At 43.3% G+C, this 144179-nt stretch overlaps 1 protein-coding gene across 7 annotated transcripts; it reads left to right on the top strand.

The window, feature by feature from the left end:
• Nucleotides 1–31415: 31415 nt before the first annotated feature.
• ATP11C (ATPase phospholipid transporting 11C) lies at nucleotides 31416–137619 on the top strand. Of its 7 annotated transcripts, none has more exons than XR_010919683.1 (30): nucleotides 31416–31476; nucleotides 69897–70016; nucleotides 74661–74750; nucleotides 81475–81555; nucleotides 82700–82807; nucleotides 85970–86098; nucleotides 88349–88452; nucleotides 89205–89255; nucleotides 91062–91126; nucleotides 92683–92764; nucleotides 93120–93270; nucleotides 94594–94791; nucleotides 96943–97104; nucleotides 98131–98288; nucleotides 100837–100908; nucleotides 102246–102319; nucleotides 105443–105546; nucleotides 106299–106480; nucleotides 107898–108161; nucleotides 108590–108764; nucleotides 110330–110432; nucleotides 112677–112822; nucleotides 113338–113397; nucleotides 115471–115598; nucleotides 119795–119930; nucleotides 121355–121420; nucleotides 122467–122570; nucleotides 126386–126539; nucleotides 129630–130970; nucleotides 133711–133754. XR_010919683.1 is itself a non-coding variant. In XM_067548084.1 (30 exons), exons 1-29 carry the CDS (start codon nucleotides 31450–31452, stop codon nucleotides 130965–130967), a joined length of 3396 nt encoding a protein of 1131 aa, XP_067404185.1. In that variant the 5' UTR covers nucleotides 31416–31449; the 3' UTR covers nucleotides 130968–130970; nucleotides 133753–137619. The 7 variants fall into 7 exon arrangements, 6 of the variants coding, with proteins under 6 accessions (XP_067404185.1, XP_067404186.1, XP_067404187.1 ...); XM_067548084.1 differs by having other exon boundaries at nucleotides 130866–130970; nucleotides 133753–137619; XM_067548085.1 differs by having other exon boundaries at nucleotides 130866–130970; nucleotides 133711–137619.
• Nucleotides 137620–144179: the final 6560 nt, after the last annotated feature.

The following is a 144179-nucleotide window of genomic DNA, read 5'->3' as shown; positions in this document are numbered from 1 at the left end:
TTAAGGTACCTGGTCTGAACCTTTCTTGTATGAGAGCATTGGACTTGACTTACTCTCATTTCTTCCTTTGCATACTGATATAATTCCAGAGGGTGAAATATGTTTTAATTAGCTTTCTACTTAATTAATTTCCATTCAGAAAACCACTTTATATAAATGATACGAACTGCTTCTGATCTCACTTACACAAGTTTAACTCCCCTGGGTCAGATCCTCAGCTGATGTAAATCGGTGTAGCTTCAATAAAGTCAATTGAGCTAGGCTGATTTCCATCAGCCGGGAATCTGGCCTATTGATTTCCATGAATCACTCCTAATTTACCCCAATACTATTGGGATCAGAATAAATGTTAGAAAATGAGTAGCAAAATTATTTTTTTTAAGTGTAATTGACTGTTGCTTTGTGTTTATAATGCACATTCAAAAAAAAAACACCTTGTCTGCATATTTTCAGTTTAAACATAAAAATAGTTACTATACCATGCAATTCAAATGAGCAAATAATTCAGTAATTCACCCCCCACACCAGTGTGTTTTACAGATTTTTTAAGGCATGGAAATGTATGCATTTAAAAATTGGTAATTTTCAAATCCAGTGAGAAAAAACCACGTGATATTTCTTTATAGTATAATATGTGAGGCTTTACTCATTGTTTCAACTACTTCTTATTTTAATCAGGTGGGGGGCTTGTGTGTGTGTGTGTGTGTGCGCAGTTGTTGTCTTTCCTTTTATTTCTAGATAAACCAGTTAAATATGGGATGGTAGAAAAAAACAAATATGTTCTTAAAATGTAGCCGCTAATCCTTGTTTTTTATGTTGCTGCTGCTGAGAGTGGCAAACCGAAATAGTTTTAGGACTGAAAACGAAAAACATTAAGCAATATTTCCTTTAAGCTTTTTCTGTGATTTTATATACTTGCAACAACTTTTTATGTTCAAATGTTTTTAAAAAGTTGAAGTGAATTATCTAGGCCTTCATAAAGTACAGCTGCACATATGGATTTAAATGTCATTTCAAAGAAGTCTTTGATTTTAAATCTTAACATTCATTGTTTTTAATCTGAAGACAATCCTTATATATTAGTTGCACTCGCCTATAATTGTAAGAGCTAAATAACACAAAACTGGATACACATCCCTATAGGCTGGTAAATGGGGAGGATTGAAAGCAAAAGTAAACACTAACCTTACAAAATAAAAGAAGTTAAAAGATAAGTGTTAAGGACCTTATTCTTTTTGGAGAATAAAACAAGATTTAGTAGCTTTCCACTTAATTTAAATGAAAAGAATCACTACCTTACATATTGCACTGATAATGTAATGGAGAGAGAAAACAAAAAGTCTTTGTAAAAGTGACACCTCCTATAGTTGTTGTGAAGAAACTTTTCCCCTTGGTATCTGCTAACAAATTCTAATTAATGCTGCACATTCCTCCACTGAAATCATTTGATGCATAACAAGGGGGAAAAGAGAGAGGGGAAAAAAGAAGAAATTCTCAGTGCTCATGATTGCCCTGTTAGAGTTATGGGAGTGAAAGTCTGGGCCTCCTAACTTACTGTCTATTAAAGCAGAGCTTTGAAAGAGAAATGCAACCTACAAAAGCTGTCAATCTTCCTTGCCCCTAAAGTCTGGGTTCACATGGATTCAAGTGACAGCCCTCCTCCCCCGCGCACAATACATCAATCTGTCTCTCCCACAAGCACCCACAGCCTATTGTGAAGGCCGCAGGTGCCTATTATAGCACCCATGGCTGCCTCCCACAGCTCCGCCCCTGAGAAACAGGAACTCCAAACAATAAGGCCCTATGGGAAGATGGGAGGTGGGTGTTTTGAGGGGTAGCAGACAGATGGTAAAGGGTGCCGGGGGGTAAGGTATTTTCAAAACAACTGCCCAAGATTTTAACTTTCTCCACTTGCCTTCATTTCAGTGCGGGGCGCTCTAAACAGAACAACGCACCTGCCAATACGCGTAGCTGGGTTTTACTATGTGGTGTTTATGTATGGAAAACCTTGGCTCATCAAGAATGCACAGCTTCCCGCAAAGTCGCAGATAAAATCACCTTCGTCGGGAGTTTTGCTTTTGGTGACATGGTGTCTATAAAGAGCTCTGGTGAGACTTTCATCCCAGCCAAGGGCAGATTCTGTTGCCAGGGGTAAAGAATATATAGGTGATGCAGCTTTTAACAGTGCATACCACTGTATTTGGTGAACAGTGTGTTACTGGCATTCCTAATGGTAATCAGCATTAACCATTTCATATGCAGCTTTGATTGAAACTGCACTGTCCTAGGACTGCAGGCTCTGCCACACCCTTCTTGTGTGACCACGGGCAAATCACTTAATACCTCCGTGCCCCTCTCTTCGGCTCATTTCCCCACTGTCTTTCTCCCATATTTTGTGCATCTTGTCTCTTTAGACTGTAAGTTTCTGGGGACAGGGATTGTCTCTAATGTGTTTGTAAAGCCAGCTGCTGCCATAATACAGGTAAATAAGGATGATGATGAAGGAGGAGGAAATCATAGCCGAAATCATAGTGGAAGTGCTGGGTGCTCATCTCTTCCATGGGTTTCAGGTCCTTTCTGTCCCATTTATTCCCCTCCACACCGTTAATTGGAGGGGAGTATTTGTACCTATCGGAAGAATGGGCAGATCTTATTGTATTTAAAGGGGACTAGCAAGGGGGAGAAAATGAGTTTTGGCCATTTGTTGTGTATACAAATCTGAGGCCTGAAAAATTTTGTTGTTGTTTGCTGGTAGATTTATACGAGAAACTCATGTCTTGTCTATCCTGGAAGATCCAAAGGGCGAGGAGAAAACCAGGTTATGACGCCAGAGAAAACATGTCAATGAAAACTGAGAAGGGAGGTGATATTTGTCCAGACTATTTAAAATTCTGTGTGGCGGTTGTTGTTAATCCCTCTCCTGCTGCAGTACATGGGAGGACAGATCTCTTTGCTAAGGATCACCCCTCGCTTTCAATGAACGGCTACCGAAGCGCTCAATCCTCCTAGGATTCATCCAAGGAGTTCTCTTACAAAACCAGAGGTGACAACGCTTGTATTTCTAAAGTAAAAACAAGTAGGAACAAAGCTTCTTGGGGTGGGGGATGGGGAACATGAGCTTTTCCGTCCTTTTTATACATCAGAAAAAGTCAGAAAAGGGCAGAAGCCCACTTTTTAAAAATCTCCTTTGTTGGTCTCTTTTTAAAGAGGAAAGTTGTTTTGAAGATCCTGTATTACTTCCCCGCCCTGCCCCCCCGTTTGACTGATTCACTCTGAATGCAGCATATGTTTTATTTCTGATACGTCAGTTAAAATCAGCACCAGTGAAATGATGTTGTGAGTGGTTTCATCTCAGTCCTTAAGTGCGTAACTTTCCAAAAAACAAGACAGGCCCTCTAAATAATTTGGTATTGAATGACAGTCAGAGATGAGAGTGCTGATCCCTTTAGTAGAATTGAGCTGTTTGTATCAATGCACAGAAACATGACAATAATATCTCTAGGCACGGTCAGGATAAAAATGTCCAGTTCCCCTGGAGAAGCCGAGTGAGTTCCGCTTTGCTAGTCAAAAAAGATAAGTTTCAAGTTTCCCTTCCGATGTGCGTTTTAGAAAGGCAGCCAGGAGTTGGGGGCTGACAGAGACAACGCTGCACTATTGCTCAACCCGGCAGGATGATCCGAACTGGCAAAACTGTTTAGATCCGGCAAATTTAAATAAAGAGAAATATCTAATATAGGATGACAACTGTGTTGCATGAAACTGATATTTTTTTAAAAAAATCATTTTTAAAAATTTTCTTTCAATTTAGACGAACCAAGCACCTGTATGCCATCTCTGAGCCACTCTGTCAATAACTTAAAAAGACAAAATCAAATATAAATTTCAACCAGCCATCTCTTCTACCAAACAGCACCCCAACACATTGCCCAGTACTTTAATTTCCCCCAAATTGTCGTTAATGACTAAGCAAAACAATTGGGCCCTGCAGAGTGCTCTGAACATCAGCAAATCTGACCTATTTCAGACCAGACCCGAAACAAAGCGAATTTGAAAATTCTGTCACTTTTAAAACCTTCCCAAAGTCACAAACATACTGTACGAATGATCTTTCTGGAACTTAAGGGCTGGATCCAACTTCCATGGAAGTCAGTGGGAATCTTCCGTTGACTACAAGATTTGCACCAGTCGTTTGAATATATTGAAAAAAATGTATCTCCACAGACACAAATGTGAAAGACAGATTTTTAAACTTTATCAAACATACAAGGGAGGAATGTGAATATTTTATTATAGCCTAGTTTTAAAAGGTTGGGTGTAAACTGTCCCGTTTCAGAGAGAGAAAAGTCTTGCATGGTAAACATTTTTCATATATATAAATGTGTGTGAAAGATTTTCATTTCTGTGTCTCCAGGGTATTGGCAGGAAACGTGTACGCACCATCTGCCATTCCAGTTGTGTCACAAGTCTAGCTGTTTCATTGGCTCCTGGGCTGCTGATGGACAATTCGGTAGCACTTCTGACCAAGACGAGTTCAACTTTTCTTCATTTGTGCCTGGCATGGAAAGTTCAAGCTTTCCGTTTAGTGGCGGACTTTATCCATCCTCAGTGTTAAACAGTGCACTATGTGAGTTGGAACCAAAAACTACTGCAGTCAATGGAACAATACCCACGGTGCAAGCTTGATTGACTTGAAGAATGTACACAATATGGTCACCCACTTGGCTGTGTTGCACAGTGAGTATCTTACACTACAGCTCCATAATCTGCACTTGCTGCCAATAAGTTGCCACATGGAATTCAAGGGTTTGTTTTGAACCTGGTTACCTGAGAGACCCCTTCTCTTTTCTTGCAATATTAGCATATTGGCAATCAGTGGAGCACTGTTGCTTTTACAAGGTCGCTCGTAGGAAGCGGGTCATGAAGGGTCCTTGAAGCTTTGGATAGCCCAGCTTTTCTTCTTGGTAGGTAAGGAACGGAGGCGGGATAATGGGTCAGATCTGGGGATATTGTTATTTGGCAGGCTGGATTCATTGCTGTTGTCAAGTCACTTCTAAAGTATATTGAAGGTTCACATTTTTGCATTAAATATTGTTCATTTTAATTTCTGTGAAACATCTAGGGTGTGATCCAAATCTCATTGAAGTCAATGGAAAGACGCCAGTTCACCTCAGTGGGCTTTGGACCATGCCCTCATAATATGACAGTTGTTCTCAAAACACAAGCAATAAATAAAACCAGGGCCTCTCTGCAAAGTGTGTCTCTGCCCTGTGTGACCAAATATGGAAGACTGCTTACAAATTGTAAAACGATTCAGTGCAATTGCTAATGACAACAAATAAAGCCAACAGTCCCGAACAAAGTGTCTTACTGATGTAAACTGTCCTACCTGAGAGCATGTCTACACTTAAAATGCTACACTGGCACAGCTGCAGTCGCGCTTCAGTGTAGACACTACCTATGCCGATAGAAGGGGTTCTCCCATCATCATAGTTAATCCACCTCCCTGAGAGATGGTAACTAGGTCAACAGAAGAATTCTTCCCATCAACCTAGCACTGCTACTCCATGGGTTAGGTCGGCGTAACTGCATCTCTCAAGAGTGTGGGTTTTTCACATCCCTGAGAGATGTAGCTATGCTGATGTAAATTCACAGCATAGACCAGCCCTAAGTGTAGTTAGCAGTAAGCAAATTTGGAATTTAATAGTGGAAGTGATTCATTAACCATATATTCAATTATTGCACTGAATTTCCAGACATTTATGATAGGCATTAATTACGTGTGTTATAATCCTGCTCTAGTGTTCATTAATGATAAACAATGTGTATTAATATCACTCAGACAAGAACTAAAGATTAAGGTGGAAACCCATTTGATGTAATGGCCATTAGTCAATTCAGAACTGTTGAACGATGGTCGGAACCCTAATATGAATTGAGACAGTCAATATTTCATCAGGCAGATTCTCCCATCTTCCTGGGAAAAGTTCTTTGTCTTAAAAAAAAAAAAAAAAAAAAAAAGTTAGTTAATTAAAAATCCACAGTTTAAAAGAATGCATTTTAAATGGTACTGTATTAGTCTATTGATTAAGTTAAACTATTAATGATATATAGGGCCAAATTCAGACCTAATGTAAGCACATTCCCCCTTTAGTAGAATTGAGCTGTTTGTATCAGTGCTGATTTCAGCCAGCGTCTCAAAGTTCTTAACATTTTTAATGCCTACAAAATTTTTAGCTCCAGTTTCATTTTTTAAACTCAGCAATAAGAATGTGCCGGTCATCTGTTCTTATCCCATAAAGGATGTGTAGGCTGTCCAGAATTCTCTCTTATTGCAACTGACTGGCTGGAGTTAAATCCTGATTAATGTTAATTAGATCCCACAATGGTCCCACACCATGTGCAGTATAGCGAAATAAACCAGTTGTGTGAAAAGTTTCGTTCACACTCCAGATGTCAATTTCCCTCCTTGATATCACTTCACAATGGCTTTGCTTAAACCAGGGGTTCTCAAACTTTTTTTTCTGGGATCCCCTTTGAAAATATTTCAGGCTGTGACGACCTCCCCCACCAAAAAGTGACAATCCCCCCCATGCCATCACACTCTTACTTCTGTGCTGCTGCTGGGGGCGGCGCTGCCTTCAGAACAGTCAGCCAGCAAACGCTGCTCTCCGGCCCCCCAGCTCTGAAGGGCTTTGGCTGTCAGCTATGCACGGGGCTGACAGCTGCAGCCACGGCATGTGCAGAGCTGGAAGCTCGCGACCCCTTGAGGGGTCCCGACCCTCAGTTTGAGAACCCCTAGCTTAAATTGTAGAAGTGTTTGACTGGTAGCCCTGGATACTGAAATCCTCTCATAAGCTAATGAACAGATACAGTTCAGCATGGGCCAAGATACCCCAAGCTATCCCCCATCGATGTGCCTTGATCTTGAACTGAAAAACCACTTCTTGGGCGGGGGGAGGCGGCAGAAGGTAAATCAGTTCCCATGTCCATCCATTGCGTGTCCTCTCTATTGAAGGGTGCCAATTATCACTAGCTGCAGTTACCATAGAGATTACGGTAGAGTCATCAGCACTCTCATCACGCAAAAAATCAAAACAAGGTTAACTGAGGAGTTTAAACCAGTAGAGGCAGCCAACCTGTAGGCCAAAAGAAGAGAGGACCATCTTCATCCAGCAGGGATGGATTCCAGGGATGGAAGAGTGGTCAGCGCAAAGTGTGTTGTTCTTCAGCTGTTTGTAGCTCCTTCTCTGAAACATCAGGTTGGGCAAAGCTTAGCAGCCGCCAGTGCCAGGGACAGAAATTGTGTTTCTCGAAACATCGGTTGACAGGCAAGGAAGAGCATCCATAAATATTGTGGAATGTGTTTGTTTGTTCCAAAGAACACGTTACTTGAAGTTTTCACAGAATTAAATTAATTGACTGACACGAATGGGAGGTGTGCAATATTTAGCCCAAGTCTGGTTTTGGTGTCTTTGTTAGCTACATTAATATATTACTATATTTGTTGTATTCTCATGGAAAGTATGGAAGCAGCAGTTCAGACTGGAGAAGTTGGACAAATGCAGTTAGTCAGATAACTGTGGTAACTTTCTCCCCAGAGAAGTTCTCTCATCTTGTGGCTGGCATCTGAAGAACATCTGAAGTGTTGGTGCCTGATCTAATGCCCAGTGAAGGCCACAGGATACTTTCAAATTGATTTTAATGAGAGTTGAATCAGACCCCAAGTTGCTAAGTTAGTTATTCGAGTTAGTTCAACACAATTGGAGTTAGGAGCCCAACTTACTGATTTATTTACTTTTGTTCTTCTTGTTAAGCAATGTTATTCAATGACTATTGCTCAATTTGTGAAGGGGCTGGCAGCCCAATGACAAATTTGGACAAATGCTGGCAAATTGGCAAAATAAATTTGTGCACAATTGCACGTACTTTTTTTTTTTTTTTTTTGGGGGGGGGGGGGGAAGCGGGGGGAAGGAAGATGGAATTCACAGACACATTCAAATTTTTCCCTTCATACAAACCCCAGATATTTCCCCCACTTCAGATTGTAATCTTTGATGTACTTCACCAGGAGACATGACTCAAACCAAAACAGTGTAACCTGCTATCCCTGATTACAGAACATTCTTTTCTGAGCCTACATGGTCTTGGTGATACTTGGTAGTCAGAGGACAATAGCCTTCATATTTATCCTCATCTGTTCTTGTCAGCTCCAATATATCCTTTTTCGCTATCTTCTTTTTTTTTTTTAAGGGCTTCCGATGGGATACATCAAAGCTGATCTATGCCTGCCATTACAAGGCCTACAACTGACTTTTCAGCAAGCTAAGTGGCTGAATTTAAGGTAACCCGGCTCATGTAACTATTCTAAAGGTTTCACTAGCCCCGTGTTCTAACAATATTCTATACACTACTAACTAGAACATTTAGCCTTGCCTTTTTTGGCCAATGGTAGGAATCAGATTGCAATTTTATGGCTTTGTAATATTTTAACTTGAATGAATTTAAATAAATAATATACACAACTAATACAATAAATATTTAATTAATTTAAATACTATGTTGCTGGCCATCGTGGGTGGCTGTGATAATGAGAAGGAAACATACTTTCTACCTGTCTTTGGATTTCTACATGGTTGGGCCGCTATCAAGTTCTTTTGACATTGTTAATGGTGCAGCGCCACCTGCTGTATCCATGGTAAACGGAATGAGACATCTCCCTGGATATCCAAAATGTCTAGAATGGAATTAGAATATGCTTAAAGTTAAATGAACCCATTTGCAGCTACTGAATTCCAGGTAATATTTTCCATTGTACTAAATGGCTGGGGCCGATTTAATGCCCCCTTTGTATCTGACTGGCATACAGTTTGCCCTATGGACAGCATCATTTACAGATAGTAAGAAGAAAGAGCATCGGTTGCAAAACATGATTTCCCCCTGGAAATCAATCACCATGTAAAACCACTGAGATCAGAATGGGCACTTGAGGGCGTTAGCTGGGTCTGGATTGTCAGTGTTGTCATCTTTACCTGTAAGTTTTGATTCTCCTCTTGCAGAACATCAGTTTTACACAGTGCAACTTATTGGACTTAGTCCTGATGTACAACAACATGAAATCACAGTCAGGTCTACAATCTTTGGACTTAGGGTGGACCTTCTGCAAGTCTCAGAAATGCTACTAAACCTTCCAAACTGGGAAACAGCTCCCTCTGGTGTTCTACTTTACTGTCAGTTTTATACTATTCCAGTTTGCATTTACTTGTTTGCAGGCCTTATCATTTAAAGAACAAAATATGCAGCTTATCCGTATTGTGTGTGCAATAAACAGTCCGCAGTCCCTATCAATCTGGGTGAAAGTCGTCCAGTTCACGTTGTTCTCTTGGCATGGGTGATAGTAAAATCCATCAGATCAAAGATGTTTTCTCTCATATAACAAGGGCTCAGTCCTGCAGTCCTCCTTCAAGTAAAATTCCCTCAGTAGTCAGTGCTTGAGAATGACTATAAGATGAGGCTCTAAGCTATTGTAAGGCATTTTAACCAACAGGATTACCATAGCCAAATTAAAGAGATGCTGTCAATTTAGATTAGGCTGGAAATATTGGGCCAGGACTGCAAGATTGATCCCTTGTTTTTAGGAAAAAGGGGTTTACACAGCTCAATAAGAATGATCCCCAGATCCTTTTTGAAAATACATGGAAATACGTTTGGGGAATGTAGCCATTCTCCTTGCAATATCGCTCATAGAGCATGAGAAAAGGGAAGTGAAACAAGCCAGTAAACCTGTCCAGGCCAGTGTTGTTGTTTCAGCTGAAGGAAATGCTAAAAGGAAACCAACTGCGTAAATGGCGAGAAGTGTATTAGATTTACACAATTCTGACATTTTTAGTATTCTAATCGTCTAAAATTAGTGACAGAGGAAAGGAATTCAAATGAATTTCCAAACCCAAAAACTTTGGGCTAGATCCTCTGCTGACATAAATTGATGCAACTCGGCCCGTCAAGGAGACAATGCTGATTTACTCCACCTAAGGATCTGACCATTTGTTTCAAAAGCATTAAGGGTGCTAACTGACATCAACATATATACCGTATCTGTACTCTATTGTATTCAGTTTTCTTGAAGATTACACTCTGCTTTGATAGAATTTATCTTGTGAGGTATGGGGGAAAGTGACGTGGGTGGCAGGATTGGGGGACTGATGGATTTTAGCAGATGAGTGGCTGAAGGGCAATGACACAGTCTGTGCGTGGTTCAGGGGGGCTGGATCAGATCCACGCTACAGAAATGCTATAACTTCGGTCTGGACTGTACTCATGAAATGCACGTGCTGGGTCACCCTCTGTGCACAAATTTCCTCTGTCCTGTGCAGAAATAGGGAGTCAGCTGCCTTGAAGCACTTTCCCTCCCTTCTTGGCATCTGTATGGGATACTTTTCCGGAATTGAAGCTCTTTCACCGTCACTATTAGTTTTTGCTTTTTGTTTAAAGACAGAGGACACCAGCTGCCTGTGCATCTTCTAGAGATGAGGAATCTTGTGTGGGCTCAGTGAAGGTCTGATGGAGTGGGAAGCACATCAGCCATCACTGCTTGAATGATCACCCTTGGTGACACAGATCCAAACATGAAACGCAAATTCCTGGAGCCACAGATGGTTCCATTAGTTAATGTTTTCTGCAGGGCACAGATTGTCTGTGTGTCACTGTGAGCTCTCATGGCCGCACAGGTGTTTTCATCTTCCGAGGGCTCTTTTGAGCACCGTCTTCTGCAGGCAGCTGATTAACGTAAACCTGCTGTGTTTGGCGTTCCTGCTATGGCAAAAAACAGAAGCAGGAGGACGTACGCCAACAGAAAATCATTTGGGTGTTGATAGCAGTGTTTGCTATAGACAGCCTCCTTCCTTAGTAAACTTTCCCTCCTCCTGGGCTATGGTTTTCAAGGTGGCACGTTTATGGAGGGTAGGAGTATCTTAAAAGATTTTTGCAGCTAGGGGAGTGTGAAGAGTGTTTCGCCTCTTTACATCCAGACAGATGATGTTATATTGCACATAGTGTTGAATACCTAGTGGTGTGAGAAGGACTGCAAAAGTGAGGGGGTCCAACAACCAAAATGTCTCAAAACATACTGAAATGTGTGGTGTGTTTTATTCTCATATCCAAGCCAATTATGACTATAGCCATTATGGAACAGTGACTAAAAAGAGAGTGAAGGAAAGACAGGAAGTCTCAATGCAATCAATTTAAATGGTTTCACTGGGGCTGTTTATTTTTTAATTATTACTTTTTAACTTAACACTTACAGGAGAATATTCAACCACCTGAATGCTTTCAGCCATAGCACATGGACATAATCTCTGAGCGTTGCACAAATCTACCATATTGGGCATAGCTACTATGCCAATAGGATATACGGAGGCTTGTGCTTTGCTCACGGAACAGAACGTGACGTTTTCACTCAGACGATCACTTGAAGTGAAAGCATGTTTTACTTGAGTAAGGCGTGAATGAGAACTAACGAAGACCCTCAGGATTTGACCCAGAGATCTTAATGCATGGGCTGATGGAAGTGGTGATGATAGTGGTAACGCGGAGTAGTATGTGTCCCTTCGAAAGTAAGGGCCGAGGGAGTAAAGTTGGTCTAAGAAATCTAGTTCATGAAGTTCGGACAGTGAGTTGGAGGGAAATGCCCTATAAAGTCAATTTGGTCTCTTACATGAGCCTTCATGAAGTGTCAGATATACAATGTATAAGGCTGCGACCTATTAACATTGATCCTCCAAGACTAATTCATTTTATCAACGCTTGATATCTGGTGCTTATCAAGCATGAATGTCATGAGGCAACACCCCCCTCTGGTGATGTGTGAAACCCCATAGATATTGGGGGAACTGTTAATATCCTGCAGGCCTCGGTTGCAGGGTACAGAACAGCCCCCTCAAATATAAACCATCAACATTTGGACGGCCGATCACACTGAACACAGAGGAGAGTCATTTGGAGGCTCTGGGCTTTTTTCTGGAGCAATTCAGGTCTCTCTATAACAAGCCCTGCTGTAAGGTGCCACTTCCTTCTTTTCTCCTGTGGTGCAAAAAAAAAAGTGACAATAGAAACAGTGTCTCCCTCCCTATTGAAATGAAAGGGGAGGCTGGCACTTGCCGACCTGCCTGCGGAGGGGAGTGAGGGCGCTGGAGCTCCCCGGTAGAATCCTGCACTAGCTACCCACCTTGCAGGTCATAGTATAAGCAGGAGAGCAGCTTCCATAGGGCTCTTATTCTCTGTCCTACACAGAAGGGCAGGGGCGACGGATGTGTACAGCCCTTGACTTCACCTTCCAATCTGCCAGCCGGTGTAGCTGAACTGACGGAGGTGGGGGGACGGAGTTATATGCACCTGGTGAAGGGCTGGCACAGATTACTTCTCCTTACGCAAGAGGAGAAGCAAGGACTGATTCACTGTGACCTTCCAAGTCACAATTCATGCCCTGGTCTGCTCCTGGGACAGCACGGCCTTGATTCACAGCAGATTGCAGTGTTACACTCCAGCCCTAAATTTGGGATTCCATCTGTCTTTGTCTGTTTATCTTTTATTACCTACCTCGGGTCTTATGCCCGGAGGAGAAGGCGAGTGACTTTCAGAGATCACTGCTGTAAACTGCCAATGGGTTCCTTTCCTCCCCGGTTCCCCTCTTTCATGACTTTAGTTATGAATTCATTCCTCTCCCCTTGTAGGGGGGTGACCATCAGAAATGGTTACAAATGCTTCTCGGACACTATCCCAGCCACAATCGCATCATAAAAGCAAAGCAGAGAAATAAAAACCCGATAGGTCCTGCTCAGAAAAGTTGCATGATTTTTAGAGCAAAATCGACTGCTTGGTTGAAGAAAGGAACATGGCATACAACAAAAATAAGTGTTGTGGTAGAAGGGGTTTCATTTGCTGCTGCTTTTTCTTTTAAAAACAAAAAGGTCCTAACCCAAGGCAGTGTTTTGAAGTAACAGCAAATCAAACTGTGTTTCCACAGCAGAGGAATGATGCTATATCTTCATATTGGATCTCCTCCTACCCCCTTGACCTTCGGTCCGGAAGCTGCTGCTGTTCTTCAACCAGCCCTACTGTCCAGGAAACTCCCCCATTCACCGTTCTGACCATCACCACCCACTTGGCATCCTTGTGCCTTTGCCTTCCCCCTCCCATACCAGTCCTGCCATCCCAGAGCCCCTGCCTCTCCCCCTCCCACCCTCCCAAACAGCCAGACAATTCGTGAGCCCCTGTCTCTACTCTCCCCCAGCTCGATTTGTCCCAGAGGCCCCCTGCCTGCCGCCCCACCCTTCCCAGAGCCCCTGTCTTGTGGAAAGGGGGAAGAACAGTTAGGACAATCACATGTACTGATAAATAGTTCTTCCTTCATGGCCTCACAGTGGGGGCAAAAAGCCTAGCTGGCTTCAGGACTGAGCTTGATAAGTTCATGGAGGGGATGCTATGATGGGACAGCCTATTTTGGCAATTAACTGATCTTTGACTACTAGCGGTAAATATGCCCAATGACTTGTGATGGGATGTTCGATGGGGGGGTTCTGAGTTACTACAGAGAATTCTTTCCGGGTGTCTGGCTGGTGAGTCTTGCCCACATGCTCAGGGTTTAGCTGATCGCCACATTTGAGGTCGGGAGGGAATTTTCCCCCAAGGCAGACTGGCAGAGGCCCTGGGGGGTTTTTCACCTTCCTATGTAGCATGGGGCATGGGTCGCTTACTAGTAGATTCTCCGGTGGATTCTCTGTAGCTTGAGTCTTTAAACCATTATTTGAGGACTTCAGTAACTCAATCATAGGTTCGGGGTCTGTTACAGGAGTGGGTGGGCGAGGTTCTGTGGCCTGCATTGTGCAGGAGATCAGAGTAGATGATCATAATGGTCCCCTCTGATCTTAAAGTCTGTGAGTCTACATTAAAATATCCTAGTGCCCCTGCCACTGATTCATAAAATTATAGTGCTTCCATTGAGTGCAGTGGGCATTTTCCAAGAGTAAAGGATGAGTAGGGAAGGCAGGAACTAGCTCACATAAAAATAAGGTACCATATAGCAAATACCTCCTTCCTCCTATCTTTGGTCTGCTGTTGTCTATTTAAATTGTAAACCGTGAAGGGCAGGGACCATCTTTTACTCTGTGTTTGTACAGCCCCTCACACAATGGGGTTCCCATACATAGAGGAGGACCTACTGGCATGCAAGATAGCAACAATCAGAAATAGATCATTTCCCTGCCATAGTAACATACATATAAAAATAATCCAACTTTAGACTTGATGTAGCCAGAAGACAATAAATGAAAATCAATAAATGTACCACTATTTTATATATATGCATAAATGTCCACATATTTATTACGCTAAAGCTAGTATTGTAGTTTTAATTTTTTTTTTAACTTCTGAGAGGTTGAATTTCTTAATATCTCCAATTATTTGCTCTCCTACACATGCAGGGTTTGAGCCTGCATGAGATTATGCTGTCAGAATGTCTGTAAGAATACTAGGGATGTCATAAGAGTCTAACAGTTCCCTGAAGGCTGTGGCAGTACACAGTCAGCATGGGTTCAGTACGTGGATAAGCAAGTATGGCTGTTTATTCCATCATCTTTCTCCTGCTCGCCATCTTACTTTCTGGTTGCGGAACAGCCAACAAAAGAGAAACTCCTTTGGAAGGTAGGTTCAGTGAAATTTATAACCATGGGCTGAAGGCAGGAAGACATAGTATCCTCTTTAGAGCAGAGTTTACTAATCACTTTATTTTTTTTTTTTTTTAAGATCAGACATCATTTGATGTCGCTGTCAGTAATGATATGATAAAGACAGAGAAAAATGTTCTAGGAAAGTAAACCATCAGATCAGTTTGAAAGCTGGTAATTAGGTGTCTAAACTCAGCAAGGTGCAAAAGCAATGACAGCAGAATTATGAATTTAGAGCATTTGTGACATTTACTAACGTTGTATACTTTTTCCCACTGGAGTTGTGATACTATTCCAAGATTCTCAGACCCTCAGTCCATTTGACACCCTTGTGCTTGATCTTTAAAACTGCCTCTTTAAAATGTTCAGGACAGGTTCCATCGAGGATGCATGAATCTCAAATGGTCCCATTCACCTTGAACAAGCCTCACAGAACATGAAGACTTATCTGGATTCATAAAAATTATTCTCTTTGCACTTTCTATTATTCTCCCTCCCACCTTTCATCCTTCTAGTTCACAATTTCCTTTCTTCACACCACAACTATCCTCTCCCTGAACTCCAGGGAGTGTCATACATTTGGTGATATCCCTTTGGTATTTTATATCTGCCACTGCCTGTCCTGGGCTACATTTGGCTGAGGTCTTTAGAATAAATTACTGCACAGCTTCCTACATTTAAAGGTGATCCTGAATTATCACCTTACCTCCGGTCGTGTAGAAACTCAAAATAAGTGTTGAAGAAAAAGGTCAAACCAGAAGAGACCATCAGGCCTATAAAACATGGATTTTCAGCAATGGCTTGGGGGCCTTTTGGTGTTTGGGGAGAATGACCCAGTGTGTCCTTGAAGGGCACCATAAATGTGTTTAATAGGGCTGGTTAAAGAGTTTCCATCAGAACTATTTTTTGACATAAAGTTGGGTTTTTGACTACATTTTTGGCATGTGTCTGTTGGCTTTACGCAGAAAACTTCAATTTTGTAAGCAACAGCAGCAAAAGAATGCCCTGTACTGAAATATTTTGGCCAAAGAAATAAAATATTTCAATGTGGAAACACTATTGTGACGCCTCATGGGAGTTGTATTTCACCTGCCTCATCCTTCCTTTTTCTATGGGCTGGGCTTCCCAACCAGATTACATCTTTCTTGATGCACCATGGCCAGGGACTCCTCTCTTCAAAAGAGGAGGCCATGGTGCCTTATGAGAGATGTATTCAGGGAGCCTGGCCTATAGAGGAGAATAGGAGGTTGAGGTACCTGAACTACAACTCCCAGGATTCACTACAGAAACATTTCCAAATCAAAATATTTCAGTTTTTCCATTTCCACTAAAAACCAGGAAGAATTCATTTTTCATCCAGCTCTGGTGTTTACCATCCACCGAAGAGAATGGATGCAACATACAAAACAGAAAGGACATAGTAAAAAGCTAGGCTGGCAGGCGCCATTTCACAACTTCCAACCACTTTGACTGGGTTTGCCATTTAAACAGATAGTTATGTCTGCCGTTCCTCCAATGTTTGGGGCAATCATCCTCCTGCAGCTCTTCAGGGCTTTGCATGAGCGTCTTCAGGACTCTGCGTGTTGCTGTATAGGGTTTGGAGGTGTGATGAATGCTTGACTTGCTCTCTCGGTCACCAAGGCAGACCAACATAGACCACAGTTGATAAGATTGTCAGGCAGTGGGGTGAGCAGTGCAGTGTGTAATGGGAAGCAGGGGTATCGAAGCAGCTGTGAGGCACTGGACGGGAAAAGGAGAAAAGCCCTAAAAAAAGGATTTGTCTGCACTCCCAGCATCAGCCCCAAATGGATGGTAAGGATGGAGGGAGATGGAGAAAGGAGAAACACTTTTCTTCCACCTAGGAGAGCGGGGAGCAGGGAAGAAAGACAGCAAAGAGCATCTCTCCTCAAGAAATGTGAGAGGCAGAGAGGTGAAACCCTCTCCATCTACCCCACGAGGAGCTGGGGAAGATTAGAAAGAGGAGACTCAGGATCGAGGGGACGGGGAATAGAAGAGAGGGCTTGCATCCTCCCTGAATGCAATCAGACAGGTGGTCATTTCCTTGCTAACATTGCACTGTAATTAGGGGGTGGCTCCCCAGGAAGCTATTCATTGCCAAAGTGACCCTTCAGCTCCTGACGTTTGAGTCACACTGGTGCATCCATTGAAGCCCATGGCACTGGACTTGTTTCCATGTCATCCCAGTTAAGCAGGCAGGCCACTGATCAGGGGGCCCACTCCTGCAGATCCAACTGCATGTTTATGTTGTTTGAGCGAATGTATCTTTTTTTTTTTAACAAAAATGTTCCTAGGAAAAGAATCCCAGGAGAGTCAGAAGCTTAAGCAAGACCTGATAATTGCTGCCATGAGTGTTTTCTTGATAATCTCCCTCCTACTCATTCTGGGCTGCAGTTTCCTTCATTACAAACTGGTGACAAAGGACAACACGTAAGTTTTACAACGTTCTGTCATCTCCCTTCCGTTGCGTGGTGCGTGCTTTGTGTACTGGGAATCTGGGTCCTTCGGGCAGGTTGGAACTAACCCTGCTTGGGGATCTGTTTGCAGCACTTCATGTCGTTAATTAGTGGTTTCTTTTTCTGGTGCTTTTTGGCACGGTGCCCTCACCCTGTCGCTGAGCACACTTTCAATATACATTATGGCTTCACGAGGCTCATAGGAGTCAATGCGCCAGTCTGTAGATGTATTAAATTATAGGAAAAGCTAGTAGCACTGCTTCTTCTGAAGGCTGAATGATATTTCCCATCATAAGGCCCTGTTTTCAGTTGCTTATAACTTGGCCAAACTTTAACCATTCAGGCTGAAATATTACACGATGGGTGTCTGCCAGGGGCTAGATATTTTGGGAGCAGTTCAGCCATTTTTGAGAATGAAGCCTGGGAAAAACATGTTGTTTTGGCCAGGGTAAAAAAACCAGGTGAGCTTTTCTTTAAACAGCTCTAGCACCCCTCCCCATCCCCTCCCCCACACACACCTTGAAACTGGGATCTGACATTTGGCAGGTGGTGGCCTTTCTGTCAGGGATGTGACTTTTGCTGTCCACATGAAAATTTGCAAGTATGGCCAGGTTATAATGCTTTGTAAAACTGCTGATTGCACATGCTCTTTAGAGAGCTGATCTGAGCAGCTACGTCTCTGACGCCTCCGCCTTGGCTAAGCACACTCGTGCTGACCAGACCGCGCTATCCCCACAGACCAATTGCGCATGCTTCCTCGGAGCTCCAGGGGCAAAGACATTCTGGGGTCCGGCTGGGAAGCTGTCTGCTTCAAAGGCAGCGGAGACAAAAAGCTGGAGGAGAGGGAGGGAAAGGAGCAGATTGGGACAAGGACTCTGGGACTAGAGGTGGGGAGAGAGACCGGGAATGGGCTGTGGCAGGGGGGAGAGACAGGGACTTGGACAGTGAGCCTGAAGAAGGGGGGGGGAACTATGACTGGCTGGGCATGGAAACCAGGAGGAGAAGCCTGAGGAGCAGAGACTGGGCTACATAGGCAAGAAGAATAGAACTGGGATGAGGAGCCAGCGGTGGGAAGGAGACAGGACTGGAACAGGGAGTCACAGGGAGTCACTCTGGATTTCTCTAGAGCTTGGATTAGAAGCCAAGATTCCTGAGTCCTGCCGTCCCTCTACTGTCAGCAAACATCTGTGAAACCTGCTGGCAAAGTGTCTCTCTCTCCTCCCTTCAGTGCTGGTCGGCACAGAGGACCACCGACTAATACCAGCAGTTACTCCATGAGCTCAAGTGGCAGGTCTGCGCGGTGGAGCTGCCAATGGCCCACGCGGGTGTTGATATGATGCCCCGCTTTTGAAAAGGGACACCCACCTTTGAAACTGTTGATGTAGCTGTCAGTAGCACCACTGGGAAGTCCCTGGGTACTCCCAGATCAAGTGGGCATCCTCTCCCATGGCAAGCCAGACGAGGTTCCCCCTCGGCTGGATCAGGTTAGCGATGCAGAAGGCGGTTTGTGCCCAGAATATTTTGGGATCCTTCCCCCTCTCTTGGCCACTTTCTGTCTGGGGACTGTCTGGAGGGCCAGAATGACATCTTCAGGAACTAGGCGTATGCGTGGGGAGGGGAAAGGTGTGAGAGCTCTTCAATTATCGAAGGTTTACTGAAAACTTGTAGCCCCACTTCTGCCTGGCTTTGCCCACACCCCCTCCCTGCATTCTCCCAGTTCCTTATGTAGCTTCCCCAAGTAGTAAAGATGAACTGTTGTTTGCAGGCTGCAATTCCACTTCCTGCTTGATTCCTACCTGGCGTACCGTCTTGGTCTCTCTCAAGCTCAGTGAAGTGGGGGATTTTCAGCTCTAAATCAAATATCAGATAGGTCTGTCCTTTTGTTTGTGTGTTTGTTTTTAGGACTTTGAAGAAAGAAGTGAAGTCTATTGCCATCCAATCTCACCTGCATCACGTTGAAACAAGGATTGTCCTGTCTCCTTCCCAGGCTATGCAGTTAGCTGCCTCCCAACAAAGGACTTCTCAAGGAGCCTCACTCATACCAACCTCGCCAATTTATCAACAGCCTGGTGATCTACAACTGCTGCCACCAGCCTCCAACGAATCTGCTGTCAGTTTTGGGTACACCGACCCCGGCACTGTTCTCTCAGCAGCCAAGTGCTGCACACCGGAAAGTTTTCTTTCTACCCTCTCAAAGTCAGGAAGCCTTTATTCTACGGAACAACATGATCTCTTTTACGGGTCTTCGAGGAGTTCTTCCAGAGGGTCCCTGGGCAGCCCTGGATACAAATACGAAGACAGAGAAGGAAGCGGTGATTCTGGGAGCACCGTTTTTTGTCCCATTCACAGCAGTCTGACAGACGATCTATGTTTTACCAGATATTAATGATATGCCATGTGTCTCTCTCTGCTCCTTGGTGTCTGTTTTAATGAAACATTTCAATAGGAAAAAAAGTACCCAACTGAATATTTTCTGAGCTGTGTGTGAGTGGAAGGCCACACAAAAAGTTGGCTCCCATCAGCACTTTCAATCTTTAAGATGCCAAGATCTCCTTTGGAAGTGAACTTACTTCAGTCTTTCCCCAATCACAGTAAGGACTATAGGACCTAATGAATCAAGCTCTTTCCATAGTGAACAGATGGGATGTACAAAGTGACCATCTGATGTCCCTTTCCAAGAGTACTTCAGCTATTAGACTGGGATAAGAGGCTAGCAATGAGATGGATCAGTTGTAGCTATCATTTAAAGTCATGAAAGAAGAATAAAATCACTGAATATGAGACAAAGTTTTCTTAATTACCTGGAAAAACCTGTGAATGTTCCATTGCTCCTGTGTGCAGCTCCACCCAAAGAAAGGACCTACCGTCAAATGTTTTTCAAGAGGGCCTTCCTCAAAAGATGGGACTTGTTTTAAAAGCTGCCTTAAGTGTTAGGGATGTAACTAACGGAGGGTGCAAGTGCTAGCAATGACGGGGCTGATCTTCAAAGCCAAAGGCAACCACTCCTACTGAGTTAGGTGTCTGACTGCTACCCTTTGTGCCTTTGAAAATATCCCCCGTAGAGATCTATTTGATTTGCCACCCAGGGTGGGTAGCTGGACATTTAACTATTCACAAATTGTGCCCACACTCTTGCATGTGCAGTTAATTCTTAGTCCGCTGCAATTACTCGGCACTCCATATCTGAAACGTAAGGGATGTGGGTAAGTGGATCACATATATGTTGGAGGAGGGAAGGATGAGGAGTAGTTCTGCTTCCCACATTCAGCTTATGAAAGCTATTGCTTGAAAGCTGTATATGGGTAAGCCCTATCCCCATCCCCATCCCACCTTCTTGTCACAGCCTACCCTATAAGTCCTGTCCCTACTGCCCCCTATGAAATACACTGCCCCAGGCCTCAGAAACCCTCTGGTTCCAAGGCTGCCCCAGTTTCCTTAATCCTGATCCTCTGGCCCCTGAACCAAGTACCCAAACTTGCGGAGTCACACCAGCTGAGGATCTCACCCCCAGAGCACATCTCCTCTCCCTTTCTTGTACCGGCTCTTCTGTAGTGCAAGAGAGGTGGGGAGGGACAGGTGTTTCTCGTGGCACAGTTTGCGCCTCTGCCCCATACCACTAGGGCTCTTGTGGGGGAGATGATGATGACCATGTCACATATACCAGCTTTCCCCCTCTGTGATGTGGAATCCATTGAGGAGACGCTGGGAGGTAGCAGCAGGTGGAGGGGTCCCTGGCAGCATGGTACTGCTAAGGGAGCCACTGTGAAGGCAGAGGGCTTCATTGCAGAGATGCCCCCAGCTTCTGTGAGTCGGTGGATCCCCGGAGACCTTCTGGGAATGGGGTCTCACCCTTTTTTCATTTGTCCCAGAGTTGACTTAACTGGCATCAGTCACTCTGTGTGGGGGGGAGCAGCTTTTGCCTTTTTTGGACAGTTTTCCTCAGTCGCTGCTGTCTTCTCGGCTTTTTCACAGCACTTTTTTCTGCGTCTGGAATTCGTGTGTGGCTTGACACCGGTTTCCTGAGCCGGGCCCATTCGGTTGAATGGAATGTTAGAGCATAAAGCCAGGTCGTCTCAGCATTTGCTGGATGATTCTGATACACGCTCAGTATCATTATGTGATTGGCAATGAAGGGGCTGTAGTTGGATTTCAAAGTCAACATCTGTTGCGGATTAGGAAGAATGGGAAGTGTTTGCATTGGATTTTACCTGCAAACACAATGGTTTGACCTGATTATTTAGGCTGCCAGCCGTGAAACACGAAAAAGCAGATCCCCTGTCTGAAATCAGTGCGGCTGCTTGCAGAGTAAGGTTTTACTCACCAGGTACAAGGGAGGAGCTCGGACACTGATATGGAGTAAGCAGGGGGGAAGGGAGATGACAGAGGCAGTCAGGAGGGAAGCTTGGACAGAGTGCAGCCAGCAGTCTACATATAATGTTTTCTGCAGCCCTGATTGCAATGGTCAAAGCAGTGGTTCTTGTATCAAGCTCAGCAGAAAAGACACTCCTGCTCTTCTGCAACCTTTAAGCAGGGTTTGTTTTTTGTTTGTAAAGTATCTGAGCTTTCTCCACCTTACCCTCTTCTTTGCAACAAGCGTGTGTTGACCTAATTGTGAGAGTTACTGTACAAAGTATCTCCCAGGTCAGACATTCCTTGAATGTTTCCACTTATGTTATTTGAAACCATTGTTACAGGGCTACATTTCAGTGGGATTTTAATTGGAGCCAGAGCAAAAGCCTCAAGGTATCTAGTTACAACAAAAGTCACTTAGGAAGTCTGACAGCTGCAGTCACTATTTGCAAAAGCTTCTCTTTCCCCTCTGTCCTCTTACCAAATATTTGCTGGAATTTTGCCATCAGCTGGAAGCTAGCTGGCTATGCCTACAGTGCATGTTAGTAATCCACACAATGAGAGATTTACAAGATTTATTTAAGAGCACCAGGACATTAAAAATCAATACAGCCTTTACCTTTCAGGTGCTGAAATACAGAAGGCCAGAAGCTGAGCAAGAGTAAATTAATATAGCTCCTCTGATCTGGATGGAGATCTGACTATTTGCACCAGAAACAGTCTTGTGGTTTTAAGGTTATTTTTCTACGCATTTTGAAAAGTCCTCCCCCCCCCCTTTTTTGTTTTGTTTTTTTGTTTTGAGTTCTGAGAAAATGCTACATGGTTTCACAGAACTTCAATGAAAGCGGGAAAAAAATCTTCAAAAATCAATGGCTATTAAAAGCCGCAACATACAAATCTAACATGTTCCAGGAGTTAAGACTTAGCTGCATTCAAAAGGAAAATATCTCGTCATATATTCTTCTAGTGGCCACATGATGGCAGAACAGCAAAGAACATGGCAAACTGAATCAATTAATTAAAAAACATCAGTGTCTGTGCTAGCCTTTGTCTCTAGTTCTGATGGTGAAAATGTTTCCTTTTCTTATGCTGTTACTTACATTTTCTGTAGAACAGGCTACTATATAACTACCACAGAATTATAGTTCAAAGTCCACGACGCTGTCAGAATTTTAAAAAATATTGCAGGAAATGAAGACTCTTCAACAGTCTATATAAAATGAGGGGATGGGCGCAGTCCAGTTCCTAAAATTGTCCATATCACAAAAACTACCCTGAGCTAACACTAATTTACACCCTAGTTAGCAGTTTCAGCAAAGGTCAATAACTAAATCCATGTAAAGAACGAACTGTCTTGCCCCTAGTCGAGGTCGCTGTAGGTCAAAACTGAGGCAGGCTATGTGAAATTCTGCCCTGAGATCTCTTCCTACTATTCCCATTGATGTCCGTGGGAGTCAAAAACACACATTTGAGTGCAGAATTTGAATCAATAGGATAGTAATGTGGGGACGCTTCTCTTACTACTGCTTATGCCACGTGTGTTACTAAACTCAGGACTTTCGTTTCTATATCTTTTACAAGCAGCAGTCACTTGCAAAAATAGATATTAGCCATGCACGTGGCAAATATAAGGTCAAATCCTGCGGTTTGTTTCATGCTTATGAACTTCCTTTGATATCAGTTGGAGTTCTGCCTGAGTATGGATTGCAGGATTTAACGGCTAATAATTAGGAATAAGGGTTCCAATCTATGTCTGAACTTCATGCCATGGGTTCAGGTCATCTAGCTTTGCCCTTCTGCCTAAGGGACAGTTTTTGCTGGGTTATGCTTTGATGACATTTTAGTATCCTGGGCACTGGGTGAGCTTTTAGTGAGATAAGGAAGTAAATAAATGACTGTAATGACTGTCTATATGATCGAAATATAACATTTTATTTCCTTGGAGAAGGTAATTCCTCTGGTTATGGTTAGGATGACATAGATGGAGTCTTATTGCATCCTGCTCATTTTAAAAGATATGTCAAATGGCATCAGATTAGTTTTCTGCACATTGAGCCCAGTACGCCCGTTGTCTGGCTCCATTGTTAACATCTAATTTCATTAAGAAACAATTCACTCAGTGGCTTGTGGTGTGTATTCCTAATTGTTATGAAAGAGATGATTTCTTAGATGCTTTTAGATAATTTTTTTTAAATTGTTACTGTTGATTATGGCCATGTTAAAATATATAGCTTTGTATCAGAACCTAAAACTTGTGGTTTAGTTATAACCTCAAAAACCATTCCAGCCACTCTTCCGAAGCATTCATAATTTTGCCTGTTAAATTACAGCTAAAAGTAAACTGTTCAGGGAGTGTATTTGATATAGCCCACCAATTATGAGAGATTGATTAAATTAAAATGAGAAATGTACCCATCTATCGTCATATCTTACGATAAAGAGAAGTGTGTGCTAGATTAACCTACTGTTAAAAATAAATGATTTATTAAATGCACAGTTTAAAATAACAATATTTTACACCTTCAGTTTTACATGACTGATTTGCATTATGCTGTCGGTAGGTACGTATGGATGTCAGTGATGTCATAATACTCATACAGTGAGACAAGTGCAGTGCTTTCTGGTCAGTAAATAGAAACCACATGAATTGGGTACTTTGGACAAGCAAGTAAGCATGGCTGTTTACTCCATTATTTTTCTGCTGTTTACCTTTTTAATATGTGGATGCTCCACGGCTAACAGAAGGGAAACATTAGCTTCTTCTGGAGGTAGGGTGTTCAACATGGCAATCTGTAATCTAAGGCTAATGTTTGAAATGATCATACGAGTAGAGCATTTACAGCAAATGACATCGACACCTCCATACAAAACACGAATGTTTGACCCTATTTCAGATTTGGTAATGCTCTAAAATACCTAGGAGCGAGCTCCTCAGGGGAGTTACTGGTGTTTGAAAGTGGCCTATTCACCTTCCCTGTCTTTTCACTGGATCCAAGGACATAGCTGCCAAGTTTTGTGTGACATTTCTTACTGGTGAGAAAAAGTCACTAGTAGCCTTCCAAGGTCTTTTGCCCCACAACCCAGGCACTGGGAGCAGGTGTGTGGGGCAGGAAGACAGCAGAGAAGCTACTGCATCAATAGTAGCACACAGGAATTTTCAGGCACTATTCTCTTGGGTATGTCGTACTCTCCTGTGGGCTGTGGCTTGCTGCTGGCTTCACTAGATGTGCAGGTTTAAAGGCGTCCCAAGGTCCGGCATGTCCCATGATTACTTAATTACCCTTTTGCCACTCAGATCTCAGGGCAGCTCCAGAACTAATGAGAAACTGAGCCATCTCAGCAGATTTTCCTTGGTCTTCTGAGACCTGGAGGTGGATTCCTACAAAGGTAGAAGGTCTTTTGGATGCCATTTACCATGTTTAGCATCCATAACAGTGCATGGAAGCACATGATAGGCAGTATGAAATTCTACTAACACCAGCTTACCCATCTGAAATAACATGAAAGGGCCGACCATTTACCAGGTAGTGTTACCATTTAAATAGACTGAGTGTGTCCTCAAGCCGCCGTTTGGAGGAGTCAGGCCTGTAAAAACTGAAGAACCGTGTCATTCTCTGAGTCAAGGAGGACTACAAAATAATGGCCCCAGTGGCCTCCTGCTGTTCCAGGTTTGTCACACTGCATAACTAGGGAACGCTGTGTTACCTCAACAGAAATGCCTTATTCTCTGTCCCCTTCACATCCCTTCCTTTTGGGACAGGTGAGGGTTCCCTTCTAAGGGCTGGAATAGAAGGAAAGGATAGTCCTACTCTAGGATTCTACCTTTTATATACCAGTGGGGGAAAGGGAATTTAGGAAACTGATTCCATGCTCCTGAGTCAGTTTGCTCAGCATTCTCCACTTTTTCTACATGTGGTATATGGGGGTGCTCGCCTTTTCGCTAGAGCTCTGTTTTCACTGCTTAGAATTCAGAAGAGTGACTGACCTGGCAATTAGCCACTCCCAAAGTCCTGAATAGCTCCCTGCAGCTCCAGAACAATGAGTTGAGGAGCCGTTGGCTTAGTCATTAGAGTGCATTGCACTGACGCTGTGCATTGGCCATCATCTTCCTTCAGCAAAAAGGCCACTTACTCGAGTACCGATAGAGGGGATTCTACCGTACATTTGTGTTTTCATCATCCAGCTCTGCCACTCCAATGATTCGACCCTATTTTTAATCTGCTACATGATGCGTTTTTAAAGAAAAACTCTGTGGCTATTTAACACTCTTTTTCAAAAATTATTTTTAGAAGGCTTCTCAGAAGATCAAGAAGGTGATACTGGATTTGTAAAGCGAGACCTAATCATTGCTGCCATGAGCGCTCTGTTGGTGACCATCTCCGTAATCCTGATGTGTTGCTGTTTTCTTCAGTATAAGATCGTCACCCATGAAGAAAAGTAAATGTTAAAAATTCACTTACCTCACGAGCCTATGAGTAGCAAATCAACCCTACGTATGGGTGTTTTCTCTTTAAGCATTCAGGGACTGATTCAAAGCCCACAGAAGTGAATCAAAAGATTCCAGCTGATTTCAGTTGTCTTTGGATCAGACCCACAGCAAATAACGTGGATGGCTGTAGACACATAGTTTATTAATTGCCAAACAAAATTCTGAGAACAGAACATTACAACAACGTGTGGCCCTGAAGTTTAGTACTTTGTGATTATTTCAGGGGCTGGGTAAAAAGGTCTAACTCTAAATTGAACTGGCAAAAACCTAATGTTCTGAGCATCTTTGCTACATTAGTTAATGTGTTTAAAAATAATTATCTTGTATTGCTTTCCATCTTCTTGTTGTTGCTATTGTATTTTAATTCTGGAAGATGAGTAACAGTGTAACCTCAAACAAAGTGCTTTGAAAAATGCATGAAAGGTTCTGATTAGTGCCACCTTTATTTTAAATATTTAACAGAACAGAGATTCTTGTAAGGAGAGCGATTTCTGCCCCTATACAAACAATATATCTGACGAAAGGCTGCCAGTCTATCCATACAGGGATTTTGCTTGGCTGATCTAATCTGATATTACCAGGTTGTAGTTTCTTATTGAAAATCCAGAACATAAATTCTGGCCATGCCTGTGCAGATGTGCAAGGCAGGAAAAGGGAGCAGACAGGGAAATCCAGGACACTATGCAGAATGTGGTAGCTAAAGGGTTTTCTGCTATGGTGCATATGTCACTGGATGACACCATATCTAAAAGGAATGAGAGTGGGACAAAATCCAGACAGTATCTATGTTGCCATCCAGAGCATGCATGGACTAGCAATGCTTGCAACGAGAATGTAGCACATACAAAAAGGTGCACCCCATAATGTGTTATGCACGCAACCTGACCTAGCGTGCTGCCTGTATCTTGCCCTAGCTCTGTGGCCTACATCACTTGAACTGGATCTATAAGGCACCTTAGCTGCCCATGCATTGCTGTCTTAGCCTCCATTTGGTGGAGAATGCCCAGGTGAGGTCCCTCCTGGTTAAGATCTCTGTATGTAACAGGGACATTCTTAAGATTTCCTCTATTTTCATGTAGCTATATCGTAGTGCAGCCTACTGGAGTTCAAGATTCAGATTTATTGTTTTTTGCTGTATGTGTATCTTATTGGGTAAAAGCCCCTGACAATTCCTATTTTGGTGCTGCAAATCTGACTTTTTTAGATCAATACAGTATTATTCTTGTTTTAAAAAGTCAAATAAAAGTTATCTGTACATTTTTAGGATTTTGAAGAAAGAAGTAGTTCAGGCTATTGCCCTCCAGACACACTCACTTCACAAAGAGATCTGTATTGTCCTATCACCAGAACATAAAGCTCCTTCCAGGGTTATGCCATTAGAACCTTCCCAGAGTGAAATATCAACAATACAAAGCTTACTGAGTGATTTGACATTACCAGCCTCCAGTGACTCTGTTGGATTTGGCTATAAAAACAGGTCTTGGTCTAACAGCAGTGCAGATCCCACAGACAGAATCCAAACACTTGACACTTGCATTTCTACTCTCTCGAAGTCAAAAACACATTTGCAACAACATGAGGACTATTGTGTGTGCTCCAGGAGTTCTTCTCCAGCATCTGAAAGCACTGAAGCCTGCACATGTGAAGACAGAGAGACAAGCTCTCATTCTGCTGACACAATTTTTTGCCCTATCGATATTACGAAGGACATAACTTCTTCTAGCAAAGGCTATCCTTGTGCCAATTAATAATGGCGACCCAGCAATGGAGACAGAGGAATGTTAAAGATATTTTTGTGAGGCTACGTCTCGCCTGATTCAAATATTGTCCCTGGTGTCGACTCAATGTAAGATCAGAGGATCATCTTCATGAAGACAAAGCCATGCAAGTCTTTCTGTCTGCCTATGGACAAAGCTGATGCCAGAGGAAGTCCCAACGCAACTGTAATATTTCAGAAAGTCAGAGACCACATCTCCTACAGTAACCATGTCTTCTCCTGCCAGGAGGATGAAAAAGCTGAATGTGCCTCTTGCAACAAATAGAGCAGAAGCTGACAGGACTCTTTGCAGGTCCTTAGATTTCGTTGCTATGCCCAGAGCCTTCAGAAGAAGCCAAAAATCCTTGTTCCCAGTGCTGCCAGTTTTCACTATTGACTGCCATTGTGAAACAGAGATGTAAGGAGTCAAAAGGCTCAGCGTCAGCACTTTCATTGGCCTAAAATGTCCAGTACCCTGAATTACTGGCTGTGCACAAACAGAAGTGAAGGGGAAAGCAGCTTGTGAACAAGCCCTAATGCCAAAGAACAACAAAACCGCCTCTCCTCAGCATGCCGCCAAAAACTCCTTGCTGTTGTACTCTCCTGACTTGCATACTAGTTCCTTCTGGGCCTAATGTCAGGCAGAGAGGCAAATAGGCGTTCCATCAAATTCTCAAGCTGTAAGGGAAAACGGACCTCTTTTTGGAAAGTGGGTGTATCTACTTCAGTCAATCTTTGCTTGCCCTTCACTATTGCAGTAAGGAATGAAGGAAATAATACCCCAATCTGTATCCCAAATGGAAAAGAAAAGACTGAGAGACACATAATAAACCAAGATAAATGACCACTCTGGAACCTGAGGGACTGTAAAAATGGACAGGCAAAAACAGACTGTTGCCTTGTTCATAACCAATGTATGCAGCAGCTAAAGACGATTGTGTGGATTGTAGCCGTGTCTGAAGGATGCTCCCTTAGAATATTTTTCAGATTTCTGAGGAAGGGTAATACGAAAAACATATAGAAGTTGTGAAAACTTTCATTTTAAACATCCAAATACAAACCTCGTGGTGCTTTAGGGCTGATTGTAGTTCAGAGTCAATATGAGAAAATAAAAAGAGGTTCCTGATAGCTGTGATTGCTAGTTGCAATAATACCTATGCATATGATTTGAGTTTGAGTGAAAGTGAGATTGTCCCTGGGCATCAGGGGACATATAAATGTAACCTGGGGAACTGGGTCAGCAGAGGCTGGATATGAGGGAGAGTGAAGCCTTGATTCTGCAAAGCATTTCAGCTTATCTTTAAACACACATACTTAACTCCCATTGAAGTTAACGCACCTGCTGAAGCGCTTTGCCGAGTCAGGGGCCAGAATCATGTAAAAGCAGGATTAATAGAAGAGGTTCTTGTATATGTATTATCGAAGATCTCAGATATTCGAAGCCCATATCTAACTGTAACACAGACGTGTCTACCATAGTGATGAGAGATTCAGGAGATGTTCTGAGATGTGAGAGGATACCACGTTATTCATACTGTCCAATCCAAACATATCTAAAGGGAATGGATCTTGAGCTCTCAGCCTGTCTGTATTGATGTGGTTTTCCCTACAATAATCCCAGTACCACTTTCACTCTTGCCCTAGTCCCGATATAGCCAATCCCACACTGATTTCTGGTGGACCCATTCTCAAGAAACTTTCTCTCATTGCAATTTTCCCTCCGCGAGGGATTTTTTTTTTCTCTGCAATTCTTAGATTGCTTATCCTTTAGGTGTTGCTTGATTTCTGAGAGAATTAATATTACTGTTTATATAATATGGGTTATAGGCTCACCAATTGATCTGATCAGAAGATAAGGTTCTTGTCCCAGAATCAGGCTCCACAGAGTCGTGCAACAACCCTCAGGATATATGACAAGGACAGTCACGCTGAGAACAAAATACAGCCTTCAAGACTTTCATTGACATAAATGGAATAGTAATCAAATGAAATAGTAATCAGTCAGAAGTAAAAAGGAAATAACATTGTTCTACAGGTACATGTGATATTTACTATAAAACTTCCTAGATTAACATACTCTCACCCTTCCTCAATAATCTGGGGAGGAGACAGCTGCGGCTCTAGCATGCCAAAAGAGTCTGATGCTCCCAGCTCCTCAATGGGTGAGTGGAAGATTTAAAACTTAGTTTCTCTTGGGTCTTTCTATAGCTTCTCCTAACCTAAAACCTAACCTAAGGACTAAACCAATAAACATGGTGGGTTGCCCCTTATAGAGCCTGAACACTCTGTGCCCACCTTCCAGCTCCAAACTTAATTTCCTCACCCACATAATATCGGGGGATGCTTGCTCCATAGGCTGGCATGTTCATACCTATTAATGACAATTTGCTCCTTCTCACCTCTGTTATTTCTGGCCTAATTGGTCTGATGTTAGTGATTACCATGTTTTCACTGGTGTACCTGTGAAGTTTATGGAGGCAAGCGGTAAGCCATCTCTCCGAGCCAAAGATCTAACTTGCTTTAGCTCATCTTCCCTTATCTAGGCTAAAGGCCACAAACCTATGTATGCCACCCGGCTTTAGCTCATGATACAGGATGTGGCCTGTAGGTCCCTTGAGTTACTGCCAAAAATACTCTAGTATAAATCAATTATCTACTCGAATATAACAAACAACACCCCCTAAGAACAGATATTAGTAAGCAAGCCGGCTGGCCCTGTGGGCGACATCGGACAGAGAAAGGAGGCTGAATGCACAGACACCAAATCTAATCACTGACATTTGACAGGGATCTAGTCACTTCCACACTCTGCTGCTGTCCCCGGCCCGGCCCCGGCGGCTGGCCTCTTCTCTACGGCAGAGTACGTTTAGACCCAGGATTTCTGCAGCCTGCCGGGGGCTGGCCCGGAGCCGGTGTCACTCAGCAGTGGGCGGGCTGCTGCATACTACACATCCCAGGCTGCTCCAGGGAAGGCACCGCCCCACCCCACCCCACCCGAGAACCAGCGAGACAAAAGCCAGGGGGCCCGGTCTGAGCAAGAGAGAAAGTGGAAGTAATACGGAGCGGGGAGGAGGCGGCGGCGGGGCGCAGGGAGAAGCGCAGGGAGAAGCGCAGCGCAACGTTACGCGCGGCGCATTCGAGGCGAGGCAAGGCGAGGCGGCTGGTTTGTGCGCCCTGCGCCTTGGAGAGGTGGGGGCCGCTGCGCCCTTGGAGAGGGGGCGCGCACGGGCCCCTCCGCACCCAGCTCAAGACAGCAGGCCCCCCGGGGCGGCGTGCGCTGCCTCTGCCGGGCGGGAGAAGCCGCTCAGACCCCGGGGGCCGGCCCCGCGCCCTGGAGCCCAGCCTGTGCCCCAGCCGGTCCCCGTCGGGGCGTGTCGAGGGAGCCCCGGAGCAGCCCGGCGATGCTGCCCGGCTCTCGGGTGCGGCGCCCGGGCGGAGCCTAGCGGCGGCGCCCGGCTCGGCGAAGGAGACAGCCCGGGGCGGAGGAGCGGCCATGCGGCTGGGAGCTGCGCGCCGGTGACCGGGGTGGCGCTGGGAGCCCTGTGCCCGGCCCCGGCGCTGCTCCGCCCGCCGCAGCGTTGCCCTGCAGGGGGGTCGGGACCAGCCGGCTGCCAGGATTCCCCCCCGCCCCCCCCCCAGTGCTACAGCCGCCGCTGCATCGCAATGTTTCGCTGGAACCTGAACCGCCTGGTAAGTACAGACCCCCCCACACAACCCCCCGGGTCCCCCAGTAACCCCCCAGCCACCCCCGGCCCCATCCCAGCTCCGGGGATGATCACACAGCCCCCCCTTCGCCGGCCTCCCCTCCCCCCCCCCGTGAAACGAAGGCTCTGTGCGTGCTCCCAGGGGCTGATCGCACATCTTCTGCCCCCCCCCCCCCCCCATAAACTCCCCCCCGCCCCGAGGTACGGTGCATTGTCTCTAATCCGCTCCAGAGGCAGCAGATTGAAGGCACAGTGCATGATGGAAAAACCAGCAAGAAAGCAGGCTGCTCTCTCCCCTCCCCTCCCCGCCCCCGAAATGCTGCTGGTAAAGTAGCAGGCTAGATGGGAACAGATTGGCAGGCACATAATTCCTCCTGGTTGTGATGGTTATTTCTGCACTATCTGGCGTTTCATTGTCCGGGCCATCCCTTTCTTTTGTTCCTCCTCTCACCCCTACGCGGTCCCCTGGAGTGGGCACTAGCACTGAATACAAAGGCTGAATGGGGGGGACTTGTCTGCAGCGCTCTGAGGATGTGACTGCGGGCATCCCAGGGCGCAGGGAAGGCGGGACCAAGGCAAGGGCATGATGTGTGCCCACGCTCTGGGCCCACTTTACAGGGCAGGCGAAGGAGCTGACGGGGTCCAGAATGGGAAACCTGCCTTAAGCAACCTCCCCAATGCACCCGTAAAGAATCAGTTTCCGAGTAGTGGAGGAATTTAAAGCTCAAAGAAAATTGTACCAGGAACCTTGGAGGTGATTTACAATGGTCCTAATTTAATAAGGGTAATTTACCTTTTGGAGGTAGCGCTGAGCGTACATTATACTGTTTATCAGGTGGTGATTGTAAGGGGGCGGGGGGTCATCGTCCCTCTCTGACCATCTGGGAGGAAGGTCAGGCCCCCTGGCTACAGCGCTTCTGTGGGGACTATTTCACAGGTGGGAAATTAGTATTCAAGAGGTCCGGCCCTCCGGCTGTGGTGGGTAGACAAGCAGTCCACGCCAGGCAGGGTAATTAAACAGGGAGTGAGCACCTCAAGGGTGGGGTGAGCAGCAGAAGAGGGGGTAGGGGGAGCCAGCCCCACCCTACTCCAGCGGGTCTCAGCCCAGGGCCCCCACAGTTCCACCACAGGTCAGTGGGCCTCTAGCTGAAATGCGCTGATGTGGTATCAGGCCACAGCAAAACCAGATTATTGTCTGGTTCCGCTGGGCTATTTTCTCCTCCCTGGAGTACCTGAGCCTCCGGGTCATCGTCCACCACCCCAGGGTAAACAGCGAATGGTAACCCCAACAGCTCCGTGGTGTCCCAAGAGGCCATCAGCTCTTCAGTGGTCAGGCACCAGTGACAGAGGAGAAACTCCTTCTGCTCCAACAGCACCAGCCCAACTCGCCTTTTATACCTCCTGTCCTGCCCATCTGCTTCCCTCAGTGTGGTTTCCTGGTTCCACCCACCAGAGGATGGGCAGAGGTTTCTTCCTGTCCTCTCTGAGGGAGGCCACACCCCCTCGCAACAGTTTTCTAGGAACGCTGGACATGGATGCGGCAGGGGCACTGCTTGTAATACCAGGCAGTGGTTTGCATGGGGAAAGAAAAGCTGAGGTTTCAAAGGTTTTGCAGCAGAACCTCTAGTATACCCTTGTGCTTGCACCCAAAGGGAACAGGGGTTACATTTCCATGAAATGTAAAACCAGAGTGCTGGACTCAAAAGTGATCAAGTTTGGAACCAGTTCACTAAAATACCGAATAAGGCTGGAGCATATTAGCCTCTGCAAGCTGTTAGACCATGTAGTTTCTTGCAACAGCTGTTCCTTGCTGCAGACTACAAATATATTATTAATTACGCTCCGAAGTTGTGGGCAATTGGATTGTAATTCTACTGGTGATGTGAAAAAGTCCTGAACTGGACACTATTTAAATCTCTATGGAAGAAAATTTCTGACTAGCTAACCATTTAAAATACCTGAAGTAAAGATCTGTTCAGGGTCTAGGGTGTTTTTTTTTTTTTATAGTTTACTCATCAGGGAAACATTTTGATGCTATGTTTAGATGATAACTCTTCTTGCATATCCTGAATCTTTGCTTATCTTTGACAGGATTTCCATTGTTTTCTTGATTTGGAACCCAATAAAAGCTGTTTAGCTGGCTAGAAGTTCTGCGTAGCTACTTTATGTTTTTAGCATTAGCATTAGATTGTCCTAGAAGGATAAGAAAAAATACCAAGTGAACTTTGCTAAAGAGATGTTATGGCTTAAAGACTTATAAATCCATTCAGAAAAAAATATTAGAAATTTGTAGTTACAGAATAAAACATTCGAAAAACAAGAAATACTAAATTAATGTTCCAGCGGAGGTTAGGGCGGGTGGCTGGAAATGTCAGTGTAGAAATGTATGGCAAAGGGTCTGTGAAGAATCTGAACTCTGACCCAATATGCCCGCCTTCTATTGGAATTTATGATTTACTTGTTTACATGGGCATCTGACATGGTAACATGATGGGCTAAATGTTGTATTGTGTGGGTTGCGTGAACTTTAAGAAGCATTATGTGTGTGTATCGTCTCATTTTTTTTTTTAGGTGAATTGGGCTGACATTTTGGGGTGTTACAACCCCTGCATATATGAGAGGTCTGATGTAGATTTTGCTGCTGTGTTTATAGCAAAGGAGTTGATGAGGAAGAGGCCTATTTCTGGAATAAGTAGTGAGGATGACAGATGACATGTTCCTGCGGGGGGAGGGGTTTCCACGGTCAATGTTCAAGTGGCTGTTTCTTGGTGAGTGGCCTGTGTGCTGGGGGGGGGGGGGGGAGATGATACGGTGGGTGTACATTTTCAATATGGGTTTGAGAGGTTGGTTGATTTTGCGAATGCAGATTAGGTATTCTTTGCTTTCAGTTTGGTGGCTCCTGGCTCATTTTTCAGTGGTCACTGGACCTCTGCTTAAGAGAAGAAACTTAGTGAGGCAGTTGTAGGACAAAGCTGCTTAGTTTAATACACACAGTTACAAAATGTGGACAAATACCAGAAGAGACGTTCTGGAGGTTCTCTGACCTATTACCCAGCTGCCATCTCTGGGCCTGATTCACCATTGTCATGCACCTTGTGTGGCCATTTACATCCATGTAAAGAGGATGTGAAATGCTTCCAAATTAAAGCCGTAATATTTTGCATTTACTATACACCACTGTAAATTAATACAAAAGGTGCAGAAAGGGCAGCATTAATGGTCTCCTCAGTCCAAACTGTTTGCACATACTCAGAAAGATTCTGCAGAGCAACCTCTGCAGGTGAAGCAGGGACACTAAACATATGCCTATGTAAGGCTCAGATTGATCCAAGTTTTAAAGGGGTGTTAATTTATAGTTTCAGGGTGGGTGTGATTACAGGGTCAGAGCTGAGGTTGTTTAGCAGGACCTCAACTTCATTTCTGTACACTAAAACGTATCTTCATTATTTCATAGGATTATTTTTTTAAAATCAGTCTTTCACTTTGTCATATTAAAAGTGTAAAATACTTGTCTGCTCCTAATACCTTGGTTCTTAAGACTTAAAAAAAATGAAATTTACTTCTTGTCACCTATGGTGTTTTACACTCGGAACTTCATTCTGCTTTGCCAATGAAACTAAATCAGTGAGTTATGCCTTCTAATTCTTCTTCAGTTGTACAAGGCTGCAGTATTTGCATTGTAAACGTTAGTGCCTATAAACATAGCACAAAAATAAGTTTTCATTTGACTTAAAACAACAAAAACAATTTCTATTTTTTGAGGGGTTTATTTTTTGCATGTCTGTAATTCTGGGTAGGGTTGGTAAAATTCAATTTTTTTTTTTGATGGATAATATCAATGTTGATTTAAATTTTCACAGTTGTGTGAAATTATAGATTAAGCTTTTTTTCAGTTTTTATCAATTTGCATTTTTACAGTAGCAGGAAATTAAAGGGGTCAGACAAGTTATGTGATGAGTAGAAACTGAGATTCAAAAAGTTAAAGGTTTATAGCTGTTAAAACACAAATTGTCAGCAATTCAACATCACATGTCAAAATATACAAAGAAAATATCCTTAAATCAAACTAACAATTTCTCAAGCAGCATTTTTCTTAATTTGCCCATCTGTAAATTTCCATTATCATTGGTGAAACTGACGTTTACTGACACAAATCTAATCCTTCCAAGCCTAATTATGGATCAGAAAGCATGAGTGTTCTTAAATGTTGCTAATCTGTGTCCAGACTTTGGTCACTACTAAACCCTGTCACCCTGTCTCATCTGTAAGAGCAGTTAGCTATCGATGGTTCCAGTAGCATGGATGTACAGCTTAATTTACAGTAGTTGCAAAGGGGACAACCAATAGGTCTGATAAGTATGGCTCCTCTCCAAATAGCAAGACCTTCACAATACCACATAAGGTGCGTTGAGATTTCTTTGTGAGCTCATTGCTGAACTTTGTAATTGCTCACTTTTCTTGTGCAGCAGTAATTGTGCTGAGCCCAGAGTCTTAACGTTATTGTGGTAGACTGTGTCAGTTTATTTGGGAGTGTAATTTCAAGCACAGTGCAGAGCTAACAGAAATGCTTGGGATTAAAGAGGGGTTTATACTGGTAATTCAATACACGTGTATTGTAGGACAACTGAAAAACTTCTGGAGGCCCAGTTTTATCTCTCAGCTATAGGTCACTTGGTTAGAAGTATAAAATTGTTCAAAAGATGTTGCTGTAGAATCACTGGACTTAATTATGTTTGCGATGGAGTTGTGCACTCTATTTGAGGCATTGGATCTGACTAAGGTTTTGACTGAAGTGTGGCCATAACTCAGCAGTTCTGAAAACAATAATGGCTGGGCTGCGTATTTTTGTCATCTACCTTGTATTTATGCTTGAGACATTGGCTTATTGTGCAATAGAAAACACGGTTAGTGGTCACCATTGACATTCCAGAACTGTGGCGGCAAAGCTGGTTGAAATGCATCGAGTCATCTACCAGACCTTGACTTGAATTTAACTGTGTCTTGTGCCAAATCTAGGAATACTTCTTACGTCTCCGCTGGCTCAACACTTTTTTGTTCAGCCGTGTCAGGAAATCTTCTGCTGGAAGAAGTGTCATATCTGCAGCACCTGAATTCAGCTCGAAGCATTATTTTCAGGTGGCTTTTTTATGTAGTTAGTTGGGCTTTATGGAATATTCAGGCCAGTTATGATGCTTTTTTGTTTTTCCTTTTTTTCCCCCGGTGTTTGCTTTATACTGCAGTTCTGAAGTGCAAAGGCTTCTTTTAAGTATGAGTGTTGGAGATGGATGGGTGTGTTCAGATGACTTTTGCACATCTTCATTTGTCTAGTTAGCAATTTATAGCCAATGAATATTGTATACCACGATTAAGCATTCTTTTGCTCCTCTATGGGCCAAACAAAAAGTCAAAATTTCTAGTTTATTAACAATACTTAAGATATTTTTTAAAAATCCCATCCTCCTCTCCCCTCCTGTCCCTCCCTCCATGCCTGAAAAATATACTCTGTGTGACATCCTCCAGGGATACTGAGATTCCCTATCCTTAAGGACAGACTGTAATCTCTCCGATAGAGTGAATTTTTCATGAATGCAATGTGTTAAATTTTTATAAGGCAATCTTATCATGGTCTCGATTTTAGTGCTTGAATTTAGACAGTGTTAGCCACAGCACTGGTAGTTGCCTCAGCTTGCATGCAACCTACAGTCTGAAATAACTGGAAGTTTCCCGTAAAACACAAGGGGGAAAAAGAATTATTGAAAAACCTGGAATGGAATTTTCTCTGATCCGCTTGGCTAGGGGCTCAGAAACTTGCTGGATACCTACTGGCTGGAAGCTAAACGAACTAGAGGCAGGTTTGAAAGATAAAGGTAGGAGAGGCCCGGCCACTGGGTCCAAGGGCAGTGCAGTGGTGAGACACCTGTCACCACCAGGTGTTGGGGAAGGGTCTGGAGACGGGAGTTTCTGCCAGGAATTTGTCCCTGAACTCTGATCATTGGGACCTTCTCCATCAGTCTCTGGCTAGATGTTGAATCAGTCTCTGGCTAGAAGGTGTGAGTCAAATTCAAAGCTCCACCACTACTGCCAGGTGCTGACAGGATGAAGACGCTTTCTCTCTTCTCTCCCGGTCCTCCCCCACAGCATCCAAAAAGCTGTGTTGGAGAAGAGGTGGAGAGTGGAGACCAAATTCCTGGCTGCTGCTATGTTGGGGGGTGAGGGGGAAAGTCTCTATTCTAAGCCTTTCCCAGCCTTCTTTCCTTTTGGGTCGTCCTACACGATGAGTAATTCCTAGAGTTGCTTCTGCTACTATTTTCCGCATTGTCAAGTGGTAGCAGCATGAAACGGATTCTCTTGAGTCCCAGGATTCTGACTGGCAGCAGTGCGAGTGGCTGGAGTCTTGCTAGTTTCCTCTGCTGCTGCTGCTTGGCTAAGCGATGAGCAGTGGGCGAGGCCCTGGAACGGTGCGTGCAGGCTCAGGAAGGCAGCACGGCCATAAGGGATAGAAACACTGGAGAATAAAAACCTAGGGCTGTATTGTTCTTCTAAGTTCTGGGAGCAGCTGCAGCCAGCTGGAATCCCCGTTAAGGAGTGAAGAGGGTAGCCAGAGACGGCGTGGAGGCACAGGACGTCTGCCTGGGTGTGCCTAGTGTCTCCGGGATCCCAGGGGATCTACTGGATTTGGAGGCAGGTCCTATAGTCTATTCCTTAGCGGGAGCAACCTCTCTCCAAAGAGATCTTCAGAGAAACGTCTTCTCCCAGGACCCCATCCTGTGCGTTCTGGAAACATTGGTCTCTTAAGAGACTTGAACGTCATGGCAACAGCACTGCGGAAAAATTAAATACCCCTATTAAAATGGGAGGAAGAATGTCTGACACGAGGATAAAGCTGCTCTGACAGATGCTGTCATTTCTCAACTGGATGGTTTCTGCCCAGAGGCTCATAAGTGCCAGTGAATATTAAAAAACCCATGTTAATATGCACCTCACAGCTTATACATAATGTGTTTCTTGCCTTATCAACACTGAGGCTATGTCTTCACTGACAGCGGCAAATTCGCCACCGTCAGATCGACTTACCTGAATCGACTGAGTGGTCAGTGAAGACCCGCTCAGTTGATCCAGAAATCGACGTATGAAGACCACCTCCTCAAGTGGCGTAGCGCTGCCTGGACGGGAATGCAAATAGTAAATAGGCCTTGACGCATAGCCCGAAGGTCCGCAGACTTGGGCTAATTTGCGCTCAGGCAAGAGCAGAGCTCTTTTAAGTTTCTGCTGTCCTTCAGGTTAAAAGCCCATTGTCTGCACCAGGCAATATATTATGGTCTAACAAAAGCAGGGTTTTTTTGAATGCCATGATAATGAATGTCCGGGAGTGCTGCACTAGTGGTTATCTGACATGGTGCATGTCTTGCTCACCTTCAGCTGTCTGTCTTTTTATTGCCTTCTGATACTCTATGGTTTGTCTTTCTTCCAATTTTCTCACCTCCTTCCCCTCACTCCCTTCTCACCTCCTCCCCCTCACTCCCTTCTGCTTTCTATGTGCATGCAGCAGATGGCATTTTCCTGAAACCCTGATGTGTGAAGCACAGCCAGGCTGGCTTCTAGTAAATTTCCCTGCACATCATTAAATTTGTCTGCATTAAGAAGTGAAGGGGGGGGGGGGGGGGGGCGGGAGATAGAGAGAGAGAGAAAAAAAAATATATTAGGGATCCCTTTAAAAATAAAGGCAGCAGGGCACTCCGGGATGTGCATTATTGCACCATGATATGATTTCTTGGGTAGCTGAAGGTAGGAAAGCAGATCCCCCTAGGAATGCAATGATGGCAAAGCAGGGTAGGGCATGCACTACTTTATTGCTTCTTGGAGATGCAGCTTTAGGCAAGTTGAGGTGGGAGACAAGGTAAATCTGTACTTCAGGTAAAGGTAAACATTCCCAGTCAGGGTATCTGAAGGTAAACACATGCAATTGAATACCTGTGCTGTGGTCATTTATGGCCTGTTTGTTTTTAGGAGCCTGTAAAAACCAATCTGTAGTTAAAAGAGTTAATCTCCACTAAGCCCTGGTCTACACTACAAACTTATGTTGCTATAATCAGGGATGTCGAAAATTCACACTGCTGAGTGACGCAAGTATACTGACCAAACTCCTGGTGTAGGCAGCGCTACGTGGACAGGAGGGCTTCTCCCATGGACATAGCTACTGCCACTCAGGGAGGTGAAGTACCTATGCCAACTGGAGAAGCTCTCCCATCAGCATGGGTAGTGTCTTCACGAAGCGCTACAGTGACACAGCTGCACCCGCCACTGCAGCGCTGTAAGTGTAAGACAAGCCCTTGTTCTTACGCCTTGGCTTCACGCTCTCCTAATTCTCAACTAAAAACCAAACCAAAATTCAGGTAACAGTTATTTATACACCAGCTGAACATTGCAACTTCAAACTTTGCCTGTGGCAGAGGAGAATAACTTTTAACCTGGCATTATAATACTTGGTTTTTATGTATCTGCAGTAAATGTTGTTATAGGGTTTTAATTTAATTATTTCTTCTGCTGGCGTGGTTATACATAACTCTAGATTGGGCCTGACTCTGCAGTCCTTATGCAAGCCAAATACACATTGACTTCGGTGGTTCTCTTCCTGGAGCAGAGAATGTTGTTGTATCTGGCTCTAGGCCATTGTTTCTCAAAGGCATTTTCTTTTGTGTGTGTGAACCTTTTCAGCAGGTTCCAACCCTTTCCTTCCCCCACAACTTCCCCCATCCTATAGTATGCTCAGTACTATCACTTCCTCCCTCCGTCCATTTTCTCTGTGTTCATTGTTTTTCTTATCCTCTGGTTTCTACCTCTTCCCTGCTCCCCAGTCATTGCCATTTCAGGGGTGTGGAGAGAAGAAAAAGGAGATGTCCTAGGTGCCCTGTGAGGCTGGGAGAATATGTATTCTTGTGACTTAGTTAGTACCACAGGGGGGGAAAAGTTCTATATGGCTTCTCATGCTGCGCTCATTACTGTAGTATCTGAGTGCTTTCCAGTAGCAGGTTAAGTAACATGATGTCGTGCGTGTGTTTTCTCTTGTCCTCTCCCTAGAAGGCGAAGTGTGTGTGGGAGAGTGTCCTGGGTTGGGTACCATTACGATGTGTTTATCTTATAGCAGATGTGGTCAAAGACAAGCACCTTGCATTTAGAGTGGAAAGTTTCTGATGCTCCTTAATTCAGCAGCAGCCTGCTGGCCCAGCCTTCAGCCTTGTGCACAAGAGCTGCTCCACAAGCCAGCTGCATGAGGAGTGGCTGCAGGGAAACAGGGTCAGACAGATAGCTCTGAAGCATATTTCTATTGGGTGGGGGTAGAGTAACAATCAAGCAGGTTTCCCTACCCCCACCTCCCTTCTCCTGTGCCTTGAATACCCTCGGGACTTGTCTGGCATTGGGCAGGTTAGGAAACACATACTTGATGTTAAACACATATTTTAAAATATACTGGGCCAAATTGGAGGTTGCACAATGAGATCAAGAATCGTAGATGTGAGCGGAGTTTGGTGCACACAATCTGCAGTACTCCTAACCTTTTGCATGTTGGGACTTTTCTTAGTTTTAATCTGCAAGTTTGCATTAATGTAGGTTCTTGTATTTAATGTATACACCATAATACACACACAAGTGCGTTAAAAGAACATTATTATTAGGGTTGCAAAGTCAGGGACTGGCAGGTTGGGAAATGCCAGATTTAAGGCTGTCTGTGCAGCTTTACTTCAGTCCTTTTATGCATCTGCTTTCTGAGACAGTCTTTAATGACATGATCACATGCTATTTTATTCACAGGACCCCTGCCTTATTTAGTGTACAGGATGGATGGTGCTTGCTTATGTGAAAAGCTATTCAATATATTTTTTTCCCCTTCTTGTTCAGTGTGTGGCCCTAGGCCATATCTACTGCACACTGTTCAAACTCTGCTCTGAAGGCAGAATTATCAATTTCCTATGGGCTTTCCTTTGCTGCTCATCACTATATTAATGGATTTGTTTTCACGACACCCCTGTGAGGTGAGGGGATGCTATTATCATTTTACAGATGGGGAGCAGAGTCACAGAGCCATTAAGGGAGAAAGTTTCCTAATTTTAGATGCCTAAATTGAGATGACTAGGACCTGATTTTTCACAGTCCTTAGTTTTATATAGCACATTATCTGTTCAGAGAGGAGCTCCCTTGAGTTCAGTGACAGCTATGAGCTCTCAGTACTTCAGGGTCTCAAGTTGGGCTCCCGGAAAATGAGGAACATGCTGTGACAGGAACAACCTGTGAAAAGTTTGCTTTAAATGAGTACTTGTCTAGCATCCCATGGGAGCTCTGTGGCAGAGGCAGGGATAGAATCCGATTCTCCAGAGCAGCATTCACCTACTTCCTGTGTTCCCCGCCTCATTTATTATCCATCTTCCAACTTCTGCGGCAAATGAGGCATGGGTCCTGCAGAAAACAGTGTCTCTTACTATAGATTCCTAATTCGTTTTGAGAGCAGGTCCATCCTGGGCACTAAACGAGGCAGAGGTCCTGTGGCAAAAATAGTATATGATCACATCATTAAAGATTGTACCATAATGCATGCACACACAAGGGATCTGAATTAAGATTGTATGGGCAACTTTAATTCTGGCAAGTCCTAATTTCTGAGTGCTTGACTTTGCAATCTTAATAATCTTTTATTGTAGTATTTTGGGTACAACTTCTTAGGGGTTTTTTTGTGTGTTTGTTTTTGTTTTTGTTTTTAATGCAAGCTGAAAAAAACAGAAAGTCTGTCACGTGGTACCATATTGACACCCACATAGGACATCAGAGAAGTGTAACCTTTAGAGCTACCTCATAAACCTCTGCCACGTGAGCTCACGGAGTAACTGACAGCAATAGTTGGTTGTCCTCCTCTGTGTGGACCAGCACTAAAATGGATGTGATGTATTTTGCCAGTGGGTTTCGTAGGTATTTGCTGATAGCAGAGAAGTGGTGAGACTCAGGAATCCTTGGATCCATCCTAGGTCTGGAGGGGTATGTGCTTTATTGGGTACAGACTCTTCTTCTCACTTCCCCCCTGATCTTGATTCCTTTCTGCCCCGTCCCCTCAAACTCATCCCTGTCCAAATTCTATCTCTTTCGCGTCCCTGGCTCCTCATCACTGCCCCGTTCTCCTGGCCTGCCCAGGCCCAGTCACTGCTCTGCAAGTTTCTCATCTCTGTCCCAGTCGTCTTGCTCAACCAGTCCGGGTCCCATCAAGTTGTCTGTCGACTCCTTTCCATCCCCCCAGCCTGGCTCTTGTTCACTCTGTGTTTCAGTTGGATGGCTTCCTCCTCCACTGGGTGCCAGCGGGAAGGTCAATGAGAGTGCTGGGGAGACAGGAGACCCTTGCTCTCAATTCAGGAGCATGTCCCTACCCTGGCTTGGAGCCATAATTACAGGGAAGGTCCTTCTGAGCACCTGTAGGTGTGCACTGGAGCATGCTCAGTTGCCCGGAGGTGATTGTGCATGTGTAGTCTGGTCAACTGCAGGAGCTTTGGGGTGTGGGCACATGATCCAAGCACATGGAGATTTTTAGCTGCAAAATTTGAAGGAAGTTGCAAACTGCATTCCTCCCCCCAATGAAGGTAATATGTTGGCTAAATTTCAGTGGATTCTCATGGCACTCCAGAAGAGACACCCTTGACACAAAGGCTACCCTCCTACCAAATTTTAAATACGTGCTCCAAAGCACGGGTTCGCTAGAGCGTCACAAAAATGCTGATGACCTTTTCTTTTAACATTGCAAAAACAGAGTGTTATTTTCCTAGCCTTGTTCTCAGAAATGGCTGAATCATTTCAGCTGAAACCGAAAAAAATCAGCGTGGTGCAGACACCTGGCATGGAAAGCTTCAGCCCAAAGGGTTAAGGTTTGGCAACGTTATAAACAACTGAACACAATGTCTTGCAATGGGAAGAGGTGGGCAACCTAATAAGTGGTGTCACCAGCCCTGCCTACTCTATGGGTTTTCAATATGAATTAAAGACCTCCCTGGAGGCTGTATTTTGTCTTTAAGGTGAATCCTCTATGGATATCAATAGGAAATTAGGATAAAAATCAATTATTTATTAGGTTCTACAGATAAAGCTCCATCAGTGGATCTTTACAATGGGATCTTGACTGAAAACGTATTAATTAAAAAAAAAAAGATCCTGATTCCTAATGTCTATGTCCGTGGTCCCCCGTCTGCGGGGCATGCCCCCTTAGAGGGGTGCAAAGGAACATCTAGGGTGTGCGGCAGGCCCAGTCCAGCCCTCACGAGGGGCTGGGGAGGGAGTGCCACCCAGCCCTCCTCTGCCCCCCACTCTTGGATGCTGGCCCCGGGGGGCACAGGCATATTCTATTACTGGTAAGGGGGTGAGGGGGGCACCAGAGGAAAAGTTTGGGGACCACTGGTCCATGTTAATATTAGGCCTTTTAAAAGCTCTCTCAAGAGTACTCTGTCCACCCTGCTGCCCTGGAGTTACACACTTCATTCCTGATTAAAAATTGCCACCTTCAATATAGCGCTATTTTGCAAGCTCTTTATTTTAGAGGTTCTTAAGCCAACAACATTTTTTTAAAAAATTGTTAACGGAGCAATCTTTCACGAGAGTCTAAGCAGAAAAAACGGTGCGTATGGGAACAAGATGCTGTTATCCCAACGAGCTCATTTTAAATAATAACAAAAATGAAATGATAATGTAGATATTTTGCTCGCTCGCGCGCTCTACATGACCTCTCTTTGGTACCTCTTTCTGAAAAGATGTGAACAGAAACACCCCACATGCTTTAAATTGCCACGTCCGCGTAGAACTCTGCACTGAGCTAGAAAACACTCCCTCTTGTATCTCCCTTTTTTCTGAAAAATTAGTGGTGATCAAGAAAGAAGAGGAGTTAGGAATTCAAAGGGCCCGATTCTCTTCCCCTTCACAGCAGTAGCCAAACTCCTACCCTCACTTGGGCACGATCAAGGCCAGGGTGAAGAGAAATGGGCTGAAAGTGGGAAATTCTCAGTTTCATCAGTGGTCCAGAAGAGGCATGGGGAATGGAGGATAATTCAAATCCTATGGTAACCGGTTGGGATTGTATGACCAGACTGAATCTAAAAGCAAATAACTGTAAACATTGGGGAATGAAGTAAGCGAGTGTTTATTGGCTGTCCAAATCAGCCTTTCCAGGCTTTTTTGAGGGAGTTTCTGAACTAGTTTTAATAATATACAATTATTGGATTGGTTAACTACATGAACCGAGGAATAAATGACTCGGTTTAATTGCCTCCTGCACCATTCTTGCTGCTTGAGTCTTTGCACGGTTAGTCTTTTGCTGGGAAGCACTTGATGGAAGGGTAGGGAGTAGCTTTATGTATAACGCAATCTCTTGCTTTCCTTCTCCTGCTCTGTTCGGCTACTGGAAAGCAGGTATGCGGAGACCATTTTGCATCTGTAGTTGAGAAGCAGTGTGCTGGCACAGACCGGCTGGCTTGAGATGAACTCTTAGAAAATCTCATTATGTATGCTTTTTATTTGAACAGAAATCTGTTTTTCATTGTGAATCATTTTAGAAGTATGCGTCTTTCTTTCCAAGTTCTCTGTGGGGAGAGGGAGATGGTTTCTTGCCTGGCAGGTTTTGCAAGTGGCTTAGTTGAGGGAACGAAAGATAAAATTCTTGAGGGCCCTCTGCCCCTCTCTGCTGGGAGGCATGGAGAGGAACAAGAAAGGAAAGGAGCAGGAAGGGTTCTGGCCCTGAAAAAGGTGCGTGTTAAGTGGCAGTTCCCTAGCATGGTTATTCTCCTTCCTCACTACCCTGGAGACTGGGGAAGCCCTTTCAAGGGGTCACGACGTGGTCATGGGCTTGAGACTATGGCTAGGCTGGAAGAAGGAGAGGATGGGCCTGAGAAGTCTCTCTTCTCTGCAGTGCTACTCTTCTCTTCCTCCCCAAATACTGTGCTACGAGGAGTTGGCAGCCTGTGTAACGCTGACCATTTCAGCATTATCTGCCAGGTTCAGCCGCCAACACGTTGGGGACCTGCCCAGGGAACCAATGGGCGCATGATCCTGCCGTGGGGTCAGGGCTTTCAGCATGGTAGAGGGACGGGGCCTCAGTGCAGTTGTCCAAGGTTATCTGGGGGATTTCCTTGCAGAACTTGAGGTGCTCCCTTGGAGCTGAGTTTCCTGGCAGAGCCATCTATAGCCACTTCCGGGAACGAAAACTCGCGGCGTTCCAGGATGGGAACATGCAGAAAAAAGTCAGTGCTCCCCGAGCCTTGTGATCACCCAAACTTGCCACAAAGGAGACACGATTATATCCCCCTCCCACACATGGTGGCCCCGGCTGTACGAATCTATCGTTAGCTTCAAGGTCACAGACTGCCACTCAAACAGTGGTGGCCCACAGTTTTAGACCCAGAGGTTTTTTGGTTCGAGCCCCACTGATGCCCCTGCTAGGGTTATACGTGGGCTTGGGGGTGAAGTGAAGGTGTGCTGTGGAACCAGTGCGTCTCTTCTTCTTCTCTTCCTTTCCGTCCCTTCCCCTGTGACACCTGCCCTTGCAACTAGAAGGAAACATCAGGCCCTAAATTATTTTTAAAAGGCCAAAAGATTTGAGGTTGAAACTAATAAATTGGTTTGACTCTCATCTTGGGTCTTCGTTTGTTTGCCAGGCAACAAATCTCTCCCCTGGGTTAGCTTTTCAAACCTGTTAGGGCCTGATTCGCAGAGGCACTGTGCACCCACAACTCAGGTTGAAGTCAATGGCAGCTGCTGGTGCTCGACTCTTCTCTCTTTCCTCACTGGCACAGGGCCTGTAATTGCCAAAGGGAAAACCCCGAAGAGTAGTGAGTTCTCTGCTTTCACATGGCTGGGGGCTGATGAGTTGTCTCAGGACTAAGCACCATCCCTGTGCCTGATGTTTATGAAGCTGTTTAATCCTGCAGCTCCTGTTAGACAGGTGAGTGAAGAGGGGTTTCGATAGGGAAGGAAGTGGCTCCTTTAGTGAAGGGGTTGATGACAACCCGTCTGCGTGTGTGTGTACACGTGTGTAGCAGTGGTGGAAGTGAGTGCCATGCAGACATGTCTGGGTTAGGATCACCACGAGAACTACGAGATGGAACAGTTATTGCAGGCAGGTATATAGCATGCATGCAAAAAATATGTGGCTCCTGTTTATCACACTCAGTCACGTTTGCACAACACTGAATGTTTTCATAGACTCATAGAAGATGAGGGTTGGCAGAGACCCTAGGAGATCATCTAGTCCAACCCCCTGCTCAAAGCAGGACTGACCCCAACTAATTCATCCCACCATCTCTCTAGGTAACCCATTCCAGTGCTTTAAGCCATCAGTCTAGTGATAAATGAATACTGACCGTGCAAATATTACAGTTATACTCTTTTGACATTGCTGGGATGGGCATCAGAGATACTGAGCTACAGTAGCAATTTTGCATCATAATGTTTATCACTAAGACTTGAAAAATAATAAAACGGAAGAGCTAGTTTGCTGGGCTCTTATTTCTCCTCCCCTCCGTGAGAGTTCTTGAGGATCAATCTACAGCTACTTAAACCAACTGTAAATTAATAGTTCATAATTAGAAGAGACAGCGAGGGGCAGTGTGATAAATGGATGGTGTTTTCCTCTCTGGCCAGGTATTTTTAGGGCTAGATCTTCATAAAATAAGGTACGCACGCACAGTGTAATGGTTTCTTTGGAGTTGCTGTAATTTGTGCATGCAATTAAGGTATTTGAATATGCAAATACCAGGGGGAAGGGGACAGGCCCCTTTATGAAATTCCTTACTTCTGTTGTTATAGCTTCATGTACATGCAGATCCAGCAAGGATTGGGACTTCTGTACTCTTTTAAAATTAGTTTGTACTATTTTTTTTTTAAATTTAGAAGTGCTTTAGTGCTTTCACTACTTGTATTTGGGTTGTATTAAACCCCAACCTAACTAAAATGACTGGCATAATGGGCACTGGATGAGATAAAACATAGGAATCCTACCTATCTTAGTTTTTCTCTTATAGAGTGATGTTGGATTCTATGCTATTACTGCTGATGAGCTCTGATTGCAGCTAGCAAATCCAGATTTCTTGCTAATGAAGTTACACTAAGATCTCATCCAGTCCTTGCTAATGCATTCAGATAAGCTGGTAGTTTCTGGATCCATTCCCAGTACAATATAAGAAATCCAGATGCACCAGGAAGGATTAGATTGGAATGTAACTCTGTGAGAAACCTAGGTGTTAAGTCTGCAATGGGACTAAATCTGCTTCTGACAAACTGGTTTAATGAAGATTGGTAGCTCTGGCTTTGTAAAAGATGCTCTGCAGAAAGAAAAGATAACATTAGCAATATATTAAATCTCTTTCCTATATTTTATTAAATACTTTCGTACAATTATAGCAACTTAATAGCCTTAAAAGCATTTTGGTTTGTCTTAAAATGATCTTGTGTATTTTGGCAAATTCAGGCAAATATTATACCTGTGTGATTCCATTTGATTCCAGTGGGACTGCATAGGAATAATGATGTACAGCATTTGGTGATGTGTTTTTAATCTTGTATCCAGAGTTGTGGGAGTTACTGCTAACTGCTGAAATCCAAAGCAGTTTGACATTAATCCAAAATTAAAATCTACTGTTCGCACATAAATATGCATAAAACTTTCACTTGGTCTGTAGGAGGATCTAAATGTGGTGCACACTGCATGATTTTCTTTACTCTAAAAGAGTCTTACAACCATGAAAATTATCTGAAGAACAGTTCTAAGTTGAAAAGTGACTGCAAAAATGACAGTGTGTGTCCCTGTGACTCCTGTTCACACTTGCTCTATGTAAACAAAGGTGTTATTTTACACCTGCTAGCTCAGGAAACCGGAAAGTCCAGATGTGTGTCTTCTGACTCATGTGTCACCACGGGCAAGAGAGATTCTGCCCTCAGTTACTGCTGTGCAAACCTGTTGGTTTCAGATTATAGAGTAACAGAACACATAATGTAGGCCTGTAGTCAGAATTTGGTTCAACAAATCACTTATTATTTTAGTGCTTGGACAGTGAAAATAGTTGATGCTAATATAATGGAGGAAAAGGACACACCTACTTGCCTTCAGTGTTGTTGGTTTTGCATTTTGGCTGGGAGTGTTTCTGAGGGCAGGTCTACACTACAAACGACCCATGCATTTGCACCACTGTAGTGGTTTGATGAAGACGCTCTAAGCTGATGGGAAAGAATTTTCCCATAGGCTTAGTTACTGTACCTCTGAGAGAGGCAGTAACTATGTTGCCAGGGAGAGGTCTCCTGCCAAAATAGCGCTGTCTACACAGAGGTGTTAAGGTGAGTATAACTACGTTGCTCAGGGGTGTGGGTTTTTTCACACCCCTGAGTGACGTAGTTATACTGAAGTCAATGTGTAGTGTCGACCTGGCCTAAATGAACCCACATCTGTGTCACTGAGTAAGGAGGTATCACTTTGAATAAGCAATCTTTTTGTTTGAATAAGCAAACTTTGAATAAACAGTAATCATGGAGCATATCTGTTGAGTAAGAAGGTGACATTTTTAAACAGTCACCTCAGCGTTAGATCTGCACTTTGGGTGGAAATGTTTATAGGCCGGCACTTTAAAAAACACGTGTAAGCGGCTTGCTAAGAGCTGTTAATGCAGTACTGGGGCTAGCCTTTTAAAACTACTTTGACCTTTCAGAACAGGAAATATTGCACCACTGCCATTGATTCACTTCATGAAGACTAAATTAGAAAGGCTTAACTTCTGAAAGAGGCCAAAATAAATTTATGCATAGTTGCAGTTTGTGAGTGTAATATACCGGCTGTTCTGGTCTAAGGAACTGACTGTTACTGAATAAAAAACATTAAGCTGTCCAAATGTAGCTCAGTTATTCTTGTGGATTTTAACGATTGCTAGTAGCTTAATTAAACAGCTCTGCCTCGTCTTTGGGCAGAAGTCCTATTTTTGTCAATGGAAGTGTCTGTGTGAAACAAGAGTAGAATTTGTTCTACAGACTAATATTGCAGCATAAAGGTTAGGCCCTGCAAGCTGATTGGGTGTGAGTAATCCTTACACAAGTCTTCCTGTTGGTAATGGGAACAGCTTGTATGCATACGAGTTTGTAGAATTGGACCCGAATTGTGTAACTAACTTTTGCATTCCACTAAAACTGAGGCAATTATGGAAATGGAACTTTTTAAAAGGACTTCTTGTTTGCTGGTCTCTCTCTTTGCTTCCTGACTATTGCAGTAACTGCGTTCAGATATATAACTGCATGATGGTAATTTTGTGGCCGTGTATCCTGACGCAATATTTCCTCATACCATAGCATGAGAAATAAAAATCAACAAAGCATATCTTAAAGGAGCTTAATCCTAGACAGGTTAATTAGTCCAGGGTTCTCTTCTAGTTTTGCTATTCAAAAGCAACAAAAATTGGTTTTCAAAAGTAACAAAAATTTTAGTATGGCTGGGCACTGTTTACACTGTGTCTACTGTTTTGGGTCTCAATTTGGTTTAAAAAAAAAAACAATTCAGGACTGAGAAATAAAATAAAAAATAACCATTTTATAAATAATATTTTTAGCATATTTTGGATTGTCCCGCTTTATATAAATGCTCTCTGCAGTGTTAGAACAAGGCTACGTTATCACTTGCTTGTTAGGCCAAGCAGTGATGTTACATCTCCGAATTGTTCCTCTTGGGTTAAAGCTTACCTTGCATTACGATTTCATTGATGTCAGAGAGTTACTTTAATTACCCGATGTTATACTGTAGAACTTCCACTCGGTAGCAGGCAAGCTGTAGCAACTTTTGTAAAGCCAAGTTTAAAATTCAGTATTGATATTCTAGGCATAGTCTGCTTTGTTGCATGTATCATATTTGTCCTCTTAGATTCATTGAATTATATTTTTTCTCCCTCCCACCCATTCCTCCAGGTGACTTTGTCAATGTTCATTTAGCTGAATGTGCTGAAATTAGACCCTGTGTCCAGAGGTGCATCCTACTTGAATTATCTGAAAATCACATCTACTTCCTGAAAGATTGTTTCCCAAAACTAAAGTGAATTGATGGAAATGGAATTTTCCATTTGTCAGTGAAATGTTCCAGTAATTTCAGAACTTGCTGGAAGGGAAATCTGGTGTCAAGAAACGTTTGTTTTATGAATCATGGGTCAAAAAATGCCTAGATTCCTTTCCTAGAAAGACAGGCTTCAGCAAAGCTTCTTGGGAGTGTGTGGAGATAGGTGACTCCTCTGGTATATCTCATCAGGTCACCGGTGTCATGATAGACGGCTTGGCCATTTTTTCTGAGAGGTTTCCTGATCCTTGCTAGCCTTACAGGGAACTCATAATCCAAGAAATACCCTTGCTTTTGCTGCAGTGGAAGAAGCTTTTAGGACCATATCAGACTGAGGCCGCTTGGTGGCAATGGATCTGATGGGAGGACGATTTTCTTGTCCAAAGCATTTACGCATGGTGCGGGTGGGAATCGTGTTATGCTGCCTGGATTGGAAGCAGCCACTAGGTTATTGCCTTTAGACAAAGGCTAGCATAGACTTCACAGAGTCTTTAGGCTTCCTGTGAGTGAGTTCATTTTCCTCTTTGGTGCAGTCCCTGCTATTTTGGCAGCTGCTTTTCTTCAGTTTGGTTGCTCTGTCAGTTTCTGGTGAGGCAGATGAGGTCATGTGTTTCCTCCTGGGCAAAGCTGACAGCTGCATTAGCCAGCCTGATAGGAAAGTGAGCCAAAAGGATTTCCTGAGGATAAACAACCAGAGGTAGTGTGTGAGATCCTTCTCTTCCAACTGAGCTACTTCCAGTGTGCTATTGCCCTGATATGAGAGCTTTTCACTTATATGTTTGTGGCATAGACTCAGGATACACCCGTAGGTCACTGCATGAGAAGCTCAGAGATCTGCAGAGGGAAACCCATTGAAAACCAGTTGGGGAAGGTAATTGATCCATGAGAGTAACGCTCTCTGGTCCACAGGAGAGAGAGATAGGAAAGCCACTTTCTCTAAATTATCAAAGGGGGAAGAAATATCAGCTGTGGGAATGGTGTGACTGGTGGAAGCTCTGTTGTTGCAGCTGTCACTAGGGAGTTGGAGAGCTGAAGTCATGTACACCTGACGTGAAGAATTGAGGTGTCCCCTTAAATCTGGAAGAAACCCCCCCTGTAAAAATAAATAGATAAAATAAATACCCAGAAGGAAAGAGAAGACCTGGTTTTTTTTAGAAGAAAAGCCCTGCGTCCTGGGCGGGACAGGAGAACACCTGCCTCTATGTTTAAGGAGTCTCTCTTGCACCAGCATCCCAGACATGAAGCTGTGTATCGAGGTGGAGGAGATTCCATGACATACCCAAGTGAATTTAAACCCAGCGTGAGCCAAATTAGTCATATCCACATTTTAGACCAGTAATACAAATAACGCCTCCATGCACAGCTACTGCTTTTGCCATAAACCTACATCAAGCATCTCTAAAGAGAACCCTATAAAATAGCTCTTGCTGTATATACAGAGGGCTTTCTGTATGCTCAATATAAAGAAGTGATGATCTAGTGGATGACGGCTGGAGTGTTGCATGAATTTTAGCAAGTTACTTAGACCTACCTTTTCAAACGCGTCCTAATTTGGGGTTCACGACGTCTGAGATACCAAGGGCTGGTGCTGAGCACGGACAACTTGTGTCGACTCCATTTGGAGTTGTGGGGGTGCAGCACCTCTGCAAACTGGGTCCTAATTTTCAATAGACAGCTGATGTACAGCTCCGATAACACATCATTCAGACTGACTAAGCACCGGTGGTTTGTGGGAGGCAGGGGTGGAAGTGAGGAGAGGGGTTTTATTTAGTAACAGATTGGGTCCCCCCCTTACTCTTTTCAATGGGCTTTGTACTGAAACTGCCTTTAAAAATAAACTGCTTTGCATAGCAGCTAAGAAACTTGCACTAAGATAAAGCACACACCCTTTTGTTGCCTAACCAGAGAAATAAATGCACTGTGACAAATTAAGAACCAAGGGAGGTGTGGGACATAGGGTAAGCAGGCACATAGTACCTGGTCTCTGATAGGTGTCAACTTGGGCCCTTTGGTTGTGGAAAAGTATGAAAAAAGAGTCAGTATTCAGGTTGGAGGGGTAGAAATGTTGTGGTTAGTGAACTGGAATGGCTTTAACTAACCAGTCCATGTTTTCTGGGGTGCACTTTTTATTTTTTTTTAAATACAAAAATTAATTGCTTAATTGCTGATTCCCTAGAATACCCGAGCCTGCCTTGGTTAATGATGTGAGCCATGCGTTCCTGCAACTATTGAAGTTTAGTAGCGTACTAGTGCTCGTTTCCCAGTTCGTTCATCCCAGTCTGCATTTGCACTGTGACTTCCCGGTCCCACAGTGCAAGGGTGAAAAGTGTCTTTTGTGTGTGTGTTGTTTTTGCAGAAAACTGAAACTCACACATATAGCAGGGCTTGCCCTGATTCTGCTCACAATGACACGGGTGTAAATTGGCTCTGACTCTACTGAAGACAAGGAAGTGGCACTGCTGGAGAACTGGTCAGAATCAGGCTTACTGCTGCATGGATGGGAAATGCCAGTGAAATAAGATAATAAAATCCTGAACCTCTGAACCTAGCGCTCTCTTCTGTTTCAGAAGGCGGCTGATTTGAAGTCGTATTGGAAAAACAAAACACAGCTCATATAACTTGCCTGCCCCAGCTTTGAACGAGACCCCTCAGTAGCTGGGTTGGATGGAGACGGTGCTGCTTAGTCTGAGGGGAGCAATGAGGTTATTAGCTGCCTGAACTGGCTTTGGCTTTTTTGCCTTTCTCATTTGATAGGTTTAGACAAATGGACCTTAGATGAAAGAAGAGAAACGGGGCCGTTCCTATTTAAAAGGATCATTCACACACCGGCTGGAAGCCCCATGGAACCCTCTGAGCTACTTAAAGGCCTGCTCCAAAGCCCTTAGGCACCTGACCACTGACTTCATTGGCCTTTGGATCATAGAATCATAGACGATGAGAGTTGGAAGGGACCTCAGGAGGTCATCTGGTCCAACCCCTGCTCAAAGCAGGATCAACCCCAACTAAATCATCCCAGCCAGGGCTTTGTCAAGCCGCACCTTAAAAACCTATAAAGATGGAGATTCCACCACCTCCCTAGGTAACCCATTCCAGTGCTTCACAACCCTCCTAGTGAAAAAGACTTCCTGATATCCAACCTAGACCTCCCCCACTGCAACTTGAGACCATTGCTCCTAGTTCTGTCATCTGCCACCACCGAGAACAGCCTAGCTCCATCTTCCCTGGAGCCCCTGTTCAGATAGTTAAAGGCTGCTATCAAATCCCCCCCCCGCCTTCTTCTCTTTTGCAGACTAAACCAGCCCAGTTTCCTCAGCCTCTCCTCATAGGTCATGTGCTCCAGCCCCCTAATCATTTTTGTCCACATCCTTTCTGTAGTGGGGGGCTCAAAACTGGACACAATACTCCAAATGTGGCCTCACCAGTGCCGAACAGAGGGGAATAATCACTTCCCTTGATCTGCTGGCAATGCTCCTATTAATGCAGCCCAATATGCCGTTAGCCTTAGCTCAGGAAACAGATTAGTGAGGAAAGTGCCTCTACCGCATGTTGTCAGAGGGTCTGGAAATTGAGTCCCTCTTTACCAGTTGACTGACAGCTCATAAGAACATGAGAACGGCCATGCTGGGTCAGACCAATGGTCCATCTAACCCAGTATCCTGTCTTCCGACAGTGGCCAATGCCAGGTGCTTCAGAGAGAAGGAACAGAACAGGCAATCCTCAAGTGATTCATCCCTTGTCATCCACACCCATCTTCTGGGAAACAGAGACTCGGGACACCCAGAGCATGGGGTTGCATCCCTGCCCGTCCCGGCTAGTAGCCGTTGATGGATCTATCTTCCAGGAACATGTCTAGTTCTTTTTTGGACCCTGTTAAAGTTTTGGCCTTCACAACATCCCCTGGCAAAGAGTTCCACAAGTTGAATGCGTATTGTGTGAAGAAATAACACGGTCACAAGCTTGCGTCTCGTTAGTGGTTGTGGAGATGGTGACAAACAGAGAGAGAGAGAAGCTGCTTTCTAGGAGATGGGATGTGGAGAAAACTGCTCCAGGTGATAGAAATGAAGCTGGTTTTAAACAGTGCCTTAGGCAACGCCAGGTAAATTCCTGTTAGTTCCGATGCAGAGAAATCAAACAGAGGCAGTGCATGGGTGTAGATAGTCGGAATTTGAGTAAAAACTGACCGGAATCCTATGCAGAACGTTGAGATTTTATATTTTTATTGCTCTCAAAAGAAATGAGAAGTGACTAAAAACCCCAGCTTACAATCATTGCAGCTGATGCAAATTAGATAATTGCAAACTCAGAACATATTTTTTTTTCTAAGCCAATTTGTATTTATTTATTTTTTTTTGGACCAAGTCATTGGGTTTTCTTTGAATTGCTGATTGAATTTCCGAGACAGTCTGCAAATGGCTGCAGCGGGAGGTGTGAAGACATGAAGACAGTTGGATTTTTGAAGAGGGATGATCACATTAGATTTTCTCCATGACTTCTGTACATCCTTTAGCATCTCTTTAAAACCCAGCTTCAGTTCTTGTCTCCCAAATTTTCCTGTGACCCTGAACTTCGTATGCTGACAGTGCAGCGGTCAAACTTTTTATTTTGTGCTGCCAAAACAATAAAATAAAATGCTACTTGCATTGTACCGTGAATGATGGGTTTCGCAAGCCAGCCAGCGGGGCAGGGGAAAGAATCATGGCATCTGTGTCAGCATGAGCAACATTTTCCACATAACAGCAGCAATATCCCAGGATTTGCTATGTGGACTGTGGCTGGTTTAGTTGTGACGGATGTGATTGGATTTTGCAAAACACAGCTGTCCTGACACTGCTGTGTGGGACGTATGCTGGAGAAGAGCAATTTCCCACTGTCACTTTCTTAGACTGTTCTGTTAGTTCAGAGATGTTCACTTGTTTCTTATTTTCAGATCTGTTGTGATGCAAGACAGAGAAGTACACACAGCACTTCCTGCTCTTGCACTGTTGCTCTCTTTGGTAGTTCAAAATGCCTTGTGGGGAAGGAGTTCAGTTAAAAATACCTAGAGGTGGACCTTGTGGAGTGTCTGCCTCAAGAAGCACATGTCGTTTTGGGATCTGCGGGGAATTTGGGCTTCCACCCTTTGGATTTCAGGGCATTTGCACAGGATGGAAGTTCTACGCTGCTCTCTTCAGTGACAGCTCAATGCCCTGGTCTTCCCGCTACACCATGGAGCTGCAATTGCTCTAATAGGCCAAACAATGTGGAGTGAAAGTGAATCCTGCCCTATATGGCAGTTAGTGGCAGAAAAGCCAGGAGTAAAGGAGCAGCTTCCTGTCTCCATCACCTGCAATCCATGGAGCCCTGCTGGTTAGCTTTTTGTGTGAAGGGTCTGGCACAGGTTTGGAGAAGGGGCAGCTGTTGGCCAGACACCTTCCCTGCTATCTGCCATCCTGCAGTGGTGCATGTAGCATTTAGTAAAGCACTGATGACCGCTTTGGAGCACAGTTTCAGATCGGATCCCTTCTACTGCCCTTGAAAGCTTAATACTTCAGGAAATAGTCACATTTTGGGGTTGAAATTTTCCGCGCTTGGCTCTGTCAAAGGTGAATTGTTTTGTATATGAAGGTTTTGACCCAGTTAACTCAGAGCTCCTCTCCTGGAGAATGGTAGCAGGAGGGCTTTTGACTAAGAAAAACAACTGCTGTTGATATGTTTGAAGATTCTTCTCTTTATAAATAGCCAAAGTAAGTGTTCGAGTTGAGCATATGCAGTGACACGACTTTCTGGTCTAACAACTTATTGGTATGTTGAGGTACTGGTTGTGGATATAATCATGAATGGAGAGAGATTGAATTTCATCCTGAACTTACAGCATGTAATGCATGTCAGCAAACCACATGGGAATATACAGAGAGATGGGGCGGCTCTAAAGCTAACGATAAACCATGGTTCTACAGAGGCAGACTGATAGTAGTTGTCCTTAGAAATGTTGATGTGTTATTGCTAGGTCTTCACCCCGGGTTATTGCAGGCTTTGGAGAGCCCGTGTTCCTCTTCCCTTCTGCCACCATTAAAAAGTACAATCCACACTATGCAGAGATCCTGTCAGGTCACAGGTTTGCCCTCTGAGCCTGCTTAGTACGCCAGGTCAGTGAAAACCATTTTCACTTTCCTCCCTGGTTGTGGGACTCCATCCAGGCGGTATTTAAAGACAGTTAGGGCGTCTCTAAAATAGTTGTTCTGGGGTCAAGGTGAGGGTGGCACCGGTGGAGGAGCCCAGCTTTTCCACCATCCACAGCTGCTGGTGAGTGGGAAGAGAGCAAGGACTTCTCCCAGAGCTGTCCCAGGATCTTGCAGAGGAGAGGAGCATTTCCCATTAGGCTGAACTACCCCCTCTGTGTGCTGGCTGAGAGGTCTCGCCTCTCGCCGTCTCCAGAGATGCTTTGCGGCTGGGAGAGGGTGGAGCTGGAATCATTCCCTGCTCTGTTCCTCCCTCGTTTTCACCAAACAGGAGGAAGGAAGAGCTCTGCTACTGAGGGTGACCCCCGGTCCCGAATTGGGCGGGGCAGTCCCGAAATGCAGAGTTCAAGTCCGGGTCCTGGGCTGAATGACTCCGGGACAGCATTTATCCCAGAGTCCCTGTGGTGCCGCTCTGCACCTACCCAAGGCTCAGGGGTGGTACCAGCCCGCCCAGGGCAGGTGGAGGATATGGGGCTCCCCACAGCAGCCCGGAGTCCCTAGGTGGCTCTTACCATGTTATGGTTCTGGCTCCTGGCCTAGACAGGGGGTGGGGCCTCAGGGCGGGGGAGGGGAAGAAGAAGGGCAGGGCCAAGAAGTGGGTGGGGTTTATGCAGATGTCCCGCTTTTGCCTTTTGAAAAGGGGGTCACCTGACTACTACTCCACTTCCTCTTCTCTCTCCCTCCCCACCCCTTTCCAGTGCGTGCTGGTGAGTGGAGTTTTCAAGCCCTGTACTAAAGTGCTTTGGGATCCTTTGTAGAGAGGGGGTTGGCAGAGCTGTCCAATAAGACTGTGCCATCGACTCTTCCTTCCATTGCGAGAGCTGAGGATCATTAGCCGTAGTCTCCTTTTGCTTAGGGAGTCGTCTTTGCAGCCGCTTGAATCAAAGGCTTTAGTGCTGCAGCCTTTGTGATTGAGAGACTGTTTCCAGGCATCTGGCATGGATTACTTCCTCTTCGACTGCACTTATCACCAGGGCCATCAGACAACGGCGCCAAAACCTTCATAATTCCTAAGAAGAGGAAACAAGGTCTTCCTCCCGCTCACTGTGAAGTCTGCAAAGTGTAAGGCTGGCTTGTCATTTGCGTGCTTGGTGTTTATCAGAACGCAAATTGTTCCCAGTGGATTGATCTCGTCTTCTACAGCCCTGTGAGGAGCTGCTCCTTTTTTAGCAATGTGAAGGGTTGTTCTGGGAAAAAAACTTGTTTTTTATTTAGTCAAGTTCCTTGTTCCAGTTTTGTGGTTGCTATATCCCTGCCCCCTTTAAGTAGTTTTAGTTGATAAGTCAACTTTTCCTGGAATCTCAGGCTATTAAAACTATTTTTTCCCCGTGGAAAAGTCATCCTTTCTGAAAGTAAGAACAGCCCTTCCTTAAAGCATTTATTTGAGGCAGTGTTGCCTAGTGGATAGAGCACTGGATTGGCACTCAGGAGCCCTGATTCTATTCCTGGCTCTGCCACTGGCGTGCTGGGTGACCTTGGGCAAGTCACTTCACCTTTCTATGCCTCCATTTCCCCAACTATAAAACGGGGCCCTCCTTTGTAAAGTGTATTGAGACCTACCAATGAAAAGCACTGTACAAGAGCTAAGTATTATTATGTTGCCTGACTTATTGCACCGATCACTCCATTCCCATTTCCTTGTATCCACATTGCTGTTTTAGTCTCTAGCCAATTGCATGTTAATCCAAGTCTGCAAATCTGCATGTATCTCCTCTTTTTGGGTGCTGGTGTCCATTGTAACTACTACAGGAGAGGGAGAGTCTATGTAGACATCCCAAGGACTACGGACTTGCTCGGCTATCCACTCAGCTGAGGTGGTAGGACAGCAGTGTCCCAAGAACACTTGGGGGAAGGGCCCATCCTGTGAAAACAAGGGATGGAGGTGGGGAGGGAAACGCATGAGGACAATGGGCCAAATTTGTTCCTACTTGTTACTCCAGTGGCATTGAAGGAGTTGCATCAGGGTTGAAGTTGTCTGAGTGTTTTAAGCCCCTGGACTCATGGGTGTGCTGCTAAACATAATCCTCAAAGCACCGAGGAGCAGTTCATGAATTACACCAAAGAAATGACAGCTTTTTTGGTTTGGTTTCCTTTGTTTATCAGTCCTGTCCCCTTCCTCCCTGCCCTGAAAAGAATCACTGATCCTTTCCTGCCTAACCCCAATAGATCAGCCTTATGCTTGAGCCCCCGTCAAAAAGATCAAGCCCAATGTCCCATTGCTTCCTTGGATCTTGGGGCTCATTTCCCTTCCTTATACCCTTTGCACACCTGTTGCAGCTAGTCTACTGCCTTCCTTGATTCCCTGGCAGGACCCTCCCCAGACCCTGTGATCATCTGCCCTGGCTGACTGGCCTGTCAGCTGCTCCCAAAATTTGGGTCGAGACTCTGTAGTAAGAAAAGTGGATCATATCAGAAGCACAAGCTAGACAGGGGTTCTCAGATTTTTTTTGCTGGGATCCGCTTTGAAAATATTTCAGGCTGTGATGATTTGCGCCCCCCCCCCATGCCACACCATTCTTACCAGCATACATGGAGGGAGGACAGCTCGCGACCCCCTCCCCATAATAATCTTGCAGTCCCCTGAGTGGTCACAATCCCCAGTTTGAGAACCTCTGAGCTAGGGGTTAGCTAGTGTTAGGTAGTGGACAGGGGAGGCGACATGAACCTTGCTCCAGCTGAAGTCTGAACCATGCAGTGCTTATTGTAAGCTGTTTTCTTGGCCACAAGAGCGGTTTCTTTTGCCTGCCTGATTGCTCCTGACTGGGCGGCCCGTAAATGGCTGTTTACAGTTCAGCTGGATTAAGTTTCATGCACTAGCAGAAAGGGACATCCCTTCCAGATAAACTGGGAACAGTCAGACTTTTATACACTGTGGGCAAGAAGGCCTGTTGAAATCAAGAAAGACGCTGACTGTCAAAATAGGAGATTGGAAACAGGCTCATAGATTTTGTTAGTACAACATTATTGAGATATATATAGTCACTATAAAGGCCATGTAAAAAAGTCCTTGTAGTCCTAACTCTTGGTAAGGAAACATATTTTCCCTTCTGTTGCTTGTTTTGCTATATCTTATTGACCTGTTTATTATGGTGGCATATGATGAGAACTGCATAACAAATTCGGATTGCTTTTTTCTTTCTTCCCATGTGTTAATGCTGTATCGTGCTGTTTGCATTTGATGCTACAGTTGTTGCACCCTGGCTATATTTTCTAGCTGAAATTGTGTAAAGAACATGAGCCTGGCAGGGGAAATGATATTTGTTTAAAACGCCAGCTTTGCTTTCCTAAAGCATTGGACTTCAACCTTCCAGTTAGAATCTGCCATCAAAACATCCCACACCCTCCAATGGAAGTGAACAACTTTCCAGCTTGTCCTTACTTCACTGGACAAATGACCCCTCTTCCTGGAAAGCATTTGTTTTAGTTGAATGCGCTCCATACATGTCACAATGATCTTTGCTCCGTTTTGGTGCAGAGGTGGTTTTCCCTTTTGATTTTGCTGGGTTTTATATTTTAAACCAATGTTTTGCTTCCCTGGATGTTCACATTTTGTCAAATGCCTCTTTGGTGCGGAAGCTAAGTTGGTTTAAGAGCTATGGAATTCTCTGTAAACCAGGAGCTACAACTAACATTATGGTCCATGTGAGTAAGAATAGTCTGTTTAGTTACTTAATCAGTAAATGTTTTATAGAGGTGTTGCAGGTACTAAATTAAAATTCCAGTTCTGTGAAAACTGGAAATTTTGCAAACTTTGGAAACTGTGAAAAATTGCAAACAGTCCTGTAAAAAACTGATAAAAGCATTAGGATAAAAATGTGGGGGTGTGGCAATAAAACTGACCCAGCTAGAGAACCTGGTTTGGTATAGATTAGCTGACTTTTGAATATTGCCGCAGAGACGTTAGGGCTTGTGTTCTGGGGGATGTGGGTGTGTGTGTGCTTTTGGAAATTGTAAATCAATTTTTTTTTCTCTTGCATCAGCTGGTAAATGGAACAATACAAAGCTGATTAGACTTAAAACTGCTCTGTTACTTCAGAAGATCTAAGCTGAATAACTTGCCTTTTGGGTATATATAGGGTGGGCTGTGAATCCCTTCAGTTGGGGAAAATTTTGTATTTTTGTATCTATCTCCAGTTCTTAGCTGACTTTACTTTCTAAACCATCTTTTTCATAGATTTTTTTTTCCAGGACAGCTGTTTTGTGTTTACCTTGTGAGGTGAAGTGACAGCTGAAGTGAATTGAGAAGAAGTTGTTTTGATTAGTTTGGTTGTTTCAGGTCTATTCCCCATGTGGTTGTTTTTGTTGTTTGGAGCCTTCAGGATAGCTACTTCTTGTTGTGTCTGTTCCAGTAACACCTTACGGCCTCCTTTGAGATTGGGACCCCCAGCACGCTAGGTGCTGGAAACACTGTACTGAAGAAACACTGTGCTGAAGAAAATCGTAGGCCTGACATTTTGCCGCGCATTGAATCATCCTCTCAAAGGCTTTCTGATGGGGATGTGGTTTTGAAACTCAAAATTGGTTACTTTGTATAGTAAATTCATTACTTCCAGTTCTTTCAAGGCAGACCTGTTACTTATTGCAAAAGAGGGCACTTGGAAAACAGCAATAATCCTCCTCTCAAATACTTTTTGTGACGTTTAGGAAGGGGGGGAGAGTAGGTTTAAAACGCTGATCTAGATTTGTACATGATAGAAACTCTGATGTATTGCAGCAGTAGTGCTCTGGCATTGTTGTAACATGTACAGCTAAGCAGTACACACTCAAAAGTGAGGGGGTAGGTAAAAAAAATCATTGTTGAGTTATGGTAGATATGCATCTGACTCTTGTGCCTGCCTTTGAAAATGTGCTGTTCATGAGGGTGGATTTTGAAAGGCAAACTAACATAAAGACTCTGAGTAGAACAACGTCAGCCCTCTCATGTCCTTTTAAATCTCAAAAGGAGAGTGAATGCTTAAAATACAGTTTGCATTTGTTCCTAGGCTGATGTTTTTAAAAGGAGCCCTTTCAACTCTCCGTGTGGTTTTGGATCCCAGGTTTAAAAGTTGATTAGCCTGTCTAGGAGCATGGAATAAGATCTCCAAACTGATGGATAGGCTTTTTAAAATAGGCTTAGAAGCCGGGATAACAGTTTGATAACACAGCTGAAATAGGTTCTAAGCTTTTGGTTTCCTGTCTGACCTATTCCTGCATTTGGCTGTGCACATAGGGGCTGTTGCTCTGCTGAGATGAAGGGAATGTCGTATTTGTGAGAGTGAGACTTAAGTGACTGCTCTTCTTTCGCAGTTTCCCTTCCTTTTTCTGTCTTCACTTCACTTCCCATTTCACTTGCACATATTTCTGGTTCTTCTGTTACCTCATTGTTCTAGGACCAGGTTGTCCCTTTCTGGGGGAAACCCTGGGAGTGAGCGAAATTCTGCAGGGTTGAGCTTAGCGTTTTCTGCGAGTTTTCTCCTCAAGGGAGGTGGCTGTGGGGACATGGGGAGTTCAGACAGCCACTCTGACCATGTCTTGATCTATGGAATCACAGCTGCTCTTTAATAGGAGATGCTTGGTTGTAGAAAATTGCTACAACTATACCTAAAATCATTTGAACTTTTACATAGCTTGAGTCCCAGTTCTGTCTCCCTTGTTTACCAAGAACAATAACAGACGGCTTCCTGCAGGGGATGGTGAAGCCGTGACCATGCTCTGTAGACCAAAATACATGTGATCTGCCACAGGTTACCTATGCAAGCTAAATGCGGAAAATATTCGGGAGTTCTTCTTCTCACCTCTCCTGCAAACACCCAGCCACTTTTGGAGGAGAGTGATAATTCAGCTTGTGGAAAAAATTGTGTGATTCATCTCCTCTGTGGAAGAGTCTTGTACCAGGGGAAACTAGGTCATTTCTTTACAGTAACTCCCATGCTGAGTACCAGCCTTTCATACATGGAAAAAGCAGCCAGCTCCACCAGCCAACGAGACTGACACTTGACTCATAGCTAAGTAATACATTTTCTTTTTGTTTCTATAGCAAAATCTAAATCTTATTAACTGCAGTAGAAAAATCCCTAAATCCTCTCTCTCTGTGCTAATATACACACTTCATCACCGTCACACAGAAACGTCAGCCCCTGCTTTTAAATCTGTGAGAACATGGTAGTTAAAGTTTTCTTAAGACTTCACAACCTCTTTGTCAGTATCCTGTAATATGTTTAGTAAAATGATGACGTATTTAGTGCCATTGTCGAAGTGATAGCTTTCGGTTACCCAGCAAAACGAACAAATAACCGTTGTTCGTTATGTAGGAGAAATTTTATGTGTGTATTCACTTATTTTGTTAACTGGAAAATGTGAATAATTTGCAGTGGGGTCACCCAGCTGTTTGTGTGGCTAAATTGGTGTTGACATCCTAGGCTCAGGTGCCTTGGGATAGATAGAGAATTTCTAGTGCAGAAGAATACCAGAAAGTGGAAGAAGGCAGGACAAGCCAGGCTGGGGGAAGGCTGGTTGGACCACATCATGGCATTGCTTCTCTTCCTGACGGCATTTTCTGCACCAGATCTCTGGGATGCAGCAAGTTAGTTGGGATTGGTGGAGCTATGCTTGTACCAGCTGTTGCAATTGAAAAAAATTGACGAGGAAAAGTGAAAACCAAACTGAAGGAATCAGTATTGATACTAACACAAACTGGCTGATGGAAGAGCGGATGCAAAGAAGTGGCAGCCTTCCTGTCTAGCTTGAAGATGTTCTAATTCTCTTGCATCTTAGAGAATTGTGTGCTTTGTACGTTAGCCCTTCCTTCTTTGAAGAAGGAATATGCTTATGAAGTGAATCCCACCATATGTTTAATCAAAATTGGAGTGGGATTTTTTTTTTTTTCATTGTTTCTTTTTCTGAATGGGGAAATTTTGCAACATCCTGGTTACACTTCTGTGAATGCACGTCAGGCAGTGCAGGAGAAGAGAGGAAGCTTTAATTTCCTCTCGAACTAGAGAAATGCTGGCAAATCTCATTCGGCTCCAGTCCCTGCCTCTTGGAGCCTTTAAAGGGATTGTGGGACTCGGTACTTGCTTCCTAATCTCCAGTAGTCTTCAGATTTATCAGGCATTGTGTGAATGGCTCTGCCTCTCACTCCTAGATCTCAGGTTTGTGACACTTGCTATTGCCTCATTAGGACAACAGACCTGTTTGTGAGCTTCCTTTTCTGTCTAGTTTCAATACAGTATTCTTAACTTCCTGGCCTAACTGTCATGCTCATGCCGTGCAGTCAAGACAGGTCTGACAGCCACAGTTCATGCCAGAGGTGACTGTGCTGCATTGCACATGAAACTCACAGAACAGGGACATGCGTGAGGATGGAAGGTGCTGCTGTTGAACCGTAGCGATAATGGCTGCTGTTCTTTGCTTTTGCAAATCTGAAGGTGCTTTGTTGATCATTCTGGGCTCTGAATCCAGGTTTGAGGGTTGTGTGCTGCCCTTGATGTTTTTGCACAGCTCTTTTCCCTGCAGAACGACAGCCTATATTTTTAGTTCATCTTGATCATTTGATCTGCATTCCAACAGCTCCCATGGAACTCCCATGGATGCAAGGACTGGTGAGGCAGTGGTCCCCAAACCTGCCGAGGCCAGGCACCGAGGCCAAGAAAGTGGGGGAGACCGGGACAGAGCAGAGCTTCTCGGGGCAGAGAAGGACTGGGTGGCACGCTGTCTTTGCCCCCCACGGGAGCTGGCTGCCTGCCCCCTGAATGTTCCTCCATGCCCCCTAGGGGGGCAGTCTGGGAATCTCTGAAGTAAGGTACAATATGTAGGGCAAAATCTCCCCCTCTGCTTGCATGGGGTGGGGCGACGTGAGGAGATGAGCAGGCAGATCTCTGACATCCTGGCCTTCCCCTGACCGCATGTGTAATGTGAGTGGCAAGGAGGCGTTGTGAGGAGAGAGTGAGAGCTGCTCTCTGAGGCATCGTTCACCCCCTCCTGTCCCAAACCCGCAGGACTTTGTCAGAGAAGCGGCTGCTGCGGTTTCCATTTCAAAACCTGCTTTCCCCCTTCCGCCAGGCCTCGCGGAGGAGATGCTCTGGGGCGGCAGCATGGAAAGGGATCCCTGGTGGAACAGCTCCTGCAGCAGGTGCTCCGGTGCAAGGCCTTCGTAGGGAAATTGCACTGGGCTCCTCCAGGCTTGGGGGGGGGTGGAGGGAGAAGAGGGGAGCCCCCTGCCCTTTCCTTTGTGCAGACCCATGTGCTCTGTGCACAGGCCAGCGAACTTGTTGCTGCTCAGCGTGCATGGGGTTGGCTTTTACATGACGTAAGAACAGCCGTATGGGGTCCAGTCAATGGTCCATCTAGCCCCATAACCTGTCTCCTGACAGTGGCCCCAGTGCCGGGTGCTACAGAGGGGATGAACAGAACAGGGCCATCTGTCGAGCAATCCAGATCAGCCTATGCCATCCGCTCCCAGCTTCTGGACTGAATGACGGGGCGGTGAGGGGCACCCCGAGCATGGGGTTGCATCCCTGACCATCTTGGCTAATTGCCATTGATCCCGCAAGCTTTCCTCAGGTGACAGCTAATGCAGGACGCTGCCATTCTAGGCTGATTTTCCTAAGAGCTTTTTCTGGGTCTGACCTTTGTGTGCGGTTTGACAACAGTCTCCTGCAGGCTGGGGCTTTTGAGTTGAATGCAGTGTTAGGACGTGAAGCCGGAGTGTGCTAGGTATGTGCTCGGTATGCAGCAGCAGGGAGCTCGTTTGCAGGTCGTTGGAAGCATGCTCAGCATAGTGCATTGTTGGCGCCTCCCCGGGTTGGGTTTCAAAGCAAACAACCTAAACTGAGGATTAAAAAGAAGGAGAGGAATTTGTGTGCTATCTCTTCGTGCTATATTAGGCTGTCTGGGCTGTTAACTACTCCATGGAGAAGAAATTTAGACAAACAGCTTTAAAGAAAACGTTGTTGCTTTTCTGAACAGAGCAGTCTTTTTCCACATCTCTTAAAAGTTCTTAATAAATAGCATTACGTACCAAGAAAGAGCCACTCTGAGACCCTCCCGAGATAAGATGCAAGTTCTCAGTACTGCTGGCAACAGAAGCCTCAGGGTCACACAATTTTAAGTTTCTCAATGAATGAAAATCTTATGTGCAAGACGGAATTTAGAAAGGCCGGGAATCTAATTTTGAAATGCTTGTGGTTTGTTTTAAAATTGTCATTTCTAATCTGCCAGGAATCTTGCGTGTGGCTGCCAGTCAGCATCAGAAGCCAGGGCAAATGTGTCAGCTTAACAGTATGCTTCCCCATCAAATAAAGAATTTCTGGGGGTTACAGGTTATTGCTTTCTTCCGTATCATACAAACTGATGCCCAGTTATATGTGCACTGGTAATAACATATCAATCTAGCTGTCAAATATTAATAGCAAAATTGTAAAAGACACTTTTCCTGCTATTTAATTGACTCAAGATAATTTATAACAGGCTGCGGCTTAACATAAAAGAGCCATTCCCAGTAATGGTACTCCTCTCACTAAATGAACTTTCAGGTCTTTGCCTTGCCTTCCTGTTACATACACTCTCTTTAATGCATTCTTCATTGCATTAAAAAGACTTGTACGTAGTTGCATAGTCCCTCAAGAATTTAAAACACTGAGTAAATTAAAGATAATGCTAGACTTGTCTCGACACTTGGAAATTGACAGCAATAGCTCTCTGTGTGGATGCTCCCATTCTGGAGCCTTTTTGTGGTTTAGCTTAATCCACTTTCAAAGTGGCTATTGCACTTTAAATTCACATCCTATTTTATTCTGGATTAACTTCCAAATGTGTACAAGCCCTAAGAAAATGATCAGTGAGTTATAGCCAACCCTGTGACTTTTCCTGCCAGCAGCAGATGTAATGCACAACTGGGCACCTTTATACCCCTGGAGAAGGGAATCTAAAAATGTTTTGATGGGAAGATTAATTTACACATAAATATTTCAGAATATGTATTGGGAATAGGTCTGGCTGTCTCTCCATGCCAGTCTTACCACTAGACAAATGAAAAATCCGCAAAGGAGACTGTAAGATTTGGGAGCAAAGATCGTGCCTTCGTATGGGTTTATGTAGTTCCTACCACAGTGGGGCCCGGATCCTCACTGGGGACTTAGAAAACCACTAGAGGCCAACTAATTAGTAGTAATATTTAGACTTAATTGGACTTTGTGGTGCTCAGCACTTCTGACATTCAAGGTACTTGTATTGAGGTACTTAGCTATGGATTTTAAGCACCTAAACATATGCACTTTAGAAAATTATGGCCTTGATCTTTAAGTTTTTAAGATCTAAATTAAGCATCATAAAAGAACACAAGGGGCTTTCGTCACCAAAACTATGACTGCTCCGTACAGTTACTCTGCACGTTTGAGCTACTGTCTTATCTGATCTGAAATCACAACCTGCTGCAACAGCCGGATCAACCTGTTGGAAACGTGGACGTTTTTTTTTAAATTTTGGATTTGGGGGTTTTTTGTGCTTCCAGGTCAAAATATTTTTCACTAGAGTTTTCTTTGTTTCTTAGCTTAGTTTTTTTGTTTGTTTTTGATTGGGGAGTGAGAGAGCGAAAGCGTGTTTGTGTGTAATAGGTCTGTTTTAACCCAGACAGACATTCTTTCCATGTTCAACCTGGATCTCTGACATGTTTATAAATACCCTTCTTCCTGTTTTCTCTTATCTTTCCTATGAATGCTTTCCCGTCGAGGGGCTAATTGAGATTGTGACATTAGGTTATAATTCAGTTGTAGCATCTCACTGTGGTTTAAAAAAAAAAAAAAAAAAAAAAAAATCTGCCTGCCATATTTTAGCCTAGTGCCGGACCTTTAAACTTCAACTACAGGGTTGCATGAATCCTACAACTATCTGAATTAAACTGGGATAATTTGGGAGTGTTTCCAGAGGACTACCTGAGCTGTGCGCCTATATAGTAGCAATTTCCTGCCCCTGTGCTGGGAGCAGAATGGAGTTTCCACATTCAGACGGGTTCATCTCTGGGAAACGCAGTGTTAAAAAGGAGGCTAGCACAGAGAGCAGTAAAGGAAAACACACTTCAATTGGAATGGTACAGAGGAAGGGAAGTGCAGTTAGAGGGGAAGCATATGAGATGATGAGAGATGGAACTGAGAGACAAGAGAAGTATGGAAACCACAAATATTGAAGTAGAATGAGTCAGGCCTCAGAAATCATGGCTGGCTTTAAATTCTTGAAATTAAAAAAAAAAAAAAAAAGCGGATCTTTTTATTTGCTTCTGGTTTTTGAGCCTTTAGGGTTCCACATGATCAAGCTTTCCTCTGCAAACGTGAAGGCTGGAAACTTACTTTATCTCGGATTTCATTTTTTTTTTAAAAATCACATGACTCCAGGAGCTGTGACTTTGAGAAACCCCAAATATGCTGAGACTGGGGATTAAAATCTCAAAGAGTCGGCAGTAGGGAGGTAAAAATTCATGTAATTAACAATTTGTTTAAACTTCTAAAAAGAGAACGTTAAAACGGTTTAACTCTGCACACGTGTGCGGGGGGGGGGGGGAAGAGGGGAGCAGCGCTGGGCTCAGTGCCTTCTCGCCAGCGTGAGCTGCCCTCGTGGGGAGATGCTGAGCCCCGCGCAGCTGCCCCCAGGCGCGCACTTACTGAGATGCAGCTGGGCAGCTCTTGCTTGGCAAGAAGCCACTCTTGGCTCAGCGCCTCCCCTCCCCCGGGGGCAACCTTTAAACTAATTAGCATTTAGCCGCTTACATCCCTAGTCAGCAGCACTGCAGGAAGATTAATACTAGTTGGACTGGCCCTCCAATATCCCAGCCCGTAGAAATGGGTATGATCCTCCCTGCCAGCAGATGGAGACTATCAGCATTGTGATGCGGTCATTCACTAGGCCTGTGTGCCGCAGCATGCCTCCGTGGTTTCCACCGCCAAGGACTGGAAACCGTATTTTTTGCCTGCTGAGACTTTAGTTAAGATTAACTCTGCTTCCTAAAACTCTCCTTAATGAAACCTTTCCTTTTGAAATGGTGGACATCCTTATTGTGTGTGTGTCTCGGTGCTCACCACCCCGCTAAAATGTCTTTGAGCACCTGAATGCTTAAATGAGAAGAAAAATAATTAATTTTCCTGTTTCTTCTAACACATGCGCACTGCAGATGCTTCTACTCTGGGTAGATGAAAGTGTACCAGGGAACTTCTCATGCCCGGCAGCAGAGTCTACGCAGGTGTTTAGTGCGTAGAGTAGATTTATACCCAATCTTGCTGCAAACGAAGTGTTTCTAAGAAAAATTCATCTTAAGGCTTGTCTATAAATATTCACGAGATTATGTTTTAGCTGAACTTATGAAGATGAAAAAGTCAACAAAAAAATCAAAATGAACCCTTAGAAATGACTTGACCATGGATCAGAAGAGATTTCAAGGTCTGTGTAAATATATGTTCGGAGGTCAGAAGCTCATATTAAGGAGCCCCAGGCAATGACTGACAAATTGCTTCCTCCTCAGGAAGCGGAAAGTGGAAAGGTTTCTTCTTAGTAGTAGTTTAAGGCAACTGTGGCAGATTGGAATATTTCCACTTGAGAGATGCCAGCCACTTATTGAAATGCCCAGATGTAGAGGAAAACTTGGCTTTCTGACATATCTTGTTTGCCATGTTATTGCAGCTGTGTTGGTTCCAGAATGGAGAGACAAGATGGGTGAGGTAATCTTTTATGGGACCAACTTCTGTTAGTGAAAGAGCTCTGTGTAAGCTCAAAAGTTTCTCTCTTTCACTAGCAGAAGTCGGTCCCATAAAAGATGACTTCACCCACTTTGTGTCTCATACATATCTTAAGCATTCAGGGTGGACCAGGAACGACTGATAAAGGTGTAAATGTGGTCTTAAAGTATTTGGAAAGGTAATAATTACCCCTTGTGTGAGATAGGAAGACCATGAATATAATCACTTCTGCACTATGTTCATTCCATTCAACACTGTTACGAGAGAGAGGCTGTGAGGGAACCATCAGAATGAAAAGCATGTGGAAGTCTTTTATCTGGACACATGCATGGAAACGTGTGAACTTCAGAGCCAGGGGACTTACCTTGCTTTTCCTTGTTGTCTCTCACAGTGCGGTGGGGAAGAGAAACGAGTTGGCACACGCACCGTGTTTGTTGGCCACCGCCACGCTTCAGAAACAGAAGCTTACGTCGAGCAGAAATACTGTGATAATAGAATCATCTCATCCAAGGTAAATGGCTTCTCTTTATCCATGAGATAATGGTCACTTAATCAACTGGAAAGTTTGCACATTTCTGTTCATGTTCCTCAAGCTTATTGTCAAGGGTAAGGTTTTGTCAGGGTTATTTTTAGTAAAAGTTAGGGAGAGATCACGGACAATAAACAAAAATTCACAGAAGCTGCGACCTCTCCTTGAATTTTACTAAAAATAACTAACCATGGCAAAATGGGGCTGATTTATGGGTGGGATGAGCGTAGTGGGTCAGGGTCTCCCCCCGCCGCCTGCAGAGGCTGGGGGCCAGGGCTGGGAGCTCTGGATCTGTGGATCCCACAGCACCCTGTGGGGCCTGGGGCTCAGAGATGCAGGTCCCCCCCATCCCGCCTCCTGTGGCTACCCATGGCAGCTGGGAGCTCTAGGTCCCATCCGCGGCAGCTGGGAGTGCTGGGAACCCCCCAGGCACCCCCACTGCTGGCTGTGGCTCAGAGGTCCAGGTCCCCTCTTCCCCCTGCTGGCTGAAAGCTCTTGCCCCCCCCTCCCCCCTTCCCATCCCTCCGCTGAAGCAGAAAATGTAACAGAGGTCACAGGAAGTGACGGATTCCATGATCTCCATGACATAATCTTATCCTTACTTATTATATTTCACCATCAGTCGTGACTTCCTGAAATTTAACACCTCCGAAATCCATACTTGAGTAGTTAAAACGCTCTTTGCAAGAAAAAATTGTTCCGGTGATAAGCTGTCCCACTGCCTGTGCAGTCGGAGCTTTCATGAACAAGACTGTTAATCTAGTCTAAAGTTGTGCACCTTGGATTAGAGAGACTCTTCTCTCCGAATCCCTGTATTGAGAGGCTGGGGATGAAATACTGTGTCCTGCTCTGGAACTTTGCACAAAATGCCCCACTGGTGTTCATGAGAGATGTGCAAATGGTGTTAGAATTGAACATGGGCTGTGAGCATTTGTCAACAGCACACGGGCATATTATGATACCGTCAGTCCTTGAGTCTAATTTATGATCTGCCTGGTGCCATCTGAAAGCAGCTTGGAAGCTCATTTTGCACCAAAACACTGGTTTGTTATACACTTCCTTATTAATGCCCACTAGGTGCACATGTGATAATATTGAGGCACATAGAGTAGTGCCTGCTTCGATATTTTCTGGGTCTCCATTCTTTGGAGAGTGAAAATACAAATGCAAGACCATCTCTGATGTGATTGGCGACTTACAAGGTTTTTGTTTTGGGTTTGGTTATTTTAAAACTGGACAGATAACTATCCTGCTTCTAGATATCTTCCACCCCTCCCAAACAGGACAAAAATAACTTAGTACAGTACAGTGTGTACTTTAACTCTTAGGCTTTCCCTTGGATAAAGAGGAAACCATGCAGAGAATTCTATTAATATAGCATTTGTCATTCTGAACACAATGTGATGACACCTATCTTCCGGCTGGTTGATCTTATTTTACTTGACATCTCTCAAGCTATTTCAAAAGACTTGGAAAAACTGAAATAAAATGTCAAACAACTGGCATCAACTGTTGGCAAGTTAGTTGGTGAATGTATATTGAGCATGTTACCCAGGTGGTTTTTGGGGTTGCCCAGTATGTAGTTACAGTCTTTAGTCATACTGTACTTATGATTTAAAGGCTATAGTTTCTGCTGATGCGGATGTGGGTCTTTGTTTGCTTATTATCTGTGTACAAGCCTCCTGAATGGTGTCAGTACAACTCTGGGAAAAGGGACTTATTATTTCAAAGGACAATCTCTTTGACCCGTTTTGTTTCTTAAACTTGCTTTTAAAGTTCCTATCATTATTTTTTAGTGAGCTTCTCCCTTTCTCACCCCTAAAAAAGAGTGAGAAACCAAAGTGCAAGCAAGACAATAAGTCAGTGTTCCAATAACAAACAGGTATGCAGTTCATTTGGTTTCTTTTTTAAATAGAGAAAAAAGCAAGAGTGTGCAGTCTCAAGATTCTAAGGGGTTATCTTCAACAGCAGTGAGAAAAAATTCATCATTTGGGAGTTGTTTCCTTTTGATCTATGACATACAGCACTAAAAGCTATTTACAGGTGTGAATCCCATTGATTTTTGCACTCTTTCCCCTAGCCTTTTCCAATTGTTTGGGTGTTTTTGTCAAGTTTGGCAAGTTGGGAGTAATTGATTTAAAAAAAAAAATTAAAATCCAGACAATACTCTAGACTAATGTATAAGTCAATGAAGAAAGCCAGAATTTAAAGTGTAAGGTCAGAAGAAGGAAGACAGAGTTATATTGCATATTGGTGTGTAATAGTAATTTACTGAAGTTCAAAAACCCAGTGGGCTAGATCTTCAAGCTCAATAGAGCGAGGCTGTAGCCCAGTAACTGCCACGATACTGTAGGATTGGAATCTTTTGTTGCTTAGCAAAAATCCAGTAGTGGCACTAATAACCGTGGATATTTTTACTATGAATCTTATCGTAACAAAGGCCTGATCCTGTACCCTTTAAACACACAAGTAGCCATGCTGATTTTTTTTTAATGGGCCCACTTCCAACACTACTGCATGTCTTCAGCAAATTAGCAAGGGATAAATCTCCTCCTTAGTCTAGACTGTAGTCTGTCACAGGAGCCAGAGATTGAAGATGACACTAATCTGAATTCCAGGGTTTGCAGTTCTTACATTCATGCCCAGTGGCAAAATGGTCTGAGGTCACTCCCGCTTCTGAATGGTGCTCATCATTCATCTGCAGCGCTGGTAACTTGCAAGGTCTAAGACATCAACATTGATCACTTTCCCTTCCGCACCCCCTCCAGCTTCAGCGTTGCTTGATACATAATGACTGCTTTCAATCTGTTACTGCTAAAACTATTGTAGGTAATCAGAAAGCACAGACCCCCACCTTCCAAAGAACGTAACAAATTCATCTCTAACTCCAGGTGTTAATGAGAATATTAGCTTGTTACCATGCTAGAGTTATAATGGTGGTTGGGTGAAGCATGGCGGGAATAGGAATAATCTGACTTTTCAAGCAGGAGTGTCAGCTAATCTTAGAAAAACATCTCCCCTCCCCCAGTACTTCCTCCCATCCTACGATTAACGAAGTGAAATCTCTACATTTTTTTTTTTTATACTGTGATTCTATCTCCCAGAAAAATTTGAGAAGCAGAGTCCTGTCCTGTTACTGACTTCATAAACGGTTTCTGTTTCCATCTGCAAGCGACAAAGGCTCATTAAGAAAAGTAGAGGAAAAAATGGATTTATTGTGGGGGTGGAGGCAGAGGATGAAGATGGATATTTTCTCAACTTAAATGGGCAATTGGCTCTCCTCTTGCCTGTGGAAAGAGGAACTGCAATATAGGAGTCAGGCTCTTCTGATTGTACTTGTGATCGGGGTCCAAATATCAACATTTTAGCAAAGTCACTGAAGTTCCACACAGTCAATAATCCCTACCCAAGCATTTAGCTCCTACGCTTTATGCTCTGTTAGCGCTAGAACCATTCTGGCGAAGCGGTTTAATTATAAGATCACTGTGGTTTTTCTAACCAAGAACCTGGGTCTGGTGGCCAGGAAGCAAACACCTAATTTGCTGGCTGTCAGTCTGCACACACGTCTGTCTTCAGTCACAGCGTGGGCATAAAAGACTGCAGTCCTCTGGCAGTGCAGCCTTTTATGGGGCTGTGTTAGTTGACATCACACTTGCTTCAGACAGGACGAGTGCAATCCCAGGGAAGTGACTGCCCATCGGAGGGACTTTGTGCTTCACGTGACATTAGGCAGGGGATGGGTGTGGATGATCCCCAGGCTGTGGGTTTAATTTTCCCGCTGACCTTGTAGATGTAGGTCGCCTGCCTCTTCAGTTGTGTGGCAGTAAGGGGCCCTGCAGATGTTCCTTTAACTATTTCACTGCTGATCATTCTAGCAGCAACATCCTGCTATTGTCTGTATCCTACAATCCTGAACCACTTCCATGGTCCAAAAGTCCCAGGCACTGCACACCAAGCTACCAAAACTTCCCGTCTCCCTCTGCCTTCCCCCACCAACTTCTACCATGCTGTTGACCATTGTCAGTGCAAAAACTTGCAATACATACAAGACCCAAAACTTAAGGTCAGGTGGATGGTATTCTCTTTCATATTTAATTCGGATAAAACTTCCATTTTGGAATTTATCCAGATCTGACACAGAATTTCCTATCTGGCCACCTCAGTGTAATACAGAATTCAAGGAGCTTTGTCACCAGATGCAGCCCAGAATTCGTAGCCCCAGGGGTAAATTGGATTTAAGCTGCTGGATTTAACACTAGACCTAGTGCTCCAAGTTCTTCCTTAATGTGCATGCTTGGGAGGACGTGGTGTAGTATGCTGTTAAGGTTGCTTCATGCTATTATCAGTTTCTGAAGGGATTCAGTAATAAGAGAATGAACACCCTGGGCCAAATCTATCCTGTGTGTAACATCGGTGAATACCAGGGATACATCCATCCGATGTAACTACTTGACTTTTTTTAATGAAATCTTATTTCTTAGGAAGCTTCTAAACATAAATTCCCTTTCTTTAACTCTCGATCTCTGGATAAATGACAGTTCTCACTTTGGTTCTATTGACGTTCCGAAAGTTTGCATGCTGGTGGTATTTGCACAGCTTATCTCTCTGTTCTCTTTCACCCTGCAGTACACAGTCTGGAATTTTCTCCCGAAGAACCTTTTTGAACAGTTTAGAAGAATTGCCAACTTTTATTTCCTTATCATTTTCCTTGTCCAGGTAAGAGCACTTTTACAGAGAAATTATGCAAAAATTATTATTATTTTTTAAACCGATTGTTCAAAACTTTTAAACACAACTTGATAAAGAACTGAGACTCAAGACTGGCTCTTTACTGATGCTTATGAAATCTTTTATTAGTCGCTATATTATGTTCCATGCACACGCATTCAAAATACCATAATTATTAACATTTCTGGGGCCATCTCAGACCATATTATGATGCTTAATGCTGAGCCCTATTAACACGTTAAGCACCAGGAGATGACATATAAATATGTCTGCATTGCAATTGGAAGGTGGAATAGCCAGCTTGAGATGTCCTAGTCCTGCTAACTCTGATCAAACTAGCATGCTAAAAATAGAAGTGTGGCTGCCACAGTGAGAGGGGCTAGCTGCCCAAATCTGTACCTCGGGTCTCAGATGAGATCATACTCAAGGCGGCCAGGCTCTCCCACTGCTCATACCACCATAGTTATGCTTTTATTTTAGTGCCCTGGTTCAATCAGAGCACGTGTGGGTGTCTTTCTTTGGGCTGGAAATTACATCTTCAGCTCCTGTGTAAACTTACTGGCTGCAGGATTGAAACCTGACTTTTTTGGGTACTATTTATTATGTCTTTCTGCTAACCATATACATTTCTCCAAATAATAAGCAGTCAGGTAATATTATAGTTTGTGTAGATTTCAAGAAAACCAGAAGAGGTGCCACTAGGATTTCTTTGATATTCAGACGAGCATTTAAGAAGTGCGTGCTTATATGTAGCGTGTGCTTTTTGTATAGAGATTTTGTATTAATTACATACATACACATAATGTAATAAGATTTGACTTTTTTCTGCTCTGCTTTCTATGTAAAGAGGACATTGACCTTGGGTTTAGGGGAAACTCTGGTAAACGTGGGTGTTCATTTTCTGTTACATTAGCTGAAAAATCAGGGAAGTCCCCAAAATATGCTCGGAAAAGAAGGGATTCTTTTTAAAAGTAAAATTCGGAAGACACATAGTAAAGTGTATTTCTTGCTTTTTATAACTGAACATGGGGATTTAAAAAAACCCCAAAACTTAACTCTCTGATTAAAATTAGACATGCAAAACTTCAGCCCAGTCATCTAATAAATGGAGTCTTAGATCTATTACATATGCAATAAAGGCGTTCTCTGAGGGATTAAGTTGAGGAGTACCTCTATACTTGAGGAGTACCTCTATACTTCACTTTTATTAATGTTCTCTATAGAATCATAAAAAATGTAGGATTGGAGGGGAGCGTAGTAGTCCCCTGCACTGAGGCAGGATCTTAGTAGTACTAGTATTTCTAGCTCTTTCTCTTTATTCCCCATCTACTTGCATCTCACTACCTCCACCCTTTTATTTCCTCTTGGGACTGGTGGCCACGATCCTCCCAGCCTTGGGGGTACGTAGCTTCTCCTCCTGCACCTTTGGGGGAGATGCCTCATCCCTCCCTGCCAGGGCAGCAGAATGATTTATTCTCTCTCTGTGGACAGTGGGTTGGGAGCAGGGGTGGAGTCCTGTGTGGTGCCAGGAGTAGCCAGCTTCCTCCTTGGGTCAGAGCCGTCTCCTCCTCCCCTGGTGGTGCCACTGGAGTCCTCTCCAGCGGAATAACTTCCTCAACCTCGGAGGTCTCCCTAGGCATATTTTCAATGAATTCCTTGTGTGGGTGGAGAATTCCCGGCAGCTCTCCCACCTGCCTTTGAGTAGGCACCTCCTACGTGGGGCGGTCTCCCCAGCCTGGCTTTCTGCGATGGAGAAAGTGCAGGCCACAGTCCCTGCAAATCCGCGCCAGCCCCTGGGTAGAGGCATCCCTGGGCAGGTTCTGTGCCTAGCCGCAGGTGCAGATGGAGCAGCCAGGAGGAGTGCTGGCATCGGTGATGCAGCCTTTTTGTGAACCAGGCTGATCTTATTCTTTCTCCCTCCTACAAACTCTGTCTCAAGCTCCTCTGTTTGCTGCCCCCTGCTCGTTATCTCCCCTCGGTTGCTTAGCGTCTGGCTTTTACGCATCTGGCAATGTTGCATCTTACAAAAAATTGGATGCCTAGTAAATTGTTATTGAAGCATAATGTTCCACTTCGCCCGTAAAGATGTCAGTGTCTGCTGCACCAGCGTTTCAGCTAGAAGTGGCATTGATCAAGGTAGACCCTGGATGCTTTTAAATTAATGGTATTGCCCTAAGTGCTTCTTTAAAAGGGAAGTGTTCTGCAGGCTTTTTGGTGAGGCGTGCCGAGGAATTGTATGTCGAATTCAGTACCATGTTGGGGTTGATCTTGCTCCGGTTGAAGCCCGGTGTTCAAAAGCCCTTGAATTCAGTGGCTCAGGATCACGTTTTGGTTGGGGAGGGAATGTTTTTTTTCTTGAAAGCACACATTAAATATGTATTCATGAACATAACTTTCAGTAGATTGATTGATTGACTGATTAAAAAGACATCCACTGGATTCATCTGCTGAAACCATTATGCAGATAATTGCTCCTCTGAAGCAAATTCAGACCTGCAAATAAAGCTGAGTTGCATAGAATCATAGAAGATGAGGGTTGGAAGGGACCTCAGGAAGTCATCTAGTCCCCTGCTCAAAGCAGGACCAACCCCAGCTAAATCATCCCAGCCAGGGCTTTGTCAAACTGCACCCTAAAGTTTGGAGAAGTATAGTCAACACCATTTTTTTTTTTTTTTTTTTTATACAGAAATGGGGAAATGAAGGAGATAGGCAGCTTAGGAACTGGAAAATACCTTTTGAGTGACAAAAATAATGGTCTGGTGCTTCCTGGACTGTGGAATTCAGTTTGGTAGAAACAACAAATAAACAGAGCAAAAACCTTCATACGCTAGCAGAACTCGGTCACTTTAAAATGAAGTCAAATTACGCTGCAGAAGTCCTGGCCTAAATATAGATGTACATTGAGCTACCTGCTGCTTCCTGGATCCTTGTTGTAAGGCATGTGTCTTAGAAACAACTTCACAGGCAGCTTTACCTACCTTTAATTTGCTGTGTTAGTCTCAAAAGTTCGCCTAGGGGTTTCTCAAAGGGCAAGACTGCACTAGAGGGGGTGCATATGGAATACGGCAATAACGTGGAAATTCCCATATGCAGTATCTGTAGGAACAAATACAGCCCCAGAATACTCAGGCATGCATCGTGGTAGGTGGCTGTGGGAATGGCAGAAAGCATGGTACATTTATCTGTCTTCAGAGCTTGTCCTCGCTGGTCCTCAGTTTTACTAAAGACAACTATGCCTTTGTGTCTGGAGGCAGGCAGACCTTGAAAATGAACTCTCTGCTCCGCCGGGATATCCTAAATGACCACATTTCTGCAAAGGGGCATGTCTGCACAGTACAAGCTGTGCATACTCTGGCCTGCCTGACTACTTGAATCATTACCAAGACAGCACAGCTTGGGCTTCAGCAGAGGCAGTAGAGTCCTGTAATGGACCCTGGCTACCCTCAGCTCACTAGCCCACACCATGCTATCTTAGCTACGATTTTTACCTACGCTATCCGGAATCAAGCTAGCTCAGGTGGGCTAGTCCATGCACAGCTTTTGCTCTGCAGACGTACCTTAGATGCATAACTGGCCAGGTGTGCATGCAAATACTCAGTCTGAGCTCACCGGGCAGTGATTTCATATAGAGCAGAGTGCTGCCCTCTCTGAAAGTCCCTAGAAGTGTAGGATTTACAGCTGTTACTGAAAGTCTTTACATTTATGTTCACGTGGCCAGGGGATGTGTGTTCTTTGGGGGTGGGGGGGATTGGATAATGGCCTTCCCTATATGACAACATGGTGTGAATTCAGCTTGTTACAAACTGGCCACTTTTTGCGGCATATCTAGTCCCTTGGTATGTTTTTGACTCTCTTGTTTTTGGAGGTGGCTTGCGTAAAGCAGTGCAAAAATCACAGGGGAAGGCCATTTCCAGGAGTTAATATGTGCTGGCTATCTCAAAACAGCTTCCCAGGGACAGATAAGAAACGTTCTGTGCTTAACACAGCTTTTCACAAAGAGCCAAGAACAAATACGGATTCTGTTGTTCATGAGGGCACCAGTGAAACACCAATAGATGTTACAAAACAAAGGCCTTTTGTTTGCATAAATACAAGGCATTTCTGGTGAATTTTCCTTGCTCCATCCCTCTCCTCTATTACCCAATACATCTGTGTCCATATTCCTGCCTCAACCCGCACCACAATTGGCTGGATCCCTGAAATAGTGTGCCAGTTTGGGATCAGTGTCCCCAGTGCATCTGTCCGTCCGTCCATCCTCCATTCAGATATCTGATTGTGTCCCCATCCCATCCAAAGTGATGGGGGTGGGGGGTGAAGCTCACCAACAGCAGTACGTACAGACCACTGTGGCCGTTCTGTAAAACCAAAGGCTGTGCACAGGGGACGTAAGCGATACTGTAAGTGGAAGCCGAATCCTAGCGTGACTACGATTTTAATTTTTCTGATTCCTTCAATCTCTCCTAATTATGAACCTGTTTCAATGACCCCCCACTTGCTGTGTCCTGAAAGCGGTGCTGAGTCATGATAAGGTCAATAGAAATGGACATTTCCCCATTCTCTAGGGTCCCCCTGCTGTTTAATTAAAGTCTCAATGCCTCCCTGCAGTGTTCTTTCCTGGCTATGGGCTCGTCTTCACTGCTGTGGTATCCTGAGTGTTGCCCCGTACCCTGCCCCCATCCACACCCACAAATCTCTAGCTCAGATTGCAGTGCTTTGTATTTGACCTAGCTGATCCGCCCGGAGCCGTGGGTGATCACGTAAGTGCTGCTGACACGTGAGCTAATAATGCAGTGGGAATACAGCTACATGGTGCTGCTAATCCCATCATGGTGTGCTGCTCTAGCATTTTGCAGTGCCGCTGCTCTCACTCCTACAGCCCCTGAAATGCTTCTTTTTTATTTTTCTCTCATTTTTCATTTTAAATTTTGGGAATTTCTTATTTCGTTTTATCCAGGAAAAATATTTTGTTTTATTTCTTACTACATTTACGTTATTAAAATACCTTCAGTGGCCATATATAAATAAACACAGTGTAAAAAATCCTAGTTTGTGTACACGACAGTAGAACCTCGGAGTGACGATCACCAGAGTTATGAAGTGACTGGTCAACCACATGCCTCCTTTGGAACCGGAAGTACACAACCAGGCAGCCAAAGAGATGGGGGAAAAAAAGCAAAGACAGCACAATACTGTGTTAAATGTAAACTACTAAAAAAATAAAGGGAAAGCAGCATTTTTCTTCACCATAGTAAAGTTTCAAAGCTAGATTAAATCAATGTTTCGTTACAAACTTTTGAAAGAACAACCATAAAGTTTTGTTCAGAGTTACAACCAACCTCCATTCCGGAGATGTTTGCAATGCTGAGGTTCTATTGTACATGATTTTATTAAGGGATACTCCATCTTATTGAAAGGTTTTAGGAATGAAAAGTTACCTACATTTTCTCTTTCCAGGGTTAGTTGTCTCATAATCAGTGTGTGCTTTGGGAAATTTTTTGTGTCACAATCTACACTAACCACAGGGGCCATGAGCCATGAAATAATGGCACTGGATAAACTGGCATTCTGGCATCTGAGTCCTACCCTACATCGATGACTGCAACATCTGTGACTTTCCACAAGGTGTTGAGCGACTCCCACTATCAATACACGTGGGCAGATGCAACCCCCCAACCCCCACCACAGCGAGCCACCCCCAGATACCTGGGATTAGCTCTTCAGGGTCCCCCCTTGACATTTACCCAGGACTTCAGGCCCCCAATAACCCTCCCATCTCCGTCCCCGCTCAGTGCCACAAACCCTTTGGGACAGCAGTGATCTTCTCAACCCTACCGCTTCCTTCTCCAACTCCCCCTTCCCCCGCCCCCCATATCGGTTCCCCCTCTCTCACTGAACCTCACCCCCGCCAGTCCCTATTAGCCCTGATAACCCTGCCCCACCCCCTCCTATTCCCACATATATATTTCCCCTTCCTCAGAGTGAGCCCGCCCCGCACTCAACCAGCAGTGAGAACTCCTGTCTTGTGGGGCTGGAGTGGCTCATTGTAGCCGTGGGGGTGGGAGGGTGTGAGGATACGGTACCTAGTCCTGAGAGGAGGGGTTGGGGAGCGAGCCAGCCCCACGCCCATTCCACAGCCGCACCTCCTGTCCCATGGGGCTGGCGGGACTCAGCTCCCCACTCCAATCATGACGGCAGGGAGCCCGGGCCAGCCTGAGCGGTGCTGCAGCCCAGTGCCCCAGGTCGGGGAGCCACGCCCAGCCAGCCCCCCGGGGCTGGAGCTGCTGCTGCTGGGGGGTGAGTTTTGTGTTAGGTCACATCTGCAAAAAACACAGGGCTCTACTCGCCCGTCTAGGGTAACTTGAGAGGTGTCAGCAGAAGGGGAGGTTACTCGAGCTAATGCTGCAGTGAAGACAAGCCCTAAGCTGCTTCAGTCTGCTTTGGGTCCACACTTCATAGTCCATTAGGAGACTTTCCATTGACTTCCCTTGGGATTTGTATGCCTCAATTCTTAAGGTGCTTATGTAAATCTCCCCTGTACACGACATTGCTACACTATATTACATACACTATACACTGCTCCCAAACATGCTGCTATTTGGGGCTTCTGTTACTTAAGACAGAGTATGTTGAATGAATGTAACTCTAATGGTAGCTTTTGATATTTGGCTCCTTAAAGAAATGGTAAGATCTGTTTATTTTTTTCTCTCTGTAGGTCATAGTAGATACACCAACCAGCCCGATAACCAGTGGACTTCCGCTTTTCTTTGTGATTACTGTTACAGCTATCAAACAGGTACTGTTTTTGACTCACGAGGGTGTAAGCAATACACTAGTATGTGTGTTTGCTTTGGCTTTTTTAAACATGTTCATGGCAGGATAAATTAGAGAGATTTGGTATACAAGGACATATATACTTGACTCTACCTATATTTGAAATAATGGAAGGCCGTGGTTAGAGGAACACTATCGGTGTGAAATCTATTTAAATTAAAATTAGAAACGAAAAAAGTAATTTTGGATACTGTGCCTAAGCGAAGTTCTCTGTCCAATTTTTGTAGATTTTATGATTGCATTTTCCTTGTTTTCAGTATGTCTTTTGTAATCTCTGTGTATGTAGGGGGGGGGTGTGTGTAATAATAATATATATATATATTATGTTATATATATTAAAGTCACGTTGTGAGCTATTGCTGTTGATGGCTGCCTCTTCATTCACTGCACTACTATAACTTATTTCTTCCCTTATAAAAATGTACTTTGGTCCTGTTTTGGAGGTTACGGAGGCATATCAGAGTAGAATAGCAACTGGATTTATATCAGTGGAAAAACAGGAATAATTCTAATCAAACAGTATCTGGTCCTGAAAACTTGTAGACCTCTTTCATTGAGTAATGCTATAAAAAATCAGTCCTACACACCCCTTTTTAAATCGTATTGTTTTATGTTTTTGTTAAGATAATAAGTTGGTGTGGGGAAAGGAGTTCTAGAATAAAATCCATCTCTTCCGAATCTGGCTTTTGTATTCTTTAGATGAGTCGGAAGAGCGAGAGAGCCTTGTCCTGTGTTAGATTGGAAAAGTGAGAATAACAGGGCATTAAGCATATTTTTCACATTATCAGCATATTCTTGCCAGTCTTGAGAATAATAGAAACCCATTACAGCAATTTAGATGCTCCTTGCATTCAGTTCATATCTATTCGTTTTGTGTGTGCTGTTTTAATCTGTTCTGAATCTGTCAAACGTGTACGTGAAGTTTTTTAAATTAAATTGATTCAGACTGAGCTTATTCAGGTCGACTTTCTGCCATGCATGAAGGAGCTCCGATGACTATGTTTAACGTATTCATTTTTTTCATCTCCTTCTCTCTTACATCTTTATTAATTTATTTGCTGCGCTATCTGGGCTTAATTTCGTTACCTATATATTTGTATGTCTAGGGCTATGAGGACTGGCTGAGACACAGAGCTGACAGCGAAGTAAATAAAAGCAGCGTCTTCCTTGTTGAAAATGCAAAGCAAGTGAAAAAAGACAGCGAGAAAATCAAGGTAACCGTTAATAGAAAGAGAGAGAGATGCGCTTGTGAGCCATTGAGAAAACTCCCATTGTTGTGATTGCAGGGTCTGACCTGACCAGAGTTTGGTTGAATACTTGAATATGCTCAGGGCCTAGTTCTGCAGTTGTTACTTTTTGCCTTCCCATCCTCTTTCCTAAACCTCAGTTTGGTTTTGGACTGGAACCTTTAAGAGCCATTCCAGTTAATAACCAGGTGCTTTGCTTTTGTCTGATCACTTCTTTGGAAGGCTGCCGTGCATGCACTTTCCTGGGGGGCGGATGAGCAAGAAATCTCGGATCATTTTTCATTTGGTGGCTGGAACAGGCAGTCCTTTCTTTATCCCCAACTTCCCAAGGACGCCTGCAAAGATGTCTGCTAGCAGGGATGCTGATTTATCACCCCTCACTGTAGAATGCTAGAGAGCTAGTTTCTTTATACATTTTTATGTAAATTGTAAAGAGGTGTCTCTTATCCTACTCTGCGTTCCTGCTGAGTTGGGCTGACCGCCCAGGCCCAGTCCTGCATTTGGATACAGGTGTGCAGCCCCCGTTGAAATCAGGGGCAGTTCTGTTTGTCTGAGGGCAGAACTGGACTGGAGTGCATGGAAGGAAATGGCCCTCAATGCTTAGAAAGGGGCCCTGGTTAACCAGTGTAATTTACAGAGCTGGAAGGGGTGAGTTTAATCTGTGGTGGAGATTTATCCTTGGTGCTCTACTATGGGGATAGAATACAGCAGCGTTTGCAAGAACAAATACTTACTAGTGGCTTGTTGTGACAGTTCTTGGGGTGTTACTCCCTGCCTCCAGCGAGAGGGGGTCTTTCTTGTGGTAGCTGGATGTCAGCTCCCTTATGCTACCCGCCCGTCAGCCACTCTCCTCTGGGCTATGCCAGCCCTCAGTTTGCCTTGCAGGTTATCAGTGGCTGTACCCTGGTCCCCTAATGGTCCTCTAAAATGTCTCCCTGTACCATTCCGTCCCTTGTCCACTGAACACGCAGTAATACTAGGTAAGCTATCCCCAGAGGAACAGAATACACACCAGCTTGTTTGGTTCCACTGCGGATCAGCTGCTGTATAACATCATAGCACGGAGATATATTTATAGTGAAAACAAGCATAAGGTTATTATCGAAGGCTAAGATTTAAGAGATGGTGAGCAAGAATAATGGAAACAGAGGTTACATTTTAAAATAAATCAATACGTGCTTTCCAGAGGCTGAACTTCATCTGGCAGAGTAGCCGTCAGTCTAAAAGCAGTCTTTTCTCACCTGAAGGTCCTCTGCAGTGCTTCCAACCAGGGCAGGCTGGGATCCCGTTTTTAGAGTCCTGCACGGATACAAAAACGTGGATCCACATCCGCAAGCATTAACGTCTATCCGACCCGCAATCCACGCTCCCTGCTTTATGTCTACCCGCACCCACAGCCCGGGGCCACCAAACAGCTGTGTGGTGCCCCTTCCCCCGCCTCCTCCTCCCGCCCCCCCACCATTAATCAGCTGTCGCAGGGCCAGCCGGCTGCTCAACAGCTGATCGGCAGCTAGCCCATGGCCATTGCCGAACAGCTGATCAGCGGCCAGCTAGGGGTCCCATGGAACAGCTGATCGGGCGGTCTGGCAGGGAGCTGAGGGGAAGAAGGTCTGGGCTGCTGGGGGGGGGGGAGCAATCGGAGGGGAAGGGGGCTGGGCTGTCGGCGGGGGGGTTGAGGAGAAAACTGAAGGAGCGGGCTGAGGTGAGTGGGAGATGGGCTCTCCATTGGGGGCCTTCTGGGGCTGGGCTGTGGGGGGTCTCTCTTCTCAACCTCCTGTGTTTCCGGGGCTGGGCTTGGTCTTGCTTGCTGTGGCCCACGCTAAGGAGAAGCCGGCTCTGAGCCCCGGCACTCGTTCTCCGTTCCCCCGGCCATCCCAATTATGAAGTCATCCCTTGCCCACGGCGGCCTGGGGTATCCTGGCCCCTCTTGCAGGGATGTAGCAAATCTGGGGTATATTCCTTGGTATGCTGACTTCGTTTGCAAACGGGGCTCCCATTCTGTTGGCTTACAATGCTTAAATTACATGTGGACTGAAACGGACAGGTGACGATACGTCCTTCATCTGGCAGAATCCCGTTGATGGACCCTGTCTTGAGTCAGGCTTTTTAGGAACATATTTTCAGTTTATATCTCTGTAACTTCTTGCGTGGGTTTTATACAGACATTTCACCACCATTTTGATGAGCACAGTGAGCTTGGCTTTCACTGAAGACCTCACATGAGGACATTCGTTATGGAGAAATACTATGAAAGCAGGGTACTAGGTGTAGAGAGTTTGTCCGGCCTGTCAGGTGTTACTCTGACAGCACTGTGACCCCTTTGCCAGATGGCATTGAGGGGATTTTAGAAAACTTGTGTTTTCCGCTTGGTGCAGAGGGAAGTGTGAGGCTGCCGAGCAGACGGTTTTGTTACATATTGTCAAGTGTTTGGCTCAGGGTCCCTCAGCAGCAAACGACGGGGGGGAAAAATCAAGAAAATATACATCTTGGGTACTATCTTGACTGTAAAGTAAACGTAAGTCTACTCCGTCTCCTCACAGCCGTTCAAGTGTCCTTTCCATCCAGTCATGAATATTTTCCAAAACTAGGTAGTGAGGGAACGTAGTGCCGGCATCAGCTATTACGGACTAATCATAACTCTGAAGAAAAAGCTTTCCACTTGAAAGTCTAGTGGAAGGGTGTGTATGTGTGTGAGCTACCATATATGAACAAGGGCTGTGGTGGGTAATTATCAAGAATCCGGTTAAATAATTAAAGGAGGAAAAGCCAAGATCTGTAGTCTGACTACATGACTAAACATTTCTCCTCAATATCAAAATAATTTCATGGCTTTGTTAAACCCCTTCCAAGGGCCCTTAAACTTCACATTCCATTGCCAATTCCTGTATTGTTAATTAGCTTTGAGCAACGGTTCTCACTTGTGAATGGTGAATCATCTGGGACAGTTGCACAAGTGCAGTACCTTTTTTGGTGGTAAGCTTATAAAGCCCTTCCAATTCCCTTGGGGAGGGTTTCTTCTCTATCCTTTTAGACTTGGAAAAACGAGATAAACCAATTAAACCTTTAATCATCTCCTTGCGGGCTTGATGAAATGACTCATTAAAAAAAACACAGTTGCATTCTTTCCAGGTTGGAGACATTGTAGAAGTGAAAGCAGACGAAACCTTCCCCTGCGATCTGATATTCCTGGCATCAAGTAATGATGATGGGACCTGTTACGTCACCACAGCAAGTCTGGATGGCGAGTCGAATTTCAAGGTAAGAAGAATGAATACACTTCAGGCAGTTCTAGAGTGCAGTCAATGCACTGCAGTGGCTTCTCCAGGCGCAGATTTTTTGTTCTAGTTGCAATTGAAGTGTGTGTGTGTGTGTGTGTGTGTGTCAGTTCAATTTGAGAACGCTTTTGGATCACACATTCTGACTGTGAATTGATTGTGTTTAGCTTCCATTTCCTATCTTCACTCATCCAGTTACTCAACACTGGAGTGCTGTATGGGTTTTTTTGGGGGGTTTTTTTTTTTTTTTGGTGTGTGTTTTAAATAACTATCCCTAATGGCACTGTTCCAAACAGTGTTGGTCTTCACAGATACACCTGCATGCTGTATCGTAGATCCTGCTAAAGCATGTTAGTACGTTCATCTCCTGTACCCACACAGCAAGATCTAGTGAATTAGTAAATAGACCCCTGGAGTTTCAGCTGGTTTATTATAGCAATCACCTGTAGCGACCTTTACAATTGAGATTTTATCAGGGCTTTCACTCTAGAACTCCCTGCTTTTACTTTCTCCATCCTTAGGAGTAGTTCTCCCCTTTTTGTGACTGAAATTCTTCATGCTTGATATCCACACACAAGTGAATTATTTTGGATTGTTTTGCAGAAAGCCTTCTAGTCATTTAAACAATATTCTGCTCCCATTGTCAGAACATTTTAAGATGCATTTTTTCATATCATGACTCAAAAGGGTTGAAGTTTGAGATTTGAAATTGTACCAGTTTGGTAATACTCACTGAGGATGATTCCTTTTTCTAATGTATTCCCTCTACCCTTTCCCCTCTTCCTCCCCCCTCTCAATTAAAACCCCCTCTAAGGATATGAACGCTTGATTTCACTCATGCTCAGGAGTAATTTGTGCTAACAGTGGTAACTGTAGTATTAAGTATGGAACAACATTAGGATTGTAGAATTCCTTCCAACTCCCATTGAAGTCAGTGGGCATTAGTTAAAAGGGCGTTGGATCAGGTCCATGGCTAATATCTATATCGATCACCATTAGGCAGGGTAGAAATTCATGCATAGGAGCTGATGCTGTGTTGAAGTATTTTTGCTTGTGTAGAGTTCACCCATTGTAGAAGGTTGTTCTGTGCATCTTAGGAGCTTCACAAGTCCAATAGCGCTGGGTCAACCACCTGAGTGGGTAGGTTAGCAAAGAGAATTGGAGCTTTTAAGTATGCCTTCCTGTATTAAAGCATGTCTAAATGCATGCCATACAATAGACAAGGCCGTGCAACATGGCTGAGTTAATTTCAGAACCGTAGCACTTTGAGCATTTGACACGTGACACTAAGGTGCTACCATAAGCATCTGACACTGTTTCTGCTTGGCCTTTGGGTCCCCCATAGATCATTAGCCGTTGTCTCCTGGATGTTGAGATAACAAAAAAGACTTCAAGTTTTGGGGGGAAAGGGTGGGGAAAATGGCAGAACAGCCATTGTAATTGAGGCTTAACTGTCCTAGGGGTGTGTGGACTTGATGATGTAAAACACAGGCATTCTACTACAAAATCATTCACCCTTGGTACTCAGCATGCTGTTAATTCCCTCATATAATGTGTGTACTATCGCTGTTTCTCCCATCAGCTGCAGGAAGAGGAATCCAAGCCTAAGGAAGAGAGGAAGCTTTTTAGCGAATTTGTTTATGAAAACAGATTAAGGCAATACATCTTGCTGACTGGAGTTTAGACCTCTAAGTAGTTTCTATAAATAGAACTTCAAACCAGTGAATTGGAGTCTTTGCGGGCTTTCCAATTAGTTATGTGAGAAAGGAACGTGCACAGCAGTTGATACTAGGAATAGCTCTCGGTTCTATCAGTACAGTTCCTGATCCCCGGGCAGCAGAGCTGTCTTCTAATTACCTTCAGAAGCAGCACAGGGCGCTCCTCAGGGGAGCCGAACACCTGTTGAGCACTTGCCACTGTCTCTTGAAGTAAACAGGTGTTGCAGGAGTCCAGCATGTCTTAGGGCAGCCCTATAGGAGGAGTACGTAACAGACCAGTCCAAAGTAGTTCCTAAGCATATTCAATTCTGACCTATTCTACCTTCTATTCGAAGACCCTCACTTTCTCCCCCCTTAAACACCTGATGAGTTACCTGGGTGGTTGCTTAAATCAAGCCTCACTGTACATCAGTGTTTTAAGTAATTTGTTGTAATTACTCACTGGGCAAAGACCTTCTCTGTTCCTGTGATTCCGTGGAGTCGTGTGACTGTATGTAACTGCTCTTTCCACCTAGACTCACTACGCAGTGCGGGATACTACTGTGCTCTGCACGGACAAAGACATAGATTCCCTGACTGCCACCATTGAATGTGAGCAGCCCCAGCCTGACCTCTACAAGTAAGTATGGGGACAGCCATGACTCCTGGCATTCAACTGAGCCTTACCATTTGTCCTTCACTTGGTGTCCTCTGAGCTTGCACACTAGTGAGCTGTTGGCATCCTTCTAACAAAATAGTGTAAGGGAGCCACTGAATTCTCTTTCCAGCTGAATAGGCTCCATTTGGAGTTCAAACGGGTGATTGCCTTCATGTTTTCCATATGGAATGAAAGACTTTTTAAAGTAGCCCTTGCAGATGTTCCTGTCGGATTTACCGAGCTCTCAGGCTGTCTCCGGGAGTTAGACTTTTACGGCAAAAGCATCCATCCTGTCAGAGTACCGCCCTGGGAGCTGCCAGTGTGTCAGAGTGAGACTAGCCCGTTTGCCTTTACAAACTTCAATGTAGGCTTACTCCAAAGCCTGGATTTGTTGCCTTTAAGAACAATTTTAAGAGTGAAAAGAAGACTTCCCCATTGGCACCCTGGCCCCAATTCAGCAAGGTGCTGAAGCATGGGAACAACCTCATTCCGGTCAATGGGGCTCCTTGCATGCTTAAAGCTTAAGTACCTTGTTGGATCATGGCCTGTGTAACGGGTTCTCTCTAAAGCTATTTCTGTCTCTTTAAGAGCATGAGACTCTGATGTCCACAAACTTGCTCTTTTCTTCCGACCTGCCTCTTGTGATGTTCCTTATGTTGGTGATGGCTCCTTGTAATCCAACATTCAGCAAACATTAGTTAACAAATGCTTTTTTTTCTATGTTTTGGTCACAGATTTGTTGGAAGAATTAATATCTACAGAAGTAACCAGGAGCCTGTAGCCCGGTTAGTCTCCTGTTCACTGAAATCATTGTTACTAATTGCAGATGGTCCTTTGTTTTCTTTATTGTTTTTTTATTATTAGTTCCTAGTGTCCTGTTTATCAAAGGGGAGTTGTGGAGATTAATGGGTCTGGAATTCGAGCTCCCTTATCTGATCTTCTTTCTTTCATTTTTCAGTTTAGTTTTATGTGTTCCCGTGACTTGGGAAAATTTCAGTAATTCAGAATGAGGGTTGCAAGCCATCTTAAAAATTCCAGTTCTTTAGCTATGATAGCCTCCAACAAATGCCCCAGGATGTTGTGTGTGTGTTGGGATTATAGATGTGGGAGTTTACAGGATGTGAGCAAATGTGCCTCCTTCTGCATCCTCTGTTACCTCTGCTAGAATGATCCTCCTGAGCGAGCAGAAAAGTGAAACTGACAGGCTTCCTGCTCTCTGAGCTCTTGCAGTACCCATCAGTTTCACTCTGGCTGGCTTGGTAAAACAGAGCCAGAAGAAGCAAAGAGTAGTGGGATGGGCACGTACTCGCAACATCTGCTCTCCAGCAAACCCAGCCTTTGCTTTGCTGAAGAGCTGGGGTTTTAATTAGGTGAAGCCTGTGTTTTGGGTGACCAATAACTTTTCTACATCAGGGGAACTCGATAGAGGATGAGCGAGAATGTAAATTTTATGAGGGGAAGGTTTTTGATTTTGGGCCTCTCAAATAGGCTGTTCCTGTGCACAAAATGCTTTTTTTTCTAAGCAATACAAATACATTAGTTTGCAAAACTATTTTTGCTGTTTATTTAGTGAGCACAGCCATGTGCTCAGTGTTGTGCATAACCTGAATGCAAAGACAGTCCCTTCCTTAATAAGGTTACACTTTACAAACAGACATAGAGAAAAAGACACACTAGAATATATAGATTTTCAGATGGAAGTGGAAGCAAGCCTGTCTGTTAACCCAAGAGTTTCGGGAAATGTTACAAGATAATAGATAATAATAGATTCCATGGCCAGAAAGGACCATTGTGGTCATCTAGTCTGACCTCCTACACAGCACAGAAGGTGATGGAAGGGCTTTGAAAACTGAATGGCCATCTCTCCGCCCGTGTTTGTAGTGCTTGTGGTCTTCCTTGCTTTGGGAAAGGTGCCAGAAGATGTGCCCCTCAGATTCTTAAATTGAGAGACTGTTTGTCTCAAATACTAACTACAGTACAGAACTTTCTAGGGACTCTTGAAACCCGACAAATTGGTTTTTGAGCATTTACACAAACTTTTCTCGCCTTTAAAAATTCTGCCACCAGAATTAGGATTAGAAGTGGAAACAGCAGGGGGTCATGAATGGGACAACCAAAGGGAAATTAATTAATAGAACAGACAGAGCAACATGGGAGCAAAAAAATAAGTAACACATTTTACAGCCTCATTGATTTTGTCGAAATCCTCCTAGGGGTTCAGCACTCTTGAAAATTAGTCCACTTATTTATGTGCCTAAGTATAGATTTTAGACCCTAGCTTTAGGTACTTATTCTTGAAAATCTTAGTCTGAATTCTAAAATGAGTTAGACAATGGAGAGTCTGAATACTAGTAATACCTTGTGTGGTAAGAGATTGGAAACCACAGTAGATATGAAGGCAAAAATACCGACAAAATAAACGAATCCCTTATTTAAGAGAAAAAACAAATCCACAGAATTAAGCGTATTTACAATATTCAGGTTTAAAGGGCTTCTGCTTTAGTTTTCTTTAACTCTGGGTATAAAATAGAAACAAGTTGGAATGAAATTGTTTGTAAGCACTCTGATACTATAACTTTTTCTGTGTTTAGGTCTTTGGGTCCGGAAAACCTGTTGCTGAAGGGTGCTACTTTAAAAAATACCAAGAAGATTTATGGTGAACAGCTTTTTATTGGTAGTTCTGATGCATAACTGAATAAAGTTAGCAAACAAATCTAAATGTTTATCATTCCATCTAGTGGTGGAAAACACTTATATACAGTGCTTCTTTCAGTGCTTTGTACATATCTCATGTTCATACACAAGTTAATTAATTAATTTTGTGAGTAAAATTTCATGAGGTATCATGTCAGATGTTTAACTGAAATCTATATATATTAACCAGGATCTTCAGAAATGACTTGTGCTTTTTGGGAGCCCATCTTGAGACTAGAACTGGGTGAATTATTTTTTTTTAGTGCATAGAATTTTTGCTGAAAAATGCTTTTTTCAGGGCTATGAAACTATTCGTGAATTCTTTTTCAAATTTCAAAAACAAAAATGGTGAAAATGGCCAAATTGAAATGAAAAACTGCCAAACCCCCCCCCCCCCCCCCAAAAGTCATTTTGAGTTGACCAAAATGTTTCCGTTGACTCAAAATGATTAAAAATAATAATTTTGAATTGACCTGGAATGTTTTGGTTGATTAGAAATTAATTCTTTTTAGTTTATGATCAACAAAATATTTCTAAAGAAAGGGTTTGGTTAGAATCACACTGGATTTTTCAGTTCAGCTCCCAAACCAAAACATCAATTCGCTCAGGTCTATTTGTGACACCTTTAAAGAGGTCTGGCTCAGCACTTTCTGCCATTTAGGGACCCCTTTACAGTGTCTCAGGTTGCAAGTCCCTTTTGAAAATATTGGCCACACTCCCAGTACTTTATCTCTGTCCACTAAGACATGTAATTCTGTCAAAAAAGTAGTGAAGTTTGTCTGGCAAAAGAGGAACCTTTATAAACTCTCCGCTGCTTACTGCTGATGGTTCCATTATCCTTCAGGGCATTAAACTGAGCCAAAGTGTAAGTGACTTGCACCTGCGTACAGCAGAATTGAATTTGATCTGGATTTTTCAGAGATTCTTGCCGCCTCCCCCCGGCCCCGCCTAGTATTTATTTCATTTTACTTTTGGTGAGAGTTAGACTTACCAGACGCTAATTCTCACTATCACATTCTTTGTGGCTCTTGCTCTGTATCTGCTTTTCTCCTTACTTCTGGTACCCTTTTCCCCCTCCCCCATGCCTTTTCAAAACAACTATCAGTAGTACTACAATAAATTTGTTTGCCAATTCCACTAATACCCTATACTTATATACTCTTACATGACGCTTTCTTTTCCACGCCATCGGTGTGTAGACGCAGTTGTGATAGATGAAAATGTATGCTAAATTTAACAAGCTTTATACAGAAATAAATTATACTCTGGGTAACTGTTCAGGGGTTCACGCCACTCATTGGCATTCAGAAGAGTTACTGTGGCCCTTGTGTTAGCGTTATTCAATGCATTGGAGGTTCCTTGCTTACATAACGATGCAGAACACTTGGGTCATACCTCTGTCTATGGATAACGAATCTAAAAGCACTGTGCAAACACCACATCCTTCACTGACAAGTGAGCAGCAATTCCCTTTTTGATTTGCAAACCTATAACAAGCCGTGCTTTAATGTTCCGTAGGAGTTGCAGTTTATACGGGAATGGAAACAAAAATGGCTTTGAACTACCAAGGAAAATCACAAAAACGTTCTGCTGTAGAAAAGTAAGTGTGCTTCAGGAAGAGAAAAATGTATACAAATTGTTAGTTTCTCTATGGGTTCATTTGTACAGAAATAATCCTGTCATTTGCTGCCTTTTGTTTCAGATACGCTCTGTGGAGAAAATCTGTATATTGGGCTAAGCATGTCTCTTAAAAAGCTACAGCATTTAGTAGCACATTTTAAAAGTTTTACTCCAGGCTTCTGCTTTACTGTACTGAGTGAGAAGTATTAAAAATCCTAGATATGACCCTGAAGATCAGGACCCCTTTAAAAATAGGAATGGTCTAAGCCTGATTACTTGCATGATTGAGTATTAAACATAACTGCATAGATTTTAAAAATAACCCTATTTTTCAGATCAATCAACGCTTTCTTGATAGTGTATTTGTGCATCTTATTGAGTAAAGCTACGGTGTGCACCACCATGAAATACATCTGGCAGAATAATCCATTTAATGATGAGCCATGGTATAACCAAAAGACACAAAAGGAAAGAGAGACGTTCAAGGTAAATGGGCTTGGCTTTCAGGATCTCCTCCAGCCTTGTTTATTCTGACAGTTTTATTTAGTCTAATAACATTTGCCGACAAACCTGTCTTCCCTGCATAGTGTTTGGAATACATACGAAGGGAAGTACTGTCAATCTCTTAGCTCTCTTTTTCCTCTACTTTTTAATTGTTTCCTGTCTCAGCTGCTACCTGCCACTCTTGTTACTTACGTGCAAGAATGCCTGGGAGTAGTTGAGCAAAACAAGGCTGAGGAAAACTCCGATGTTAAAACTGCTCACGTATCGGTGTTCTTATCCCGTAGAATGTGTGCGTCGCCTGTTTCTGTTTCTAAATGGCTGCCTCTTATTTACTGACAAAAACCAGATAGATAGCGTTTTGGCCACCTTTATATACTTAAACACAGTAGCAGATGATTGGTGCATATCTGAACTTCAGTCAGTTTTCAAACTTGAGTATATAAATTTAGACTGGGGCTACCTTCCTTGGGTGTCTTAGGGTATGTCTATACTGACGGCATCAAAGTCACCACTGCCAGATGGATCTTTCTGGATTGACTGAGCGGTCAGTGTAGACCCGCTCAATCGATCAGGAAGTCGACTGAGTAAATCCGCCCCCTCAAGTGGCATAGCGCTGCGTCGCTGGAACGCGGTTCCCGTCGGCGCGGTGCAGTGAAGACGGTGCACAGAAGGGAAGCACAGAAGTCGACGGGAGTTACGCAAGCTACTCTGCGTAGTTTGCGTAACTCCCGTCGACTGCCGCCGAATCTCCAGGTAAGTGTTAGACCAGGGCTCAATATGGATGTAGGTGTTTGGGGTATTAGGTAGCCTGGCTTGATAATATTAGCCTTGTGTCTCAATTGACCTTATGTACTATCCAAGATTTAAGAGACCTCCTCGTGATTTTGCTGACAGCAGTTGTACTGTCAGACCTCAGAGCAGTTTCTCCTGATTTAAACTTGTCAACGTGAGATCAGAATCAGGCTTGTAGTATTTACAGAACGGTGTTTGGGTATAACATTGATTTAGACAGCCCTTGTGGTTGTAAATAAAATGCAACATTGGTCCAAATTCGCTTCAGTTACTCCTCTACAATTCCATACTCGTCAGTGAGGTTGCCAAGATGGAACTGAGAACAGATTTGGTCCATTAACCTTAGTTTTCTCAAGGGTTTTATTTTTTTGATCTCAAGTTCTCTTTCCACCATTCAAGAAGAAAATCGAATCAGAATCTTGAATCCATTATTGTAGATGGTGTTTGTATCTGGCTGAATTGGATATCAGATTGGCACAAACTGCCTCTAAAACTGTTTTCTTTCCTTTACAGATCCTAAGAATGTTCACAGACTTCCTGTCCTTCATGGTTCTGTTCAATTTCATTATCCCAGTCTCCATGTATGTTACAGTCGAAATGCAAAAATTCTTGGGCTCCTTCTTCATTTCTTGGGATAAGGAGATGTATGATGAAGAAATAAGAGAAGGAGCACTGGTGAATACCTCGGACCTCAATGAAGAGCTTGGTCAGGTCAGAACACGCTTCCCCATTTGTGCGAACTTACATTAAAATTGGATGCGTGCACAGGGTCTCGGGGTAAAACTGGGCATCTTCTCCTTGGACTAGAATAGCTGTAGTAGTGATATCCCTCCTGTAGAACTTGTTGGTCAGATCTTCAGCTATGCCGGAGCGGAGCCCAGCATATCTGAGGTGAAGGTACCAAAACCCAGGCCCTTTGTTACTTCTATATACCACCTCCACCCTGTTGTCTTGCCTGAAGCTAGTTTCAGCCAAGGTGCAATTTAGAGCAGTTTCACCTCTGCTTTTAGTTTCATTTGGCTGCCTTCCATGTCCAGGGGCTGTTCTAGGAGTCAGGAATCACTGAAGCATAGGGGCATACTGGCTGTACCGCCCTATGCCAGGGGAGCCGGGGGTTAGAGTGCCTTTCCTGTCAGTGCTCTGAGTAAGAAACATTCATCACTGATTGGTGCTTAGAGAGAGACAGATTACGTGTTTATTTTTCTTTGTTTCGTGTTGGTAGGAAGCTCGGATGCAGAGTTTGTGTGGATTTAGATTTTTATACATATCCCTCCTGGTGGTTCTGCTCCCCATCCTAGAAACATCTGCATGCCTAGTGAAATACTCCCACATCCAAAATGTAGAGGCATAAAAGCTCTGAAGTGTTGATCCAAATAGGGGATTTACGATACCTTTAGAGGAAGTCTATTAGAAATGATGTAATCATGCTCTGTTGTCCCTGTACCAGGGTAATGAGAACATCTAAAGTAGCAGTTAAAAACATTATAAATTAATGAAAACAAAGAGAAGTCACACTTGGCTGAAGGGCAGGACAGAAAGAGAGAGACCTGATTGCTGCAGCCTTCAGCATCTCTGAAAAATAATTAGAAAGACATTGCGGCAGTATTTAAACATTCTCCCTTAATAAAAGCCTTTGTTTGTTAATCTCTTGTGTGCCCGTCAACATATAATTGTAACTCTTTTTGGTGGTAATTTAGGTTTAGTGCGAGACACTGCTTGCTTCTGAAAACTAGATGTGATGTTATAAATTGTATGTGCAGTCAAAATTGCATCAAGCAGTTTGCTTCCACATAGAAGAATGTCAAACCCTAACTCTGCATCTCAGTAATTGTTTTTGCTTTCATTGAATTAATTAAAAATTAAAATTCTCTGTAAGCTTTCGCTTTGAGGGTTAGCGAAGAAAGTATGAATCTGGTAATCTCTCAATGCATGCACTGGATATACAACTATGTTACTGCTATTTTCTCTGCACTGCTGAGACTCTTTAAGTAGCTGATGTTTCACTGTATTCAACCACAGCAACCCAATGCAGCTGATAATATAGCACACCCTACTTTTTGTTTCTGTAAAGAAAACGTTTAATTTGAAACAACTGTTAGCTAATTTAATTCCATTGTCAATGTTAAGAGTCACATGAAGCGGACAAATGGCTTTGTACTGCTAACACTAATTAAACAAATGCTGTGCTTTTTAAAATACAATTTACTTTCCACACTGCTTCCATATTGAACTTTTCTCAGCTCGTGCAGTGAAAGACACTCAGTGATGCCAATTTCTGTTATTTTCTTATGTATAAAATCCCCCTCATTTCCATTTCTGAGTACCTTCACATTTGAGTCCAGGCACAGCAGAGGAATGTTTGTTTAAAAGCAAATGTTCAGAATGGAATCTCTTTTCTTTGTTGGAAAAATCTATGGAAACTTTTTGTATTGATCCGTAGGTTTGGTAAAATCTTTTAAAAAAAATATCTAAATGTTGGTCTTTTATATTTTGCTTTATTTGATCCAGTGCTAAGTGCAGCACTGTCTGAGAAAGAGAAAGCAGGAGGAGTGGGGGAGGAGGGGAAATCAAGGGCCATAAGACAGGTTCTCGGCGAATATTAAAAATGAAGGCAATTATGTAATGAATTGGAAGCAAAGGAGTTGTTTTGGGAATGGGTGCAATATTGTCTTTTCTTTGTATTAATATACCTTACTTCAAACTTGTGAAGTCCAAGTTAAGCAAGTGCCAGTGGTTCTCTCCTGGATCAGGTCTGGCTAATTAAGATGCCAGTTATTCCCCTTTTTTTCAGTGCTGCCTCAGCTTCTTTCTTTTGGCCAACAATGAAAGCTGTGCAGTCCTGACTTCCTCCCTTTCTTTTAGGTCGAGTATGTGTTCACAGACAAAACTGGAACTCTTACAGAAAACAGCATGAAGTTCATTGAATGCAGCATAGATGGGCACAAATACAAAGAAGGCATTTCAGAGGTTGATGGCTTCTCTCACACCGACGGCCCTCGGAAATATTATGGGAAGGCAGAAAAGGTAGAACTGGGCTTTGGTAACTTCTATATTTTCTGTCTGCTCTAAGTGTCTAAGAGTTAAAATTACTAGAGATGGGCGAAAGTGTGACAATTCAGACATGGATTTTGAACACCTCTAAGTTTGGCAGTGTTCAGAATCCATGTTTGGGTTCAGCCTATGAGAGATACTTTAAAGACCTGGGTTTCTCTGTCCAATCTTTTCCATCCCCCAAGTTCAGGAGGATTTGGAACTGAGAGTTTGGCTTAAGTTCCATCTTTAACTATTACTCAGTCTTGGATGCTCTACATTGGAGTTTGTGTAGCAAGTGCAGGGGAGAGCACATATCCATTTCAGAAATCGATCTAACAAAGACCATGTTAAATAGAGTTGGAGCAGAAGTTACTGGAGCAGAAGTTAGCCTTGCTAAAATGGCATCGCAGGACAGCTAGAAACATCACACACATTGCAATAAAATAAATGATTGAACCAGAGTGCTGATTTTATTCTCTGCCTTGGCTGATCTTCATTTACCCGTGTCCTGGTAAAACAAAGGCAGCGTGAATTAGCGGTTACATTTGAACAGAGTTCCTTTCTGATTGTGGGGCCGTTAAAGATACCAGGACACTTTGCTGCAATGCCCTACTCTTGCAAAATGTCAAACGTTGGCTCAGTTTCCCATCTCTTCAGCTGTTGTGCTGTTCGGTTGTTACTCTCCGTCTGAAAGGCAGTTCAGTGGTGGTGTATGCAGGCACGTTTTTAAAGTTCTGTGGGATGCAAGACACAAAGTAAATGAAGTTTCCATTTAAAGGTGAGATTTTCAAAGGTGGCTAACAGAGTTAGGATTTGAGTGCCATACTTATGTTGACTCTTTTAAATATTCCAGCCTAAAAGGTTGGGAACTGTGACTAAATCCCAGTAGTTATGATTCAGCAGTTTAACTAAAATAGTCGTTATTTTTAACGATCACTGAAAATTAATGCTATATGGTACCCGGGCAAGAGAAGAAGCTGGCAACTAACTCATGTCCCTTATTTTGTCTCTGCCTAGTGTCGAGAAGAGCTGTTCCTGCGTGCTTTGTGTCTGTGCCATACTGTTCAAATCAAAGAAGGAGACAATGTGGACGGATTGATGGTACACTCGGAGCGCAGATGTACCTATATCTCCTCTTCACCAGATGAAATAGCTTTGGTGAAAGGCGCTAAAAAGTAAGGCTGAGGCTATTTTCAGAGCTGGCGGTTTTTCTTACTCTTGTAACTAATTCGTTGTGCCGTTGACTGGGATTTAATGGAACCCAAAAGTTGCCCTAGGAGTTTTTTCGTAATAAAATGCTCATAGGCAATAATTGACAAGGAGAACCGTGGAGCATAGAAAGCACAGCGACAAAAATTCTTGTTATGCCTAGTCCAGAGCCCACCGGAGTCAACAGTAGCCTTTCCATGGCTGGAATGGGTTTTGTACTTCAGTGGGTTTTGGATCAGGCCCATAGTAAATTTTTTCATGAACCAGTAAGAACATAAGAACAGCCATAATGGGTCAGACCAATGGTCCATCTAGCCCAGCATCCTGTCTTCCAACAGTGGCCAATGCCAGTTGCTTCAGAGGGAATGGCTAGAACAGGTAATCATCAAGTGATCCATCCCGTCGGCCATTCCCAGCCTCTAGCAAACAGCAATACCTGCCTTTCCTGGCTAATAGCCATTGACGCACATATCCTCCATGAACTTGTCTAGTTCTTTTCTGAACCTTGTTATAGTCTTGGCCTTCACACCATCCTCTGGCAAGGAGTTCCACAGGTTGACTATGCGTTGTGTGAAGAATTACTTCCTTATGTTTGTTTGAAACCTGCTGCCTATTAATTTCATTGGGTGACCCCTAGTTTTTGTGTTACGAGAAGGAGTAAATAATACTTCCTTGTTTATTTTCTCTATACCAGTCATGATTGTGTAGACCTGTATCATATCTCCCCTTAGTCGGCTCTTTTCCAAACTGAAAAGTCCCAGTCTTCTTATCTCTCCCCATATGGATGCTTTTCTATACCCCTAATCATTTTAGTTGCCCTTTTCTGTACTTTTTCCAATTCCAGTATATTTTTTGAGATGGAGCGACCAGATGTGCACACAATATTCAAGATGTGGGTGTACCGTGGATTTATAAAGAGGCAATATGATATTTCCTGTCTTATTAGCTATCCCTTTCCTAATAATTCCCAACATTCTGTTAGCTTTTTTGGCTGCTGCTTCACACTGAACAGATGTGTTTTCAAAGAACTGTCCACAATGACTCCAAGATCGCTTTCTTGAGTGGTACAAATTAACTTAGACCCACCATTTTATATGTATAGTTGGGATTATGTTTTCCAATGTGCATTACTTTGCATTTATCAACATAGAATTTCATCTGCCATTTTGTGGCCCAGTCACCCAGTTTTGTGAGATCCCATTACTCTTTGCAGTCTGCTTTGGACATAACTATCTTGAATAATTTTGTATCATCTGTACATTTTGCCACCTCACTGTTTGCCCCTTTTTCCAGATCATTTATGAATATGTTGAGCAGTACTGGTCCCAGCACAGCCCTCTGGGGGGACACCACTATTTACCTCTCTCCATTCTGAAAACTGACCATTATTCCATTATTCCTACCCTTTGTTTCCTATCTTCTAACCAGTTACCAGATCCAGGAGAGGAGCTTCTTATCCCATGACCGCTTAGTTTGCTTGACTTTGGTGAGGGACCTTGTCAAAAGATTTCTGAATGTCTAAATACACTATATCCATTGGATCACCCTTGTCCACATGCTTTTTGACTCCCTCAAATAATTCTAGCTGATTGGTGAGGCTCGATTTCCATTTAAAAACCATGCTGACTCCCCCCCCAACAAATCATATTCATTTGTATGTCTGATAATTCTATTGTTTATTATAGTTTCAACCAATTTGCCTGGTACTGAAGTTAGGCTTACTGGCCTTTAATTACCAGGATCGCCTCTGGAGCCTTTTTTAAAAATTGGCGTCACATTAGCTATCCCCCAGTCATCTGGTACAGAAGCTGATTTAAATGATAGGCGACATACCATAGTTAGTAGTTCTGCAATCTCCTATTTGAGTTCCTTCAGAACTCAAATAATTTTATCTTTGCTAAGCAAATTCACAATAAGCCAAGGTTTGGGAATCATAATTTGCTCATCACAGTGTATTTTAAGACTTCTTTTAGGTAGAATGGTGTCCCAAGTTGCTTGATTTAACAGAGCCTTACTCTATCCAAGTTCATTTGGACATAGGCAGATTCTGTCATATTGTAGATGAAGCAGTCAGTGAGTACTGGTGTGTATCAAAGCAAGATTATTTCCTTTCTGTGCAGTGGTGCAAAATTCTTAAGGAGACAAAGCAGCCCGTTTGAAGGCTACCTTTGTTAGCCTTTTCTGATGTACTTGCATTACCTTATGACTATTTGAAGGCATAATAGCACACCATGCAGATCTATTTTTGCCATAAATGTAATATATTCTTTATACACGTGCATTAATTCACATGGCCTGTAGAGGCCTCATTGTTTTCTAGGATGTGATCAACTTCTCTTTAGGTTTGTAGTACATGGGAAATGCAGAGAATAGCCCAGTGAGATACATATATGCATGGACTGCTTGCTGTATTCCATGTCATGTTTCAGAATATAAAATGAAAATGAGAATGTTATGAATGTAAAATATGTAACAGTGTTTTCAATATCCTTCTGTCCTCTTTTATGTTGACAGGTATGGTTTCACATTTCTGGGACTTGAAAATGATTACATGAAAGTAAAAAACCAAAAGAATGAAACTGAAATGTAAGTGCAGTTGCATCGTGGTGAGGAATATTGCACACACTAGCTGAACACACTCCGCCAAGTGCCAGCTTGCATGCCGTTTTGATTAAACTCCAGGAAAAATGGTGAATGATGCAGGGTGGAAATAACACAATAGGCTGTGTCAGACTGATTACTGGTCTGCATGAAAACCGATCCGAATTACAGAGCACCTGGCAGCAAAGAATTGGCCGAGAGGTTAAATTGATTACAGCTTTTGCTGAATAACAAATCAATGAAAGCCTAAAACAATATCCTCTGACCGTATCCTGCACCACAGTTTGAAACCTGGAAATTCTCTTGGGTCCGTGGATTATTGTGATGATCTCATAGATGTTGAATGCATGAGAGCTGATGCTCCTTTAAGTCTCAGCCACACAGGGTTGAACCTTTGCGTAAGCATGCTCCAATCCCAACCCCCTCTTGGACTGAAAATAATTAGGTCTTTCCGCTGCAGCAACTGCTGATGTAAACCCCCAGGGATGTATGCCACTTGGAGGATTGAGTACCTGATCTGGCTGCTCCCTGAGTTCTTCTCTTATTAGCAAATTTAATTTCAAACTTCTGTTCATCTTGAATTTTTCCATATGGAAGGAGGATGCAGAGTTGCTATTGGCTGCTTCTGGTGTTCAGCTAAGGTGTTAGGCTGCTTGCCCTGATTGATAACTAGGTGTTCCAGGCAGGACCTTCAGCCTCTGACCAGTCAGCTGGCTCTGGAAGGACCTAACCAGCTTCTCCTACTTCCATCCAACCTGCTGCTGTGTGGTTGCCAGTCACATATCCCATTTGGGGCCAAGAAATGAGGTACCAAGCATACATCTCACTTGTTCTCATCAGCCATGCACCAAGGGAGTGATCCATAAGCAGCTACCACAGGGAATCTCCATACTCAGTGAATGGATGTGGAGCAGCTCTGTTACATTTACAAGCATCTTAAAGCAAGCGTGACTCGATCTTAAAGAGAAAAGAAAATGAAAATCACATGTCCACGTGCATTTCTCTCTGGCAAACTGTAACTCAGCCCAGCCTTCACCGAAACGTTCCATTAGTTGTGCTGTGCTCTGTCCAATCACCTGGTTCTTAATGGTGGCAGTACACATTGTTCACTTGTCATGTATAAATGACTTGTAGCTTGACCACCTCTATCACATCTTTAATAAGCACATTGATCAGCTGTCACATGCTACTTGTAGTCTGGGATAGAGAGCGTTCCACCATCCATTCTTAGTATGTTCTTATGTCTTACAACTTTGTACTGAATGTAATTTTTAACTTTTTTCCCCCTGAAATTTCTAAGTTCTGGTCTTTTCTTTTTAAAGGTATCAGCTTCTTCATATATTAAACTTTGATCCTGTCCGCCGCCGGATGAGTGTTATTGTGAGAACCAGTACAGGTATTGTTAAAACTCCTCTCTGGGTACTACTGTGTATAAAATATATGTCTGTATTTACTCTTGTACTGAGGATGTATTAAAGACCTCCCATTACAACACAGAAAAGCTAACCTGTTACATTTCATGGGCCTTAGCTACACCTGCAAAATTCGCTTGCACGCCGTCCAGGAGTCCAAAAATCTCTCATTTACACGTGCAAATCTGGTAACAGCATGTGCTTTTCATTTATTTGTACATGCACCCACTGCACAGGTACATGTTTAGCAGGCTCAGAGGCACCTGCATATGAGAACTTGGCCCTTGAAGTGTGATAATGAGATCAGCGATCCGAGTTGTGATAGTCCTTTATTGTGCATGCCCAAGCTAACACTACAGGAAAGACCCCTTGAGATTCCTAGTGAGGAACAGTTTTTCTGACATGCTTCTGATCATATGCCCTATAAAAAAGATGTCAGTCTTGTTGGAATGTGGCATTTGCCAGCGTTTTCTTGGTAATATGAACATACAATTTTGTGCCACGTTCCAGCTCCAAACCAAGGGCTCTCATCAGCTAGGAAGGACACTTACTTTTTTTTTTTTCTTTTTGAATTTGAAAAATGATTCAATTGGTCATTTAAAAATTTTTGTTTTTAAAGCTCTAAAAGGGCCCAAAGAATTAGAAATTGGTGGCTTCAGTTGCTTTTCTACATTCTAACTCAACCAGCTTTTTATTTTAAGCTGAAGTTGTGCTGGTTTTTAGGTGCTATGGCATAGCTTTGATCATTTCAGGGGAAAAATATTTACAAATGATAGGTCTTTAATTTAGAAATGTGGTTTGCTAGCCGCACATGCTAACTTTATTAAGCCTTTCAATCTGTGTGCACATTGACCTGATGGACCAAATCTAGCCCTACTGTAACCCTGACTTAAGTGAAGTTACAGCAGGCATGAATTTTTTGCAGTGTGTCAGCTAAATAATTCAAGGATATATACATCCCTGGGAACTCATTTGACTTACTAGGCCATAAAAATGCGTCATCAGAGCTGTTAATATCTCCTGTTAAGTAAAATGGCTTTATAACAACACATGTGCATGCACCCACACACACCACAACTCAGAGACCTGAGTACACAGATCATGGCATACTGTATCTATCTGAAAGGGCTGATAGATGACAGGATCAAAAAGAACACGTTCCAAACCATTTATAAGATGCTGAATTGATGTATTTAGAATGATTCTCTAGAATAAACTACTGTAATCGGATATTCTTAGGATTGAATATACTGTATTTATTTTTCCCCTGTTTATTTTTCAGAATTATAATTGATTGGCCACCCGTACAAGCAACTTTTATAGCACCCTCCCCTTATCTGATTTCCTGTGTGAACATTAATTTTGTGTCAGAAATAACTATGTATATGGTTGCATACACAGTACTACATTAAAAGAGCATTATTAAGATTGCAAAGTGGAGCACTCAGAAGTGAGGGAATGGTAGAAATAAGTCTGTCTGTGCAGTTTTAACTCAGCCCTCCTGTGTATATGCATTCTTTAATTACATGATCACACTATTTTTTCCCACAAGACCCTGGCCTCAATCAGAGCACAGGAAGGACGGTGCTCATTGAATAAGCAGCTATTTAATATTTTATTTTCTCTGCATTGTCCAATGTGATGGCCCTAAGCCCTATTTTCTGCACACTATTCAAACCCTGCTCTGAATATAGAATTATTAATTTCCTCACGGCCTTTTCTGTGGCGCTTATCCCTCTAATACCTGAGTGATTCTCAAATATTAATTAATTTAGTCTCACGACACCCCTGTGAGATGAGGGGAAATATTAAGCCCATTTTACAGATGGGGAGGCTGAGGCAGAGAGTAAGGTCAAAACTATCTAGTAAGTGGGCCCAGTTTGAAATGCTTAGGGCTTCATTTTTCAGAGCACTTAGCATTATATAGCACATTCTATGGTCAAAGCAGAGCTCCCATTTAATTCAGTTGCAGCTGTGAGTGCTCAGCTCTTCTACAAATCAAGCTTTAGGATCTCAAATTGGGCACCCAGAAAATAAGCAACACACAATTGGTGACTGCCTGTGAAAAGCTTGGTTTAAGCGACTTGCCTAGCATCATATAGGGCCCTATGAAAGTGCATTAACCGTGAGACCCTCCTTTCTCATCCTGCAGTCCCCTGCTTCATTCACAACACCCCCTCCTGCTTCCTCAGCAGATGAAGCAGAGATCCTGAGAACAACCACCTCCTTCACTACTCAGCCCCGATTCATCCCCAGAGCAGGGACTGGAAAAAGGCTGGGTTCCCATGGAAAAATATATGATCATGTAATTAAAGGCTGTATCATAATGCATATTCACAAGAGGGCCTAATTCAGGTGACCTACTCTGTCCCATTCCCTCCCCCCTTCCCAGCCTTAGCTCTTGTCTACCTCTGCATTCAAATTAGACAGCTTCTGCCTTCACACTGGCTGGCTCCAGTGGGGGGAGGGGGGTTCAAGAGCACAGGCAAGACGGGGGCTCTCCCCGCTTTCATTGTCGGTACTTGGATCTGGCATGGCCCACGGCTGGCAGAGAGCTGCACTGGCAACGAAGGACTGATGCTCGGCCCCAGGCTGTAGCATGCCCAGTGCAGAAAGAATCTTCGGGGAGTTCAACTGCTAAAATCTGAGACGTGTTTATGCAGCGTGTGCAAAGGGTGATTAGTTTAGGGTTTCTAACTTGACCAAACTAGAGTGGATTTCATGGGGACAGCAAAAGGCTCAATCCTTCTGTTCCAATGGCACTGGACCTTTTCATCCTCAGAAATAGCTGAAAACTTCAAAAAATTCATCCTGAGGCAGACATCCACTGCATGGAAAATTTCAGCCCAAACGGTTGGCGTTTGGCAAAGTTATAAACAGCTAAAAACTAGGTCTTATACAGGGGCATGTCAACTTTAATAATAGGTGGCAAGCTCTTAAGGCAACCTAAATAATGGGTGGCGCTACCAGCCGTGCCTATAACAACTCCATTTGCAATCTTACCAGATTTCTTCTTTTCGTCGAAGTTTACAGATATTGAAGACAATGGTCTTTAAATCTGTCTACACATTGTGCATGCTTCAATCGTACTTTTAACTCTGTTTCAGGAAAGTTCTTCCTTTTCTGTAAAGGAGCAGACTCCTCTATTTTTCCAAGGGTGCAACAAGATGAAATACAACAAACTAAAGTGCACGTAGAGCGTAATGCAATGGTAAGCATGTATGTGAAACAGGTTTGGCCTTGTTGTAAGGGAAACCTTTCCCTGAAGATGAAGTTCGGACCTAGGGTTGAGGAAAAATGTGACCTTTAGTTCTTGTTGTTTTGAAGTTCATGTCTGACTTGTTTCCTTTTCTGTTCTTTTGGCTTCCAACTTTATTTAACTTCTGATCTATTTATATAGTCCTGTAGTATCTGAGCATCTCCCAAGGAGTTAAAAATAGCCATAACAATAACAATCTCTCTCTTGCTTTTCCTTTCTAGCCTTGTAGAGAAATCCTTGAATCAGTTTATAGGTCTGTTTTGTGTGTGCGTGTTGTGTTTTAGGAAGCATTTATCTAAATTGAGCTATATTAAGGGAAGAGGTTTATAGTTAGTTCTGAATGTGTTGTGGCTAGTTTTAGTTCTTATCTCTTCTGGTTGGACCTCCTTTTATACAGCTGTGTATTTTAAATCAGCCACAGTTTACAATTCAATATTTCTTGTGACCTTTTTACTACTAAAGATGCTCAATTCCACAGCTTATAATACATATCGTAATGTTGCATGTCCAAGGTTTTCCATGTATGTGGAAATTATTATATGAACCAAGTGGAAATGGCCCTAAGAGATGTAGAGTCACTTCTAACATTGGACCCAATCCTCACAGACACTGAGCGACTTGTAGAAACAGAAAGTAAAAATTCTAAGGGAGAGTGCTGTTTAAAATGTGGTTTTTAGTGCACAAATCCGCTCCTCTGTTTCAAGGATGGATATCGAACTCTTTGTGTGGCCTTCAAAGAACTAACTCAAGACAACTATGACAAAATTGATAGACAGCTGGATGAAGCAAAAATGGCTCTGCAGGACAGAGAAGAAAAGATGGCCAGGATTTTTGATGACATAGAGACTGATATGCATTTGATTGGGGCTACTGCGGTGGAAGACAGGTAAATCGGTGGCAAGCAAGCAGATGAAAAGTGAATGCTGCAGTTGTTCAGAACTTCGTAGTCTGTATCTCACTTACTCTGAAATTACCCTGAGAATAAATGCAGGACAATGAGGCAAAGGGTGGGGGAATGACTAAAATGAGACCGTTGAGCAGCAGTTTGTGCCGTGGCATAGTCCACCACAGTGCTTATTGAAAGCTGTGTGCTGACCCTAAGAAGACAGAATGTCTAAAGCAATTATTTCCTGGCATATCTGTTACAAAAGGCCTATTTGCTAAAAATATACTGGTTTAAACGGTGAGAACGCTAAAATTTTAATCAATAAATCCTACATTTTCAGAAAATGCATGTAACCTTGTGCCCCTCATTTATGTACCAAATTCATACAAATTCAGGTGCAATTGCAGTAACTATATGGATAAATTAGGCTGTCATTTATTTTTCACTCTGGGTTTTATGGCTCCAGTTGAAGAGTTGTGGCAAAGTCGACTGAATGTAGCACTAAGAACTGCTATGTTCTAATCCTGGCTCTAACACTAAATCCCTCTGGGTTCATCTACATGACAAAAATACCTCCAGGCAGAGTCTGAGACAGAGTTGGGCTTGCGCTAAAAATAGCTGTGTAGACATTCTGGCTCTGAAACCCAGATTCTGAGCGCTGAGAGTCGCTGCCTGATTTTTTTTTTTGGCTATATAGATGTAACCTCTGTGACCTAGAACAAATAATTTAACATCTCTGCCTCATCTTTCCCAAACGTAAAATGAGGAAATTTTGTCCTGCCTAAGGAGAGTGTGTGGATTAAACGGATAATATTTGCTAAAATAAATAGGTTTAATTAAGTGCAAAGTATTGTTCTTGGACCCATTTCGGAAGCCCTTTCTGCGACTAACCGCCCATCAGGCTTTGTTCCACACAACTCCCACCTACTTTACTGTAGGAATTTATTCAGAGAGTGGTACAATATAGTCAGACTTCTTTCAGTTTAAATTTCATCCGCAAGCTGCATTGCTGTGTGGGGTTTTTTTAATTCAGCAGTGTGCAAAGTGTAACACTTAGCTCTGGTGGTATTGACGTACACTGGCAAAGTACTGTGTTGGTTTTAGATATGGATGTCACAGTTGGTAAATAATCATTCGTTGAACAGCATGTGGTTTTATTTGTTTTCAGTGTGAATTCTTAACCATCTCTAAGCCACACTCATCTTGTGTGGCTCTTTGTCACCCTCTAGTAGCTGGGGTAGTTTAAGTCTGCTGCTGCCTGTAGGTCCTTTATCTGAGGCGGTAAAGGCTGATGGTATCTTAGATCTAGATCTTCCCTAGGCTTATTGTTACATACACAAAACATTCTTCGTTAGTTCTGAGGAGAAATGATATTTTACGGTAAATGAGATGGCTAATTTATTGCCTCGTTTTACAGACTTCAGGAACACGCAGCAGAAACCATCGAGGCCCTGCAAGCAGCAGGCATGAAGATCTGGGTGCTTACCGGGGACAAGATGGAAACTGCAAAATCCACCTGCTATGCCTCTAGGCTCTTCCAGACAAACACGGAATTACTGGAGCTGACCACAAAAACCATGGGAGACAGCGAAAGGAAAGAGGATCGGTTACATGAGCTGTTGCTGGAGTATCATAAAAAACTGCTGCAGGATTTTCCCAAAAATAAGGGAAACCTTAAAAGGTGAGAGAGTATGTGGGCAGTTTGTGTCTGGATAACTTAAAATGCTTAAAAGGAAGGGAAATAAATAATTTAGCCTCAATCCTTCAATTCCACGTAAGCAGGCAAAGCACTCTGGATTTCAGGGGCACCATTTGTGGGGGTGAGTGTCTATCCACTGAAATAACATTGCAGGATTGGGGCCTCACTGCCTATAAGAAGTTCAAATATAATTGTGCAGTACTTGTGTATGCCCTGGTTTTTGTTTTAAATCCAAGCTGTTTGAGTCAACTGAGCTCGTGCGCGTGCATGCACACCACGCCGGAAACTTAGACCTGTTCTTGTTTAGAAACCATTTCTTTGTTGCTCAGATAAGACAGCAATGGTGACACTGACTTCTTAGAAACATACAGCTCAGACTTTTATGTCGACTTTTTCTGTTTGTATTTCAGGAGTTGGACAGTGGGTCAAGAATATGGACTGATTATAGATGGCTCAACGCTGTCGCTAATATTAAATCCATCTCAGGATTCCAGTTCTAGTCATTACAAAAGCATTTTTCTACAGATCTGCCTGAAATGCGCTGCAGTTCTTTGTTGTCGGATGGCTCCCCTGCAGAAAGCACAGGTGAGCTCTACGGGTACGCTTCTGGGCTCACTTTGTAGGCAGCAGCTACGTTATCTGCAGTAGTGAAAAGCAACGAAACCGTTTGGATCAGACCTCAAAACTTTAAAATCTGCGTGTGTCTAGAGAGGCTCCAAAACCCATATTTAGACATCTCTACCTAGTGGCCTGATTTTTTTTCAGAAGGGCTGGACACATGTTGCATGGGCTGTAAGTCAGTGCAGAACGTGGTTCCTTGTCAGGCTGCGAGCTGGGGCAGTAGATGTCTTCCAGTACCTAAGCACAGACAAGTCTCTGGGATGTAAGATTCCCACAGGAAAGAAGGCTATGGGTTGCCCTGCCTCTGAAAAACAACTGTTCTGTAACTTAAAGTGAAGTTGTCTTGCTATATACAAGTAAAACGTCTTAATTTTTTAAAAAAAGGAAAAATCATTTCAATATGGAAAACGTATACCTTGCAACTGGGCTTTCAGCAAGTATTATCTCATTTCTTTTTCCAAAGGACAGATGCTACCAGAGGTATTTCAGCAAGTCTGTTATAACCCGCTGGTTACTTTGATTTAACAGACTGTCTCTTGAACCATGAAATTTAACAAAATTCACTTGCCTTGCTCAGCCCTGACTCTCTTTTTTTTTTTGGCCATGAATGAGCCTTTTCTGTGCTTTGGTGTATTTGTGCCACAGTTTTGTCTTTCATAGACGTACTTACTGTTTCCTATTGTTACCAAAGCTTTCAAGGTTATAAATAAAGGGACAAACTGATTTATCTATTTAATTCCATTTCAAGTTCTATGAACAGGATTTGATCACTTCCCCACAACAGCTAGCAGTATCAAAAATGCCATAAACAGTGGATTTCCTGCACTGCTCTAGGTACGTAGGATGTGACTAACTGCCGCGTGACTTAGTGGCACATGAAACACATGGGAGTCACATCCTAGTAATTGAAGGTAGAACGTCACCCTTGGAATGGAAGGAAGGGTACTGCTGATTTAAATCCCAGCATTTCAGCTCTTCAGAGTTAGTCCCAGCACCTGCTGGTGTTGATGACCTTGATCAAACTCCCATTGGCTTCAGTGGGGTTATTTCAGGCCTATATCTTAAACTGCTTAAAAAGGAAAAGAGGGGGGAAAACAGACCCTCTGCTGTTCATGTGGCTGCAGTGGGATCGTGTTAACTGGAATTGGATCTGGTTGGGTGGGCTTTGTGGACAACTAAAAAACCATCACAGGATTTAAAACAAAGGCTGCACTGAGTCTCAACCCTGTGTGAATTAGTTTGAATCACTTCATTGAAAAGGTGACCTGACTTATTTTTGTGAACCAGAAAAAAACTTGTCACCTGGCCAGCATTGTAAGTGCAGAGTTATTCAAAAATGCTTGAAATAACAAGGTGACCTTGTTCTACAACTGCAGATCAAACTGTCTGGACCTTCTTTTCCTGCTGCAAAATACAAGTTACTCACACTGAAGTGTCTGAGGTGGGGAATAAGGCCTTCTCGCCGTCAAGTTGGATGCAATTGAATCTTTGGACCTTTCTACTGACCCGTTGTGTATTTAATTTCTTAGATCGTTAGAATGGTGAAGAACACCAAGGGCAATCCGATAACACTATCAGTAGGAGATGGCGCCAATGATGTTAGCATGATCTTGGAAGCACATGTCGGAATAGGTGAGAAATGTGTGGAAATAATACCCAACTCTAATACAGCTCTTTCCATTAGTAGCTGTCAAAGCGCTTCACAAAGGAGGTCAATATCATTAGCCCCATTTTACAGATGGGGAAACAGAGGGACAAAGAGGCCAATGGCAGAGCTGAGAATAGAACCCAGGTCTCTGGAGTCCCAGTCCATTAGGCCACATTGCCTCTTCCTAAGAAGAAAATAAGTAAAATACAAAATAGATACAAGGGACCATGGCCTTTAAGCCTTGTGGTTGGTAAATAATGTCTGGAAATGTAGAAGCTGATGGTTTCTTTACTTGATATAGGGTAGAATAGCCATTTTCGGAAATGAATTAGGCACTTTTGAAAACTTTGCCCCTGTCTATTTAGCATGCAGACTTGCCTGTTTATTGTTTAGTTCAGGGAGATGGTCAGTGAACACCTTTGCTTTCACGTGGCCTGACCCAGTTCCCACCGAAGTCAATGACAAGACCCCCCCTGAATAAAACAGGAGCCGAATCAGATCCATGAAGCATTAACACTAAATTCTTGATGCACTTGAAGAGTCTTTAAACATATGGGATTTGCTCACTTCTGTTAACAGGCAGCATCTGTCCAGTGTCCACACACACACACGGCTGAAAATATCCCATAACAGTACGATAAAAGGCTTTAAAACTGTTCTGCCTGTACTGTGTTTGCAAGACAAGAAATCACTTCTTTAGGGTTTAGGGGACAGATTTTTAAAATACAAGTAAAATATAGTAACTATTTCTTAACACTAAGGGTTCGATCCCGGACCCATTGAAGTGGAGTTTTGCCATTGACTTCAAAATAGCCAGGATTTCTCCCTAAGAAAATATATGCTTCTTGCCTAAGGTACATGAGCAACCTTTATTTTGAGCAAAATGTCTCTTTATAAGTAAATAAGCTACATCATCCATTCAGAAAATACGGGGCCAACTTCAGGGATCATACAAGTTGCATGGATCGGTTGTTTGTCAGACAGCAGATGTAAGGGGCAAAGTCATGCTTTCACATCAATTTATCAATCAGTATAACTTGAATTAATTTAAACATCAGATTGTTGCAAGGAGGGAATGCAGCAGTCAAAGTGACCAAGGTGTGAGATAATATTGATTCTTTCCCATTTTCTTGCATCTTCCTCTTGCTTTTTCTTTTCTATCCCACTCAAGCCCAGTTCTGTTCCCATTGAAGTCAATGGAGATTTGCTATTGACAGCAATGGAAATGACTAGGCACCAGTTAAAACCAAACATATAACTTCCCTACTCTCCTCATCATTGCTAGCATTGGCCCTGAGGATTTAATTGGATTAGCACCTGCTTAGCCCAAGTGGGCTAAAATTAGCCTATATTCTTTAACTGGATGTTTGTAAGTTTGTTGGAATGCTGTTTTTCTGCTTATAACTGGCTGTAATTCACCACTGTGGATCAAAATCTACTTTCCAAAGATTGATTTCCAATGATGTTGATGTGTTTGCCCCTTTCTTATGACTGATCTCATGTAGGAAACTATCCTAGATTTTTTCTAACGCTGCCAGAGGTGGTAGAACCATTGGAGAAACTTGAGTGTCACTCAGAGGAGGGTAGTATGGAAGAGAGAAGATGGGGTCATCCTTCCTGGTGATTGAAATGTCTCATTACCCTCCAATGATTGGAAGCGTTACAGCTTCCTTTGTAATTCACTGAACGTGCCTGTCGATTGACCAAACCAGCTGCCTTGGGCTTAGGTCTATAAGGCGGGATGGTTTAGTAGTCTAAGCATCTGCAGTGAAATAACTAGAATGCATGGAGCCGTGTGTTTAAATTCTGGGAAGGATACAGGCAAAACTCAACTCAGCTCTTTAACTGTCTGATAAACTGCATTCCTGGCAGCTTATTTTGTTAGGGCCTGCTGGATAAGAATTTAAAAACAGCAGACCTTATTGTTGTGAAGGACAGTAATGAACCTATGGAGTGTTAGGATTTTGCTTCCTAGATCACTTGTCCGTGGCCCTTCACCCCAGTGGGATGGCACTTTTGTTTTGAATTACAGTCTGCCAAGCATCTTGGGATTCTTGGGGAGGTGACAAGTGCTTCCTTCCTATAAATGTCATTAAATCAGAAATTCTTTTTTATGTCGATTTTATTGTAGTTTGAAAGTTGTAGTTTGTGTTGGCAAATCTAACGGTTGGTCTGAATCTAAATTCCAGCCCTGTGTAAATCGCTCGCCGTATTTATGTGTCTTTCAGGTATAAAAGGCAAAGAAGGTCGTCAAGCAGCAAGAAACAGTGACTATGCTGTTCCAAAGTTTAAGCATTTAAGAAAATTGCTACTAGCACATGGGCATTTATATTATGTGAGAATAGCACACCTTGTACAGTATTTCTTCTACAAGGTAAGGGTTTACATTCAATTAACAAAGCTTGTTTCATTGAACACTAATCAAGCATTTTTTCCCCTTTAATATTGACAAAGTCCACTAAAGCTTGTTTTGTAATGTTTTTTTTGTAGTTCGTTTTTCTTTGTATCTTTAAAAAAATAGATCAGTAGTAGTATAGTTAGTAATATGTGTCTTATGGTTGTGTAATATAGTATAGACAGTAATATGTGTCTTATGTGTACTAGTTGTACACAATCTGCTATAGGGCTGTGTTCCAATGTCCACTGTAAATATTAAAGCTGTATTATTTATCTGTCTTTTCATAGCAACAAAAAGATGGACCTTGTCCCAAAGGTTACAATCCAAGCAGTATTAGCTTCATTCTTCATGGCCAGATTTTTAGCACTAAACGTTTTCTATCTGATAGTACAATACACATGAAGCATAATTCACATTTATATTTAAAAGTCAAACAGATATTAATTACACAAGATGCTTTTCTACTAAAATTTGTTTCTAATTTTTTTTAGAACCTTTGCTTCATTTTACCACAGTTTTTATACCAGTTCTTCTGCGGATTCTCACAACAGGTATGTTCTGATAACAAGTTGATAAAGACACACTCTAAAGCATGTCAGAGTATCAAGTTCCATAGCTGAGATTTGGTTTTGCTTTCCTGCATGCTCTCCAACTAACCTCATTGAAGATGCCACTTAATGGAAATGGTGATCTAATTGCTAAACAATTAAACATTAAATGTTTGAGGTCTAACTTTTTAAAAGAAAATGAAGTTCCTGTTTGTTCTTCCCCGGTTTTGCCACCCAAGCACAGATGGGGCATTTTCCAAAAGTAACAGGGGAATGTTTTTTGAAAGTCTTGCTATTAACTGATTTTGACATCACTTCCTCCTCTTCTAAAAGAACAAAGCCACACTGTTGTATCTCCTTCTACTAAAAATGTGTCTCACAAGACCAGGCGAAGGAGCTTATTCTTTCACAATGAGCTCTGAACTAATGAACTTGTTGGGGAAATGTGTCCTCGGCCTAGTTCAAATGGGTGCCTGACCTGGGTAGAACATTGTGCCCAGCTGTTGAGAACTTTGTGGCCGGTGGGATGATGTGGCCATCAAAAAAAAAAAAAAAAAAAAAAGGTCTTGGGACAGCAGCTTTGGGTTCCTCTGCTCATTTGTGCATTTGTTTGTTGGCTCTGGATTGCCCCGGGAGCAATCAGAAGGAAGAGCAAAGCCATTCAGGCAGTTAGTTGGAAAATGACTTCCACTGAAACAAAAAGAGGATTTTTTTTTTTGTCAGAGTTCCTGTTTAACTAGGAATTTTCAGAGGGCAATTGCCAAGGACAGAATATGTATGTTAAAGTGGCCTAGGAGGTCTCAATTTTATTAAAATACAAACAAAAACAGCAGCTGTTGACAAGGTAGAAAGTCACTGCTCTGAAATCACTTTGCCTCCTATCTTCCCATGCTGCACTCCTGAAACAATGAGACCAAGATTTTCAACAGGTCACTTTAATTTGCTTAATTGCATGGGGTAAACTGGTCTTTTTAATTACAACCTAAAAAAGCTTGCTTCACTAACACAGGCTCTCGTGTGCGCTCGCAAATGGAACTTTCCCGTGCCCCCATTGAACCTGAGCAAAAAGACCTGGAGCATAATAAAAGTGGCTGAAATACGGTATAACACAAATACAGAGTATTCCTGCTCAAGTCAGCCACTGTCTTTTTGGGATCCCTGCTTCTTGGTAATATTCAGAACGACAACTGCATTACTCTTAGACTTCTCTTTGAGTGGCTTTTACGATAGCGCTACCAGCTCCCATATTAAAGGTTCAGAATGAGACTGCAGGGGGCTTTTTGATTAACAGAAGAAACTTCATTTAAAATTTGGAATCTGAAAGTATCATTGGGCTTGATCTGGCAGCCATCAAACTTGCTAGGAATTTGGCTTTTGACTTCAGTTGGAGCAGAAACAGGACTTTTGCCATACTTCTACAAAAAAACTTCAAAAACAGACTTTAGAGAGAAACTGCAGAGCTGGAACTCATCTGCAAACTTGACACACTCAAACTGGATCTAAATAGGGACTTGGAATGGTTATCTCATTCCAAGAAGTAATTGTCACTGTTTACACAATTTCACCTCCTAATCAATGGTTGTGAATAGGCCTCAAATACTCTAACTGAATGGACTTTGCTTATACCTGCCTTCCCCATTGTTGTTCCTTACCCTTGGATGTATATATATACCGCCTATCTGATTTCTATTCCTTACATCTGATGAAGTGGGTTACAGCCCATGAAAGCTTATGCCTGTAGAAATTAAATTTGTTAGTCTTTAAAGTGCTACAGGACTTTTTTTTTTTTTTGCTGTATACAGACTAACACGGCTACCCCTCTGGAACTTGTCATGAAACTGTAAGAGTATTAAAGGCAAATACAACTTGCCTTTAATGCCGTTGGCTTCAGTGGAATTACATCAAGCATGAAGTGGGTTAAATTAGTCATTTATTTGTTGCTTTGACAAGAATATGAACTGTCCTGTGTGTGGGGAAGATAAGAATAGGAAAGCTTTTTCTGTTTTTATGGGGAAATTTTTAAAGTAAAGGGAGACTTCTCTGTGAATATTATTCATCCTCTTCTGCTTTTTTAAGCCTCTGTATGATGCTGCTTACCTTACAATGTACAACATCTGCTTCACGTCGCTGCCTATCCTGGCCTATAGTCTACTGGAGCAGCATATCAACATTGAAACTCTGACCTCAGATCCAAGATTGTATATGTAAGTAACAAAGGATTTTGCAAGTTCCCAGCGTGTTCTTGCCATTCACTTTCTAGCAGAGTTTAAGGTTTGTTAGTAAGATGAATTTTGTGACATTTGATACTGTTGATCTCCAAACACTGCGGTCCCGCCTCTGTGAAGCGGCAGGAGTGAACAGAAGAGTACAGAAAAGGGTTGGGTCCGTCTGTCGCTCTTGTGTTAAGAGGAGTTGAGTGCTACTCTGAGGTCAATGGCTTATCTGTAGTCATTTTGAAGGGACCCATATTCACTGAGCACTCGCCAGTCCATTAAAACAAGTCAGCAGCTCATTGCAAAGGTGTGTCACACTATGGCTGGAATTTCACTTTCCGTGGGAGAGGGAAAGTTATGGAGCATGCCCCTCTATTGCCATATCTTGTACAAAATGGGTGGTGTTTCTGAGTCAGCCAGCGACACATGGAGTGAGGAAAGGAGTCATGATGAGAGAAGAGATTCACGTGACAAAAGCTAATGCAGTCCTAGGATGCATCAGACGTGGTATTTCCAGTAGAGTTAGGGAGGTGTTAGTACCGTTATACAAGGCACTGGTGAGACTTCATCTGGAATACTGTGTGCAGTTCTGGTCCCCCGTGTTTAAGAAAGATGAACTCAAACTGGAACAGGTGCAGAGAAGGGCTACTAGGATGATCCAAGGAATGGAAAATCTGCCTTATGAGAGGAGACTCAAAGAGCTTGACTTGTTTAGTCTAACCAAAAGAAAGCTGTGGGGAGATATGATTGCTCTCTATAAATACATCAGAGGGATAAATACCAGGGAGGGAGAGAAATTATTTAAGTGCAGTGCCAGTGTGGAAACAAGAACTAATGGATATAAACTGGCCATCAGGAAGTTGAAATTAGATGCAGGTTTCTAACCATCAGAGGAGTGAAGTGCTTTAATAGCCTTCCAAGGAGAGCAGTGGGGGCAAAACACCTAGCTGGCTTCAAGACTGAGCTTGATAAATTTATGGAAGGGATGGTATGATGGGACAGCCTAGATTGACAATTGACTGATCTTTGACTACTGGTGGTAGATATGCCAGTGGTCTGTGATGGGATGTTAGATGGGGGGGTTCTGAGTTACTACAGAGAATTCTTTCTTGGTGTCTGGCTGGTGAGTCTTGCCCACATGCTCAGGGTTTAGCTGATCACCATATTTAGGGTTGGGAAGGAATTTTCCCCCAGGGCAGATTAGCAAAAACTCTGGGGTTTTTTCACCTTCTTCTGTAGCATGGGGCATGGCTCATTTGTTGGTGGATTCTCTGTACCTTAAAGTCTTTAAACCATGATTTGAGGACTTCAATAACTCAGTCATAGGTCATGGGTCTATTACATGGGTGGATGGGTAAGGTTCGGTGGCCTTCATTGATCATATTGGTCCCTTCTGACCTTAGAGTCTATGAGTCTACTCCAGTGTTTCTTAACCTGGGGGTTTAGAGGGGTCGCAAGTGCAGATCTGGTATTGGGGGTGGCAAGAAAGGCAATTGCGGGGAGCCACAGGGGCGCCATGAAACTAAGTTACATGCCTCAGCCCCGTGGGGGTGGGACTCAGGCTTCAGGGGTACAGTAGTTTGGAAAGGTTAAGAACCACTGGTCTACTCACTTACAAAGAGATGAACATTTCTGAAAGTCTGTCATGCAGGGAGCTAGCTTCCTAGCTGGTGTAAATGTATTCCCCCCCACTCTCATCCCACCCCACACATCCCTAGGCTTCCCCCCACAAGATTTAATCCCCACTTCAAATGATAAAAGCTGAAGACAGTGCCATGCTGTCAGTAGCCCCACAATAACTTTCAGGAACAAAGTATAAACATTGTCAGAGAAAAGTGCTTTTTCATAAGAAGATACGAACGGCCAGACAGGGTTAGACCAATGGTCCATTTAGCCCAGTAGCCCATCTTCCACCAGTGGCCAGTGCCAGGTGCTTTAGAGGGAATGACCAGAACAGGTAATCATCAAGTGATTCCTGGGGTGTTGCCTCCTTCCTTAGTAATGGCTATCAAAGAATACATGGTTTTTCATGGAAGACCAAATGCATAGATTCCCCACTCTCTCTGTCTCCCCCACCCCAGCTGCTGGTGTTCACACTCCCGGCACAATCCCTTTATCACTGGCTAAGGGAGGCACTTTTTTTCGGGGACTCTTATTAACATGCTGGCAGCACCTGCCTGATTTGAGTGTTCCTGTTTGCGCATGCCCAAAAGTAAACTGAGAAGAGATGAGACGTCATCAACATATAGAGCTCCAGCAGGGAAACAAAATGAGGGTTGCTCTGTTCTCTTCTGTTTGGGGTCTTACCCAGTGCATATCACTATGGTATTGGCGCACCTTCCTGTAGTGCATGAAGCTGGCATCTCTCATATGTAGCAATGACCCGTTCAAGCCAAGAACTCTCCGTCCTCGACAGGAGCCAGCTATCACTATTCACCAGGCAGTAGTGTGGTAATTAATCTGCATTAGATCTCAAAAAGGTAGCAATGCAAGGGATGACTTTGCTTGCTTTTGAAATAGATGCTCAAGTGTCTGATGGGCAAACTTCCTCGGCTACCCTCCTTCCATTTGGCAAAAGAGCACTGCATGTTTTTAGACACTTGCTGAATACTGTATAGCAAATGCATTCACCTGGCCAGCTAGGGAATTGTGAGAATACAAAGAGAGGTGAGCCTAAGAAAAACAAATTAATTTTACAAGAAGCTGGTTCCCGTTTGAATCCTCACGACTTTACATGTGTAGCTGAAAACAAAGTGACAGCTCTCCAACTGCTGTAGAAAATGCTGAGCTGCTGCTCTGCAGTTCTCCAGTTGTGGACCACTGTAAAAATCCTGCTAGTGAAAAGTGCTACAGAGCATAAATGCAAATACAAAATAAAACTTGCAGGAAAGAAGCTGTGATGATTTTCCTGACCCCCAGCGTTAGCCCTGTTATGATCCGACCTTCTCTCGGAAACACAAATTACAGTGCGTCTTTCTCTTTTGGCTTATTATAGCGTTGCCTTTGCAACATCATAATTGGGCTGTGTGTTATAAACTATAATTATAGTTCAGTGCCGTAGCTGTTTGCAGAATCCAACCTGCTGGAAATTGAAATAACACAGTTTTAGTTATAAGGGAAGGGGGGGAAAGGGGCACTTGTTATTTTTCACTTAGATGCTCTTTTTTTTTCTAGTTCCAGCTAACCCCCCAATCCCAGCAGCAGTAGTAATAATAATAATAAATAAAAAGACCATAAAAGCTTTTCTTAAATGTCCTTGAATGGGGTATATGTTTCCTAGAGATTTTGGGGAAACTGCTTTTTTCCACCCAGCAACTGTTACTTGTACATGGCAGTAATCAAAGCCTTCAGTGTTTGGAATCTCTCCATTCCTTTAGTTTACATGCATTGTTCTGGGATTCTTTGGAAATGGACAAGAAGGAACAATATGGCGATCACAACCCTTTTAATCCACCAGAGGGAGCTCATTTCTACAACAGCGTCAATAGTGCCCTCTATAAAAGAGCCCCAGAGCCCTGTAAACATCTATTACTGTTGTTTAAGTGCCAGATCTTGAAGCTAAATTCACTCCCACCCCACCAGAAAAACCCAGCAAACCTCCCATGTTCATGTACATCTTGCATACAGTTCAGAGGGTTCTGATCAGCTTGAGCATTTTCCTCAACAAAGGGAAAGTGCTAGCTCCACAATATTTAGGATTAATGTTTCTGAACTTCAAGAAATTTATGTTTTGAAAAATACCAGTTAGGCAGCAGTAAACGGAGAGGGGCTACCAGTTAATTTGACCCCATCACTTACTCCCTTTATTACTGTCCTCTTTTAAAATTCAGCTGCTGAAATTTAGAGGTGCTAAGTTGGGTAGTGGTTTTGTAACATGGGAATAGCAGAACCTGTTATCTTCAGTTTTGATGATGTCAGGATTTGAAGCTACTTCTCCAGAAGTAAACAGTGAATTCATTAACATGCTGAGTAACTTACGCTTCCTTCTGACCAGCAGTCATAGATACCTAATGCAGTTTGTGCTCTCTCTATAGAGTAAGTGACTCTTTCTTTTTTTTTAATGACTTTTGTGTCACGCAAATCTTGCCATCAAAATTAAGAGCCTGATTCAAACCCCATTGAAGTCAATGAAAAGACTCCGGAAAAAAAAGTGAAAGTGATTTTTTTCTTGTGACTCTGTTTGACAGGAAAATTTCTGATAATGCAATGTTACAATGGAAGCCTTTCTTATACTGGACCTTTCTCGGAGCATTTGAAGGACTTGTGTTTTTCTTTGGCGTTTACTTTCTTTTTCAAAATTCATCATTAGAAGACAATGGAAAGGTAAATAAAACAAAAAACAAACCTCTTGAGTGTATTTGTGTGTGTGTGTGTGTGTGTGTTTCTATACTCTTTGTAGAGTATGTATATGTTTCAGTCAGTGAAATGTGTCTGGAGTCTTGTCTCATGATGTAGTAATGAGTTCCCTTAGCAGAGCAGAAATCATTTGAGATTTGTAAACCAAACTTTGTAAACTTTATTGTCTGTATGTGAAGCCTCTTCTAGATCACCATGTAAACAATATAGAAATGGTTATGCTGTCTAGGTACACTGACCCCGCGTACAAATGTGGTTACAGTCAAAACCATGGGGCTGTATCCTACCATAAAGTTTTCACAAAACTTCTAGAGGGAGTTCTGTGTGCGGATGATAGCAGGATGAGGCCCATCAACTTCAAACCTTCTGGTTTGTGGTGAAACTTAACCTTGTCAAACTAGCTTTTTCTAAAGCTGATCTTCTGAGAGAAGTTACTGAAATGTGGGTTGATTTCATATAGATATAAAACACACGTACATAGAATGTTTGGAAAAGTTTAATAACCTCAGTTTTATAACACAATTAACCCACTGCTCTGTAATTGCAAAACCCTTGTGTACTTCAAGGGTGACTTTCGATAATCATTCTGGTTCTATTTGAATGAATTTTTTTTTTGTTTGAACTAGTATGCTATGTAAATGACTTGAGAGGCTGTCTGTGTGAGACTCTAAAAATGAGCTATGTGGTTATGTCTCGTTTTGTAACTACTTATGACTGTAAAGAACTGTTACCAGCAATTAATCATAATATCCATGTATGTTTGATTGAATCCTTTTTCGCTCCTATTAACTTTAATTTTTTTGCATTTTTTAAAACTTTTGCATTTCACTTTCTGTTTTAATGTATGCATCCAGATCTTGACAGCCGTTGGTAAGCATCTGTCCCATTCATTGCCATCATTTGGATATATATGCAGTATCTGCTTTTCTTTGTTGTGCATAGTCACTAGTATCTGCAAACAAGCAAAACCAGAATATTCGAGTTTGAAAACATCAACCAGTATGTTCCAGCAAATGGAAAAAAGTTACATTAAAAAGTGCAGCTATTGTGATGTGTTCCGTAGTATAAGAAAGCACACACTGAGTAAATCACTAAGAAATCTTTAAATACAGGTGATCTGAGTTACTTCCATTTTTGATAAATGTGGCTGTTGGTAAAAGATTTTGTTACTGTCACAACGAGTTAATTGTTTGTATGGTACTGCATGGCACAGGAGTATTGTAATGGGCAGCTCGCTTTACGAGAGCATATGGTGGTGCATATCTTTGTATAGTTGAATCTAAAATAAGCCAATCCATTGAATTCTACCCACTCTCGTTACTAAGTGTGTAGTTTGGATTGTTTTTCCGACACGACAGAGAGATACATGTGGCGATTAACATGTTTTTCAGGTTTTTGGAAACTGGACGTTTGGAACGATTGTTTTTACTATATTAGTATTCACCGTCACTCTGAAGGTTAGAACTTTCCCTTGTTTTCCATAAACTGTTGAAAGATTATAGCAGAAATCAACTTTGTTGCGTGCTGTAGTGTAAAATTATACACTTTATGCTATAATGTATCAATGACACTTATTTCCGGTAGAGTTTTGGGTCTTCAGTTCTGACGTATGTTTAAAATGTCCATCATTTCTTTAATGTACAATGTATCTCACACAATTTATAGTCTAGTCTAGATTTTCCGTGTGTGTGTGTTCTCTCCCCATGTACTTCTGAATTTGTTCTATTGCCTTTTCTTCATATCTTCACCTCTAGGGTTTTCAGATCAAGAAAGAAGAGGGAGATACAACAGACTGATTTTTTTTTTAACCCAGGCTTGGCTCCAATACTTTTAAATGAGTTGGGGCTCTGTCATAAAAATACACTTCTCAAATCATCAACATTTAATCATTTGTATTGTAGGAGAGCCCAAAGGCCTTATCAAGCAGCCAGGCTGCAGTGTGCTGTGCTGTAAACAGCCTGTGTTGGCAGAGTGTCAGTCTTTGTCTCCTTCTAGTGGTTAGACTATCTATAGGGATTTCAGTCTGCTACTGCCTGCTGGTCCATTACCTCAAGCAGGAGAGCATCATGCTGAGAGATCCAGCAGTCCCAGGTTTGTTCCCCACAGATGTTCCGGGCTTCCTTTAAAATACAAAAACATAAGAAAATGCAGCCCCTTCCCCAAAGATCTTACATGAGTTTTCTGATCCATAGTTCAAAATAGCAAGTGGGGTGTATGGGGAAAAATATAATTACAGCGCAGTCATTTCCCGGATGGAGAATTGAGGAGTGTCAGGCTTGTTTAGTGAAACCTTTCAGTGATGACTCAAAACTCATCAGGGAAGGTCTCTTGCTGGCACTGCAATGTGTAAATGAAGTATTTTCATTGTTGTACCTTTGCTAAGAGACGATTGAATATGAAATGAGACTCTGTACTGTACGTGAGGGAAATTTGTGATATACATGGCACTGTAGATACACTTTGTAACTAACTACTATTCCATTTGTTGTTTTCACCTATATAGCTAGCGTTAGATACTCGATTCTGGACTTGGATGAACCACTTTGTGATTTGGGGCTCCTTAGCCTTTTATGTATTTTTCTCGTTCTTTTGGGGAGGAATCATTTGGCAAGTATCTTTCTTCTTTCAATGCTTTTTTTGTTTTGTCTTTAGGTGAATGTGCATTGTGTGAAATAGGACTGCAAAGTTCATGTGTGGGATGGGACATCAGGGTTCAATTCTTACAAGAATCCAGGGGTTGTGGGTGGGAAATGTTGATCTAAAATGGTAGATCCCTAAAATCAGTAAATAGCTTTCATATCGAATGTTGATTAATATACAGCAAATAGTGCAGACTGCATGGAAAAAAATCACAAAGAAGCAGACTGAGATTAAAGGTGGTACTTCTGCTAATGAAAACCTTTAGATGGGAGTTTCCAAATGTGAAACTGCCTTATTCTTTGCTCTATGGCAACTGCAGTAATACCTAACTTCTGGGGATGTTTTACACTTTGTTTTGGTTTTGGATTTGTGGTGGTGGAATAAGTGATTCATTATCCTTTGAGATAAGTCAAGGAACTCTTTCACTGCGTATTAGCAGAGCTTATAAAATCCACTTGCTTGTGGCAATAGACAGCTGTTCCAGGCAAGTTCTTCAATCTGTACAGAAGCAAAAAATAGAGTTTCTAGTCCATCTGGCTGTAAAAATAACCTTCCACATGTGAACGGAGTGTAAAATGATGCAGCACTGTCTTCCCCAGTTTTCAGACAGACCATTCTAATGCTGCTGCTGCTCATGGCTTTCCCATGCTGTAACAAAGTGGAAATTGATGCTGAATCTTGTCAGTTTTCACTGCTGCTACTGTGAGTTCCCTGTGGGAAACAGGGCCACTTAAGAGACTGGTTAATTTCCCTACTACTTAGGGAAAGCTAAGAGCAGCTGTGGAGGCCAGTATTTGGGTTTCCGACTGAAGAGAAGCCTGGAGAAGAGATAGGATAGCAGAGACCACCATTACTTTAGCAACAACCAGGATGCAGTGGGTCTTGTGTAATAGGGTAGGGGAGGTGAGAGAGAATGGGGGCCTTCCCTTTCCAGTGGCCAGAAAAGTTTGGGGACTTCAGATTGATCAGACACCTATTAGTAGCATCTACAAAAGATGAAGCCTACAAACAAACAACACCTTGGTGAGAATCCAACAGGTTTGGTGAGGGAGAGCGTTTGGCTTCTTACCTGTGGGTTGTTCCGGGATGTGAAAGCCATCATCTTAATTTGTCCTGGTAAGTATTTCAAAGTCTGTGTGGGTGGCTGAGTGACATGGAGAGAGAGAGAGGAAAAAGTAGCAGAGATGAAGTACACGCTGTGGAAAAGATGGTGGTGGGGAGAGAGAGAGAACAGAGGAAGTAAACAATGAAAATAATGTAGAAATTGATACTCTGTGATACTTCATAAGGGGGGGAAGTGAAATGAAGCGAGGAAGAGACAGGTCTGTCTCCCATTGACTGCGATGGGGCCAGGATTTTACCCAACAAAAGCAGGCCAAACCATAGAAAACTAAACTTGTTAGGCAACTTTCTATTTAATATGTTCCAGATTAATTCCCCATGCAATAAACTGCACCTCAGCCATTCTATTCCTTATTTGGCAGGGATGGACAGCACCTTGAGTTGTAGTCTTGGTCCGCAAGCCAGTAGGTGCCGAGTCTCTTTTTCAATACCTGTCTGCTAATAAACAAGCTCAGGTAACTAAACTACCTTTATTAAGGACCCCAGGCTTTGGTTTGGTTCGGACTCTAAGATGTTAAACACATGTTGGTCTGTAACCTAACCAGCTATCTCCTTAAACTGAAATTCATGAATTTTCCTCTGGAGCGTTTACTTTGCAGAGCTAAATATTTTGACCTAATGCTAAACAACAAATGCTGTAGAATTCCCGTCCTCATTTATTTATAAGGCTTCCTTCTCACGCATCTGTTCCCCTCTGTCATCAGGGGAGGCACAAAGATACAGTTAACCCTTTTAGGGCCTTGAGTCTCTGGACTTCCACCACTAAAAACCATCTCCAAAAACTTTAGATGAGTCCAAATTCTACGTAAAATGATGTATTTTGGATAACTTTTTCTGAATAATAGTTTCCTTAATATTAATGGTTTGTGCATTTTACTGTCCGGACTAGACAACATAAAACCTCATCTCAGAAGACAATATTTTTCTTTGCTTCTTAGAGATGGCATTAGAACTGGCTCTTGGTATTCAGTGATTAGATCATAGCAAATGTTAATGACAGAAAAATAGTAAGGAGATAACATATGGGGAAGCCTTATAAGCAGTGAAAGCTGATCTAGTCTCATGAAGACTCGGTAAATTTTTCAAAATTTTCCTTTTCAAAATGATTTAGGCACTTTACATCCTAAGTTTCATTGAAAGTCAATGGATTTAGGCTCCCATGTGTCTACGTCACTTTTGAAAATGAGACTTGGGCACTTTTGAAAATTCTACCCCCAGTCAAAAATGAGACAGGGAATAGAGGCAGAAGAGAAAAACAGGCATAACGAATGAAAAGAGGCAACTCTCCGAAGAGTCTAATTATTACATGTGCATTGCCATTTAGGTAGGTAATTGAGAATGTCTTCAGTGAGAGGCAAAGCAAACACATGTTGAAAATGCATGTGACAATTGCAATGTAAGAGGAAACTCTGTGGTTAGAATGTACTAAACCCTGCCTGGGGGCAGTTGGAATAGATTCAGGATTAGCCCTTTTTACATAATCCCAGAGTTTCTGGCCAGTTGCAGAAAATAACATTCTGACACCAGCAAATTCTGAATGTAACATAAAGGCACTGGTGCATTTCATGAATGTTTGACCTGATCTAGCTTTTCTCCTGGGAGATGAGAGGTAATAAAAAGACACCATATGGCTGAACGTCTCAGTTTCACCACTTGAAATCCAGGGGTAACAACTGATTTTAAGAGTTAGTTTGTTTATCCACCGTTAGAAACAAAGCACAGAGGAGGGGATTTGAAGGAGAAGGTGGTGGCAGCTACCAGGAAAAAGGACAGAATTTTGTAAGCATGAGTGTGTAGCTGAGAAGTAGACAGATACAGAAGGGATGGCGAGTGTAGTAAGAATGATGAGCGCTGAGAGGGGTCTTGAAGGACTGGGATGAGAAACTGGTGGCTGAAGATGAAGGCGGTGAAGGGATTTGACCATGGGAGCGACATGGTCAGAGTAGCAGGAGGGCATGACCTAGCAGCAGCATTTTGGTTGGATTGATGGGGAGTAGGGTGAAAGGCGCCGTGGACTCAGTGTTTATGTAGACAAGCCCTAAAACACAATGTGCCAGGAAGGACAGTGGTGCATCTGCCTAGGATTGAGAGAGGTGGAGAAAGCTTTGTGTGAGTCAGCGCAAGGTGGCCAGCAGGAGATGACAGAGATGTGAGACTGAATAGCAAGGGAGATTCAAGAGCCCTCAGCATGGACAATGGTGATTCTACGAGAGCAGAAAACGACATCAACAACCTGATGATCTGAGGGACATGCAGCAGCAGAGCACAGGAGGAATTGCTGATGAGGATGCAGAAGTAGAAGGAGGAGAATCAGCAGAGGACGCTGAAAATGCAGTGTCAGGTTGAAGGATGAGACTGGAGAAGAGGCTCTGAGCCTTTGCTAGGAGAAAGCAACTCATTGCGTTAAGAGCAGTTTTAGTAGATTGCAGAGCCACCATATGAGAATTAGAAGAGAGGGAAAAATGGAAGCAGTAGGAGGAAAATATATATTTGCAGGCACATGTGCTGCACTCTTTATATGTGTGAACATCTCCCCTCCTCCATTTGAATGTGTGTCCCGTGAAAGTGCTGATCTTAGTCTTAATTGGAATCTCACGTTGTTGGAAAACTGCCATGGCTGGCTGTATTGTCTGAGTTTGTTTGTATCCCTTCTCTTTCAGGCCTTTCCTGAAGCAGCAAAGAATGTATTTTGTATTCGCTCATATGGTGATGTCTGTGTCCACCTGGCTGGCAATAGTTCTCCTTATTTTTATCAGCCTCTTCCCAGATATTCTTCTAGTAGTTTTTAAAAATGCGAAAAGGAAAAACCATCAGGTAAGGAATGAGAAGATATACCAGGCATTTGTCTTGTTTGTAAGAGTTGCTTTCATTCTCCTAACCACCTGACAAACTTTGGGGTAGCAATGCACCATTAACACCTAGTTAAAAGCTCCCTGCATCTCATCATGTCATTCCTTCATGTCCCATAAAAAGCCAAAAAGCGTTAACCAGAAGCATTGCCCAGATGCACAGAAGCAGACTCAGCAGCAGTGCCTTTTCAGTCAGCATTTGACAGTCTGTATAGAGTACTACTGGTTCTCCTTAGAGAAAGTGTATCTTGCAAATCACAGTGGACTTAATTCTGCTCAGTTTCACTAGTCGAACCCCATTGTAAGTCTTAATTGACTGTCAAAACTTGCAAATTTTCCCTGTTCAATCATCTAGGATGAGTTCTTGGAGATTTTGCTTTTTTGGGGATTTTGACAGGTAAAATATCCTTAGTTTTTTTTTCATGATCTTCCTCATTAGGGTGGATAAGTGGATTTTGCACCTGAATTGCTAAATTTTCACTGTGAATTTGCAAGGGACTTGACAGCTAGTTCAAATACAGTCAAAAATAGACTTGCCCAACCAGCCCTGTTACTGTGATATTGGGAAACCTGACAAGCACCAATGCCTCTATTATCACAACAGTCCTGGGAGATAGAGAAGCAGTACAATCCCATTGTATAGATAAGGAACTGAGGCACAGTGGCTAATTGACTTGTCCCAGGGTCACACAGGAAGTTTGTGGTAGAACTGGGATTAGAACCTAGTTTTCTAGAGTCCCCGGCTAGCAACCTAACCACCAGGTTTCTAGAGTCCCAGGGTAATACCCTAACCACCAAGCTCTTTCTTTAGCAGAACCTGATATCTCTGCAAGAAGGACACTGGGTTTTCCTGTGACTGATGCAGTGGTTTCCTGAAGGACAGCCTTCCTCTGCTAAAAGAAGGGGGAGGAGTGGTGGTAGGGGCTATATGTAAAATAGAAATGGTCTTGTGCAAGCTTTAACGGTGGTAACGGTCTTTGATGGTATTAAGCACCAGTTTATCTTTGCCTATTTCCCCAACGTCGAAAGCCAGCACAGCTATGGTTTGAAAGTGTATGGAAGATGGTGCATGTTAATGAAAAGGAAAAGTTCATGTTCCCTGCTATGTACTTCGGTTGCTAAAACATCTCTGCAGCGTCACTTCAGAGCTCTTAGCCCCAGCCTCCTCCTCCTCCTCCTTTACTAGCACCTGCTAACGCTCAGCTACTACACTGTAGCCTGTCACTCTATGCGCCTCCCATATCTAGGGTATTTATTTTCAAATGGTATATTCCCAATTTAGATTCAACGTACTGTTTGCACCATATCTATAAGCAGCAGGTTACTAAGCAATTGTTTTGTGCCATTTTGATAACATAGTTTCTACTTTCCTAGGGCAAAGTGTGATCCGTGGAATGTAAAATAATTTTAATCTAATCTTTTATGTTTTAAATGACACTGAGTTTGGTAGGAATTTGTATTTAATGACATTGTAAAATTACTTTCAAATACTGATGCTTAGGAAGAAGAAATTATTCTCATGGTGCTCTGGTATCCTGTGTGATTTTACTGTAAGCTCTGTGCACTTCTTTCAGGATTCTTTTTTCTCTCTGTCCTCTGTGGTTTGACCAAAAATTGGTATTTAACTAGATATAAATATCTAAGTCTTAAAGATGTTTCCTTAAAACACTTATTTGATTCCCTTGCACAATATTGATAGCACGATACATGCACCTATGAAATAACAAAACCTGTGAAATCAATTAGGTGTTCAGTTTTATAATCAATGAAAAGTTTTGGAATCTTTGCATATTTATCGGGCAGGTTTCAACAACCTACCACTCCCAGCTTTGAAAACTGGGTTGTTTGTCTTTTAAGTCATAGACTTTAAGGTGAGAAGGGACTATTATGATCAGCTAGTCTGACCTCAGGGTTTAAATGATGACCATATTTGGGGTCGGGAAGGAATTTTCCTCCAGGGCAGATTGGCAATGGCTTTGGGGATTTTTTGCCTTCCTCTATAGCATGGGGCACGGCTCACTTGTTGGTGGATTTTCTGTACCTTAAAGTCTTTAAACCATGATTTGAGGACTTTAATAACTCAGTCCTAGATTAGAGGTTTATTACAGGAGTGGGTGGGTGAGGTTCTGTGGCCTACGTTGTGCAGGAGGTCAGACTAGATGATCATATTGGTCCCTTCTGACCTTAGAGTCTGAGTCTATGAGACAGAAGTTTTCCAGGGGAAATCCATCTGAACCTGGCTGCCAGGGCATTACAAGATAGGTATGAGAACAGAATAATGATAAAGTAGTGACGATGCATGGGTTCTACTTCAGCTATCTGGCCACTAAACTGAGAGCTGGCCAGTTTTCGGTTGGATTGGTGATCAGAGGATCAGACAGTGCCTATATTCAGTACGTACTGCCAGAGGTGCTTTTCTGTTTTTTAAAAAAATCCCCCTTATTGTCTTCCAGCAGAGCTACAGTGACATTTAGCTGGAAAAGTCTCTTTTCTTATGTGTATATATAAAAACACAAGATGAGGGTTTCAGAATGTATGTTTCAAGTAGCAATTCTAAAATCATGTCAAGAGGCTCAGAAATGGGTGTCAAAAGTTAGATGCTTGTGTCCATAGTTAGACGCCTAAGTAAGTGGCCTAATTTTCAAAGGTGTTGAGGACCTGCAGCTTCCATTGATTTCAGTAGAAATGTCCAAACTAGGCGACTTATTTAGGTGCCTAAACTTCCAACTTGATGGCTAAGATTTCAAAAGCTTAAAATATAAATAGCAACAACAGTGGTTGCTGTCTCTCCTTTCAAAAATGGAGGGTGAAATCCTGACCTGATCAAAATTAGGGTGAGTTTTTCCCTTGACTTCAGTGAGGCCAGGATTTCACCAGGGAATGGTCCCATTTTTTAACATTTCTCTTCAGTTTTCTGCTATTCACTCGGCCTTTATTTGTCAGTGTTTCTATGTGCAAGTGTTTTGAAATGCAAAATGCATTCATGTTTTCTTTTGATTTCTGCATTTCTCTCTTTCTGCTGCCATTTCCCACCTTTTGTGCTGCTGTGAACTAGGTAATGAAACGCCTTCCTTCCTCAGGAACATCCACTATCTTCATGCTCTCTCAAACTTCCAGCAATCACAGCTTTTCTTGGAATGAATAAGGTGATTTCCTTTCTTAATCAGTACACGTTTGCTTGTGCTGCTGTTTTTCCCTTCTCCAAATGCATAACCTCTGCTAACTTATGTTCTTAGATCTGCTTCTGCGCTAAACAGTTTTTTAAAGGTACCTTTTCATTTAAATCTATTTTGTCTTTCCTTTTGGTGTCCCTGTCCAGTTGTTTAAAGCATTGCAACAACTTGCCACACATCAAGTCAGTCGTGCTTGTTGCATGCAGTACCTCTAGCAGCCTCCTGAAGCTGCTGCTATTATTTAGTAGGACCCACAAGTGTGCATGGTGCTTTACAGACAGAAGATAGGTTCCACCCTCAGGGGACTTACAATCTGCATTTTGGGCTAGATTGTCAGCTAGTGTAAACTGGTGTAGCTCCATGGAAATCCAGGCATTGTGAGAATTAACAGCAGCTGTCGATCTGGCCCTGTCATTATGTATCCTCTTCTTCCCCTGTAGGGTCTGTTCCTAAGTGCATTAGATAAAGCTTTCTTTGAAACATGGAAACAACAGTTTATTTTGATTGTGCTTCCAGTTATTTGATGTGTGCGCAAACAGTCCAACTCCATAGTCTAGCAGTAGCTTCTTGAACACATTTCTTTGGCTAACAGAACGATATTTACTCAGGTTACAGTAAAGAATATACTCTATTTATAAAGCTTCTACAAGAATAAATAAAGATTTTTGTACCAAACGTGCAATTCCCAGTTGCACCTGCTCTCTATGGGGATGGTCAGGCTTACTCTTGGAGCCAATATCTGAGCATTTTATGCACGTTCCTGGTTGGTTCCATTTTCACCTCGCTGTGTTTGCCACATACTTCCAATGTTTCGCAATATCCAGAAATACTGTTGCAGGGGGTGATGGATTCTTCTACTCTCCCCGACACCGTGGACAAAACTTCCAAACTTTGGTGATCTTCAGAGTTGCTGAGCACACCATTGAGAAGGTGCCAAACACTTTGGCACCTGTACTTGAAAAATTTGCCAATATTTCATAATGTCTTGGGTAGTCTTTTTGATGATTTAACTTAACGTTATCTTAAAGCATTATTAAATAAGTATTTTTTTATTGTTACACCACTGGGTAGATGAAACTTTCTCATGTGCTTTAAGAATTTTTGCCTCACTATTACAGAAAAAACTGAGCAATAGGAAGGAATCTGATTCATTGTCGTCCAGACCTTCTGTCAGACCTCTTCTTTTGAGAACGTTCTCAGACGAGTCTAATGTATTGTAACAGGTACCCTGTCCAAAAGAATTAGGGTGGTTTTAAAGACACAGAGTATTAACCAAATGTTCCAGAAATCAATTAAAATATAGTTCGTATAATCTTCTCAGCTGTTGGTGTGGGTCACCTGTCTTTGTAAAACTTAAAGGTGCAATGCGTGGCATACACTTTAATCTTTGGAGCGATCTGTACGACTTTTTCAAAATCTCAGTGTGTGTGTGCAGATTCTTTAGAGCTGAAAGCTTGCACTGTATGTAAATGAAAATGTACAGTATAGTTGGCATAAGCCAAGTTCATCTGAGTAATATTGAGACAACAGAGACTAAAAATACGGTCAGTAAATTAACAGTGATCATAAAAATTTAATACTGATACATTTGTACTGTAATGTCCACATCTCAATGATTAAAATTATCCCAGTATTGCACCTGGATCAATTCAAAGGTTATGGGATTATTATTTTTTTGTAGTAGGTGCATGCTTTTCTGTCAGAATTAAAGAAATACATGTTAATGTATGCGAATAGAATTGAAACTAAACATGACATATTTGTTTATATGCACAGTATACCTGTGTGGACGTGTGTATACACACATACAATATTATAGTACACGTTTGACTGGTTAATGCCCATGTTTAGAATCAATTTCTATGCTTCTAGCTGTAGAAATAGATACAAATGCCAAATTTCATTCACACGTAGAAGAAATGTCAGAGAGCCAGGCAGTGCCAGCGCAAACCTGCAGCCTTGCTACACGGCCTATTGTTTTTCCTGATGTGTTTGTATCTGAATTTCCAAGAGTGGGAGGCACTGAGGCAAATCACTTCCAGGCTAAAAAGCCCACTTCTCCGGATCGTTGTTAGTTGTGGTAGTCTAGGTGTACGCATTCCCAAGTATTACCACTGCTGCTCCTTAATGCAACACTTGGGTAGCGAAACAAGGATTGCTGTTCTCAGGATCAGCTCAGACACTTATTTTGAGGGAGGAGGGGGGTCTTGTCATGAATGAAAGATTGTTTAGCTGAAAGTCCACCAGTGTGCTAAAAACTGAAGGGGCTGCCCTTTATCCAATGCCCTTGTTAACTGAGCCCTCAGTATCACTTAGAATAAAAATGTTACTTGCATTTAACTCCTGTGATTGTTCTGCCCCCTGCCATACTTCAGGAGGCGCTGCCTGCTATTATTTTCAAGCAGTCTGATTCATCTGGCTCTCTTGCTTCCTTTAGTTTTCCCCTCTTTTGATAGACCATGCAGCCTGATCAGTGTACCAGATTAAATAAATAGATCTACAAATGGGCCCCGCTCCTCTGACGTGGCTCCCAGCGCCTCTGGGTGGGGTTTTCACATGTGACAGCCCTGGAGCTCTGCTGATCTCATTGCCAGTCCATTGGAATCCCTCCGTGTTCTCTGAATTGCAGTGGCGGCAAGTGGAGCAAGTCGCAGTGTTTATTTGGCTGAATTTTGCATGGAATGGGTCACCATTCGGGGCAGTTCCCAGCCACCCAGATTTTTGTTTTATGCTGGGTTTTAAAATGTTACCATGGTTTTGAGGCACAGAAAAATTGACCTATTTCCACTCCAAAAATTCTCGTCATGAAATAATTAGTGAAAACGGGCTGATTCCACATTTGCACCAATACATGAAAAACTTTTGCTATTTGAGCGTGTCACTTGACTTGTTCCAAATAAGTTGCCCATCTTTCTGTAGATGCCCTGAGGCATGTAGCCTCCGTAGAAGGTCTGTGCTCCCCACCCAGCAGGGGGCAGTGCAGGAGCACCGAAGCAGTGATGGCCCCTGCAGGGACCAGGGTTGCCTCTTCCCCACGAGAGCACCCGTGTGTTGCAGACCCATTGGCCGAAGGATGGCTTGCTCCTCTGAACCTCACGTTTTGCATTGTTGGTTGCTCTAAGAATTCTGCTAACACGACCTAGGCTACTTGGAAGCCCAGTTTCCAACCCCAGCAGACTGCGGTCAGTAAATGGAGTGCCACTCTGCTTACTTTGGGGGAAGTCTTATGGAAGAAAGATGCTACGTGCATGTAAAATATTCACTCAGATCTTCCCACAGAGCAATTACCCACTTCTTCAGTAGTCACATGCTGCAATACTTTTTCATCTGGGCAGCACATTGCTTCCTAAATGTTCTGCTTTCCGGGTCACACACATGCTAGCCAGTGAGGTTTTTATGGCCTATCCTACACCTCAGGATGGATATCGACCTCCTTCATGTCTCATTCGACTGGAACTATGCACGTGTGGGCATGGAACGATTGAATAAATTTAATGTTAGACCGGAAACGGCAAGAAAAAAAAATGAACTTTAAAAAGGAAAGAGGGGAGCTTGGCTGCCCTACGGTCTCCCTACCTTTTTCTAGCCTGCTAAGTGGTATTCATCGGGAAAGATCCCATCCTTTATCTATTACAGGAGTTTCTCTCGATAAATATTTAATCAGATGTGATTTGGTTCCCTTCACAAAGCAGTGTGGTGCATGGTACGATTGGACTGAATTAGTATGAGAATCACAGAGGAGAGCAAGTCAGAAATTAGTCCTTGACCTAATATAGCATTTTGAAAACCATGCAAATGTATTTCCCCACTGACTGTGAATGCAATTTGGCATTTTGATCACTGTCTAATCATTCCTGTTGTTCTCCTGGCAAATTCTAATTCTAGGCTATCTAGAATAACACAGCTATGATTTTTAGCATGTAAAGATAAAAGTAAACGATCTTTTTCCTTTTAATTTTCCAGACTGTACCATTTAATCTGCCCATGCTCTTGTCCTACAAACAGATGGAGAATGGTTACATCGCTTAAATGAAGATTGAAGATGCTGTTGCTAACGTGACACAAAGTTATCATCTCAGGATACCTCAAATGCCACAACATTATCGTGCTGTGGGACAAGACGTGTAGGACCAGACGTGTGTTTGAACTCACAGTTCTCCTTAAGGTGACACAAAGATTGTCAGCTGCCTTGCTGACCAAGAACTCACCCTGGGACCTCTTCGTTTTGTTTTTGCAAAGTCTGAAAATCGAAAAGTCAGAGACAAAAAGTCCATGGAATCGGGAGTGCAGAAAATACCACCTAGAACTCCAGAAAAATTAAAATAACAGAAGCTTTCGAGATACACGGATGCTCTTTATGCCCACTGTATAGAAGGAGACTCCTCCTTTACAGATGCATCCAACAGCAATGAATGGCCACTAAAGTCTTATTCTTTTGCCTGACCAAAGAAGTAGCACAACCCTTCTGCTTAATCACGGTCCTGTCCAACTCCCATGGAAGGCATTGGAAAGACTCCCGCTGTGGAAGATGGGCTGGAATCTAAATTAGAACCGCGTTCTGTTTTCTTGGACAGCTCCTGTTGCCTTTAACGAGAGTAGTGTGCCAGCCGCTGAAGGCAGGATGTGATCGGTAGAAGAGTTCCAAATCAATGCAGCAGAAACACTTGAAAATATTGACATACTCAGCTGCTGATGGTGTGAAATGTCCAGTGGCATCCGCTTCCCATTGCAAACATCAGGGTTAGAGCTGTTAAATGTTCTCTCTTTATTAAAATGCAGAAGTCTATCAGCCTGGAAATCTGAGGAACTGACCAAAATATTTGAAGAGTTTTCATGTGGCAAGATTTTTTTCCCCATGTTACCAGATTTGTTTCTGACAGAGAAGGAAGACCTAATAACTCACACTTTCCCCTTATGTATTGAAAATATACAGAATGCTTTCGTTACTCATGAAAATCTCCTTAGTCAGCAAAAGAATCTTAAATACAAGTTGTGTTGTACCAGGTTTTCAGCCCAAGGTTTAATGGGCTTCTGTGGTTGTGCTCACACTCCTGTGAGTGTAATTGCAGTTGTTTGGACACGTTAAAGACCTGAGTGGCTGTCACAGTCAGGTCCTTGAGTCATCCAGTAGCATTGAGTGTGCTTGCAAATATTACCAGGTATAAATCTGCACACTCCAAGATTTGCACCGACAAAAAGCAAGGTCGGTTTCAAAGTAAGTGTATAAATACATCTGCTTCTATGAGTAACATTTTACGTGGCTCTAAAATCAACAGATTTTTTAAAAAATCTGCTTATATTAAGATGATGGGAGTTAAGGTGTTGATTTTATAATACCACATGTGTATAGCATAAAGGTAAAATGCTTGACAACCAACTTCTATTTCTTTTTTTGTTATGCAAGAAAGCAATACTTCTTGATTATAAAAAGTCCTGAGTGGGCAAGGATTGCATTCAGTATTAAGTGCAATTGGCATTTTATTTTTTTAGTAATATTTTTCCACCAGGCTGACAACCCCTTCATCCTGTATGGGCCAGGTTTGCCTATGTCAGGAAGAATCCAGATAAAACAAAAAAACTTGGGGTAAAAATTTTAAAAGCACCTAAGTCCCATTTTCTGAGGCACCCAACTCTTACTGTAAGTCAATGGGACGTAGGTTCCTAAGTCACTCAGGCACTTCTGAGAGTTTTACCCGTAGGCGTTGTTTTGCTCATGTACAAAGAGACTAGAAATTAGGGCTGAACAGAAAATTCCCATCTCCATGAAATTTTGTTGAACAACGGAAAACATTCCCTCCCTTGGACAAGTTTGAAAACTCTAAAGGAATTGGAGCTGCTATTGATCAGAGAGCTGTGCAAATGATTTTATGCCTGCTAATAGACTTGATGTGAAAAAACACTGACAGGCTGTTCAGTCTCTTGCCCTCTTTCCGGCTTCCTCTGAAGTTGTTGGGAAGTTGCCGATGACCTCAGGGAAAAGCTGGATCGGGCTCCACTGCCCCTTGTTAATTGCATGTAGATCCTCGCCCATACAGAAGCAGTCACACACAGCCTGATGTTCATGGAAAGGGAGGAGTAGAGATTGCAGATAGGAGGCCCCGTGTGTCATGACCGCTCTATGCTACTCAGCATGGGGAGGTAGCAAATGTGAGCAGGACAAGTGGGTTGAACACACCACAGCTCCACTTACCTAAGACCTTGCATGGACAGGGGAGTGGTCAGCCCCGTTCACTGCACTGCACCTTACCTATGGCTCAGCCCCTCCTCGCTGAGCGCAGGGGTGGGATTGCATTCCCACTCATAGTCCCTATAAGCAAAGTCCTTTTTCCTCTGGCTCGTGGCATGGGACTACAATATAGCCTGAGATCTTGTCTGATCACCAATGTTTATTGCTAACAAGTTGTGCCTACACATTAGTGCATGAGGGGCACATCCAACCGATACACTAACAACACGGTCTGTACGCCAACCCTGACCTTCCTGCTTCAACGCACAGTTCTGTTTGCTTGTACGTTTACATAATCTTTCAAATACAGGCACTGAAATGCACACTCTCATTCCATGTCTGACACTGACCACCTCCCTCGTGGTTTGTTTCGTGTTGTGTTCTACATGTTGGGATCCAATTCTGCTCCTCTTGAAGCCAGCTGAATTTTTTTGCTTTTGTCTTCAGTGAGAGCAGGATTGTGTATATTCTCAGGTGTAGTGATTGGAGGGTGAGGGGGAAATAACTACCTTGGTACAGTGTAACATTCACCTACGTAGGCTGTGTTCTGCAGCCTGCATTTTAAGAGTAAGCTTTCTTGGAACCAAATTTTTCTCTTTCCATCTCCAAATAACTAACACTGGTGTAGAGTAAACCATTCACTATAGACGTAAGTTTGAAACCAAAACAGATGTGAGGATCCACAAGGGGATGGGCTGGAATTAACACAAAACATCTAGAATACTGGCTGTAAGCGTGTTGGAAATGCAGGCTTCCTTGGACAAGATCCTTAGCAAATGTATTGGTGTAGCTCCACTGACTCCAGCAGAGCTACGTTGATTTACACCAGCTACAGATATGGCCCTTCTCATTCAAAATTAGCAAACCCCAAATCCTATTGCTTTCTGGGGACCTGTGGCATAAGAGAGAATAGAAGAATCTGGAATTAGAGAGAGGAAGAAAAGGCTGCAGCTGAAGTCCTGCCGGAGATTAGATAGCATCGGAATGGCAATAATTTGATAGTAATACAGTAATACTATGATTGTTGTTAATCATATAAAGTAATACAGGTTGTATTGTTATGGCACATTTCAGTAATGAGCTAAAAGGTCAGTAGGAGTTTATAGGTGGAAAAACTTGAAGGAAACTGGTTAGTGTTTCTAACAATGCCCTGCAGATTAATCACACTGATTAGTGACCCGGAAAGTAACTAGACTCGCTCAAAGTACTAGTGAAAATTTTCATAAACTCAATCTATTTTTAAAAACTAATCTTCTTTGTATGAGGATATTATAAATGGTCTGGAATTCCATAAAAATTTGAATGCAAATTTGCGTACATACCTACCAGTGGAAGATCTAATTAATCTGACTGCGCTGCTCATCCAACTTCTCAGCTATGGAATTTTTTTAAAATAACATGTAGTTTGTAAAAAGGTGTAAATTATACACAGGTGATGAGAAGAAACATTTTTCAGCCTCTTGCAAAAAATGGGACTGCAACCATTTCTCCCTCCCCACCCCCCACTTAAAATGCAATTTTATACGTGTTGCTTTATATAACGGACACTGAATGTGAATGCTACCTTTTATGAATGCAACTTGCCCCTTTTTCATTACAGAAACTTTTGTTTGAAGTAATCAATAAACTTTGGTATGTTGTTATGATTAATATTTTTGCCTCATCTGTCTCCTGGGGTGCTCCTAACCCTTATGTACAGGAGGTTTATCATAGAAGCACAAGATGCAGTTCTTCATGGAGGAGGTAAATGGGAGAAGTGTTGTCTGTTACACGTTGTACACAGTACTTCATACCTCACATAGGCCCTGATCCGACCCCCTTGGGAGTCAGTGGAAGGACTCCTATTATCTTCAGTGGGCACTGTATAAGAATTATGCACAAGGGAAGAGTATGGTCGCCTCTACCTTACTGTATCTTTGTCAATCAACTAATAGTAATTCTACTAATGATAAATAAAACAATGCACATCTGGAGCTAGTGCTGTGGGCACACATCTGCAATACACAAATAAAACCCTGGGCCAAAATGTTACTACCTGAGTGCTTGAATTTAGGTGCATAAGAACTTTGATTTTTCAGAGGTGCTGAGCACCCAAAGCGCCAACTGACAGTGGGAGCTGTAGCTACTCAGTCGCTCAGCAAATCAGGCCACTTAGCTGGGCACCAAGTGTGAAAATGTTGCTGCATGTGACAATGGATGACAGGTGTAGTATTTTCCCCATGTCCTATACTGGCTACTTGGGTAACGAGTCACTGAAACAATCCGTTTAAGATCAGAGCCTGATCGAAAGCTTCCTGGAGCTGATGAAATGCACGTTAGGTTTTCGTGCTAATGAAATTCAGTGACATTGCAAACTTCTTGGAGCAATTCACATGCTGCATGTGTTTATTTTTAAGACGTGTGTGTCTGACTCAAATTAAAATGTTTGCTGAAAAGAAAAAGGTTGGAAAAATTCTGTTTCTGCCCCTTTAATTATTAAGTGCCTGTGAACCATCACAGGACAGATGGCTGAGCTATTTAAAACTAAAGTTAACCTTAAGGAGTAGCATGTACTATTGGAAACCAAATATACACATTGAGAATCTTAATGGTCTATCATATTGTATATTGTACTGGACTGAGTGATAGGTAAAATGATCTGAACAATTGCACAGGCTTTTTATCTGAACTGGCTATACAGAGTGGCAGGAACAGAGTGGGAGAAAAGTTAGTGATGTGAGACTTATGTGAATTGCCAAATACTTCAGGAAGCTCTGAACCATCACTGTAACATTTAAAATCTCTCTTTAATAGCGAAGGCGGGCCAGTGGCATTGAGCGTTCTCTCAGGTTCATGGCTGGCTGGTTCCTGCTCACATGCTCAGGGTCTAACTCATTGCCATATGTGGGGTCAGGAAGGAATTTTCCCCCAGGTGAGATTGGCAGAGACCCTGGGGGTTTTTCACCTTCCTCTGCAATGCATGGGTGCAGGTAGGTGTATCTCATTTAATCATGTCCCTGCCAGTGCGGGGGCTTTAGGCACTGGTGCATGGCGGTCCCTCCTATTCTCTGCCTGGGGCACGTAAGAGTCTAGTCTCCTGGGTCTCATTTATTTTGGTCTTATTTCTGGTGTTGCCTTTAGTGGGCGGGTGCTGGGTGGTGTGGGTAGGTTGTGTTATAGAGGAGGTCAGACCAAGATGATCTAGTGGTTTGAATTGGTATGAATTAGAAGATTATTAGTTATAAGATGCATTTCCTAATGTTCAGGCTTTTTATTAATAAGGACTTTTCAGGTCAAGTTTTCAAAATGTCAAAGCCCGCTTGCATACACAAGATGTGAGCAAACAGACAGTTGTGCACGCACACTGGGTCTTGAGAGAGCGAGCTTCCGACAGCTGCTTGTGGAAACATTAACATCTGATTTCAGGCTTGCTTTGAAACTTTTGAAGTAGGGGGATATAAAGCGATGAGCTGATTCTGCAGGAAAAAAACCTTGCAGACTGCAACTGCATATTCCCCATTCCTCCCTCCCGTCTGCCCCTTGTGTTAGTATTTAGAACAAGAAAGTAAACTAAGTGACCATAAGCTGGGTTCCATCTGAGGATCCAACCTCCCCAAAGGTGTTCTCCTCCCCTCTTTAAGTCAGTGTGCCCCAAACCACAGATGGCTCCGCAGGCTGAGATGGCTTAAACCATGGCAGTTTCCGTAGCCCCTGGTACTTCCCTAACCCTATTGATTAGGTACCCGTTTACCTCTGGATGGACTAGAGGCAGCCTTACCATATATAATCAAATGAGGCAAAAACCCCACAGCCTCCAGGATGGTAGTCAAATGCCATAGCCATTTGGCCCCCACACCTCCCGTCTTTAAGAGGCTGGGGTACAATCCTGGCCTTACTGAAGCCCATGGCCATTCGCCATTGACTTCAATAGGGCCAGGATTTCACCTTTGGTTGTCATGCACCTCTGTGGCAGGTTTGAGGGAAGATGAACTGAAGCTATCCCCTTGTTCACTGGGGACCAGGTATTTATTGCTGAGAGATTGTTGAGTTGTAGACAAGTGAGTTTACGTATCTGACGCACTTTAAACTCCACTGAAATTCCTGTGTAACAAAGATGTAAGGAAGGGCCAAATTCATCCCTGGTGTAAGCTCTTTGCGGTCACTATATTTATACCAGCAATGAACTTAGCGCTTTGACTTCTGGTTCCTTCCAAACTAAATTAAGCGAAACCTGTTTTTCCAGTTTCCAGGATTGCTTGAAATACAAACTCCTAGCTCCTTCTCTGGCTGTTAAAGCTCAGGGCACAGAAGAGCTAGATAACCCTACTGCTCTGGGGGGCAGTTCGTGCTGGTGGATATTTCCCAGGGGGCACCAGCCTCAAATGACCCATCGCATCCCAGGGCCTCAAACTCACGAGCATTCACCTGGGGAAGGCCTTGGGTGGGGGTTTGTCCAGAGACCAATGTACAGAACCAAGGGTTGTGAATGAGCTGGGGGAGAAGGGTGATCAATAGGGATGTGGTGACAGTTCATGAATGAGGTGACTCTGCTGGCTGGAAACCCAGGGTAGACAGAGTATAACTGACCCTGCTGCCGTGGCCCTTCCTAAACCTGAGCAGCTGTTACCCAAGGTGGGATTGAAGCGTTAGTCTACTACACGCGTCACTGTGACCCAAAGACCTTTTGATGCCAACTGGCAGAGGGCACAGGGATACCCAGGGACACAGGGATACTTGGGTTCACCATGTAAGGGCTCCAATGAAAGTCTGTGTCCCACAGGGTGACCAGATATCCTGATTTTATAAGGACAGTCCCAATAACTGGGGCTTTGGCTTATATAGGAACCTATTACTCCTCCCCCTGTCCCAATCTTCCACGCTTGCTGTCTGGTCACCCGCCTGGTGTCACATCAGAACCATGGCGAAACGGATGTTGTGTAAGGAAAATATCCTGAAAACTGTGTCCCGAAGTCTGTGACGAGACTGGTCATCACAGAGGTGAAAAGCAAGTTTCCTTTCCGGCAAGAAATGTTTGTCTGTTTCCACATAAATTAAATATCGTTTGGCTCACAATGCCTCCATTTACAGTCTGAGCCGAATGCTAAGGAAGGATTGTGAAATCTTCAGGGACAGGTAATGTACAGGAAGAAGTGACCCAGCAGGGGCGAGAACAATGAACTTTCATAAGGACAATGAACTTTTGGGGCTACAACTAAGCCGTACAGAGGAACACCCTTGTTCCTTCCATCTCTGAGGACAAGCGGCCAGCAGGCTTGATCTCATAAGAAGGAGTGCAGCCAAACTGGTTGAAAACGCTGGGGAAAGGCCTTGGGGTAAGCTACTTTGCAGGAGGTAGGGGAATGCCCTGTTTAAGTTCAGGCTGTAGAAAGCGTGGTGCGATTTTGTTTGATATGTAACCGTTTGTCTCCAGTGTTCTCGCTCTCTTTCACTCAGATCTCTGGTCTTTCATGATAAACTTATTCTCCTTGTCACAGCAAAGGGCTGTGCGTTAGGGGAAGTGCTGAGCCGGAGTTGAATCTTGCAAGCTGGTGTGCGCTGCTCCTTTGGGACTAGCGGAGCAGAGAATCCTGTGAGTGCTCAGTGGAACTGAGGCTGGGCACACCCGGAGGATGCTCGGAAGACTGGTGGGGGGCGATGTGTGCCCATCGCTAACTCGTACAAAGACAGCCAGGCCTGCGGAGGGCTGAGAGACATCACTTGCGTTGCCAGAGGCCGGTGATTTCAGGGAGCTGATGCACAGCAGACACAGACGAAGCTTCCTCATGCTAAGGGCAGGTGGTGGCAAAGTGCCTCGCACCCCTGGGTTCTCCTAGGAAGCACAACTGTCACCCGTGCAAAGGCACCTTACTCAGGCTGTGCACCAAGGATAGTTAATAACGTGGGGAAGCTGGTATGGTGGGGGGCTAAAATGATTAAGGAGTGTCTGCACTAGAGAATTGCCTGTTTGCGGCAGAGCAATGGAGCTGGCGGAAGATGCAACCTGCCGTGTAGCCATCTTCGGCATCTGTCCTGGGTGCACAGTGTCTAGGTAAGGCACCACTTACAATCAGTGCCGCTCCCTGGGAGAGAAGTAAGCATGTGTAACTAAACGCTGGCCAGTGGGTTACATAGACACCAAGACATTTGCAACATCTCACAAAATACTTGAGGTCAGGGCAGGAGGACTCTGTGGTGCAACTGAGGCAGTCAAAGCATGTCTTACAGCGAGACACCTTCTGCAGAGAAGTAGAATGAACATCACACAGCAAGGGGCTAGTCCTAATCTCCACATACGTTGGCGTGGTGTGGAAGTGGAGAAATGGCTTTACTGTAATAGGGACCAGTCTACAGTTGCTTTGCTATTCCTCAACTAAGTGCCTGGTTTTGCACCCATTGACTATTTTCAATCTCTTGCCACTCTTCTATTGATGGGGTTGTTTCAGTAGATGTGAGTGTACAGGGCCAGAATTCTTTATCCCTCTCCTAGAACCATCCCTGATCCATAAACCGATCCACCACTCTACAGCCAGACAGGAGTCTCCATTCACCAAACTACCATGTGGGGATCCGCTGTCACTCGTGTCAATGTTAACAATGAAGTACGATTATGCAACACACTGGACTGAAGAGGTGCACGTCCAGTCTTCTGATTTATCGTGAAGTATCAGTTGCTGCGCTGCAAAAAAGACGAAGAAATTGATTGGGTACAGAAAGTATTAACTGAATCCCTGCTGGGGCCTGACATTCTCATTTCATTTGACTAAGAGATACAAGACCCTATCCCAGCTGACCTGCAGCTACATGGGTTCAGCTCCCTGCTCCTTTCATCCTTGGCTTCTCTGCTGAAACATGCCACTAAAGAACAAATTGATGTCAAATAGCAGGGGATAGTTTTGTAGGTGATGTGTGTCAATTTCAGAACTGTCCTGAGACCATCAACTCTCATAGACCCCAGCCAGGAGCCAGTAACATTTTATCTCTCTACCCACCTAGGCTGGATTTGAACTGCTGAATCTCCCATTAATAGTACTCTGAACCATCCAAACCCTGTTCATTTTTAAAACAAACATAATTTGGTAGGTCCTACACAAACACCCTGCATTGCACTCTTTCTGCTTGCGGAGCAGCAGCAATTATTAACATTGTGCACCTTCCTGACCACAGGGAGGATATCTGTATGCAAACAAAGTCAAAGGAGAGCCTGCCACGATGGCATCTGCTGTGTTAGAAACAAGGAGAAAACAGTGGTTGAACTGGTAACTAAACTACAAAATGGGTGGGGAAATTTTTCTTCTAAAATTAGAGAAGTGTTAAACACTAGACTCCACCACCAATGGGAGCACTTGTAAATGCTACTCTTGCCAGACTGTGCACCCTAATCTAATAACCTGCTTAAATAACAACTAGCCCTGAATGCTGGCATGCAAAGGGCCAGGCCAGTGCTGGTTTTAGATGAAAGCAGCGTCATTAAAAAAGCTGTCTCCCTGTTGCGTTTCAGGTCACAGCAGACGCTGATGCGAAGGAGCTGGCAGGATGCTAGCCAGCGACATCGGATAACTGAGGCTGCCGGCTCTAGCAGCTAGGGGCTGATCTCTCGCAAGGAGCTGCTGCTAGGCCAGCCCAGAGTTGCGCTGCAGCGTGGTTTACCGCAGTTCTCAGCCCAAACACGTCGGTGGAGGCTCTGTTTAAGGAAAGTGGGCTGGAGCCCTGCTGGCGAATGCAAAAAGACTTTGTTTTTAAACAAAGCCACACCCGAGTCTCGCTAAAATCTAACAGGCTGCTTTGAAAATGTAGATGGGACGGAGGAGCAAGGACAGTGCTTAATTTGTGCCTGGGCTTGACACGCCGTAGCCCCAGCACCTCTAGGCTTGGTGTGGCAGGTATGAAAGCAAAAAAAATTGTGTGAGCCCCAGCCCCTCTTTCATTACAAAGTAAGTACTGAGCAGGGGAGGTAACAGCAGCATCTTATTATTTGTATGGCCCATGAACTGACCTCTTCCTGCTAGGGGCAGAGATGCTGCTGCCCTGTTTAATTTCAAAGGGCCCGAAGCGGGCCCCCCAGGCAGGGATGTTTTCACACAGCTCAGGGTAGGTCCTGCTTGAGTGAATGGCCTTAATAGGGAAGAGGCACTGCTAGGCCCCGGCTGTTGCACCAGCCAGACCTGACCAAGTTACTGGGCCCTGCTCCAGGCAGCAGTGCTGGGAATGACAAGGCCTGATTTAAGAT

Source organism: Emydura macquarii, unplaced genomic scaffold, assembly GCF_026122565.2.
Source record: "Emydura macquarii macquarii isolate MOO-44397 ecotype Brisbane River unplaced genomic scaffold, CSIRO-AGI_Emac_v2 contig_1253, whole genome shotgun sequence".
Lineage (NCBI taxonomy): Eukaryota > Metazoa > Chordata > Testudines > Chelidae > Emydura > Emydura macquarii.
Note: the sequence above shows the minus strand (reverse complement) of the source record. Positions and strands in the feature narration are given on the sequence as shown.

Excerpts from the sequence above, each read along its gene's own strand:
- ATP11C (XM_067548084.1), top strand. The coding sequence starts at position 31,450 with ATGTTTCGCTGGAACCTGAACCGCCTG. Across the intron at positions 86,099-88,348 it reads ATGGCGAGTCGAATTTCAAG|ACTCACTACGCAGTGCGGGA; the intron begins GTAAGAAGAATG and ends CTTTCCACCTAG. Across the intron at positions 113,398-115,470 it reads TCTGCGGATTCTCACAACAG|CCTCTGTATGATGCTGCTTA; the intron begins GTATGTTCTGAT and ends TGCTTTTTTAAG.